Source organism: Barbus barbus, assembly GCF_936440315.1.
Source record: "Barbus barbus genome assembly, chromosome: 33".
Lineage (NCBI taxonomy): Eukaryota > Metazoa > Chordata > Actinopteri > Cypriniformes > Cyprinidae > Barbus > Barbus barbus.
Window position 1 is genome coordinate 20,209,765 of NC_136761.1, and position 144,179 is coordinate 20,353,943.

Sequence of the window (144,179 nt, forward strand, 5' to 3'; positions counted from 1 at the left end):
AACTGGTGTATTCCATTTAGGAAGCATCTGACCACTGAATGACCAATCAGAACTCAGTATTTCATGTAATAAGTGATTATAAAACATGAAAGTTATTATAAATACTGTTTTTTTTTTTTTTTCATTTTTGTCCTTGAATACTTTGATCTGAAATGTACCAAAAAACTAGATTAGAGTTTGTTCTGATCCATCACATCTCTGGACTGGGGAAATGGAAATATTGTAGTGGATGAATACAAATGATTTGTAATGAGACTTGGCCACTGACCCTAATATCAAGGTTTTTCTCCCACGACTGAGTGACATATGCAAAATTCATTGCTAGGGCAAAATTGTGAATTCAAATGAAATCCAATGGACCGTCAATCAAAACATTGCAAGGATACAGTCCTACATTTCTCTTTAACCATTCCAGATGGAGAGATTGAGGTCATGTTACATCGCCAAAAAATTGAGGTCAAAAGTGATTTCTTCATCATTTTGTATTTTGGAAGGTAATATAAGTTCATCCTTATGAATATGTACATACAGAAATATTTACATGTCTTTTGCCAAAGCTTGTAATATAAATTATGCAGTGAATTGGTGTATTATTTAAAGCACAATCCCATTTTTGAATTTGGGATTATTAGGATTACCGCTGGAAATTTTCTTGGCCCAAATGTTGTCTCATGTAATTCTGCTTATAATGCGTATGTTTTCATGAAATTGTAATCGTGTTCTTGCAGCCCACTCTCTGGTTCCTCTGCAGACCCCAGGAAATAGCTTTGGGGCTTCATTATGAGAGTGGCGAGATAAAAGGTGAGGCTGTATGAGGTATTGATGTCTCCACTGCACTGGCATATTCAGGGCAGTCCTGTTGTTCCTCCTGCTGTCATCTAGCTGCGCTGTGCTTGAGTTTATCAATGATGGCTTTGATTGAGTTGCAAAAACGGGAAGCTGAAGCGCAGATAGTTATCTTGGACATGGCAATGGGTTTTGAAGTTTAGCCCACTAATCCCCTGTCTTATCATTGATCTAATGACTGGAGATAACCCAAAGGTCAGTGTTTTCTGACTGATGTGGATTTAACCACAACTATATCCCTCCTTTTGTCTCTGTATCAGATGACACTGCTTTATTCTTAGCAATGCATCTTTGAAGGTCTTTTGAAGACTTGTTGTAAATCTTATGGTAACCACCCTATTATTGGACACTTTTTGTATCCATGCTACTAATTTTTTTAATAAATGCAAGATGGCACAACATAAACCTTTTTATTATCATTGGTCAAATATAAATATGAGCAGGGCGCTTTGTTAGGAAACCAAGAAGAGGAACGGAAACAGATCAGGTGTTTTTTTGACAGAAACTTTCAGTCTCAAGCCAGATATCTGCTATTTTGTTTTCCATCAAGCATCTTTTGAAATGCAGGGAATGTATTTGAAGTGTCCCAAAGCACAAAAGTTCATATCAGGAAATGTGGAATTAGATAAAGAGTCTGTTATTTCTAAAGTGCCCTTCTAAGTCAATGCACACCCTTGTGTAAAAGCCCAAAGAGGCTTTAATATTTTGAGACTAGATGTTAGATGAAATGTTAAATGGGTGTCTCCAGAAGTGTTGGGCACCATATGGACTGCAAAGATGGAAGGGTGATTATGTAGGAAGAGCAGGGGGAGGGTATCTGTCATTTCAGAATGTGTGACATTCATTAACACCAATGCAGAGACGTCACAGCATGATTATTTATGATCAAAAACACCTCTCCGTTCCTCTCACCTCCTATCAGCCAGCAGACAGATTTAAATCCATCCCAACCCAACAAGGAATGAGCGGAAATCACTTCGTGAATTATCTATTTGGAAGAATGAAATGGTTGATTGTGTGTTTGATTGAGTCATTTTGTCAGTGATTACTGGAAACACTTTAAAAAGAATCATGCTAAAATTAAAATCAAAAATCAAAAATATTTCTCAAGACTTGAAATGTCCAGTAAAAGGGCGTTTAGATGAAGCTCTGCAACCTCAAAAGCCTGCAGGGTATGTTTTATCACTTCCTGCTCAGACATGCTTTCAGGACTGAGTATTTGTTATAATTGTATTGGTCATTTAAAACTGCAATCAAAACATAAGAATATCAGTCAGCTTTTATTTAGAAAGGATCCCAAAAAATAAACAAGTTGGCACACATTCATTTACAAAATGGTAGAGAGAGCGGTCCATAAAATGACATGGCCTTGTTCAACTAATATTAAGTATAACATGATGACAAAACCAAAACACTTAACCAGTCTCCCAGTCTAGTATGGAAGACTGAGGAGAGAAAGGCTAAACACAATTGAAAAAAAATAAAAAATGCAAAATTGTACATAACTGTGATAATTTTCTTAGTTTACAAATGTAGTCTCACTTTTGGGGACGCTGTTTTTTAAATCTTGGCTTATTGCAGTATCAAGTGTTAATTGTTACAGTTGGCATTGCTTGTATAGGAAATAGTAATTTAACTGCGATATAATAAACGGTGAACTATTATCATCATCAAACAAACTATTCTCTTGTCGTAGGTTTCTTAAATACTGAAGAATAAGCATAAATGTCCTGGGCCGTAATGCAGCATGTCTTGCGTTTTATGAAAAAAATACATGTAACCTGGTTGCTTGGAAAACTAATTCTAGATGCAGAGTCAAAATGTAAAAAAAAAAGCCATACTGTGGTCTGAATGCTAAATTTGCTATGAGGTAAAAACAAACCAGCAAAAAAAAAAAAAAAAATCCTTGATAAATCACTGTGTATACCATCCAACTGTACATTTAGTAACAAAATTTACAGAATGTATTGACTACATTCACATTGACAGATTAATATATGACTATATTTATTAATAATTTTGGCACACTTAATTATTTGGCATTTTTAACAGAGCATTTTGTTGAAATGTATGCTTTATTCATTTCACAGCAAAACATATGCAATAATACAATAGTTTTTTTTTTACATTTTCCTTTTTTTGTTAAGTTCATGTTGTAAACACGTTTTCTTTTTTAATATTATAACCGCTACCCTGATTTTCTTGATAAACAAAAAATACAAACAGATTCTCGAAACCAAACAAGTCGATGAAAGTAAGAGAGCATAACTGCGGCACCCACCTTTCAAACAGATTTCAAATGTCAAGCAGTGCTAGATATTTCATATTAACACCAAAATGTTAACGGATATATCAGAAGATGACTAATAAATTACAAGATAAGCAACATATTTGGCATTAAAATGTGAAACTAGTAGCTAAGCTCTTAAAAGTATGTCGAGATTATGATTTACAGCTGTAATTAACTGGTATGTAAGCAGGTTTATTTAAAAGCCATTTCTGTGAAAATACATAAAAATACTTTTTCTTAGAGATTTTTGTTCGTTTTATTAATAAAAAGACGTTTCACATCCTGAAGCAGACGATGGTAACGTGTGCTTGAGCCGAAATAGACATCGGAACGGCGTCAGCTACGAAAACAGACAGACTCTATTAACTTCTCTCTTTCCCGCAAAGAGCTTCTAGGAGTTTCAAGTTTGTCGTCAAAAATATCCGTTACAGGGGGTAGATGTCATCAGTGTCTTTGTGTCAGTCGGCGTATTTCCAATAGAAGAGTGCATCTTTTGTTATAAAGGGCCAAGGAAGGATTATGTCTCTATGACATCAAATGAGGCCTCTGTCCTCCATTCAGGCGAGAGATAGGGGAGAGAGCGACAGGAAAGAGAATAGAATGCGCTCTATTGAAAACCATTGTGTAAGGCACTCGGCAGGTTCTTATCCATCAGGAGAGATCGGTCAGACTGACGTTCATTCCCACACCAGGTCTAACAAAGGGCACTGCATGTACTGCTTTGGGGAACTCAGGACTCATCACACGTCCATTCTCGCCTGTACTCCCAGTAATAGACAGTCTCGTTTTGCTCCTCATAGCGTCCGAAAAGGTCACCTGGAACACACGCACATAGATGCAAACGGAGAAACCAACATCCACGCACACACACCAAACAGAGAGACGAAGGAAAGTTAGAGCGGATTTCGCAAACTAGCTTCAAGCTTATTTTTAAAATGTTTAGTTGGAAATGCAGACATGAATTCGATGTAGTGGAAAAACATCAAAAATGAGGAGCAAAGTTGCGAGCAATCAACATTTAAAAAATCATATCGCAAGCAGGGAATGAGGGAGATGGGTGTGGAGGCTTGTTTCTGTCAGGTAATTGTGACTTTTTATCTCACAATTCTGACTTGTTTTCTTACAATTGTGAGTTTATATCTCAAATTTGCAAGTTGTGAACTTGTATTTCTGAGTATATATCTCGGAATTCAGGTTTTTATTTCATTTTCTTTCTGGTAGTTTGAACTTTTCTTCTATTAGGTCTTAACATCGCACAATTATGAAGTTTTAGCTCATAATTCTGACATTTTGCAATTGCAATTATATCTCAAATTTGCAAGTTATAAACTCAAAAAAGTTTACATTTTGCAATTCTTTTTTTCTTGTAACCGCAAGTTTATATTCTCAGAGTTTGGATTTTTCTTCCACTAATTCTTAACTTCACGCAATTATGACTTTATCTCATAATCCTGACATTTTATAAACTCATAATTTAGATTTTTTTTTATCTCTTTTTTTCTCTGAATAATGATTTTATATCTCGCTTATATCTCATAATTCTGAGTTTATATCTCGCATTTCAGTTTTTTTCCCTGTAATAACTTATTCTCACACTTCAGACTTTTCTTGCAGTTCTGAGTTCAAATTTCTGAATTCTGACTTTTGACAAATGAACTCAGAATTGCAATAAAAAAGTCAGAATTGTGAGATAAATAGTCACAATTACCTTTTTTTAATTTGGCAAAAATAAGCTTCCATATGGATGGGTGATACAACAACAGTCATACATGACAATGAGGTTGACAGAACAAAATCACACGAGATGTACAAAAAACTTTTCTCTCCAATATATATGCAGTGAACTGAGAGAAAGGAAGTTTTTTTTTTTTCACTAGGAGCACCAGTACATACGATCCAGTTTACGGTCCAAATCTCCTCATTCAATAGAACATTCAGGGAATGGAACAGATGGAAGCCAAAAGAAGCGTGCACGGGGACAGATTGGAATGACGGCCGCGTATCCTACCCCCTTAAATTTTTACACTTTCGATCCCATATACGTTGTACCCTTCCTTATAAGTGGCAAAATTCTGTGAATTCTGCGAGGAAGTGGGATTAATATTCTGTGCATTCTTTGCCACCTTCATGCGCTTGGCCTCGGCTCGGGACTTGTAACAGAACTCGACCAAGGCCACCAGCATGGCCAGGCCCAGGCCGCCCACTAGGATGTAGAAGACCCCAGCCACATTGCTCAGGCTGAGAGCGCTGGTCTTCTCCTGTAAATGCATATGAGACACGGGTCAGCGGTCAGGGAAAGTACAGGATCTCAGTAATAAGCATTTATACTGTATGCATAAATAACATTTATATTTAAGTGGCAGTTTTACGTCTATGTGGATACAAATGCACAGCTCAGGACAGTAATGCTAAAACAATAATTGGACTAAATAGAATGCGCCGCTGGTTAATGTGCCCTTGAAGCAATGCAATGGGGGCATTCAACAATTCTGCTTGAATGGGATGGATTTACTAAAGCCTTTAACATTCGCTTGAAACTTATATACAAAACCAACATTGTGGTTTATAATCACAGCTCTTACATTCCCATATGCTAATGGCTGTAGTAAACATTATTTCTTTGTTGAATTCACAGTTATAGCAGGGGTTAATGTGCTATGCTTAGCTGTGGTATGCATTACGCTTGTCTAAGAAAGCCTACAGGACCATTTAAAGGGATGCTCAAGAGAGAGGCATCTGGATGGAAGGCATAGCATTAGACACAGGGAAGCACATGACAGGCATAGTAGGTAAAAGGCAGGAGTTTAACACACAAATACACACCTACTAAAAGGTCTTTGGGGAGAGCAGCTGTCATTTAGATATTCTTTTCTAAATATTAGTGTACTGTACTGTGCACAAAATGACCACGCATAAAACACAACACATAGACAGATACAGAGCTACCGTTTGTGAAAATTGACTTTTTTTTTTTTTGCACTGCAAAATACCTTAAGGATGTGTTGACGTGTTTTAACCTGGAATTTTGTATTTAAAAATAATGTATAAAAATATTGCATTGTTTAATTAAAATTTTAACCACTTTTTAAAATTAATAATAATAATGTAACCTTTAAAAATGTGTTTTGTTGATTTTTGTTAGTGTAACTGTATGCAGTTGGGTTGAGTCAGTCATATTAAATAATATTGAATAAAACCTGTTAATATATTATTGGTTTGTCCAATAATATACATTCATTAAGTTAGAATTTTAAGAAATGTACCTAAATGAAACTGAATATTCTGATCAATCTAAATAATCTGATCAATCACTAATCTGAATATTGCTTATAGAGGTTGAGGTTGTATTTTGATTATGTGGCAACCTACGCTACATTGCAAAGAGCATTGTTTTATATACCCATATTTAGTTATATTATAAAAGTGCAAACATGGCAAAGCATGATGTATCAGGTTTCACATACTGTACATATAAATATTTCTGTAAGCATCAACACAAAGCACATCAACACAATACAACAATTGACAAAACACAAACAAACAGCTTAACACACAATGAAACAAAGACGTTTAAGAATCTTGCACACCCTTGTAGATGGTCCTACAAATGACCTGAGAGAAATCATGTTCGTACTTGAACAATTTGAAGTCTTTCGTTGAATGCATTGGATATGAATGTCTGATAACTGCTATTCTAAGCTCAGGTCTGTAAGTAATAGCAGGATCTGTGATTCTCAGATTGAGAAGCTGGAAGGAGACCACTCGGTTGTGTTACAGATATTACAAAAAGTGCGTATGACTGAAGTGGCATGCATTACTTTTTAATTATCAGTGGATGGTACCAAATATTAGTAGCTCTGCAGGCATTAGTCAAAGAATCTCACCAAGGCATCTCATGCTTGTCTGTGCATTGTCTAATTATTTTTTTCATTATTTTTTTTTTGTGATTATTATTTAAATATGGGTAATTCCCACTAATCAAAATTGTGCTTGATCACATAGAACCTGCAGCGACTAACCTTACTTCCAGAGTCCTTGGCTCCACATTCACCTTTATCGTACCACCATTTGTTTTTCAGCTTGTCTAAGGTGCCTTGCTCACTGAGTTTCAATACTGCAAGGTTTACTGGCGTTCTTCACGTGGGAAATAACATAAATAACATTATCAATGTTATTTTATGTTATTATTACATTACACTGATTCAACTTTCTCTTAGAGTTCACCTTTTCTCTCCTCTTTTCTTTATTGCGGTAGCGATTATGACGTTGATGCGCCATTTGGCCTAAGCAAATGCAAGTTTTGCAGAGCCAAATGTGCATTAACGTATCGCCTGAAGTAAGCAGCAAGGGCAACAGCGCTGTGTGCTGCACACAATGACCAATCGCAGAGTTTTGGTGGTTTTGTTTATGTGTGTGTCCTCTAGCAATGGTTAGCAATGCTTAACCTGTCAGTGTTGTGGAAAACGTCCGCCTTTGGACTTTTGGTTCCTGTGCTGTTTTGCTGCTTACTTGAGTGTTGCATTGAGTTACCCATCACTTTGCTCTCTGGGGCTGACCTTGGAATCACCTCCCCCGCTGCCGCACTCTCCCTTGTCGTACCACCATTTGTTTTTCAATTTGTCCAACAGGCCTTGTTCATTCAGTTTTAGTACTGCAAGGTTAACCGCATTTCTTGAAACGATAAAACATAACTTGTAAGACAGGGTGAGCCAACTTAGCAATTGTCAATGGTCCTCTTTCAAACCTGAAGACTGCTTTCCTCTTTTTCAGCATTTTAACATACTTATAAGAAGAAATCATGATATCTCCTCCCTTTCAAAATAAGAAGCTGTTAGAAGACTAATAGCATATATTAGGTGAGTTTAACTGACGAAAGTGGCTCAGAGTGCCGTGAATAGAGACGTTTAACGCAGTACTCGCATCCATAACTAATAGCAGTGGCCTGCAAGTAACATTACTAGAAGAAGGACAGCAGAACAGCAATAAAAGTTGGTTATATCTTCATCATACATAATTCAATCTTCTCCTAAGGCCCACCCACCCACTTCTTAAATCTGTCCAGATTGGTTTCTGTTCACAGGAGGAGGAGAAATTGAATCCCACTAAAGGAAGGCTGTCTCTAATGAGGCAATATGAAATACATCTCAATCAAATATCAGCATATCTTCAATAAATGCATTAACATTGGTAAACCCAAGCAGTGCCACCTGTTACATGAATATGGCTAAATTTGGTTTGATCGGCCAAATTGGAAGTTCAAAGCACATCTTTGTTAATGTTCTTTAACAAAAAATGTGTACTGCAAGGGTTTGGTAAAAAAACATTTCAGAAATCACATTATTACAAATAAGCAAAGACAGCAATAATTAATGAATATAGAAAAATGAGAGACATGATAGGAGAAGATATTAAGCAGAACCTTGAAACATTCAAAAGACAAACAAGACACAACTATTGAAAGACAAAATCTCAAGGATAATAATCTATATTTTAGCATTTTGTTAAACTTGAATTCAAAGCATGATAAAAATGTACTAATATAATGTAAAATTTAGAGTAATGAGGTATTTGAATATATAATGTATGTAAAATAAGCTTTTCATATATAATTAATGTGTGTAAATAAGATATAAATGAGTTTTTTTTTCATATGCAAAAAATCTGCATGATTTTTTTTTTTAATTAGATTTTTTTTTATCCATTTTTTTGGGGGGGCTCTAATGTATCCGGCTACCACATTTAACTATTTTATACAAACCAGGACACATGAGCACAGCTACATCAGGGTAGGTGGGATACTATAACAACATTGGACACATTGTTATACTATTCCACCCACCTTAATGAGGATCCTTTGGGGGTGGCGATGCCGTAGCCTTTGGAGTCCAGGTTCCCTCCGACCTTCATAGTGTCACAGGGCTTGCGCTGCTCGATGTACTCGTTCATGGTGGACTCCAGCAGGTATGCATACTTCCCCTTGGACTTCCTCACCCGCATTACACCTTCTGCTGTCGTCTTAACAAATACAGAGGGCTCTGCGCTTTTCATGTACGTCCACATTTTGTCAAAAAGAGCGATTTTGGAGCGCTGGAAAATAAAAATAAAAAGATGGACGGATTAATATAAACTCTTTACAATCTCTCTAAGCCAAACAGGTATTTTCAGTTTCATGTAACTACAATAAAGAAAGCAGCCTTGGATTTAGCATTTAGGTTCACATTTTATATTAGCCTCTAAAACATTCAACAAAAGTGTGTTATTAATAGTAGTTAAAACCAAATAGCAAATGCAAAATTAAAGAAAAAATAGGCATATGGATTATAGGGATTACAGTGAGGAAGAAGCTCTTACCCTGAAAAACTCTTTTGTTGAACCAGAATCTAAAGTTCCATAAGCAATCTCTGTTTGCTTTGCTAAGTCCTCTGCACTTTCAATTGGAGACACCATCCTCTCCACTGTTAGGAAGGCAGCCAAGTTAGCCGTGTAGGATGAAATTATGATCAGGGTGAAAAACCACCAGACTCCTCCAACTATGCGGCCAGAAAGAGACCTGATGAAAAATGTCCAATGGAAAATATTAGGCATGACAAAACATGATCACAGTTAAAAATGTATATGCAAGTCCACTGTATTTCTGAAACAGTGAAGTCTTGTATGATTTCTAAAAGATATTTATGAGTTGGTGAGTAAGGATTTTGAAGTCTTGAACAGATGTTTCACTAATGATTTTAAGGTATTTGTGAAAATAGCTGCTAGGCAGAATTTACTTCGCCTTCTTAGATGAGTCTATCATGCATAATGAGTAACGATCATCTAAATATGTAATGATTTAGTGTAGTATATTTATTAATTTAAGCATAGCTATAACGAATAATTAATCTTAAATCAATATGTTTTGACCAAAAAATCTAAAACCAAGATCAAAAACAAACCTTGGTGAAATATCACAGCCCTGTCTCATAAAAGCTCCAAGAGAGAACCAAAGGCTGTTGAAAATCCCAAACTCATTGGTTGACTCGTTAGTCTGTATCTGGCCGTCCTCATATTCCTCTGTGTGCCACTCATATGGACTGAAACGACTGACCAGGAAAAGCACCACGCTTACGCCGATGTAGGCAAACACGATACACATCCAGATCTCATAGGCCAGTGGGTCCAGGAATGAGAAAACACCAGGCTTGGATTTCTGAGGCTTCTTGATCATGATGGAGATGCCCAAACTCATGAATGGCTTTGAGAAGTCGATGACTTCTTCTCTGACTAAAGTGATAGTCAGTGGAGCCACTGCTATGTCAGCTTTCTAAAATCAAAGAGATTTAATATTCATTCATCATAGGAAATGTTGATGCTAATAGTTTAGAAGCTACTTATCAATTATGTACAACATTAAAGGTTTTGAAAAATACATAGATTCTTACCCCATAAACCAACTCTCCAACCATTCCGTTCCAGATTTTCGTCTCTGCATCTCTGGCTCCATATTTGCCATCTCCAACTATTTTCAGCTGATATTTAAATCCACAGTGTTTTGCTATTTCAGCTGCCAAGTCCACACAGTATCCCTCATATCTTTCATTATCCACAAAAAGGTCAGCATTCTTCTTTAGCATTACATACGGCGCTTCCTGAAAAAGACAGCAGGGAACACCTTGACACCTGTTTTACTACAGAGCACATATTTCAACAATACAGCATAATAGTATGGAAAACCACAAATGAGACCTACTAGAATAGTGGTGACGATCACAGTCTTGTTTTCCAGCCCCATTGTATCATTTGGGAAGAGATCAGACTTTGTCACGACCATTTTGTCAACTTCATTCCAATAGCCAATCTGAAAAAGAGAGGCATTTGTGAGTAACTTGTAACAATTATGATGTGAAATAATAAATGCTGCTTTCCTTTAATACACTTTTCCTAGAACCAAGCCTTACCTTAACTGGTCCATTGCTTTTCAATTCCATGACATTGACTGTGTAATTCACCCTTTTTCCGTATTGGTCAAACTGAATATTACCAGTGAGACCATCAACTCTCACCTGCATGAAAATGATATGACAGAAAAGGAAAATCACTTTTTCTTTTCTTTTTCAAAAGAAAAAGTTCAAATATCTAAAATGGCCTCTAAAAGTGACAATCTGGGTTCAAAATCTTATTTAAGCTAAGATTTTATTTTACAAATACTTTAACAACCCAATATAAACAATAAAATTACATAGAGTTCCTTGTGCTCATTGAGCAGGTTGGAATAATGACTTGTCACCTGTTTTAGGGCACGCTCTATCTCCACCCCTTGTGCCCAAGGTACAGCAGGATTGGCCAGGCAGTCTCCATTGTTAGCTCTACGGGAGATGTCAATTCGCTGTTTGTGCAGATATCGGAAGGCCTCAGTCATCACCTGAACTGCGTCATACGTCAGTGCTGAAGTGTACTGGAAACAAAGAGAGAGAGAGATGATAAGGAATTAGTTAACAGGGTTGGAGAAGAAAATCTGAAAAATGCATACTGTAGGTGATAATAGCAATTCTAGCGTTCAATTCAATGTGCATTCACGATAGTAGCACATATGCGCGTGGTGCTGCTGACGCGAGAGCCGGTGTTCTGACATAGAACCCGGATGCGCTGACATTCCATACTGATATTCTGAGCCTTGAAACGTGGTAGTTACTTTAGTTGCTGCGTTGCTATCTATGCAGGGTCAGAAAGCTCTCGGATTTCATCAAAAATCCTAATTTGAGTTCCAAAGATGAATGAAGGTCTTACGGGTTTGGAACGACATGAGGGTAAGTACTCAATGACAGAATTTTCATTTTTGGGTGATCTAATACATTAACATTTGTTTGGTAAAGCTGTCTCAGGAAATAACAGCAGTTGTATGAATTTCATTACATTTGAAATGCACGTTCAATTCAAATTTAAGAATGAACTGTAATTTAACAGGCCTTCTCAATTAGGGCTGCAAAAAGGTGGAAAATTTCCAGTAAATTTCGGAAATTTTCCGGGATTTTTTTGGAATCTTCCTGGGATTTTTGGAAAGTTTCCGGAAATTTTCCACCCCTTTGTAACCCTATTCTCAATTCTAAATTATGCATTTTCTGGATTCATTGGTGATGTAAGAATGAAACACTTGATTTCAGTCCCAGGAAATTAAGCACCTACTTAGTCTTTGTAAATTGGCGAGAAGACAGATGAGACATTTTATCTGGAGTTGATAATGACTAACAAGCTTGCCCTGCAAATGCCCTGAACTATACGGGCATTTCAATGAAGAGGTTTTATGTTCATGTAGCAATTACCTGAACATCTCTTTTAATCATATTTAGTGAAGCGGTCTGAAACAGTAAAAGGGACTGAATCTCTCTCTCACACACACACACACACACACACAAACACACACACACACTCAGATCTCACCCGTATCTTGCTGTCTGCTCCAGGATATTCTTTTTCCTCCAGGGCTTCCCAGCGCTGGTCAAATTTAGACACCAGAGGGTCATCGAAATCCACAATCTGAAAACCTGAAACATTGGCTCCACCGTATTGGATTTTTGAAAGATCTCCATCCACAAAACCCTGAAAACATGACATGGTTTTCTCAGCATTTTCGCACATTTTCAATAAGACATGCTGTTCTTTGGTAGTGTTACATTTTAGATAATTTACCAGGTTTGCTATGATGTAGTGATATCCTTTCACATGCCTGCCAATAGTTATGACCTGCAAAGAGAAAAATGAAGCTCATCAAACCAGTGAAATAAAGCTATGTACACTTCATAAATATATTTTAGATAAAGATAAGAAAATGTGAACTGCTCCACATTGCCAGCCAGAGAGAGAGACGGACTGATATAAAAGCAGTCTGAGAGGTTTGTGTGCTGACGGCAAGGTACTTGTGATGTGTATGTGCAATTGTGTGTGTAGATAAAGCTATATTATAGAGTCCAGATCAGCTTCATTGATTCTGGTGGTTGGTTAAACACTTCTACAGGCTTTAAATACAAATCAATAGCTCTTCCCTGAGGGTGCAGTGAGTCTGAATGAAAAACCCATCTCATAAGGACTTTTCTGCCCGCTAATGGCGAATGTTTGTGCAGCCTAATTAATGATTCATAGTTATGGTGCTCTTAAAATGTACTAAGTTGCTTTAATTGTTATTTATTATATTGTTATTTAGGTATTATGTAGACTTGTGAAAAGTGTTTTATAACAAACACTACTGTTTAAAAGTCCCTTACACTCACCAAAGGTGCATTTATTTAATAAAACATGTTAAAGTATGAATAAAATACTATAAATACTGGGACATATTTTTTTTTTACAATTTAAAATAACTGGTGTCTATTTTAATATATTTTAAAATGTTATCTATTATGTGATGGAATGCTGAATTTTACCAGTTGTGCTGGTGTATATATATATATGACCCTGAACTATTAAATGATAATGCATTTGTTTTGCTTTGATTAGCTTTGATGCAGCTAAACCAGCTCATATTAGGAGCACATTTTTGAGCTGAAATATTGCATGCTAAGATGACAATGTCAATTACATCAGACCTCTTCAGGGCATCAGTTGATATGTATACCTGTTCCATGATATCTTTAACTTTGTCCTGCTCACAGTCAAGAATCACTCTCCGCTCCTTCTTGTTTTCTAGGTCCTGAAAGAGTGAACGATATGCTTCATCCTTCCTCTCGTCCTTCATGTGGCCCACGTTGATGGCAGTCACCTGCCATTTCTTCTCTGCTGCTGTGTCCAGCACAACTTGGAGAGTGGTAAGTCCTGATTATGAGGAAGAGGAACAGATTAGGTTTTTGGAAGATGCTAGGAAGCAATAAAAGCTACAAAGGTCAAACTAGGCTGCCTTAAATTAATTTTAATAAAGTTACCTCGGCAAAAAAATATGCAACATTTCAGATGCTTCACCTTTTGGACTGTTTGGGCTAAGCAACTCATGATGTGTTATTTTCTTGTTTCAATTTCTTTGCATGATTTACAGTACTTCACACCATTTTGAATCACCGGTTGCAAGTTACATCCTTAATAACACTCCATGGAGGATTTGATGCAGATAATAAGATTCTAAAATTGGCATTTTCATTTCTGTCAGTCACAGGGGAGGTAAACAACTAAAACAATCGATTAAGCGTGACAGCATAACAGCTACAGCACTTATTAAGTAAGTCAATGTGAGTGATTGTTTGTATGCTAGATATGTGTATTTGATTTTTAAGAATATGAAAACAGTGTGTCATGTTTTGAAAGAGTACATGAATCGTGGATAAAATCTCAGGGAGTGCGAGGCACAGTGACGCTTTGTTAAATGTGTGGCTTAGAGACATGAGGATCAAGGTTTACGGCTATTCTTGGAAATAAGTGATTAAAAGCTCGTTAGTAAGGGCCATTAGTTCTAACAAATGAAATGATAGCACTGAAAAGCATTGTTACTCCAGCACACTCCAAAATCACTTCTCAATCAAGGAAATCCTGATGTGGGTCACTTAAAACCTAAGGAGCAAATGAGATGATAGCACTTCTGTTCAGTATTGTTCCAGCACACTCCAAAATCACTTCGGAATCTAGGAATGCCTGATGGGTGACAAGAAGCTGAAGATTTAACTATTTGCAGGCAAATCCTGACTCAGTAGAAATGTATTTAATTTGATAGCAATTTCCTTAACCATGTTGTTTAAAAAAATAGTCATTAGAAATGTAAAAAGATTTAACCTTGTAACACTTATTTGGGCAAAATGAAAACAACAACAAACAAAATAACAACAACAATAATAATGCATTTGACAACTACACTACTATTCAAAAGTTTGGGTCTGTAATGTTTTTTATGCATCTTATGCTAAACAGCTTTATTTGATTTGATCAAAAATACATAAAACCTAATATTGTGAAATATTTACAATTTCAAACAACTGTTTTCTATTTGAATTATTTTAAAATGTAATTTATTCCTGTGATGACAAAGCTGAATTTTTAGCAGTCATTACTCTAGTGTTAGTTTCACATGATCCTTCAGAAATCATTCTAATATGCTGATTTGCTGCTCAAATAAATAAATAATAATTCATAAAAAATATTGGTGTTGAAAACTGTTGTGCTGCTTAATTTTTTGTGTGGAAACAGTGATAATTCCCCCCCCAAGATTCAGTTCAAAAGAACAGCATTGTTTGTTCGTTCATTCGTTCGTTTGTTGGTTGGTACCTTTACTGTCCTTTTCAGCAGTTATGCATCCTTGCTCATTAAAAGAAAAAAAAAATCTTTACTGGGTGCAAACTTTTAAACAGTTGTGTATTTGTAGCATGTATTATATTATTTTACGTAGTGCTTCATAATCGTGTTGCATAAACATGAGTGAAACCTTAACGAATTATGGTTGTGGTTCAATATCTGTCTATTGGTTTCCCAGTACGGGGTATCCATTATTGAACTGTGATGTCAACTGTGTTACATAATCTTATTGTCTCTCCATAAGCACTACGCAGCTGGATCTTTGTAGATCTTCAGAGGTGTTACACTGATTTAATTATGCAGAGGTTATGGATGAGTCTCACAGTGAGGGAGAATTAGTCTTTGTGCACAGCCAATCCTTTATTGATTATATAAGACACTTTAAAACAAAGCAAACCACCAAGAGAAGATAAAGTCAAAGGAGCTGGAGAGCAGGGACTGTCCTTCAAGCTTAAGCAAAAAAAAAAAAATGCACAATACAGACAAACTTTACATTTAATGACCAGCTGAAACAGGAATTCTGGTGCTCTAGCATGTTTTCCAGTTGTAAGCATATTTCTCTGTTGTCATGCACCTGTCCCTGATGACAACACACTACCTAACAAGCATGAGAGAGTGTTTGTGAGGCAATATGAGTGTGTCAGTGTTGCTCTGGGTCCCCTGTCTCGTGCGTTCCAGGACCACGGACAGTGTGTGCCAGATCCACATGGGCAGCAGGAAGGGTGACGAAATGACCCTCAGCTACAGTCACTTCACTTCTCATCAGCATCCAGTGTAAAAGGATTCTGGCATCTCCACCAGGTGAGTGATGCAGAAAGTATCTAAAAACGATCAAGTGTCATGCAGAAAGCACCCAGCAGGCTGTAAGAATCCATCATGTCTTCACATCCACGCCACTGAACAAAACACTAAACTGGAACCTTCACATAATTTATATAAGCACAACAACTACCACCCTGGCCACCAGCCACTTTCACTTCCACGCTCTGTGGTTTAAAAGGTTTAAAAATAAAAGCTTTTCTGGGACTATAAATTATGAATTTGTTTCCTGCTTAAGTGCTCAATATCGAGCTTGAATAAAGTCTTTATTAACCCATCAGCCATTTCTTTACTAAAACATGTGCAATATATTTAATGCAGCAACAAGTGTGTATTTTTTGTTTGTTTGTTTTTTAATGTATAATATAAATTCATATTCATATTTTTCAAATAAAGAATTGTATTACTTTCATTCAGCAAGGACATCAAATTGATCAAAAGTGACAAAGTATGATTTCTATTTCAAATAAATGTTCTTGGAAACAAAACAAAATAAAGAATCCTAAATATTAAGCAGAATAACTGCTTTCAAAATTGATGATAATAATAATAAGAAATGTTTCTTGAGCACCACATTAGCATATTAAAATTATTTCTGAAGGATAATGTGACACTGACGGCATGATTAATGGCTGCTGAAATTTCATAGGAATAAATTACATTTTCAAATATATTAGAAAACAGTTATTTTTACAATATTGCAGTTCTTATAGTGTTTTTGATCAAATAAATGCAGCCTTTTTATCATAAGAAACATCTTCACAATTATTTAGTTTTTTGCTATAAAATGTGAAAAATTCAATAAATAAACACTCTAAAAATCCTTTATTAGTCATAATTATATTTTTTTAGACTATTATTCAACAAATATTTGGTAAATAGCACAATTGTAATGAAGGTTGCAGACATAATGTACCACTGAAAAACGGCTTACTCAAAAATTACTTGATTAAAATGGTGACTTGTGAGTATATTCAGTTTAGACAGAACTGAAAATGATGATATCTGAGTAAGTGTGCTGTTTAATAATGGCATTTCTGCATTTTGTAGAACTGCTTAAATTGAACTGAACTTGTTTCAAATTGATAAATTTCACATTGTTAATGTAAATCATCTGTAAATATACAGTATATTACGTATCCTATAAGATGCAGTGCACGTCCTATTACATACCTTAAATCCTCCACATTATTTGCACAAATGGAGGACTGGAGGAATACTGGATGTGGCATTAAGTTTGCATTTATGACTGATCTCACCAGTGAAACGTATCATGACCACAGGCGCTGTGCTGCTGCTCTCACACAGTAACACAGACAAATTAATAACACACACAGCACAATGGTTACCATGGGAATGCAGTGTCAATCGACCTAATTAGTATGACAAGTGATGTAAACGTGTGCGTCAAGGTGCATATTACGTCCCACATACACAACCACTCAATTCTGAAATAAATAATGCAGATTCAGCTCGCAACAAAAGCAAACAGTCACAAAGGCATACGAGCAAATGCACACACAAAGAGGATTTTTGGGAACATAGGGTTATGTATACATAATTAATATTCATTAATGATAAATGACACATTGTGTGCATACTGATCTTATCACAGGAAAGTTAGCAACCTCAGAGTTAATAAAACATCGCCATTACAGGCATTTACGACACCACGGTCCTCAGAGACTCGCGTCAACCGTTCTCATTTGTGCCTCACAGATCTGAACCAGCGCAACCATCAAAGAAAGCGAGAATTGGAGGGTGACATAGAGGAAAATGAACGAGACAGAAAGGGAGATTGAAAAAAAATGGAGAGTTAGAGAGACAGATGAGCTTGAGGCAATTAGAAAGCTGTGAAACAAAGGCCAGTGGGTCCAACAAACACAAAATGAACCTTTAATAATGCTGGATCCTGCTCACCCCAGCTCAAGGTGCAAAATAAACCTGTGTTTTATTGTAAATATGCCTTTTGACAGGCTAATATCTTTAAATATGAATATTCTGAATGCAACAGCCATAATCTTATCTGTAGCATCAAATATTGTCAATTGCTTTTTATATAGCGTCATACTACTGTGTGAGTTATAATTCTGTCCCAAGCCTTCCTTTTTAACGACGCCCCATGCTGAACCAGCCCCATGCACCACCTTTAAGCGATGAGATGCTTTAGTCATATTTATTTTAAAATGCTAAAGGAATGGCTTCATCCAAAAGTGATGATTTGGGCTAAACAACAAACCAGCTGATGTGGGTGGTGATGGCGCAGTGGATAAGACACATGCCTTTGGTGTGAGAGACCTGGGTTCGAATCCATTGTGAGACACCAATGTGTCCCTGAGCAAGACACTTAACCCCTAGTTGCTCCAGAGGCGTGCGACCTCTGACATATATAGCAATTGTAAGTCGCTTTGGATAAAAGCGTCAGCTAAATGAATAAAAAAAAAAAAAAATGTGCTTGAAAGCCTTCCCACTGGCAAGACACAAATGGAATCCTGTTTAAAAGTAAATCTGTTATTTTTCCTCATCTCACACACGTCATGTTTATATGGTGTTGAATAATGCAGTGCAGTGCCTTACCTCGGTCACTGTCGTACAGGTAGGCAAACTTGTTCCATTTGTAGTACTCAATGAGACTCAGGAGAGGCCCTTTGATGTCTGGTCGCATCTGAATAATAAACTGCTGATTTCCGTCCAAGGGAAAGCTTGGTGTGATGAAGGAGACGTGCAGTGTCCCGCAGAACGACGTTATTGTGTTCACTGACTTATTGTCATAAAATCCAAAAATAGCATAAACTCCTCTTGAGAACTGAGAACAGACTGAAAAAAAAGAGAATCAATTAGAATCTGATAGAAAAGTAACACATTATGAGAGTCTTGCAAAAACTGTAGGATCTCATTTGTAAAGATTCTTCCTTCCCCTAGTGAAAAAAAAAAAAATACTAAAATGGATTTGAAAGTAGACTACAAACACATGCACATATTGATGTGCTTAATAAAAATACCCTGCAATTGTACTTTTGGTATTTTAAACAGGTAAAAAGTCTGCTAAATTGGAAAAACTAACTTTGTATTTAATGCACTTTAATTTTTTGGAAGTAGGGCTGAGGTCCAACTACAGGTCCTTCTCAAAAAATTAGCATATTGTGATAAAGTTCATTATTTTCTGTAATGTACTGATAAACATTAGACTTTCATATATTTTAGATTCATTACAACACAACTGAAGTAGTTCAAGCCTTTTATTGTTTTAATATTGATGATTTTGGCATACAGCTCATGAAAACCCAAAATTCCTATCTCAAAAAATTAGCATATCATGAAAAGGTTCTCTAAACGAGCTATTAACCTAATCATCTGAATCAACTAATTAACTCTAAACACCTGCAAAAGATTCCTGAGGCTTTTAAAAACTCCCAGCCTGGTTCATTACTCAAAACCGCAATCATGGGTAAGACTGCCGACCTGACTGCTGTCCAGAAGGCCATCATTGACACCCTCAAGCAAGAGGGTAAGACACAGAAAGAAATTTCTGAACGAATAGGCTGTTCCCAGAGTGCTGTATCAAGGCACCTCAGTGGGAAGTCTGTGGGAAGGAAAAAGTGTGGCAGAAAACGCAGCACAACGAGAAGAGGTGGCCGGACCCTGAGGAAGATTGTGGAGAAGGACCGATTCCAGACCTTGGGGGACCTGCGGAAGCAGTGGACTGAGTCTGGAGTAGAAACATCTAGAGCCACCGTGTACAGGCGTGTGCAGGAAATGGGCTACAGGTGCCGCATTCCCCAGGTCAAGCCACTTTTGAACCAGAAACAGCGGCAGAAGCGCCTGACCTGGGCTACAGAGAAGCAGCACTGGACTGTTGCTCAGTGGTCCAAAGTACTTTTTTCGGATGAAAGCAAATTTTGCATGTCATTCGGAAATCAAGGTGCCAGAGTCTGGAGGAAGACTGGGGAGAGGGAAATGCCAAAATGCCTGAAGTCCAGTGTCAAGTACCCACAGTCAGTGATGCTGGTGTTGGTCCACTGTGTTTTATCAAGGGCAGGGTCAATGCAGCTAGCTATCAGGAGATTTTGGAGCACTTCATGCTTCCATCTGCTGAAAAGCTTTATGGAGATGAAGATTTCATTTTTCAGCACGACCTGGCACCTGCTCACAGTGCCAAAACCACTGGTAAATGGTTTACTGACCATGGTATTACTGTGCTCAATTGGCCTGCCAACTCTCCTGACCTGAACCCCATAGAGAATCTGTGGGATATTGTGAAGAGAAAGTTGAGAGACGCAAGACCCAACACTCTGGATGAGCTTAAGGCCGCTATCGAAGCATCCTGGGCCTCCATAACACCTCAGCAGTGCCACAGGCTGATTGCCTCCATGCCACGCCGCATTGAAGCAGTCATTTCTGCAAAAGGATTCCCGACCAAGTATTGAGTGCATAAATGAACATAATGGCCATTCTTTTATTGGTCGGATGAAATATGCTAATATTTTGAGATAGGAATTTTGGGTTTTCATGAGCTGTATGCCAAAATCATCAATATTAAAACAAAAGGCTTGAACTACTTCAGTTGTGTTGTAATGAATCTAAAATATATGAAAGTCTAATGTTTATCAGTACATTACAGAAAATAATTAACTTTATCACAATATGCTAATTTTTTGAGAAGGACCTGTATACTTACTGTAAGTATATTTGATTGTGCTAAAGTGGAACTATTGAAAGTATACTTTAGGTACACTTTAAATACGTTGCATTTAAAGACTTATTATTATACAAAGCTCATACTTAATAGTGATATTAAAACACATTTTAGGCATAATATTGAAATAAAGAAATACTCCAATGAAGTTTAATTATATTTTTAAATCAGTAAGTCTTAAATGATATATGATATAATCATATAATAAATATGTTAATGGATTTCAAGTATACTTAGTATGAAATAAATTCTTAAGTAAAATTTTATCAAGAAGTATGTGAATTTTTTTTTTTAAATCTCAAAATAATATTTTGGGGAAAAAAGCTATATTAAATAGTAAAATAAAATAAACATTAAACGTAACGTTCAGGAAAAAATCCACTAATTTTTCATTGTTGTTTAATGGGCTGATGAAATTAATTCTACTTTGGAAGACTGTAAACTTCTTTGTTCCTATATAATGTGAAGTCAGCAGAAGTAAAAGATGACGATTATTACTAAGGGATGACAGAATCAAATGTATTGATGAAATATACATTGTAATCAACTTAAGGCCTTTTTGTAATTAAGACTTGCTGACCAAATTATGACTTCTTGATTGATCAGAGTTAAATTAGTAAATTAAAAACCCATGAAAATAGATTACAGATTTTTTTTAAATCACTGCCATCTTGGTCCTCTTGTCTGGTCAAAGCCTCAGGAGTAAATGAGCAAAAGCAACAGTATTACCAATAAGGGATGTTTGCTGGCACCTAATGAGTCTCTGTGTCCCTCATGCTGTGCATCCTCATAAATCACACCAAGACAAACGTAGCTGCAGAAGACTGTAAGTACAGTGCGTCCTCATGTTCCTGAGATGCTAAAACATACTGTAACTGGGCCACCTCTATATCAATGACCATCTGGCTCTGAGCTTCTGGAATATTTTCCCTTCCCCCACTTCCTCCACCCACGACAACAGCTCTATTTTCGTTACCACCCCCAGCCCGGACTGTCGCTATTTCCCAAGACACCTTTCTGCCTGTCACCTCCATGTATACATTTTATACAATAGACACTTCTCCATGGCATGTGACAGATCATAAAGCAGAAGTACGCAGCTGCTTTTAGACCTCCCCTTAATGAGTGTGTTGCTCAGCACTCTCAGCCAAAAGAACTAGGTCAAGCAGCATAGTTTAAACCATTTATGAACATAAAACATTCTTATCTCTAACCAATTTGCATTGATCTAGCAATCAGAGGGGCAAAAGGGTCATATGATGGGTCAGGGCAGGTCATCTGGTAAATGGCTGCTGAATCAAGACCGCCACCATATATAGAGAGCGAATGAGAATCGAGAAGCCATTAATGACACTGTCACATATGACTGCTTTTCAATGGCATAGAGGCATTAGCATACAGAAACAACCCTAACAAGTGAAGTGTGTGGATAAATTACTTCATGCTGTTAATAGCTAATGCTTCTGAGCTCCGCTTATTTATTTCATTTCTTGCCATCATTACTTTTACATTTAATCGAAATGTTGCTTCTCAAAAATGTTGTGTGAAAGAACAAAGAGTGCATGGTGTAGTTGGAATCTATTTTTATCTAATTCTGCCAAGGATCAAGTATTTTCTGTAATCACAACTAGCTAGGTCTTACAGGAACAGTTTGTTCACCCCAAGACATTGCTAACTCATACTTGTTTCATAATGTCCAGGGTAGGGTTGCACCAGAAATTCACAGGTTCTTAAATTGGACCGTAAAATCCACATTAGAGGCTTTGTAAGTCATGGCTAGTTTGTCTAACTGAACGCTTCAGATGCACCATTGGTTCGTGAGGCAGAGCATACCAAGAGGCTCGTAAGCTCTCCAGAAAGTAATGCATAGTCTTATTAGGTTTACCTTTAAACAACCAACAGCCTTCAATTTTGTGAAAAGAAGCTGTGTTGCCTTGAATTTCAGTTTTGGTTGATTCTAACTTATGTTGCCTCACGTAACTTATGATAAAAATAAGTTTCCCATGAAATACGATACTTAATCATGAAATAAGTTACGATTTTTTATATGTAAATAACATTCAGAAACAGTATTTGACAGTAATATCAATAAATAAATACTGACACACACACACACAAGACAAACACATCACATTTATTAATTATGATTAATTTTATTTGACATGCATTTGGAGGTGTGCTGTTTAGATTTGATTTTTAGATGCTAAAAAGTCATTAATTCACAATGTTCTCTTTCTTGAAATTAGTGTAAATGTCAACATATATCATATTTGCCTAAATAATTTAAATTCATCAGGTAGAACATGAGTTTACATATGGGATTATTTAATTAATCTGCTGTTTTAATCCCTACCATTAATCATGGTCAGAAGTGTCTGTAAATATTTATCTTATAAATAGAGTTAGGTTTCAACTAAATCAGGGATTGGCAACTTCGGTCCTGGAGGGCCAGTGTCCTGCAGAGTTTAGCTACCATTTCTGTTATGCAACCCTAATCAAACACACCTGCCTGTAGCTTTCTAGTGATCTTGAAGACATTGGCTGTGTCCAAATTCAGGGTCTGCATCCTTCGGAGTACTCATTTGAAGGATGTTACGTCACAGCGCCGCGACGAAGGCTGTCCAAATTCGTAGGATCCTTCAAATGCGGCCCACAAATACGTCCTCCTTTTCCCCGAATTGTAAGGATGGGTGTGGTGGATCCTTTCCCGTCCTACCTATCCCATAATTCTTTTCGGCAGAGCGTAATGGCGGACGAAGCGAGCGGTAGCGGAGTGGGAGAGGAGTTTCTCTGACAAAACAAGCTAAAGTTTATGCTTCGGCTCAATGAATTTGTAGGAGAAATTAGTAGAATACTTAAAAACAAATACCTGGATGTGACTGTCTTGTAGTCTGATATAAAAAACTCTCCGACAACGAGCAAAGAAAGTATTTAATTTATTTAATTGCTTTATTTCTTCCAAAAGAATTAAAATGAGGAGAATAACTCTTTGTTTGTCCATTTTCCCGCTTCTTGCTTGGCGCTGTCACGGTTGCTAGGCGACAGGATACGAGCAACGGGTAAGGGAGGGAACTGAAAGAAGGGTAGGCTGTCCAAATTCACAAACACCGACTTCCGGGTTTTGCGGACGTCGGAGGATCCCTCCTCCTTCAACCGGGTAGGAAGGATCCTAAGGAGGATGCAGACCCTGAATTTGGACACAGTCATTGATTAGCTTTTTCAGGTGTGTTTGATTAGGGTTGGAGCTAAACTCTGCAGGACACCGGCCCTCCAGGACCGAAGTTGCCCATCCCTGAACTAAATGAAGGTACAATAAAAAATAAGCAGTTATAGTGCACCTTTACACCGCAACTAGGCTAAGTTGTAACCTATGCACAGGCCCAGGTGTTATAAAAAAGTAACACCATAAAAGTACAGTTTTTTGTATGTTTTGGAGTTCGACAACCCTGGTCACTATAAAAAAATTGTTGTATGACAAGAGTTGCGAATTAATGCTAAAACAAAATCTATACTTCCATGTCCCACAGAAAAAAATAAATAAATATAAACAGCAAATGGGGTTGGAACAACATGAGGGTGAACAAAATAATGACAGAATTTCAGAGTTTTTGTACTCTAGCCTTGGACACAGAAATTAGAGTGTCTGATATGAAGATTACGATGGTCCAAACCTTGGATAAAGCTCTTTATGGGCTCACCAGGCCTGATCATAGAGCTGATATTAAATGTGTCCTGGTGTAATGAAAGCAAGGTAACCTTCAGAGAGAGATGAGAGAGGGAGAGAGCAGAACGCCTGTAGTGGCATATTTAGCTGTCCTCTTTAGTTGGCCTTATTTTCTTGTGTCGGACACATTCTGTTCTATAGGGCTTCCATTTCCTGGACCTGCGATCAAGTAAAATGTGTTCCTTGATGGACTTGTAGCTGGCTAAGTACATTTTAGTATACGTTGTAGTATTGAATGCACTATTCACTTTAATTAAACAATTACATTAACTAAAGCAAAATTTGTCACAATATTGTGGAATATGTTATACATAAGCACAAATCAGTTGTTTACACTGATAAATTGCATTTAGGTGCCATAAAAAGCATTATGCATACTCCTCTATAAGTCCTCATTATCATTTCTAATTAGTTGTTTATTCATTTTATCATTTGTTTGTTTATACTGAGAGCGTGCACAGTAAGTCTAATTAAATGTTGATTTGTTAGCATGATCATTTTTAGTGTTCCTCCTCCTCTTATGTGTTGACATATTAATGTATTGCATATGCCACCTTATCACTGCTTGCCAAACCATTTCATAGGTTTCGTGATGTTAGCAAACAGAATTGTGGTTGCTTTTTTAAGGTCTACAGTACATTACTCCTTCACTTTTCACAGTATGATGTGCTGAGGATTTGAATGCTGAAATGGCTGGTTTTGGTTAGGTTTAATAGGCTCTAGCTGTTATGGTCTGGTTCTGCGTGTGTGTTTAAATCCGTATGGGCCTCTGCATATAAAAGCAAGTTTATGTGAGCAGACATGTCTGAGCGGACACATTCCTGCCATTGGTCTAAGAGGAGCATTGTGGGATGGATGTGGTTCTCACAGTCTCTTCCTGCAGCTGCTCCATGGAAACACAGAGGGCCTCAGTCCCCTGCAACCCTCTTGTTTACAGAGACCGGATAGAGGCATGCTAAAAAGATAGGGGGAGGTAAAGCAGACAAAAGCCTGACCTTTGAGACCTGACCTAAAAATTGGATTTTAAACACATGGGGCAAAAGTTCAAACGAAACACACCATCATGTCATCTGGAAATGGAGAGTGATTTTTTTATTCAAAACTCAGCGTTCTCTATAAAATTAACAAATGATAATGCATTTAACTGTTAATGTGAAATTAATTTCTCCTATCCGAGCTTTCTAAATAAAAATTGAAGAAAAAAAAAAAAGATTATACCAATCTGACAAAGCAATACTGGCTCAACCAATAGTGTTTGTTTGGGGAGGGGCTACCTGTGTGTTCAGCCAATGGCAGAAAGGGGGAGTGTTTCAGAAACCTGACTGAAAAGGGTCTTTACTCTTAATTTTATATTTCCTACCTCCATTTGGTGACACCAGTGGAGCAAAAATGACATCTCCTTAAATCGTCTCTTTTTTAGTCTCCTCAGGAAAATTTAAAATAAGGAACATTTTTGTGAGAGAGCTCAGTTTGCTTTTATTAAACTTTTAAAGTTTATTAAACATTAATGTAAAAGTACCACGTTTAGGCTGAAAATAGTTTTTGGTAGGCTATTCTTAAATTATATTCTTTTCTTTAAGAGAACAATAACTCTTTTGGATCAATGATCCAGAAATGTTATAGCAACAACTAAACTGAAATATTGTAGTGGTTACAATCCTGTTTTTATTTATATTTATTTGTATTGTGCAAACCAGTGTTTTTTGACATTATTTGTATAGTATTATTTTTATTTATTTTATTTTATTTAACCTTTATTTAACCAGAAGAGACTCTCTGAGATTAAAAATCTCTTTCGCAGGAGGGTATTATTGTGTAAAGTTATTGCATTGGTAACACTTCAGTGTTACATTTTCATTTATTCATTTAGCTGACGCTTTTATCCAAAGCGACTTACAATTGCTATATATGTCAGAGGTCGGTTAAGTGTCTTGCTCAGGGACACATTGGTGTCTCACAGTGGATTCGAACCCGGGTCTCTCACACCAACGGCATGTGTCTTATCCACTGCGCCATCAACACCCCCTATGGTGTTAGGGATAGGGATCAATTCTCAGTATTAACTACTTGCTAATTAGCATGCCTGTTATTAACATATTGGCTGTTGGGTAGGTATTGGTCCTACCCAATACCTAAACTTAACAACTACCTTACTAACTATTAATAAGCAGCAAATTAAGAGTTTATGTAGGCAAAAGTTATAGTTATTGTTTTGTTAATGGCGAGAACTAGACCTTAATATAAAGTGTGACCATTGCATTTATTAATATTTTGACAAAGCTTTTTATATAACTTATATATATATATATATATATATATATATATATATATATATATATATATATATATATATATATATATATATATATATATATATATATATATATATATATATATATATATTATTTTTATTTAATTTTTTTATTTTTAAGTAATTTTGACGTGCTTTTGGCTTTAGATTAAATTATTTTATTTCAGGTAGTTGCCGATACAACATTTCTATTTATTTTTTTTAACTACATTTTTAAGTTTTTATTTTTCATCTAATATTTACTTTTTTTTTTTCAACATTATTTCAGTTAATGCAAATTATTTTTAATAGTTTCAGTTTTAGGTAAACGGTAACAACGCTGATGCCAACTGTCTAAACCAGATTTTTATTTATTTATATATTTTTTGGTCATTTAGCTGATCCGTATGCACAATCAGAGAATTCAGGCACAAATAAAAGCCTGAATGCAGAGCAGGTGCGTGTGACAAAAACAGGCAATGAGGAAATTCTGCAAATGGCTGGATGAAGAGAGTGCAGTGCACTGATGTGTCTCAGCATCTAATAAGGTTCTGTAAGTAGCTCGGAGTCAAAGTCCAGTATAAACACATGAGACTTGATGTTTGCTCATTATTGACATGCTGTTGCCATAGCAACAGCAACAGTCAGACACTCAATGGTGCGAGAAGGAAAGCTGAATGTTTCAAAGGCTGCAAAACAAACTTGAAGAATGATTAAGGGAATAGACTAGTAAAACATGAATTGATTCAAATAATTTTGTTTTAAAACACACCTTACAGCTAGTGGAGAAATCATTTGCATAGACTACTCCTCTACTATTTAAGTAGAAGTCGTGGCCTAATGGTTAGAGAGTCGGACTCGTAATCCAAAGGTTGCGGGTTCGATTCTCCGGCCGGCAGGAATTGTAGGTGGGGGGAGTGAATGTCCAGCGCTCTCTCCACCCTCAATACCACGACTGAGGTGCCCTTGAGCAAGACACCGAACCCCCAACTGCTCCCTGGGCGCTGCAGCATAAAATGGCTGCCCACTGCTCCGGGTGTATGTTCACGGTGTGTGTGTGTTCACTGCTGTGTGTGTGCACGTTGGATGGGTTAAATGCAGAGTACGAATTCCGAGTATGGGTCACCATACTTGGCTGAATGTCACTTCACTTCACTTCACTTATATAAAATTTCCTGTGTATTATAAAATAATAATATGTCCTTGTTCAATAAGCAGTTACATTTATTACTAATAATTAGCATAATAAACATTTACTCCAATAAGTAATAGTTCATTAGCCTAATTGGAGGTCGTTTGCACAGCAACCTGGCATTTCAATATAGAAGATATAGAACGTGTTATTATAGTCATTTTACAGCAGCTTTGAACACGGCACATACAATCAGAATTTAGAATCAAAACACTGTTTTTTTATAATATTGCTTTTATACTAATAGTGCTTTAAGATTCTTAAAAATGGCATGCTGTCTTCAAGACATGAGTTTAAAATAATGTAATTGTCTGTGTAGATTGAAAAAGTGAAAGCACTTATGGTGAAAGTTATTATAATGCAGTCAGCATGAATAGCAGCACAGTTTGTGGACTTTCAAACACTGTTCTAAATTGACTTCTGAGAATTCCTGTTCAAACATGCACACTGTAACCACAAACTGAGAGCAACCACTATGATTAGTCATGCTTAATTTCAGTCATGAACACTTTATATGGATTACAGCAGAGCGACAGCGATGGAAGCAATTTCCATTATGTAAATGCAACCCTTTAAAGGAACCCAGCATCTCCATGGTGACCGTCGAATAGAGTGTATATCTTTTCTGTGTGTGTGTGTGTGTGTGTGTGTGTGTGTGTGTGTGATGAAGTTGATTTCACACTCTGGCAGGACAAATCATATTCCACCCACACATAGAAACACACACACACACACACACGTTCATTCTAAGGGAGTTCATCGGTGGCGAGTATACAAGCTTACAAACAGATAGATAAACCACAGGGTGTTAGAAAAGTCTTCCTATAAGGGAAAGCTCATCACTATGGAAACAATGGCGCAGTCTGGAGCGCTGGCTGTGAGGGATACTAGCTGGAAGTCCCTTCGTTTCCTGTGAAAAAGACCTGAAAAAAATCCTTAAAATATGCACATTTCAAGTTTTAGGATTATTATCTCGGCAATGATAGTGTTTGACTGGAAAGTATGTTTTATTTCTTTGTTTACTAGGTTATTGAAAGTGCTTTGTGTAACCTAAACTTAGGTGCCTTCAATGCAATATATTTATTTTATTTATTTATTTATTTTACTTAGAATAGTCCGCTTTCATGTCATTGCACATATATCTTAAACAACAATGATTTAGATACACTACTAATTTGGGGTCTGTAATATTTTTTATGTTTCTGAAAGAAGTCGCTTATGCTCACGAAGCCTGCATTTATTTAATTAAAAATACAGTAAAAACAACTGTGAAATATTATTAGAATTTAAAATAACTGTTTTCTATTTTAATACATTTAAAAATTATAATTATTTCTGTGATGCCAAAGCTGAATTTTCGGCATCATTACTCCAGTCTTCAGTGTTACATGTCACATGATGATTAGAAATCATTCTAATATGCTGATTTGGTGTTTAAGAAAGCTTTATTATTATTAATAGTAGTAGTAGTAGTAGTAGTATTAGTATTATTATTATGTAACAAACAGTTGGGCTGCTTAATAACTTTAACATCTTTAATTAACATCTTTGCTAAATGGAGAGATCAGCACAGAATAGCAAGTATTGTTTTTCTGTGAGTTACATGGTTAAATCAGTAGGTGGTGTCAAGTCAATTTATGATTTAAATCTATTAAATAATTTATTCAGTCAGTTTATTAAAAAAAACACTGATTTTTTCAGGAACAAACAAGTGACTGCCTATTTACGTGAGTCACTGAATAATTTAATCAACCGATTTGTAATGTTTTTTTTTTAAATAGGCTAAAGCAAAAAAAATAATAATTCAGAACCTCTAATAAATTGCATTATTTAGTACCCTAATGTTCAGGTTAGAATTACGACAATCATCATGAGAAAAAAAAAGTTACTCTCTATACTGTATATCCACAATTGTGCGGCTCTAGTTCAGAGCTATGAAAAATAGTATCCATTTTTATACACAAGAGGCTGACAGGTTTGAGCACAGACTAAAAGAGAGGCCATATTGAGACGTTAACCAGTACTGACTCTCACTCATTTGTCATGATGAGATGATGTACTGGACTTACACAGAAATATGACAAAGCTACGCTGCCTCACACGGCTTAGCCTTAAAAGCTTTTATTGGATGGCACACAATTACTGCTTGCCTCTCTGTATGAGAAGACTAGAGAATGTGGAAATCGAACAGTCAGATAATTTATGCAGGCCATTTCTGTTATGTAGCTGCAGCCAGGGAAAAAAGGCCTTTTAATAGATGGGGGTCATCCCTGTGCGGGGAGCTGCTGTATACTGCACTTCACTGAAAACGCCTTCCCAACACAGCCTCTTTCTCAGTGTTCTCCAATATAGAAACGATTCCACTATCGCTCACTATCGTAAGGCCAGGAATGACGTTAAGCGTATCACACGCCAGGCCCACAAGCAGTACTGGCAGTACCTTAGTGGGAGGGTAGAACGGTGTGCAAGTACTGGGGACATACGCGGCATGTACAGCGGCATCAATGAGGCACTGGGTCCTACAGTGAAAAAACAGCACCTTTGCGAGCCAATGATGGCACCATCGTCAACGACCTTCCAGGCCAGCTTGGTAGATAGGTTGAGCATTACAGCTTGCTGTATGGCACTCCTGTGGACGCCGATTTGAACGCTGTTTCTTCTGCTGTACCACAACTACCTGTCTTTAACGAGCTGGATGCGGAGATTTCAACAATGGAAATCGAGTGTGCGATTGCATCTATGAAGGATAGCAAGTCACCGGGCAGCGATGGAATTCCAGCGGAGCTGCTGAAGTGTAGCGGGGCAGTGTTGGTCAGGTGGCTTCACTGCTTGTTTCGATGCTGTTGGCAGAATAAATGCATCCCTAGCAAACTCAAAGATGCCAACATCATCACTCTTTATAAAAACAAGGGTGACAGGCAGGACTGCAACAACTATCGAGGCATCCCGCTCCTTAGCCTTCCAGGAAAATGCCTTGCCCGTGCAATCCTCCCAAGACTGCAGCTTGTTGCTGACCAGGTTCTGTCGGAGAGTCAGTGTGGCTTCCGTGCTGGTCGCTCGACCTTGGACATGATTTTCTCGGTACGCCAGCTTCAGGAAAAGTGTGTGGAACAGCAACGCCCATTGTACATGGTGTTTGTCGATCTGACTAAGGCTTTCAATTATGTGAGTCGCTCTGGTCTCTTCCACATTCTGCAGCGACTCGGTTGTCCGGCAACTCTTTCGGCAATACTCCAAGGTTTCCATGATGGGATGCGGGCAACCGTACAGTTCAACGCTGCCGGCTCAAACGAGTTTGATGTCTGCTGTGGAGTAAAGCAGGGGTGTGTCCTCGCTCCTACCTTGTTTGGCATCTATTTCTCGGCTGTGCTGCGATGGGCGTTTCCGGATCCAGGTGGGGTTCTGCTGCGCACACCAGGTGTGATGCAACTTCTTCAGTCTGGCTCGTCTGAGGGCCAGAACCAGGGTGAAGCGCGTCCTTGTGCGCGAGTTGCTCTACGCAGACAACGCTGCCTTCGTGGCTCACACTGAACAAGAAATTCAGGAGATGTGCAATTCTTTTGCCGCTGCCTGCACAGAGTTCGGACTCACCATAAGCCTCACTAAGACAGTGGTGATGGCTCAGAACATTCCTGCTCCCCCTCACGTCACCATCAATGGCACATTGCTGTCGGTTGTCGAGAAATTTGTCTATCTCGGCTCAACTCTGACAGCAAACAACAGCCTTGGTGCTGAACTGAATACCAGGATCGGTCATTCCTCAACAACCTTTGGGCGACTTCAGTCTCGTGTCTGGAACAACAGCCACCTTTCTCTCAAAGTAAAGGTGCGCGTATATGAATCCTGTGTGCTCTCTGTTCTACTATATGGAAGCGAAACGTGGCCTACATACCGGCGGGAGGAGCACAAGCTTAATGCTTTTCACTTCCGTTGTCTACGACAGATCCTTGGCCTGTCATGGCAGGATCGGGTCCCGAACACCACCGTGCTGAAGCTCACTAATAGCAGTGACATGTACACCATGATCTGGAGGAGACGTCTTAGATGGATCGGCCATGTGCGTCGTATGCCGGATGAACGTATCCCAAAGTCCATCTTCCATGGGGAGTTAGCTGTTGGACACCGCCCTCGTGGCCGACCCAAGCTCCGCTTTAAGGATGTCGTCAAGCGGGACATGAATGTCTTTAACATCAACCCTGACCGATGGCATCATATTGCGGAAGACAGGGCAGCTTGGCGGTCTGCGCTGACAGAGGGCACGGCTCTGTCATGCCAAGCTTACATCAGCTTTTGCACAGAAAGACGGCATGTTAGACATTGTTTAGATCGGCGCTTGCGCTGCGAAAGGCCTTGATGATCCCTGTGCGGGGAGCTGCTGTATACTGCACTTCACTGAAAACGCCTTCCCAACACAGCCTCTTTCAATTGCCACAAGGAATTTTTATCTTTCATTCTTGCTTTCTTTCTTTCAAATGTGCTTTTCTTTATTTTCATGCATTGTCCAACGTGCTGAAAATTCCTTTTTACTACCAGGGTTTTGGACAGTAAATAAAACCAAGTTACTCATCAGTTGCTTTTCGCATTTACCTTGTTGGAAGATATGAGGCTTAGCTAATTTTAGACAATGCAAATGTGAAATATTCCTTGCATTAAGCCAGCAAAACGGAAATATGAGTCATACTGCGACAGGTGCAGTTTTACCAACAGACAAAGTCTGTCATAATGACAAAAATGTATATATATTTTAGTAAAATATATGCAAAACACAATTTCATGGTCAGAAAGAAATTTAAATAAATTTAAATAAATGTCCTCAATTCACTTTGCATCGGCAGGTGTGTCATAGTTTATTTTGGACCCTGACTTCAAATCATTCACAGTTTCTAATGCTTTTTTTCTGTTCCGTGCTTTTTCTCAGCAGTGTAGCACTAAAGCATTTCCCAGGCTGCTGTGTGACAGCCGGATCAGAGCAAGCACTCCTAAGAACCCTACTGTGTCAGGTAGGAAAAAACAGCAGGTCTCTTTAATTGAAAAGGAGATCGAATCACCCAGTTAGCAGAGGATAGTCGAAGGACTGTGTATGTAATGACAAGAAGCAAGGATTGAAACACACGCAGCTATTGATCATGATCACGTAATTTATTTCCAGTGGTTAATAGACTTCACACACTCCTAAACCAGATGTGCAGCGAGAAGATATCAGCATAGAAAGGTTGCTTACTGTATTTATGGATTCTGATATTTCTAGGGGTTTATGTCTGTATGTGTCTTGGTTAGAGCATTTAGTGAAACACAAATGCACTGAAGTGAGTTCCAGCACTGGAAGTGCCTCCAAAACCAGGGACAAAACCACAGTGGATATCAATAAATGCTCCCAAATGGAAATTTGTCAGCTTATATGCAAATGAACGTCCTGAGAAACTACTTAGAAAACAAAATTACTCATAAGACACACATAATTGATTTCACATACATTAGTCTGAGGATAGTGAGTTGCATATAACTATACTAAAAGAAGGTAAATTTTTCATCCCATTAATTTAATAATTAATCTTTAAGAAATGCAAAGGCGAGGCAGACTCTTTAACCGTATTTATCTACCCCTAATCTGTGTTATATTTTGTGTAATGTCAGCAAACATGCTGCAGATATGTCTTCCAGATAAATGGAAAGCCTAAGGAAAGCTGACCAGCACATCTGTTTTCTTGATTCAAATATATGCATATAAATATGACTCATAAATCCACTAAATTAGATTTTGAGGCCCTGTGCAAACATAAAGCTTTCATGTTTAAAAGCTGGGGTGTTTTATCATTCAGTCTAGCCTATTTGTCGCTTTGAATTTTTTAGTTTGTTCAGAGAGGTGGGCAAGCAATCATGGTCAAATCAGAGCCTGTTATTTAACGTTATCGTTATAGTTCTTAACCTATTATTAATCATGGCAACTTAACCAAAAATATGTTATCTTCAACACTTCTTGAGAACATATTTCTCAGTGGATACCAATTTGAAGCTGCAAATGACAAACGACCAAGCCGTATTTATAGAAAAGAAGCACAAGTGCTTTTCAGGTTATCAGATATTGTGAGCGGGCTGATTCACATCTGAAGATAAGAGCTGGTATAAAATACAGCATCTTGCCAACAGAGTCTCATTAGCTACATCTCCTACCATGGTGGCACATTCTTGTTGTTTGTCTCATTAAAAAGAAAAAACATTTAACACTGAGCCATTCGCTCTATCTGTTCTGGAGTTGTCATACTTCAAGTAACAAGATCATTCTGACTCATTCCTAACCAACAACACAGAGCAAATGTCAGGTTGAGAGAGTAAATGTTTTCCGAACCAACAAGACCCGTGAAGCCTTTCCTATACCAGAGACCAAAGACTTAGTCTGATCTGTCGCATAATTGCATCATAACATCCACTGTGTTCTTCACATGCTTCATGTTAAGTAAAACACATCATGACTGATCTACATTCACATAGGAAGTGTGTCTAAATGACACAGAATGTGGTCTAGGTTAAATACGGCTGATGGATACAGTCTCCCCAGGTGCTTTTAGAAGAAGACACTAAACAGAATGGGAAAGATGGAAATGACAAAGCGGTGCCTGTAAATGCATAGTGCCATCTAGGGGTTTTTATGTATGAGAAATAAAAGGAGCAATGCCTGAAAGACCTATTGTTACAACAAAACACTCATCTTGAAGAATAATGATGAAAAATGGTAAATTTCGAGAGAGGTGAGATAAAGTAAGCTTAAGCAGAAAATTATAGATTACATGCAAGACTGACCAAGTTAAAAGACAAAATTCACATATATTCTCAAAGACAAAAGCCATGGGATGCGTACTTCACAAACAGGGAACACATCTGTAGGCTAACTGGCATTCAAAACATTTCCTAGTTTTTCAATAAATATACATTACAAATGAAGTTATAGATCATAAGTGCTACAATATCAAGGAATAGGTTTAAAAATGCATCTGTAATGAACAGGAAACTAACATTCACGACCTCATTGTATAGAATGTTGTTATATGGTTCTCATAAGGACAAGATGTTAACTGAACCTTTTGAAGAGAGTTTCTTCAACGAGAATCCTTTTTGAAATATTGCTTAGCCCACTGAATACTAAATGAAATCCTTGAAAAATAAGTGATCCACTTAATAAAGGCTTAAATTATTCATGATAATCTCATAAAGTTCTGTGCTGATTAAATCTAATGCAGTGATGGCCAGAAAATCTATAAAAGAGGTTTCTTATGCACTGGAAATGTCTTCTTCTTACTCTTCTGACCGTTTATAGCTCAACAGGCTACCCACATTAAAAACAGCAAACATGTTTATGCATGTGTTATCAACTGTATGTGTTAACAACTGTATGTTATCTAGCCTCATGATGCTGATAGACCACAACAATAAAAAAAATCCTACAAAATAAAATATTATGCCATAGTTTTACATGGATGTTTAATGGCATACATTTTGTCTGCATTAATGGCTACTTAAAATCTAAAGATCAATTTGTGCTCTTTTAACATTATTTATTTATTTTATTTCTTTCATGGAATAACTCTAATAAAAACCATTAAAGCGTTAGAGCATTAAAAACCTTTGGGGTATAACTTTGTCCTGGTTACTTTAATAGTAAATGAAATAACCACTTTTGCATAACTTATAATAATAATGCAATTTATAACACTGTGTGTGACTGAAGCTGCCAATATAGACGAAATTTGCACATCTGTCGTGACAAATCCATTACATCCCACTTATCCAAAACAATTACCTGAAGCACTACAGGTGTTTTGAAAAATGCCATTGGTGTTTTAGCAAAAAATGACATCATTTAAAGCCCAGGTGGCATTTTGCCCCATTGTACCCCAATATAGAAAACAGTGTGTGTAAGAGGCTAAAAAATATAAATAAAAAAAAGCTACACCTAAAAGGCCATAAGTGAAAGGGTCATAACTTGGTCAAAATCTTGATCAAATTCGACAACATAAATAAATACAATTCTATAGATTTTATTTTTTTTTTACTTTTAATAAAATATAGCCTATATATATTTGATAATGTCAAAAATCTTGCTTCCTGTGCCAAAACGATAGCATTTATAGCATTTTCTTTGCCGAAAACGGAGGGAAATGACTCGAAGACAATGGCATGCTTCTGATGATGAGAGCTCATTCTCATCTCCGTTACTGTGGAAACCAACTTCACATCCCTCTATACACGAATTCCTACCAATAGCCACACTAAAACTTCAGCATTCAGACTATTCATTTCAATTGCCAAAATCTGCTTTTGTTTAAAGTACACAAAAACGAACCCCCGTAAACTATGCAATCACGTGTATTTATGAAAAAAATAAAAATAAATAAATAAATAAATAAAAATGACATAACTTACAGCAGTTAGTTACAGCGAAACTGTTAGCTACTTCCAGATTGTCGATGTGAGGCGTCAGTCTAAATTCAGCCGTTCCGAACTGAACCATTCCGATCCGAAACGCGCTGTACTCCTGATCAGCTCCCCTCGGAAACAAGCCCCCTGTAGTACGACACACACAAAATATATGTTAAACAATTATACTGTATACACGAATTAAAACAAAAATGACGCCCACGCTAAACATACCAATTTGAACACTTGGAGAGCCTCCAATTGTCATCCCACATAAGAGGGAAATGAGGCAAATCGATAAATTCTTAAACTGTTGCATCTCCACGACAGTGTGTGTTCACCCACTGTTTGAAGGAAATATTTGTCGTTAACACAGTGTTGAATCAAATCCGTAACATATTGAGGCGTTGCTGGAGAGTGACGGCGGCTGCTGTCTGCAGGTGGTTCCTCTATCGCGGACTCCTGCCTCAGTCCCGCTTCTGGAGGAATAATGCAGATTTATCTCTCTCTCTCTCTCTCTCGCTCTCTCTCTCCCTCTCCTCCCTAGTCGCGCGCCTTCTTGTGAGTTGACTTCACTTACATACAAGAGCACTGCACACATACACACCGGCGACGAACGATAATAAGAGCAAGGAGGTGATTTTTAAAAACTACTTCAAAACACACGTGTCATTTTCCAATTTTTTGTGTTTGTTTTGATTGCAAACTTTAAAAAAAACAAACAAAAAAAAACGTTTTCTAAACACATTTTGATTTAATGATTAAAAAAAAAAATCAAGTGCTAAAAATAATTAGGTGGTGTAACCATCATATGGGGTTGTAACCAAAATGTCCTTGCATCTTGACTACAGGTCTGAATACTTGAACGCATTTTCAAAAAGGTTTTCAAACATGTATTTCAAGGTAATTATTGAGTCATTAATTTGATCCTACCACACAGTCATGAGGCTCTAAAGGGGTGTTATCTGTTTTGTTTTGTCTAGTCATATGACACAAAAAAATGGCTTCCTGCAAGTTGGTTATGCCACACTGACTTTGATTTGGCTGACACCAGTTATTGTTGTTTTTAATATCAATAATATTTTTAAACAAAATTGCTTCAATGCAATTTAAGTAAATAATAACAATAATAAAAGATTGTGCCAGGCTTATGGAATAACTGCTTAATTAAACATTTATTTTATTTATTTATTTGTAAGTATATATATATATATATATATATAATTGTACAAAAAGTGCTAAATTACACAAGTTTTACCATCCATAAAAGCTAAATACAGAGCATATCTCCATGGCGTTACTGTGAAGAGGGATGTAGCTAGGAATTCTGGGCCACTTTTCAAAATAAAATTAGAAATTGTTGGGAGTCCCATAGATCTGCGGGTGCTTGAATCATTCTCACCATTTACTCCACTCGCTATGGCCCTGGACTATCATACAGGACCTCCAACATGCTGTCCACATCTGAGAGCTTGCATTGCCTTCAGGACCATGGACAGATCCCTCTCACCTCCACAAAAAAAATGACATGAAACCTAAATGGATTTGATGAGCTGAACATACAGCCATGTGTCTTTATATCTCTGGATTTCCATATCTATGATGAAACAAAAGTAATTAAAATTGCATGAACATTTTGCATTGCACAGCTTTGAACAACCTCTTGAGACATGTGTGTGTGTGTGTGTGTGTGTGTGCATGCGTGCGTGCATGTGTGTGCGTGTCAGTTTGCAAGACGTTCAATACACCTGTCCCTTGTTTGTACCTCTATACCACAACACTGCAAGCCATACTATTTTGAAGTGTACATCACATATTCTCTAAACCCCAAAGTGCAGTCTCGGATGAAAGACCTGACTGCTTTCATTGCTGAATATATAATGGCAATGAATCTACTAATAGTGCTCACAGATCTGATTAAATTTTGGAAACATTCTATTTCCTCCCCTCCCTTCAGCACAGACCACAGGCAACACCTTAATCATCCTCTCTTACATCTCCCCAACCGCCATGTCCCAGTTTAATTCCCCTCGGCCCATGCTCCATACTGCATGAGCTGCTATAACAAGATCCCAGGCTGGAATGTGTTTCAGGGTTAAATAGCAAATATAAAAATTGAGCTCACTGAAGTGATAAATGGAAAATTAAATATTTCATGATGAAAAAACAACAATCCGTTTTTCTAAAGAAAGGTGAAGATAACCATAACCCACTTTCAATCATTCGAGCTCAGGTAACAGTAACTTCTAATATCATTAATCACTTAACAACCATATTTTAACTTCAGTCGGTGTGTTCACAAGCAGTTATTATACAAATGCTTATACAAATGAGATTTTCCCAGGAATGTGCTAAACACACAAATCTCAATCTCTGAAAACAGTGGGGTTGAATACATCTTTGCAGGCAAAACAAACATGTATGGATGCCCTGTATATTTTTGTAGAATTAAGAAGATGAGAATGACAACTATATGCATTACTGAGAAGCAAAAATTAGTAACTAATCTGATCCATTTAAGCTTTAGTATATGCTGTGCATGGCACACATACATGCTCTCGCTTTCTCTCTCTGTTGCTTCTGGCACTCTTCAATGTCATTTTTCATGCTCATGGCTGTTTATCAAGTGGGTTGTCCTCACATTAACATGCTCTTCTCCTCCTGGATAAGCCCCTGTGAATCTGCACATATATAAGTAGAAAGGGCATGCAGTGGGCAAGGAGATTGGCTGCAGGACTAATGGCCATTTCTCACGGCATGGACCTAAGCGTGACACACTGAGAGAAGTTTACATGATATAGTATGATTTAGCCTATAGCTATATCACAGGCTAGCGTGTTTGTTTTTCTGGCTTTGCTTTTGTAGAAAACAGTAAACAAGGCATTGCATATGCTTTACAGAGCAATATATTAGACTTCACCGAAACATTCGCTGAAGTGGTGCTCAGTTATTATGAATTATTGTTGGTGTTCAGTTATTATAAATGGTTCTGACACTTCAACAACTGACACATTTTTTTCAGGATTATTTGATGAATAGAAAGTTCAAAAGAACAACATTTGTTTATAATAGAATCTTTTGGAACATTATAAGTAAATGTCTTAAATGTTTTTTTTTTCACTTTTGATTAATTTAGTACATCTTTGCTGAATAAAAGTATTCATTGTTGAATAAAAGTATTAATTTCTTGAAAAAATAAAACATTAAAATAAAATATTACCATGAAATTATTAGCAAGCAACTATTAGAATGATTTCTGAAGGATTGTGTGACACTGAAGACTGCAGTAATGGCTGCTGAAAATTCAGCTTTGCAATCACAGGAATAAATTACATTTTAAATTATATTATAATAGAAATATATATTAAAACAGCTATTTCAATAATATTTAATAATATTTCACAAATAAATGAATGCAGCCTTTATGAACACAAGAAACCTTTTTCCATAATTCCAAAAGTGTACATATTGTGTGTGTGTGTGTGTGTGTATACATATATGTATGTGTATATATACACACACACACATATATGTATATATAAACATGTATGTATATATATATATATATATATATATATATATATACATACACACACACATATACAGTACATACATATATATATACAATTATGAAATTATATGGAAAAAGGTTTTTTGTGCACATTAAGGCTGCATTCATTTATTTTATTATTCACTCAGTTTTAATATTAAAGAAATAATGATCAACAGTGAACACAAAGATGAGAAATATATTTCAGCATTTGGTCATATTTAAGCATATGGACTTCCCCTCATATATGTGCACTGTGGACTAGAGCTGCTCTAATCCATGGTGACATGACATTGAGGCCATAATCAGTAGTGTCACCCATGCAACATGCAGCTAAACTGGTCAGAAAAAAAGTTGGAAATTAGAGAAGAGATGAAGAATGAAAAAGACAAAGAGAGGCAGAAAAATGACTTCTCATCATCCATTTCCTCCACACATCATTTCACCCCCATTCTTGCCCTATATCCAGTTTTGTCATGCCTCCATTCGAAAGATGCCATCCCTTTCAAAAACCCAAATTTATGCATGCCCGCAAACACACACACACACACACACACACACACTCTCTCCATAGCAAAAAAGTCAATCCATCTGTCTGGGTGTTTGCAAGTAACCTTATCATCACTCTCAGCTCATGATAAAATTTCCCCCCTTCACACTAAGACTTCACTCATGCGTGGATGAGGGGCAGTGACACTAGAAAATTCAGCATTGGGAATGATGCGTCCAATTTTTTTTTTTTTTTTTATTGCCACCTCTTCTGACTTGTCTTAAATACCTAGTAAAACATCAGCTGAAGATATGTCACTATATATTATAATTATAATAAAGGCCAGTGTTGGGTGTGGAAGCTGCAAGAAAGAAGAAGCTGTCATTCCACCTTCTCCTTACCCAGTGTGTGTTCAGGTTGTATTAGGCAGTAGTCTGTGATATAGGTTACAGAGTGAACTGACCGGTGGGGTGGGAGGACAGATAACCAGCAGGAATCAGACAAGCTGCTTGAAACAATGTGTGAGACAGCAATCACGGGGAAAACGCAGAGGCGAACGCGCGTGGGTGGGCTTGGAAACACACAATGAGCAGTGTCACGCTCAAACACACAACTGCAAGCTGCTGAAAATAACTTTGAAACTGTGTGAGAGTGCTTTACCTGTATTATTCGAAACAGTCTTCTAACTTAAATTTTCCCTGCTTCGACTAGAGCACATATCTGAAATAATTTATTTTATTGTGCATTGTAATATCAAATTGACTGATGCGTGAATCATTTCACCAGTGCTGGCTTTTTTTGTGCTTATCAAACTGATATCCGCATATTCAAAGGCTTACACCTCCATGTTAGCCTGTCTTGTTACACAAAGGCAGCGCTACCACAGTAATTAGTCAAATGACTGTGGAGGAGGATCTCGCAGTAAAATGCTCAGAGGGAGGAAATACATGTAAAGCAATTGGCTAGATAACTGAGAACAGTTTTTCAACACTCCATCACACATTTGTGTGATTTTGATATGTATACTGTAGTCTCTTTAGTGAGTAAGTTCATAAGTTGGACCCCTAGGGGGCTCTATAGTGCATCTTAACATTTTGAAGTCTGAGGGTTTAATCAACTTTAAGTTAAAGTAGGCTACTTTAAATACATAATAGATAATCAAAAACATGTCCAGATGAAGGTCTTTATACTAAAAACACTGATTTCCTCAGCAGTCTGAATCTAATGTGACAGCTTTAAAGGTTTTAAAAGCAGACCTGGCTCCAGACACAATCAACCCTGTGAGACAGGGGAAATATATCAGCAAAATCAAGAGGTAGCTGTCTTGGTGTCTGTTGCCATAGCAACTAACTAACCATTCCACACATACTCTGCAACTCTGTGTATACCACAAAGATAATATGAGGAAAAAAATGTGGTCAGGTTCACAACGGTTTCTTCTTGCACTTCCCTTTTATATAGACAACTTCAGCTCTCTCTTAGATTTATTGGCATGGCCTATTTGTTGTGTGAATGTGGCAGCTAGGGAGGGGTGGGGCATTCTCCATTTAGCACGCTTCATTACATTCCAGACAGATTTCATATTCCGACTAGTGCAAAGACACCCGTAGGTCAATCTGCCAGCATATTTCACAGCATAATGAATACTGGTGCTTGGGTTGGGTGCAGGAACAGGTCAGACCCTGACTCCCAGACAGCTTTAGTGTCTTAGGTCTCATACTAGGTCAGAAACACACATTACAATAAATCAGAAGGACTTTTAAACAGCCCTCATGGAAAAATACTGGTGGTTCTTGGGTAAATTAACTTTGATATTATGGCATTAAAGGGATAGTTCACTCAAAAATTAAAATTTGATGTTTATCTGCTTACCCCCAGGGCATCCAAGATGTAGGTGACTTTGTTTCTTCAGTAGAACACAAACAAAGATTTTTAGCTCAACCCGCTGCAGTCTTTCAGTCATACAATGGCAGTCAATAGGACCCACGGCTTTGAGAGTCAAAAAAACATACACAGACAAAACCAAATTAAAGCCTGCGGCTCGTGACGATACATTTTGGTCTTAAACAATCAGTCTGTGCAAGAATCAGTATATATTTTTTTACCTCTGATCCACCGCAATGTCCAACTGTCCTGAGCTCGTTCACACAACAGCCGGCACGTGACGTGTCAATGTGCTCTGGCATAGTAGACGCATATGCGGAAGCGATCTGTCGCGCGTATACGTCACTCATTGTTTAGTAGCAACTAACTTATTCACTGAGTTATACACTCATTGTATCGTCACGAGCCGCAGGGTTTAATTTGGTTTTGTCTGTGTATGTTTTTTTTTTTACTCTCAAAGCCGTGGGTCCTATTGACTGCCATTATATGACTGACAGACTACAATGTTTGAGTTAAAAATCTTTGTTTGTGTTCTACTGAAGAAACAAAATCACCTTCATCTTGGATGCCCTTGGGCAAGCAGATAAACATAAAATTAAAATTTTTGGCTGAACTATCCCTTTAAATGTGAAAAATCCAACTTCTATTTTGTCAGGTACACTATTTTAAAGCAACTGCAGGTAGTTTTGCGTATTTCTGCGACTTTGGAGCCCCGCACAGTTAAGTGAGTGAAATTCACTGTCGTAAATATTTCACTGTTTGTTGCTGCCGTAAAAGCAATCGCCCATTTCACGGTGCTTCGTGCTACTCACCAAACTCCCAGAACAGACGTTTGAAGGAAGCGTGAGAAAGAAACGGAAGCCATTCACCTTATTCAAGGTTAGTAAATCATCAGAAGATCTTGAAACTGATATTTCAAGGTAAAAAATGTACGTTCTGTTGCTTTAAACGTTGAATTATCTTGTGGACAAGTTTGGATTTCTACATTTACATGTTGCACTTGAATAATTAAATTTTGTGTAAGGGCAAAACATTTGGGGATTATGAGAGTTTACATTTAATTGCCATTTAGACTTAAATGATAAAACATGTTTTATTTTAAAATGTCACCATTAGCATGATTTGTGTTACTTTTGGTTAGTTTTGCACAATTGTACATATTCAACACATATTTAAGTTAAGTGGACTTCACAACCGCATACAATAGTTTTGAAAAGAAATTTCATAAAATTAGCATTAATGTACTTGTTCATATAAAGGTTTATTTATTTAGTCATTTAGCAGACGCTTTTATCTACAACGACTTACAAATGAGGACATAAGAAGCAATCAAAACCAACAAAAGAGCAACAATGTGCAAGTGCTATGACAAGTCTTGGTTAGCCTAACGCAGTACAGATAATTATTATTATTTATTTTTTAAAATAAGACATATAGATAAAATAAAATTAGAATAGAGTGTGCTAGAGTTAGAGGGTCAAGTAAAGATATTTATATTTTATTTAGTTTATATTTAGGTTTTATATTTATAAAGGTTTATTTACATTTATTAAGATTTACCAGTCTAACTTTCAGAAATTGGCACAACTAGTTAAGAAAACTCAAAAATGCTTTGCATTTTGTTGCTTGCATGAATTAATAATTTATTCACCTTAACTCAACTTTAATTTTTTTATTTTTATTTATTAATTTTTTTAAAGCTTATAATATCTACAGTACAGACATGCTCTGAAACTATGAACAAAACTACCTATTTCTAGATTTAATTTCTAACTTGACTTTTTAGGATACGATGATCTTGGGAGAGATATAAATAAGCAAAAGATTCATAGGTCATGAGGTCAGCTGAGCCATTTGGCTATTTATTGGCTGATTCACAAGCACAGATGTTGTTTATTTTTTTCTGCTTTATACACTTGTAATTTCTGGAATGCTTGTAATAGGAACATCAAACGTTCTTATGGCAGTGTTTATCAGTACAAATATCTCAGCATCATCGTAACAGTTGATCTGTAGGTTAAAAATAATGTTATATATTTTAAATACAATATATTGATACCCATATATTCCATGTCCACATGCAAGATAATTTATCTTTTTTGTGCATAAATTAAATATAGTAGCTGAAAATCAATGCCTTCATTCTTTCGATTCGAAAATCTTGTTTTTTTTTAGCAATACTGTGTTTATTCCCATAGTTTTGCTCTGCCTTCACATCAGTGGCAAATCTGCTCAGTTTTATGTCTGAGGTACAAATTATATGGACCAAGACGATATGAAGGAGGGAAAAGTTATCTGAATTGAAGCAGTTTAAACTTTACACAATCACAAATACACAGACCAGTAAATGACATTAAAGAAAAGGAAGGTGAATGGAAAAATCGCACGAGCATAAAGATCTACGCGCTTGGCTGCCGAGGGGATGACAGGTTTAGGAGGTGGCGGCTTCTTGTTGTTCTTGGCTTGTGATTTAGCATTACCAACTTCAATGGGTTTGCCGTAGCAGTCAAAGTTTGAGAGTTCAAAGTCCCGTGGCAGAGAGCCTATGATGCTGAAGTCGTTGGAGCGCAAATCTGACTTGGAGGTGCATACCTTTTTGCACCTTGTCTCTGTCACCTGAGAGGGATAAAGAGGGAGAGAGTGACGAAAAAGATGAATAAAGAGAAAACATGCCAGATCTCGGCATCTGGTGTGATTTTTACTGAAACATTAAAGGGATAGTTCACCCCAAAATGAAATGCTTTCATCACTTCCTCGTTCTCATGTTGTTCCAAACCAGTATGACTTACTTTCTTCAATGAAAAACGAAGAGTTTTCCTGAAGAATGTCCAAGCTGTTCTCTATCTTACAATGCAAGTAAATGGTGACCAACACAGCTGTCTCTGGTCCACTATCCCCAAAAACATAGTAATAATTTGTCTAATAAATCACTACCAATGGTACTTTGTTTTTGTTTTTTACCATTAAAAATAATTATACAAGTAAACTAAATTATAAATAGTTATAAATAATTAGTACATTTAGAAAATTGTTGCAAAAAATTAATATACAAATTTTCCCGATGAGCAAATTGAAAGAGTAACTGATTTTATTATTACATTAGTGTTTTTCAATGTGTGAATTAGGGTTAGTTGTGCTATTATTGCAAATATAAGTAGTATGTAATATGTAGCTTCATTGAAGAGAGAAAATCATACTTTTAGGTTTGGAACTATATGAACATGAGTTATTGATAACAGGATTTCATTTTTGACTTAACTATCCTTTTAATTTCACACTTAGATATTTTCATTTGTATAATTAGGAAATGAACAAATGATATCTGGCAGATGGAGCATTTATGCATTATGATACTCATTCAGGCATCAGACACGGACAACGCACCAAATCTTTTAGCATTCTCCTTTCTTAGATACTCTAGACTGTTCGGAGAGGGAGATTTTGAGGACAGGCAATTATTTTAGGCTCTTCCTGAAGCCCTAACAGGGCAGAGGCAGTGTAGCATGGCCCTCCCACACAGGAACAACAGGAGAAGAAGAAAAAAAGTAGTGTGAAGAAACACCTACCTTGCATCAAAATAGAACAGGACAAGACAAGCATTACAAACTGATGTGACATCGCACTGTCTGTTTCTCTCTCTCTCTCTGACTAACAGAGCAGAGGGATGTCTGGATAACTGATGTCTGATGGTCTAATGCCAACTTGTCTGTTGTATTAGTTCTGGATGTGTGGAAAGGGGCAGAAGCCATGCAGTGCTGGACCGCACTACTTCCCACTGGGCACGCAACACTTAAATCCTCAAACAGCTTGATCTCTTTTCTAGTGTGGGGACACATGCAAAGATTTAGGAAACTGTCTGTCAAATGCAGTATTGGAGCTTTCATATGCTTCTGATAAATGCTGTCTGTTCAAAAGCGTTGAGCATGTCTGAACAGCCGTGAGATGGCTAGAGAATCAGTGGCAGCAAGCAAGCCTTGGGATGCATCCAAACAGCTCTAATTCAGAGCAATGAATGTGGCTTTCTTGGAGGTGGGAGACTTTCAGGGGTTGTGCAAAGAGCATGTGGGTTAATTTGGGGTCAGATGTTCTTCTGGTAGCTGCTGAAGGTCCAGTCTTGGAGTAAATGTGTGACAGTGGTTGAAAACACACTGCATCCTTAAGCCTCCCTCTGGGACCAATTTAAAGCTTATAATAGACTTGAGTAGAACACATTATTCAGCCTATTTCTCCTGTCTGTCAGGCTATCCTTGCCTTCAAGCTCCTTTTCCAATTGTTCCTATAAAGCTGTCTGTTTTCTGAAGAACATGAAGAACTGTGATTATCCCACCTACATTTTTGCATGCAGACCTGACATTAGCAGTGCATGATTTTAGATTATATAACTACAGGGACAGCAATGCTGGTTAATAAAATAAAACAGAACTTGTGTCTCTACCGCATACTCTCACGGAATAACACTTAGAATGAATACATTAGCGAATTAAAATTTATAATAATAAATGACCAAATACATTAGATTTATAATCAATTATTATAAATTGAATTTAATTGTTTATTAATATGTTTAGATATGAATATACTGTATACACTACTGTATAAAAGTTGGTTAGATTTTTAAGCTTCTAATGCTTACCAAGGCTGCATTTATTTAATCAAAAATACTATAAAACAGTACTATTATTACAGGTTAAAATTACTGTTTTCTATTTGAATATATTTTAAAATGTAATTTATACATGTGATGGCAACGCTGAGTTTTCAGCAGCCGTTAGATAGATAGATAGATAGATAGATAGATAGATAGATAGATAGATAGATAGATAGATAGATAGATAGATAGATAGATAGATAGATAGATAGATAGATAGATAGATAGATAGATAGATAGATAGATAGATAGATAGATAGATAGATAGATAGTATCATATGGTAAAACTAGGGTACATTATGATTGTAAATTGTGTTGTCCAAAAATACAGTAACATATTGTACCATGTACAAAATCACTACCTATAGTGCTTTTTATTATTATTATGAATTGTGATAGAAATACAGTATAATAATTTCTGACCTGTAGTGTACTGACGTGTATAGGGGTGCTTTCCATGCCATTGATGGTGTTCTTAGCAGGGGTCTTTCCCTCTGCCTTCTCCTTGCTAGCAATCTTTGCTCTCTCCGCCTCCAACCGTTTAGGGCTGTTAAGCATCACCTGAACCACAGCGTATTCGACCAGAGAGGCGAAGCCAAAGAGCAGGCAGGCAATCAGCCAGATGTCAATCGCCTTTACATAGGAGACTTTGGGCAGTTCAGAGGCCAGAGACATGCACTCAGAAGAGAGCGAGAGCACTGACAGTATCCCTGCAGACAGAGAGAGGTCATAAGATCAAATGAGCTGAGGAGAGATGAGCTTACACATTTATCTGAAGTTGTTTCCGAAGATAATACCAAAGCAGACTGTAAAACAAAATATGAAGGCATCTGTAACAGTATTAGATCAGTGGACAACAAATTACATCCATATTATCACATAATGGGTTTTTATCTTGTTTTCTGTTACATTACTATTCAGAAGTTAAAGACTGGTAAGATTTTTTTAAGATATTTTTGAAAGAAGGATCTTATGCTCACCTACAGTATACACAAATACAGTAAAAACAGTAATATTGTAAAAAGCATGGTGCTTTATATATTTGTGGAAACTAGGCAACATTTTTTTAGGATTCTTTGATGAATACAAAGTTCAAAAGGACATTATTTATTTGAAATATAAATATTTTCTAAATTAAATAATTGTCTTTACCGTTACTTTTGATCAATTTAATGCACCCTTGCTGAGTAAAAAATTATGTATACTGACCCCAAACAGTAGTATATATACAGTAATAGTTAATTGTTTGTTTAGAGAAATGTCATTTAAAAGTGTAAACTATTTCAGTTATGATTATTATGAGTAAGCCTACATGGAATCACACAGAAGCACTTTCCTGTCCCTTACATATGTTTATTAAACATTTTGTTATTTATTCATAAATTAAAAATAATTTTACATCTTATAATATGCTCATATTTGAAATATTTTAACATTACTAAAATTTGTAAAATACGATTAAATATTTAAATTCATTCTGTTGATTTCCCCACAAAATCTTGTTTTGATCTAAATGAATGCAAACACGCATACAAACCAAACACTCACAAAATGCAATAAATGACTGACCTGAAATGACTATGGACAGTGGCATTTTGAGATGGCTCTTGATGTAATCACATTATACTGTGACAGTGACAACAATGTGGACAGAATGATGGTGGTACTGGAATCACAAATGGAATCGCAGAAAATGTAATTGTAACCAAATCACAGCAGAGGATTTGGAGACATTTTGTAATGTCCGCCCATGAAGCGCCACCCAGTGCACAAGGAATAAGCACGTTCCGTGAAAACAATGCATGAGTTTATCAGCAATATCAGGCTATAATTGGAAAACACAAGTCGTCGTCACATTACGCAGCATCTTGCATAATCTTCATCGCATCTCAGATAATCCTCTCTCACAGACCTCTGTGGTTCCCATAGAGAAATAATGCCTGTGGGCTGCAGCTGAGGCTGATGGAAATATCCTGGACATGCATTATATTTCCTTGGAGATGCCTTTAGGTAAGCATTTGATGAAAAGAAGCTAGAGTGCTGTAGGGGATAGAAACAATCACCCTAAACTTCCCGCAACGACGGCGTTGAAAAGATTAATTGGTGGATGTTACATTGATGAAAACGGGGAATGAAAAATGTAAAGGATGTGGTCGGTTATGGGGGTACAGGACTCCACAGAGACATGAGATGAGGTACTGATGCTTGTGGCGGGACTGATGATTGGAAAAAGTACCCAGAGGCACACGGGCAGCGCTGGCGTCAGGGTTGATCCAAAAAGAGAGCCAGGAGAGGACGACGATGAGCAGGGTGGGAGCGTATACACCCATCATGTAGAAGCCCACCTGCCGCCTCAGAGTAAAAATCACCTCCACACACGTGTAGTAACCTATCAGACAAAAGTTCAAATGGTTGCTTTAAACGGACATGTTTTTTTCCTGGAATCGCATCTAATGGCTACCTTCTCAACAAGGCCGGAGAGAGCTATGTACACATTAATGCCATTCATGGAAAGTGGAAAGCTTTTACCTGTCCCTGCGTAGTACTTGGTGCAGTTGCCATATTCAATATCCTCTTGTTTAATATCAAACTGAGGCAGAGCAATCTCATCCATCTGTACAGGGTCTCCAGACTGCCACATGAACTGCAGGTCATCTGTGGTGTAGCCAACTAGACACACATTAAGATAAAAAATGATGTTACAAATAACAAAAATAACAGTTAGACTCCAAGAAAACTATAAAAATAGGGCACAATGTACTGTGTCAATATGAAGGAATATTCTGTATTGATTTTTCAAATGTTTTACGCGTATTTTGAATAACAAATTGCATTGTGTCGTGATTTAGGGATAAAAGAAGAGTCCATAAACTTCCCAGTACCTTTTCTGTTTTTCTAGTTTTTTTCTTACAATGTGTACTAGCCTCATACTTCCGTGACTGACTTCTTTAAATTAAATTTTAGATTTTTAAACATTATATTTATAGTGATCAGGCTCACCAAGAGCACTTTCTAGCAAAATACATATTATATATAACATCAAATATCTTAATTTCTTAAGATATTACTCCTTTCTTAAAAATGTTCAGGTCTTGTGATTTTTTTTTTTTTACTGTATATATCCCTTCATATTTTCAAGTTCTTTATGAACCTAGGAACCTTTTATTATTTTCACATCAAATACTTATAAATGATTATATTCATATTCACGTACAGCTCTCAAGCTGCATTTTGCATCGCTGGGTGTCCATGGGGAAGAGAGTCAAGTCCAGTGGACAAGAGAGGGTAACAGACAACCTGAAAAAGGAAAACAATAAGCAAATTTGAGTACAGACAATGAATCATGCAGCAGCCTGGTGAGTTTGAATAAGAGTAGTAATTTTGAATGGGGCATTTTACATTGCTTTTCCCTAAAATACCTACTTGATCAGTTATATATGGTCATCTAAACATTACATCAAATTTGCACTTAAACATTTAATTTTAAATCCGTGGACATTAAGGGGTAAAATAGAAAAATAACAGATTCCACTTACTGCATTTAAAGATTCATGCAGAATATATTCAGCAAAATTGCAAAGATTTCTAGATTATTTTATCACTAGGTTGCATCACTTGAAAGTCAATTCAAATTTAACAGATTTCATAAATGCCAAAGGCATGAAAGGTCTTTCCTGACAGAGGGATAAATTCTTCATGCAGTTCCCTTTATTGTGCACAGCAAGCACACCAAGGCATTTTTATTTAAAACACCATTAACACATGAAAGCTTTTTGGTTTTCTGCCGTAATCTGACAAGCACGGTCTCAGATGCACCAAAGAGCTACTTTTTACACCAGCGAGGCCACACAGCACTCGAGTGCACGAACTGAAGCACTGTGCCAAGATATTTTTATAAAGGCCTGGGAGAGGTTAGAGAGATCTGCTTTTGTTTTAAATGTATCTTTATGGTGCATTATAGAAATTATCTGAGAGGAAGAAAGATAGAGAGAGACGATGTAAGATGGGGTTAGACGAGAAAAGACAGGGCACACAAAGATGCAAAATAAAGATTCCTTATGAAAATAAACATTGCGTCCATCATATTATCTTGCTCCAAACTATGTGTAGTCATGAAAAATGTGAATTATTATTATTAATTTATTTTACTTATTTGTCACTTTTAATGTCCAATATACTGGACGTTTTGACTTACGCACATACAATTTTAGTATCATTATATTTAATATTATATTTTGGATAGTATTATATTTTGAGTTTTTAAATTATTTTTCTATTTTCCATTTTCAATTGAATTTTGAAGTAAACTTTCAGCAATTAGTTTTTATAAATTTTTATTTCAGCAGTAGATTGTTATTTTGCTATATAAATGTAAACTATGTGAAAATGCTTTTTTGGGCCTTGGCATATATATGTATGTGCAGTATATATACACACACATATATATATATATATATATATATATATATATATATACTATATTTTATTTAATACTATTCAGTTAATACTTTTTTCCAAGTAAAAAAAATTGTATGGTTATTTTGTACTGGTATAGTGTCATTCTGGCATGCTGTTATTTCTGAAATCTTTTTGAAGCTGAATAAAGAAAAATTCAAATCTTTGCACAAATGGATGTAAGGTGTGTCAGTTTCATGAAGAAAAAGAGATAGGAAAGATATGAAAAGTAAAGTCTATGCATGTACAGTATTTGAGGAAGTTGAAGGTCGATGGACGAGTAAAGACAGAATTTGTTTCAGGGAGGTATAATATGAAATAAACACTCTTGTTTCTTTTTGAAAGACTCTCATTAAGACAGTAATCCTCTGCCACACACATACCCACAGACAGAGCAAGGCATCCTGGGACGATGCCAAAAGTGAAAAAGGGCTCACGGAAGACCACCCAGCTCATGCTGTGATCCGGGTGGAATGGAAAAACACCGTGGAAATACATTTGCCTCAGACATAACAGAGCAAAACGTGATGCTCTTAAACACACTTCCCATCCAGACTGAAATGGCTTTGTGCCAGTGTTTAGATTTTATCTTTACCCTAAACTGGATTGTGTCCAATGCCCGGCTGGCACAGTGACCACATTACAACTCACGTATGTACAAAGCATAACGGCTTGTGGAATTGTTTACTTTTATAAATAACTGTTTGTTTAAATCTATCGGTGTTGATAAACTTGCTAAATAAAAGATGCAGATTAGAATAATATTTCCACAGCACTGCATGGACAGAGCTACAGCAGTTATGTTCACTGGCTACTAGAAGTCTCTGAGAACTTCATTCACTCAGCAGGACCTGCAGATAAAGCAGTGGAAAGATAATGACAGAGATGTCCACCACTGCTAAAGGACTGAACTTTCACATGGGATCAAATACCAGGAGCTGCAATTTAAGTGTCAAATCTCCAATTCTCAGATCACTTTAAGTCCCCTGAGGTTTATTAAAAGCATTAAGAAGAGCTTGGAGGAGGACTAAGTCACTGCTGCCTGTCATTCAAACGTCTATTTTCTGTTATTTTGATTATATATACTTTATAAGACACTTGTTTTAGTTGCATCTATACTCAAATTAGTATGGAAGCCTGTTTCTATCTCAGACTAATTAGATAATTACACTACCATTCAAAAGTTTAGGGGCAGTTCGAAAAAAATAATACTTTTACATCCTCAGTAACAATGCATTAAATTGATCAAAGGGGACAGCAAAGACTTTTACATAGGTGAAAAAGAAATCTATTTTCAAAAAATGCTGTTCTTTTGAAATTTCTGTTCATCAATGAATCCTCAAAGTAAAACGTATCAGAGTTTTCACAAAAATATTAAGCAGTTTAAGCACACTGAAGATGAGTAATGTCTGCTGAAACTTTGGCTTTGACAACACAGGAATAAATGACATGTAAAAATATACTTTATTTTATTTTATGCAGTCTTAGTGAACATAAGAAATTTCTTACATAAACATTAAAAAAAATCCTATGGACCCCAAATTTCTGAGCAGTAGTTTAACTCACATGTTTAACATTATTTCTTGTAATTGCAACTTTAAATCTTGTAAGTGCGACTTACAAAGTGACTTTTTATCTTGCAGCGTTAAACTTCGTCTCACAATTTAATATTGCATTGCTCGGTAACAGGCTTCCCTAAATTTGTGAACATGCTGAACCATTCATTTTAACACCTTCAGGTGTTAAACACCTTCCTGCACAGTCATTTGTTCCACTTTAAAAGGCCTTGACACCTGATAAACTCTTGTGTTTGCTTTGATTGCTGCGGTAAATAATGTCAGTAGGTGTTACCAGCACTCAGACCTCATTTGTCACCATCCGCAAAGACAGAGGTTGGATATTTTACAGGAAGAGAGCATTAAAGTTCACCTCATGCTGATGAGGACATCTCCGTTCCTGAAGATAAAGAGCAGGATGTTCTCCTGAGTGACATCATGAAAGTTAGCACTCTTTTCGTTGGCAAAGAAAAGGTCGGGTTTCCACAGGCATTTGAACATCTTCGGGTCAACGGTGAGCGAGTCCGACCTGAAGTCCTGAGGAAGCCGGAGTCTGGGATCGTTCCAGCGCTGTCTCAAGAAGATGTTGACACGATAGTCCTAGGAAATACGAGACAAACTATCCATTAAAGATTTCACAAATTCAATCAAGCCTGAAAAACCTGGTATTTTGCGACCATACACTGGCTTCTGGGTGGGTGGGTGGGTGGGTGGGTGGGTGGATGGATGGTAGTTAGCAGGGCTGACACCTGTCTTTGTGTTACGTGACAGGCACTGTGAGAAGCCTTGATTTGGACACAAAAACAGCACATTAGTCCTTAGGGTGACAGAGGAGCCCAGGTGTCTTAGGCATCGCCATGGCAACCAGCATTTCTCACGACCTCTGAGTGATGTTTTTAAAAAAACGTCTGTCTCTGAAGTATCCAGGCTCCAATAACGGCTGGTATTGAAGGCGCACAGCTGCAGCGCTTGGAGCTGCTCCTATTTACATTTCCAACTATCGCAAACATCAGAGGCGTGCGACGGGTGCTGCAATGAGGGCGCACGCTATATGTGAGCACCTACACTAGGGAAAACACAGGGTTCATTAAGTCAGATTGGCCCCATCTTCCCTGCCAGCTTGCGTGAGCAAAAAGCTTTGAAGTGGCATTTTCTAGTGGAGCTTGTTTTGCTAGCGCTGATACTGTGAAGACAGATGACATGCCAAATAAAATGGCCATACTCCAGCTGCACTAGGTCAAGTGAATTTGGTTCCTAAATGTTATTGGGTGTGTTGTCCCTGCTTGTATGATTCACATCTTGGTATGTCCTGTTTTTCATTCGGGGCTCCGACCAGGAACATTCGGGATGTATTACACACACCATGGATGGCACTGTGTCATCCCAGCCAACAGGGAAAATTCTCAGAACATTCTGGTAAGGTTCTCTCAAAGTTATGAACAAACATTCTTCTAGTAACGTTAATAGAATGTTTGTTCAAAGTTATCTGGTCTTTGATAATATTCTCAAAATGTTAGCACAAAAACATTATTTATACATCATTAATGGAACTTTTTTTTTTCTGAAATGTTTTAGTTGCTATTTTTTAAAGGTGACATATCATGAAAATCTGACTTTTCCGGGTTTAAGTGCTATAATCGGGTCCCCGGTGCATCTACCAACCAACAAAATGTGAAAAAGAACAACCCACTATTTTTTTGGTAAGACTTTCTCTGTAAGCTTGTGGAAAAAAAAAACGAGCCGCTTAGATTTCGATCTCCCCGTGACGTAGAAAGGGGATCTTATTATAGTATTACTGCCCCTTAATCTGCAAGTTTCCACCCACGGCACTGCCATTGCGTTTTTGAAAGCAACAAGGCGTACCAGTTCTAACGCCCTAGTGAAAGTACGAGCAAAGCATGCGAACTGTTCTGTCTTTGGATGCACTGACGAGCACAGTACACTATTTAGAGTCAGTGGGGACAAGAAAGCAGTGGATTTATTACAGAGGGGTGTGAGACGTTTCTTGCCTTTTGGACGATTTAGCGAATCACAACACATTGGCCCAGCTAACCAACCTGAGCCTTGAGGGAGGGGTTTCATAAAAGCAGGAAATAATCAGAGCATTCATTGGAGAAGGGACAGTGCGGTGTAGAATAAAGGTAAATTATGTGAAAAATTATGTTCTTTTAAACGAAACATTAACACATGTTAGACTGCACCCCATAAACACAATCAAGAATAGAAAATAAAAGTCAACCACCCCTTTAAAAATATGACAATACCAGCATTTCTCACATGCATTTCCCCGTGAACAGCCCGGTCTCATGAAAATGCGTATAAATTGCACGCCAAAATAAAAATGAAAACTCGTGGTATTGATATGAAAAAATGGACTTTAGTGTATATATGACGCGCGCGTGCTTGGCGTGCATATGATACGCAGTGTTCGCATACATATGATATGCATCTACCCCACAACCCTAACCCTACACATCGCGTAGCATATAAACGCCAAAGTCCTTCTTTGCGTATTAATACCACGAATTTTCGTTTTTATTTGGCGTACTATTTATACGCACATTCATGAGATCGGGTAGCATGAACACAATGGCTAATCAGAGGTGTTTAAGAATCCGCTCAACAGTGCTCAAAATGCTTGCGGGACATGCTGGTATCATCACATTTTTTTAATTTTTAACTTTTGACAACACAAGTATATTACGCTGCTGCCATACAGATCTAATATAAACATGCTATTTCATTCCCAGCTGTTTACCTTCACAGATATAACCGACTGTTTTAGTAACTCGTGTTTTGAACATAAACTAGTGCGTATTTGACCGTTTAAATGCAATAAGACATGAAAGAGAGTTTAGTACTCACATGCCTTGTGACAGTATGCATGCTTCGGATGTCTGCATTTAGAAAACCGTATTGCAGAAGAATAAACTAATATGGTTTAAAACGCATGATTTCTGTGCTTTTTATCATTCTTTAGCTAAAAAAAAGTTCCTGTGTGGCATTATCATTATAGTTGTTGTGTGGACTCTTCTGTTCTTTTAAATTTAGAAAAATTATTAAATTGTAATTATCATTTTATAGTTATTGGGCCTTTACTGTTCACATAACCATAAGAAAAAGTTTTTAAAAAATGGATGTTTTGAACATTCAGAGAACTTTCAAAAATAACATCGTCATAACTTAATGAAAAGGTTAGCGAAATGTTTACAAGTGTTGTTTTGTTGGACTTTCCTGTCTAAATGATAATAAAGTGCTGGCTGTATAAGCTGTGGTAGGCAAAGTGGCCTACTTATTACTAGTCATGTCTCTGGAGAGGTTATGAATAGCCTTTTTGTATTTCTGTTGTATACCACCTGTTCATTTTAAGGTTAACCACAGCAGAATGATGCAACAACAAAATGGGACCTCATTTCCAGTGCTATAAAAGCCTGGTGTCACGCAACACTCCTGTAGAAGTAAATGCAAAACTATATTCAACCTATGACACCATGCAGTGCTGGGCAGAAAACATGGACCTCTGATGTGTTTCCAGGGGAAATATTTTCAGTGGAGGTGATCTGAGACACTCTGGCATTATGGGTTGTTTATGGGTGTCACTGCTCATAAGGAGCCAGACGTAAGATTGTGGGGTCTGGAGCTGATTTTTTTTTTTTCCCTGGTGGAGTGTTAAGTAAACACGCTAAGTCTAAAATAAAGCACACAGTCATGAATCCAATCGTTTGTCTGGTAGGAGTTGTCTGACAATCTGACATTTTAAAACTTTATTTTCTTTTTTTTTCTTGACTGATCTGTTCTGTTATTTGTTGATCTAATCATTGATTTCAATATCAATTACATTTTAAGATTCAGAAAGTAAGAAAAGAAAACAATTGAATAATCTTGAAGAAAATGCGAGACTCAGTGATCAAACATTCTGGCAAATGTCACTTAACAGATTTGTGTTCAGCTTGTTTTGATAAACATCTATATTCAGGGAACTTTTTTTGTTGTACTTGTTGAAATTACAAAGAAATTGATTGACAGGAAATTATTTATATGAAAAAGTAAATATGGAAAATGTTAATTATATACACTACCATTCAAAAGATTTGGGGATAGGGTTTTTTGTACTTTTATTTAGCAAGGATGCATTAAATAAATTAAAAGTGACAGTAAATGTCTTAATTTCTATTTAAAAAATAAAATTCCTTTTCATTTTCTGTTTATCAAATAATCCTGGACAAAATGCATCACAGTTAAACAGTTAAAAAACACCAAAAAATAAATAAATAAAAGCATATTAAAATTATTTCCAAAGGATCAGGTGACACTGAAGACTGCTGAAAATTTATCACAGGAATAAATTATATTTTAAATATGTAAAAATAGAAAAAGGTGACTGTAAATTGTAATATTTTTTACCAAATTGCATTAAATAAATAAATAAAGCCTTGGTGAGCATTAGAGATTCAAAAACATATGTACCAACTTCAAAGACTTGAACAGTAGTGTTTATATATTTATGATTATTATTTATATGGTTATTTATTGCTATATTTTTGTGTTCACTATTTATGTGTATGGAAAGACAAAAGTGATGTGCAGTACCATAGTAGTCTCTTGGATGGACCCAAAGCTGTTGATAAAAATGTTAACACGATCTTCAACAGGAATACCTAAAAACAAAACACAAACAAACTGTACATCTCAGCATATCAATCACATCCATCAAACAAGACGCACCAAAAATCATTCTAGCAATTTGCGCAGCATACTTTCTCACGGACTATTACGGGTAACATTAACTATTTGGTTTATACCATGAAACCATATGTTACCATATTATACCATATGTTTTCACTTTATGTATACAACATGGAAAGCATGGCATTATAGGGAAATGCTTCAACTACTCCACTGCTATTCCTATTCCCAAGATTATAAAGTTGACTTTAATGACTGCCAGGAGCTTTCATCTTGCCCAGATATGAAGAGCAGCTGGCTGGCCATAGGGAGTAATAACACTGAATCATACAGTGAGCTCTTAACACTCAGACCACATCAAGGCCCACGTTTACACCGAATGCCAGCGAGCAGGGAGGCGACAGAGGTTCTCACTCTTTACAACCTGCTTCATTATATCAGGAAAGGCTGCCAACAGTAGCATAACCTAGAATTACGTATCTGCCACAATGTATATACATACATTAAAACATGCTTTGTAATGTTTAATAATTGGACATAAATATATTCATTGACAGGTGGGCACGCAAAAGACGATGTAATAATATCAAGTGAATAAATAGCAGTAAACAGTACCAGCAGAAGTATATATTTATACAAGGAAGGGAAAGCTTGAAAAACTCTTGTTGCTATTGCTGAGGTAATCTGAGGAAAGTGGTAAGGCATTGGAAAGGCAATTTGAGTGGCTGCTAGGAGGTCTCTATTTGGCTTCTAGGATGTTGCTAGATAGATGAGACAAAAATAATGAATCTTGTTCATAATTACATACTGTATATCATGCTGCTAGTACTGACCTTTGAAGTTGGGTCGGATTCTTGGGTCATAGCTGACCAAAAGCCTGTTGAGGATGTTGCTGGTAGAGTTTGCTGGAACCCGTGCCAGATCCTCTGATGACAGCTGCCTGAAGGGAGCAAAGGCATGGGACATTAGGGTGCAACCATTAACAACAACAAAACTATGTGAAATCATGCTCATGTTTAAAGTTTCAGTCATCTGTTTATTAAAATGTCTTTCATTTTTCATTATACTATTGCAAAGGGCAGCATTTCCAGTCAAATATTATGATGATGTGAGTTACTTCATGTGTGAAATGTGAAGTACACACAACATTAGAACAGATTAAGGAAGGAAAGGACGTGACGTGTGGTGTCCCATACTCTGAGTTTTTGCTCTGCATTTAACCCATACAAGTGCATACATACAGCAGTGAGTAGTGAACAAACACACACACACCGTGAACACACACCCGGAGCATTGGGCAGCCATGCCATGTTGCGGCGCCCGGGCAGCAGTTGGGGGTTCGATGCCTTGCTCAAGGGTCTCACCTCAGTCGTGGTATTGATGGTGGAGAGAGCGCTGGACATTCACTCCCCCCACCTACAATCCCTGCCGGACCTGACACTTGAACCGCGACCTTCGGGTTACAAGTCTGACTCTCTATCCATAAGGCCACGACTGCCCCGATTAAATGGATAGTTCACCCAAAAATGAAAATTCGATGGCCTTACTACTTTTCTGGAACATAAAACGTTTCAGTTGCGTTGATGTCTATACAGGATCAGAAAGCTCTCAGATTTCGGATTTCAAAAATATCTTAATTTGTTTTCCGAAGATGAATGAAGGTCTTATAGGTTTGGATGACATGATGGTGAGTAATTAATGACAGTATTTTCATTTTTGGGTGAGCTATCCCTTTAACAGTTAGTTAACTGTTAATCTATAGTTCCCATAGTCAACGTGATATGTGTATAGTGCAATAGCAGTATTTTATGAAAAATGAGCCATACATTGTTGCATACAAATGTACTTACGAAGGACAGTAAACCTGTTTTCCTTTCTTCTTTCCCTTCTTAGCAGATTTTTCTTTGGTGAATCCTCCTTCCATCCAGAGACAGATGATAAGCAACAAGAAAATCACCTTTAGAGCCTTCATATTACAGCAGTTCAACTTAGCCTGGAAGAGAAACAACACACACTGTAAGAGCAGGTATATGTGTATTATATTGACATTATTTCTTTAATGGTTATTAGGTCATTTAGTGCTGTTTTTTAATAGTGTCATTTAATCCCCTTTATTGCATTCCAAATAAAAAAAAACAACAACAACAATAACAAAAAACAAAGCAATGTCAATATTTTAACATCTACTATTTTGAGAAAAAAAAAACCTTTGTTCAAAGCCTTACATAAACATAACCCTGCAATTCCCAGCAAAATTAATGGATAACAATGTCCTCTATCAGAGGACATACTGTTAGGGCAAGACTGCACTGGGCTGTCTTGGAGACTGATGGTTCGTTGGCTCAGGAAATGTGGTTCTGTTGTATCCGTGACCACTTTAAAAATGGTTATGGGTGTCTATCACTGTGGGTGGTCTGGCAGTGTGCTTCTACAGTATAAAAGCACATTGTGGACAAATTATTGAAATTTTTGAAATATATATATATCATGAGTGTTCTTGGTATCCTTGCATGTGCATTATAAGAATAAGAAGGATTAATTACTTTAAAATGTACTATAGGAAATAACTTAGTTATGTTAAAAGTAAGACCTACATGACAGCAGTCTGAGCTATGCCAATCATCTGCCTATGTGACTCATGTACAGTCTTCTGTACAACACAACCATCCATGAGTGTCCCAAATGTAGGGGAGAGGAAACAATTGGAAAGATCAGCATGAGGAATTCCCCCCTGAGGAACACTGCCAGAAAACTCCCCTGTCTAGACTCTGGAGGCCTGATTCTGCGCCAGTGCATTGATCATCATCTTAAATGAAACAGGCCAGCGTTCATGCACACTCCTCCAATCTCTCACTCATTCCATCATTATTATTATCACCAGATGCTTGTGTTTCTTTTTCCGATCCCTCCATATCTCTCAATCTCTTTCTCTCTCTCATTCCCTGATTCAGCAGTCATGGCAATTTGAGTTTAATGTTCTTACTAGGAAAGACACTCACAAACACTGACTGCAGGTCTACATATGAAGTATAGAAATTCAAGAAATGGATTATAATGTTTTACTACGGAAGATAATTTAAGGGAAGGAGAGACATGGTTTTGCTTTAATTTCACAACAGACTAAATCTAAGTAAACTTGACCCTTATTCAATTGAAACACTTCTTTTTTTGGCCGCCTGCCCTTAGTAAGTCTGACTGCTTCATTCACAGCTAAAAAAACCTCACTCTGTTCCACATACACAGGTGATGTTCATTTTTCATGATTTCTGACCTATAACAAAGATCTGTACAGTAACGTAAGGAAAAGCAGATAAGCGTCCAGAAAGTATTAGAGGTAACTAAGGTGAAACAATATATTTAATTATGTTCATTATATTAATTATGCCTACTGTAGCTCACACAATATGCTACGGCAATAAGAAGAGGTTTAAACAATCTGCTGATCATACAATATTATGAAGGCTCCATATAGCGGCTGTACATCTCCATATGGATAAATATAAAAATGTAGAAAAATATAAATGTTTGTGCTGATTTAATAAATTCTAATAAATTTCAAACCTAATAAAATAATAATATTATATATATATATATTACAAAAAAATACAATCGCCAACTAAAACAAATATTTCACACATTTATTACACACAATTATGTTATGGTGATCATTTTGATTCAGTAATAAAATAGTATCATAGTTAGGCCCAAATTACATAATTTTAGCCTGACAGATGACTGATCATGTTTATATTTTATGTTTATGTAAATGCGTAAAGGTAGCCTATAGCAACGACCTGTGGATGCATTTGAGCATCAAGTGGAAGAAGTTGCATTCAGGCATGATAGAACATAAAGCAGGTTACGGTAGCAGATGGGGGAGAGGGAAAACATAACAACAGCATCCTCCATGACGACGAGGGGGTTGGGATGACGATGATGAGGAGAAATACAACACAGAATGACAGCATTTACGCGCGTCGCACCTCCCCCCATTCATCATACACATTTAAAAACGCTCGATCGTTCTTTTATTTAAATATTACCCGCGGTTTCACTCACCATTTCAATAAGCTAAGTGGTTGTTGTTCCACAGATCCGATCCAGTAGCGCTGTCAGTGCAATCGGTCGTTAATGCTTCATGACCAGTCGCCGTATATATCGCATTCTGCTCGTCGTTCCTTCAGTCAGCGCCAATCAGCGCGAAATTTCATTACGACGGCGATTCCCGTCTGTTTTTCTTATCTTTTTCAACTTTAATAATCTGAGCATAATCTATATTCCCGCTGTCCTATTGCATTGGTAAAGGGTTGCCAAGATGGAGCCTTGTGTGTACCTGTCATGCAACATGCGCAGTAGAACGCTGTACAAGGACAGAATTAATCACACAGCTTCCACAGCAGCACTGGAATATAAGGCCATCACACTTGCTCTGCCGTTTCAGCACTAGTGTGTTGCTGAAAATGATCATCACACGCAGTATTCTCTGTTGTGTCCATATGATGCTTGAAATTGTGCTTCTGTAACAGAAAGAAGAAAAAGAGAGAGATATAGAGAACTCATACAGGAATGAATGTACACAAGGATGTATGCAACAGCAACAACAAAAGAATACAAGAAAGAAGAATGCATGCAAGGACAGTTGCAATAAGGAATAGATGCAACAGAGAGAGAGTGAAAACAAGGAATCTGTACATGAAAAAATAATGCATGAATGAAAGTTTTACTTAAAAAAATAAATAAAACCTGTGTATTTTTGTGCATGTGTAAATAATTAAACGCTTAACCCTCATGTTAGGTTTTGGCCATTTTGACCTAGAAAATGATAGTTAATGTTTTTGTGCTCACACAGGGTATTATAATTGTTTGCACTTTTTGAGGAATTGTTTGAGGATTTTTTGACAATTTTATTATTCACAGACAATGCTTTTTTCCCATTAAAAAACTGAGGTGTATAAGCTCAGATCCAAGATTCATATGACCAGTCACTTAAGAAATACAAAAACCTGTGCTAACTGAAAGAAAACAGTTGACAAATAGATTGAATCCAAGATTTGGTGATAATATCTATTTACAAGCAATTTTTAAAAGGCCAGTCAATTTCAACTGAGATCAGATTAGGGAAATGATTTTCAGCATAGCACAAGGGTTAATGTTATTTTTTTTATAATTTTTTAAAAGTCCCTCTATACTTGTTCCTAGCTGAATGAATGGTGCCATTTTAAGCTTAAACAACAAGCAAAGTAAAACACAAGTGTGCCAGCCAACAGACACAAGGTGTGAATGTCTGTATTTTTAAGAACATCGGGACAGTTGTTAGTGGAATGTTGCCATCAGGTATAGTTTCAAACCGAGACCAAATACATTTTTGTTCTCTCTGAGCGACATCAAGCACTCTATTACTTCCTCGAAAGACAACACAAACATTAAGACGTGAACCAAAAGCAAAGCTCAGACACATTTCTCTCCCATGCAGATATTCTCCAAGGGTCCTGGGTGAATGGTGTTTGGATTAAGTGAGAATGAAAACACAGACATTCACAAATTTCCACAGGGCACTCTAGCGTTCAGCAGAGGTCCAACGACCTCAAGCATTGTTCGTATGAATTATACGCAATACTATACCTCCTTCATCAGCTTTGTCAGGACAATAGACGCCTTAGTCTCTGTTTTTCATTGTAGCAGAGCAGAACGTATTAATAATGCTTGCACATAAACTAAATTACTGATTAATACCGGTTGAATTAAAACCCCGACAATAAATGACCAGGAACAAAGGGAGGCTTGTTTTCAGAAAGCGTTCAATGTTTGGCCAAAAGCCACGTAGCTGATGGACAATGTAGCACCGGTCCAAAAATATGTCAGTATGTTCTAGCAAATCGAATGTGGTATTATATCTGGCATGCAGACTCCACTTTGCTATCAGTCTCCACACACCCCTGTGCTGACACATTCCTCATTAAAAATGAAAATAAAAGCAGTCATAGGGTGAAGGTACCACTTTACTTTCTCAAAGACACTTCTTTTTGCCATATGTGTAGCTCTCAAGAAGAAATTGGCAAGCATTCCAGAGGTCTGAAGGAATAAGATCCTAATGGAGAATAACTGCTGGGACTCTGAATTAGTCGTCATATATAGTCACTATATGATAAATGACATGTAAGAAAGGGACTGTCACAAGATATGTATGGAGAAGTCTAAATTATGGATTTAAAGAAGTTAGTCTCTAGACATAAACATGATAGGAAGTTTATTAATAAATCTGTATATTGCAAACTTATATTCTCACATTTGCCTGACAATGTCTATTTCAGTGATTCACACTGTTTCTCTTGCCAAAAAGCTGTGCAAGGAACATGACTCATCCTATAGACTCTCACTCATTCGCTTTACAGCATTTTTATCTGATAAAATCTATCAAGTTCATCTGTCTTGTGAAGTACAGAGTGCAGTAATTCCTTAGGTCGTAATTGCAGCTTAGCAAGAAATTGTTTTAACTTTTCCTTTCCCTTTTTATGTCTCTTGGAACAGACCCAAATGAATCAAAGTGAGCAGGTCAATAGCCTTTTTCTCACATTGGAACAGGACCAAATCACAGACTAGAAGCAATTTACAAGGAGAGAATTTACTTACCTGACAAATTACATGGAACTTTAACCGCAACAACTGTTCAGTACAGTACAAACAGAGATCAGATGTTAAACACAAAAGGATTTTTAAAATCCATATGGTTTTACTACAACAACCATATCTTTATACTGTATGCTACTTAATATCATTACTACAAGCCAAAATACCTTAAATGTGACAAATGTCATTGTGACTTTTCCAGTTAATGTTAATGTTAGCCAAAACTAAAACTATTACACATTTTAAATGTTAAAATAAAATAAAAAAATATATAATTTTTTTTTTAAAAAAAACCCAGAAATATTGCCTTCGTAACTAACTTAAATTAAATTAAAGTTTAAACTGAAGTGCTAAAATTAATAAAACTAAAACTCAAAAATACAAATAAATTGAAGTTAAATAGAAAATAAAAAAAAAATTGTGAAAACGGCAAAAGCAAATAACAAAATTATTAAAAGTTAAAGTATCAAAACTATTTCTAAACCAAATTTATTAAACTATTAAAACAAATCTATATATATAAATAAAAGCATAATATAAAAAAATACTATAATAGTGACTGTAAATCATCAGCACGTCATTGTAATGTCCCTCACCGGTGATGCATTTCCTGTTCTAGACAATTTAACGTGTCATACCCTGCATGATGGATACTGCACTGGATAGAAAATGACACAACGTTTGTTTAGTTTAGTTTCCTCTATGACCTCATTGCAAACAAACAAAGATTATGTTCTCACTAATGCTACATCCGGATGCTAACCCAGTGTTTGCTGTCCAGACAGGCAGTGAACACAGTGACCTTTTCCTCCAGTCCTCAAATAGCCTTGTTTGTAATTTCACTGTTTATCTAGATTCAATATCAAAGTGACTCACAGGACCACCATGAAAGCATAAGACACTATAGTGTCTCGAACAAGGCAAAATAGCAATCTACTGAAACCCCTCCCCCATATACAGAGAGACGGGGAGATTCTTTCTGGCAGAGGTGCTGACATCTGCTGTAGGTTTTGGGTTGGAATATGATACTCTCCCATAGTCTGCACATGACCTCCAGTCTGGCTGCACCACATACTACACCTTTCCACTTTATGCTACTGAGGTATCCATAAGCAATATTATCTGCATACCTAGAGGCGAATACTTCTTCAAACCAAAAAATAGCCAAAATAAAGCATTAGATATGTTTTGTCTTTACAGTACCATGTTTTCTTTAAAAACCTATTCATTTTCTTACTGTCAAAACAATCATTTGTCAAAAAAGACCATAATATACCTTCCGCATTTATCATATATATGTACTGTACATATACTGTATATATAAGGACTTCACCTCTACAATTCATTTTTCTGTCCATGTTGCACATAGTGCAACAATAAAACAACAAACTTCAAAATCTGATCATGTCATCTAGATTGAGATCTTCAGCTTCCACATGCTTCTGGTCTCAGATTTGTTCCCCCTTCTGTAGTGGTCTGGGGCTGAAAGTGAATTGCTTTGCCATTGCATCATTTGTCTGGGAGAATCACTTCAATGTGTGCCCTTCTCTGATTGTTTAGTCTGCCATAGAAATCTACACCTAACAGGCACATAAGGAACACGTTGACAACTGGGAGATGAGATTAACCACATGAAAAGACCTTCATGGGTTGATGCTTTGAGCAAGGAGAAGGAAATAACTTACACAGGGGGAGTAAGTGCACTGTCTGCAGCTTTGATATGACAAATTAAAAGGTCTTTAGCGGTTCCTTTAAGATGCTTTAGGCATTGTTCTGACTTCACAATGATGAAATGTCAAACAAAATGATGAAAAGATTTAGACATAAGAACCGACACAGGCCACAACTTGTGATAATAATAGTGTTAGGCCTTGTTCCAAATGGTCACACCCGTTCAGGAAGCTCTTCCATAAACATGCAAAGCAGTCATGAACTAATGATTAATGCATCTTCAAGACCATTTGCAGAGGCAGAGTTAAATCAGCCAACTTACAATAATGACAAAAATGGCGAGCTGACCATGTTAGCTAAAACGTCAAGTCCCTAAAAATTATAGTTTCTGTGAATTCTCACATTTATCCTTACCATTAAGCAAGAAACAATTTTTATTTTTACACTTTTAAAGGAGATTCCAAATTATTAGTATTATTTTATATAATATTATAGCTGTAACAATAACGAACTATGGTACTCAGCAGAAACTATTGTTATTAAAGTACATTTTCAGAAGAATATATAAGCATTAAGTGCAAATTTCTTTAGATCTGCAATGCAAATCTCTCGAGTTTTGTGCTTTTTCTTTTCTTTTTTTCCCCATCTCCAGCACCGGTGGTCTCCCACTCCCAGGTATTCAAACATAGATGCTACCAATGAGCATATTATCCATACCAAACAGTATGTGAGATTAGACCCAAAGCAAAGCATGTTGAAAAGTGCATGCCAAAAATTCCCTAGTAGCTATCTACTATTTGCAGTAGATTTCCAAGTGTGGATCCATGCACACTCTAACTGCTGATATTTCTTCCACCATCCCTCCAAAACGCAATGGGATGTATGTAAATGAGACTGACGGTTAGGTAGATGAGTTATTAATAAGCAATATCTAACCTGATGAAAAATGTGTGTTATATTTATGTGTTCTTTACCGTTGTACAGTCCGTCCTAACACAAAATCTTCTAATCGTTTTATTTTAAAATCTGTGATCTACACATATTTTGTTTGTGTGTGTGTGTGTGTGTGTGTATGTATTTATATATATATATAATTTATTTCAAGGTCTTATAGCCAACACAGTACTACAGAACATTTTGACTACAATCACCACAAACATCTACAAATTAAGTTAAATCAAGGAAAAAAAAGTTAATCTAGAAGTCATTTTTGAACTAATTGCATGTTTAATGTTATTTTGAATAACTTAATCGATTAACAGACAAAACCAGCGTCACGTTATTGACCCATAAACATATGCTCGCTCTCTCTCCCTCACTCACTCTCTCACACACACACACACACACATACTTGTGTTGCAGTGGACATGTGCGAAATATAGTCTCTCACTCCAAGCGACTGCAGCGGCGGCAACACCAGCAGTAGCTTGTGAATGGTCCCCGCCTCTCCGGGGAGTTTCCTCCACGGGGAACTTTTGCTTTATGTGCAGCACCTGTTGTGTCGCCAGTCGGCCGTCTGCGCTCGCCAAACACTCGGAGCCACCTCAAGACACTCATTGTCTACAGAAAGTTGGACGCGCAACGCTACAAGTGCCATTTTACCCAGAGTCGGTCGCTATGTGTTGCGTTACTGGAATGGACTATCAGTGTTTGCAAGGGAAAGTCGAAGACTTTGCAAACAGACAAACGCATGTTTCGCGTCTCAGCAGATCTTAATTTACAGCCAGTACACGTTTCCAACTGTCCTCTTGAACACTCGTGTTTAGGCGAACAGGTGTGCGCTCACTAAGTTAACAGCAATTAATGCTTAACTTTGCGCAGATGCTCCTCGGGAAACTTTCCACAGAGAAGTTTTCGCAGTAGAAAGGATTATGTGGACTTTACTTTACGCGTGTCTCTTACAGATGTGTCCAAAGTTGGATACGCGTCTCACGAACAATATTTCTGCATGGTGATTGAAACAACACATACTAAGTGCCTATAAGCACCGACAGCCACCATTTATCCAAATGATTCCTTTGCTTCTCTTGATTCTTATATCGTCTCTTCATCACCATGAGTCGGTGGCTGAATCGAGTCACATCAGTAAGATTCACCACGCCAGCACGAAAGAGCAGAATGGTAAGTTCAAAGAGTCATATGATTTTCTTTTTCTTCTCTTGGCTTGTGTGGGACTTCTGATGGTGCTATACAACTAAATGCATTGAGTTTACCTGTGCAATGGCAAGTCTTTTTTGCATTTATTGTTTAACACAAACTAGTCTATTTTATTAAATATTTCATATTTATCTCTCGTATTTATTACATAAGTTCCTATGATGTAAGTAGTAGTAAAGCTGTTATACATACTAGCAACTATTGGGATTGTTGCACGTACTAAAGATTAAGTACTAGTAGAACTAATCCAGCTGCAATTAGAATACATGATAGTGATAGATGGTATCTAACCCACGTGTCCCCATAGAAAATTCAATGTGTTAGCATAGAAACTAATAGCAAAAGAACAAATACTAAAATCTGACATTACCATTCAAGTGACTACTTTATTGAATACTAGTCTCTGTTGGAATAATTAACAGCACTAGTATCTAATAAATAATTGGTGATATACCAAATATTCCAGTGACTATTAAGAAATAGTAATTAATAGAATGGATAAAATAAACCAAATTAAAAGGAGTAAATGTTTAAACGGCTTGCCATAAATGGCTACAATTTAAGAGGTTCACACAGCATTATACTTAATAGGAAGTTGAAGTTACCTTTGGCTTTCATGTGCATGAAACGCACATCTGTATGTGTATATAAGAGGAAAAAATCTCCGGGTAACCGGGTCCCCTGGGGAGGAATTTCGCTCTGATCACAGAAAGACTCCATTCATGAAGCGTGGGGTGCCCCGGGGCCATGTAATTTGCTTTCCTCTGAATCCCACCAAAAAAATAAAAAAATCATAATGATAAATAAAATAAAGCAAAAGTTTCCATTTAACTTTGCTCTGAAACTATAAGCTCAGTGTTATAAAGCAGGCGTTGGTGGGGACAGGCAAACTGTCGCCCATTGCGCACCATTAACAAAATGTAAACTACTTGTGTTGACTACTGTGTCAGGGGTGAAGCAGAGTGGAAACATCTTGCTTCTCTGGGCCCACTATCAGAGCTTTCATTGTATTATCATTCTTTCTCTAAACTGTGGAACATGTCTACTGGAAAGCAATGTTTTTCTCCACCCTCAATACCACGACTGAGGTGCCCTTGAGCAAGGCACCGAACCCCCAACTGCTCCCCGGGCGCCGCAGCATAAATGGCTGCCCACTGCTCCGGGTGTGTGTTCACTGTGTGTGTGTGCACGTTGGATGGGTTAAATGCAGAGCACAAATTACGAGTATGGGTCACCATACTTGGCCGTATGTCACTTTACTTTCATATGGAAAATATATACTTTGTTTTTGTTAGGAAGCCTAAAAACATATGAAATCCTTCTAGTTCCATGTCATATTTGACAAGTAACTTCTGTATAACTTGGTACTGTAAAATCCTAACAATTTTGTCTAATAAAGGCAGGCTTAATTGAATTAATTGAATCCTCTCAGGTCAGAGTTGTGAGCCAATGAAGACCCTTGTGATTGCCATTTGATAGGGGTCTTTGGCTGTAAAACGCCACCTTTATTCCCCAATGATTTAAGAATGGAGGGGAATTGGTAGTGTGCTCTGCCAAGGGTCTCTGAACGGAGAGTCTTGTTCTCTGGCTCTCTTTAATTGCCATAACAGTAGATGCTCTGTCGCAGTCTCTGGTTGGTGTTGATTGAGGAGGTTCTTCACCGCTGATCTGAGGCTGGTTTTATTTCACAGCTGCAGTGTGAGGTTAAGGTCAGGTTAAAAAGCTACTCAACCAACTTTTTCAGGTTAACCCCAGTAGAGAGTTTGCCAGCCCACAGTTCATGGAGCTGTTCATTCGTCTCATAAATGCTTTTTCAAAAAATGTATGTTCTTTTGGTTTAGTGGTTTTCATACAAATTCTTGGTGTGAGCAGGAGGATGTTATAGTTGATGAAGGTGGGTGAAAGATGTTTCCAGTTCCATCCTTACTAGTGACTCAGATGTCTATGCTGGTGTCTGCACTGACCTAGTCTTGCGTAGCCAGTCCTTCAGACTGACGGCTGAAGGTCTGGAATATATGGCCATTCTCATTGGCCAAGACCCGCCCATGAGGCTGTTTGACCGACATGTCAAACAACCAATCATAGTTCGTTTCGTTTAGCGTCACGTTTCGGGGCGTGGAAATGTCGCCACAATAACAAACCGGTGTGTGAAACTCTCGGATGTACTTTAAAGATTATATGCCGCAAACATTAAATATTTCACATACTTTTGAAAATCCAGCATTTAGCTGACCCTGATAAGTGTTCGTCGTCACATTTGTAAACACGACGGCTTTCTCTTTTGTGAGGGGGTTTGGCGCCACGGCATCTTTGTTTCCCGGTGGACCGAATATAAACGTGACACTCACGTCTCTCGGAAATCCGGTTTAATTCAACCAGTCAGATGACGACTTCGACATTCCTGAAGTGTTTCCAGAAAAGTGTGCCATATGCATCAGATGTTTAGCCAACGGTCCGTGGGCATGAGGTCTGAGGCTGAGACTTGCACTGACCTGACCTTTAAATGCTGATTCATGAAGTCTAGTGACCATGCTGAAGGTTAGTCTGTTTACAGTAGAGGCGTGTTTAGGGTGTTACAACAGGAATTGTCAATTAATCAAACTGAAAATTATTATATCAATGTTTTCCACAAACCATATTCAAAGATAATACTTTGTAATTTTAGATGAGTGGATCATTAAATAGACAATTTGCTTTAGAAACATAATAGCCTAGATTGTAAGCTTATGTTCAATGGCGTGCATATATACAGGTGCTGGTCATAAAATTAGAATATCATGAAAAAGTTGATTTATTTCAGTAATACCATTCAAAAAGTGAAACTTGTATATTAGATTCATTCATTACACACAGACTGATATATTTCAAATGTTTATTTCCTTTCATTTTGATGATTATAACTGACAACAAATGAAAGTCCCAAATTCAGTATCTCAGGAAATTTGAATATCAATTAAGACCAATGCAAAAAAAAATGATTTTTAGAAATGTTGGTCAACTGAAAAGTATGAACATGAAAAGTATGAGCATGTACAGCACTCAATATTTAGTTGGGGCTCCTTTGGCCTGGATTACTGCAGCAATGCGGCGTAGCATGGAGTCGATCAGTCTGTGGCACTGCTCAGGTGTTATGAGAGCCCATGTTGCTCTGATAGCGGCCTTCAGCTCTTCTGAATTGTTGGGTCTGGCATATTGCATCTTCCTCTTCACAATACCCCATAGGTTTTCTATGGGGTTAAGGTCAGGTGAGTTTGCTGGCCAATCAAGAACAGGGATACCATGGTCCTTAAACCAGGTACTGGTAGCTTTGGCAGTGTGTGCAGGTGCCAAGTCCTGTTGGAAAATGAACTCTGCATCTCCATAAAGTTGGTCAGCAGCAGGAAGCATGAAGTGCTCTAAAACTTCCTGGTAGACGGCTGCGTTGACCTTGGACCTCAGAAAACACAATGGACCAACACCAGTAGATGACATGGCACCCCAAACCATCAATGACTGTGGAAACTTTACACTGGACCTCAAGCAACGTGGATTATGTACTTCTCCTCTCTTCCTCCAGACTCTGGGACCTTGATTTCCAAAGGAAATGCAATTTCATCTTTACTTTCATCACTTTACTTTCATCAGAGAACATAACTCTGGACCACTCAGCAGCAGTCGAGTCCTTTTTGTCTTTGTGAATCTCCCCCACATTTTTGAATGGGTTTTGTTTCACAATCCTCTCCAGGGTGCGGTTATCCCTATTGCTTGTACACTTTTTTTTCTACCACATCTTGTCCTTCCCTTCGCCTCTCTATTAATGTGCTTGGACACAGAGCTCTGTGAACAGCCAGCCTCTTTAGCAATGACCTTTTGTGTCTTGCCCTCCTTGTGCAAGGTGTCAATGGTCGTCTTTTGGACAACTGTCAAGTCAGCAGTCTTCCCCATGATTGTGTAGCCTACAGAACTAGACTGAGAGACCATTTAAAGGCTTTTGCAGGTGTTTTGAGTTAATTAGCTGATTAGAGTGTGGCACCAGGTGTCTTCAATAATGAACATTTTCACAATATTCAAATTTTCTGAGATACTGAATTTGGGACTTTCATTATTGTCAGTTATAATCATCAAAATTAAAGGAAATAAACATTTGAAATATATCAGTCTGTGTGTAATGAATGAATCTAATATACAAGTTTCACTTCTTTGGTATTACTGAAATAAATCAACTTTTTCATGATATTCTAATTTTATGACCAGCACCTGTATAGGCCCAAGGACTTGAGGGGGCGTTCTTGAATTATTATCTGTACTATTTTTTTTTTATTTTATTATTTCAATGTTGCATGTTTCATTTTTATTTTTTAGTTTTTTTTAGTTTTTTCAAATAGTTCAATTTTGCATGTAATGGCAAAGTGTTTATATTTCGTTTCAGTTTTTTATTAAGTACACTTAGAAAAAGAGTTTGGAGCATGTTTTGTTTATTAAATAAGTTTTTTCTTTCTTATGGTAACGACCAAGTGGGCAGCAGCAGACCGGCAGGCTGATCATAGCTTATGTTTGATCAATTTAGCCTTCACAAATCATCATGACTTGCCTAAAATAAAATCTACAGATATGCTAAAACAGTTCAAGCATATAACAATGTTTAAACGTTAAACTTATAAATTTGCGCTGCATCCAGTAGTTTGTGTGGAGAGTGGAAGCTAAAGCACAGGACATGGGAGGCACCAGCACAATCAATTGCAATTTTTTTTTCAATGGAAACAACTTGCGCCATAATGTTTGCTCATAAAGGTAAGAGTAATACATCATTCTTAACTGTAAAGGGTCTACTTTTATTTGTGTGCACTCACAATGTCTACAAAACGTTGTGCTTTTATCTTGAACAGGAGCACTTCACAAAACTGAACTGAAATACAGCGAATACATGCCTCACAGACATGATAAATATATCTATAGAAAGCTTTAAATTACTACTTAACGAAATAAGTAAAAACGAAAACAAGAACTCTTTACTATAATCATTATCCGTTAAGATGCACTTCTCTCTAAAGGCGCGTCTAAAGAGGAGATGGCAAATCTATACTATTTCCCCCTGACACATTCATGGTTATTACTTTTGCTGGGGCTTTACGGCAAGCTTGTATTTGAACGCAGAACTCTTCAGCTGTGCTGACTGCTCGCTGCTGCTGCGGGACACTAAACACCGTTGAGCCGTTCTTGGCAGTTGCGGCAGCACGGACTCATGTTGTTTCCACTAGCGTGGCAATTTTTTTTATATGCATAATTGATGGATGTCTAAAATATAAAGATAAGGAGAAGCCTAAAACAGGCCTGAGGACAGGCCCGCGTCTGAACTATGACGTGAATATTGGCCCGAAGCCCGGCCATAGGGACGTAAAAAAAGTCGGAGACCGACTTTAAATTATTATTATTTTTATTTTTTTTCTAAAATTGTGTTGTAACGCAAGCATTGCTGAACATGTAAAGAGTAAAATATTACTGAAAATTGATTGGTAATGCCTTACGCTACTGCATTACAGCAAAAAGTAATCCGTTACTGTAATACATTACTTTTGTAACGCGTTACTCCCAACACTGATAATGAATATAGCATTCGTCATTTACTCCCAACATCTGAGCCGCTGAAGACAAGGATTAACGTTACTTTCATTTTCTGCCTAAATGCGTCTGTTCACGCGAATCATTCGTGATCCAGCTTCATCTACAGAAGAAGTTAGTATAAGGGGTTTTTATGAATCTTTGCAAATCGCGGCTAAAGTAAACTACTGCTCGTGACGGAAGAGAGGGGCGGGATCAGCAGAGCTCTTTAGCATTTAAAGCAACATGGACTAGAATGGCTTTCTAAAAACAGAGCTGATTTTGTCATGGTAAAAAAGGTGTTTTTTATACTAACATTGAGAAATTTTAACCATAGTATGTTATAGGCTTTTCATTAAGACCCTAAAGAATCATATCAACTTGTGGAAAATGGGCATCCGATGCATACCCCTTTAAGTATCTTGCTCCATGTTTTTTTTTTTAGATGAAATGCTAAGTTAAAAACGTATCAAGGCTCCTTCAATATGAACGTCTTCTTACTCATTCTATGCTGCCTTATCTTGGTAAATGTGATTTTGTCAGGTCAGAGAACATGATTAAATATGTACATTATTTAGTGTGTTATGTTTGAATTATTAGCTGTACGTATTTAACATGTTAAATTAACAGCCATATAATTACGACCATACAAGTACTGTGGACCTTGGATTGGAGAACAGAACCTGAATGGCTGTCTGCTCCACTTAAAATCCCCATTTATTTTCATATTCTAACCTCTGAATGAGCTTATGCACAATTTCCAACATTATCTTAAACTTCAGTATGAAATTATTAACATCTATCAGAGATCTTAATTGTATAGCCATGTTATTGATATCAAATTTAGATGAATGTTATCAGCATTAACTAGATGACATTCAAGAAGAGAGTCAGTCAGGACCCAGATGCTGAACTGGTGAGTAGTTGTTCATTAACCCTTGTTGCAACAGTGTCCTACCCTAATGACAAAACTACAAATACTTGCACCATGGTCAGTTAGCCGTTCCCATCTTTAGCTGTCCATAAGCCAGTTCTATAGCAGTGGAATGGGTTAAGAAAGCAGCTGCAGTTTTCTAATGGTGCCAGATTATCCGCCATTAATCTGTCGTAACCCTTTTGACATCTCTGGCAGAGATGTGTAAGAGTCAGCCTCAATAACAACCGAATGCCTCGCGAGGCTCTGCATTACTGGATTACTCTGTTAGGAATGGGGTTAATGTGGTGCACCAGCTAACTGGGAAATGCAGTGTGCCTCACGTATCCAACAGTTAAATGATGGGTGTGTAATGATTAAAGCATAGTATTGCTTGAATGCTCACAAGCAACACTTCACTGTGCAGTTAGGAGTTTAAATCTAGTTATTAACGTACATTTATCATGGCATTTCATGCACATCATGCAGCATAAAGGGATAGATAACCCAAAAATGAAATTCACTCACCCTCATGCGGTGTTATTTTCGTGTCATTTTTTTATATATTTATTTATTTGTTTATTTATTTATTTATTTATTTATTTATTTATATATATATATATATATATATATATATATATATATATATATATATATATATATATATATATATATATATATATATATATATATATTATTATTATTATTATTCAGTTTCCCTTGTAAACTGACTGACATAAAAATGATAAATATTTATATGTAATTTTATTTCAGTAAAGTTTTTTACTCAAGTAGGCCTAACAAATATTTTTGTGTATTTATTTAATTGTTTGTGAATTTTGGTAGTGCTTTTTTACAATGCCCTTGTTACACATTATATGTACTTACTATAGTAATGGCAATAAATTATGCATAATTTCATGCAACAGATTCCAAAACAACCCCTCATTCTAACCCTAATTATATAGTAAGTGCATTTAGTTAATTAGCATTACTCAATACTTAAATGTATAATAATATTGTAAAGTGTAACCTTTTTTCAGTGTGGTTTTAATTAACTATTATAACCCTGCCCTCTTATTTCAAACTTGTAAGACTTTGAAAAATGTCACTTTTTTTCTTTTTTTTTTCTTTTTTATTATAAAATGAAATGTCTAATGTTGTTTTGACTTGCATTGTATGGGCAAACGCAGGTAAATAGATACTGTTGGGCTTGTGGAGAAATTAATGAATTTGAAATTTGAAGCCACTTACTCAATCCATTTCTCAAAGGAGAACAACATATTGTAGGTATTACCTTTGTTGTAAAGACTTCAGAAGAAGGTGGTTCCCAGAACTCCGAGACCGTGTGGCAGCTGGCAGTGTTCGTACTTGGCAAAGCTCTACATTACCAGCCTGTTGTGTTAAGTAGTTTCCATAGCATTTCAAGTTTATATTGCGATTGAGAATTGTGCATACGCTGTGGGTAGCGAATGGCAAACCTAAACCAAAAGGATTTTCAATACCCAGTAGTCCAATGAAATGGAAAACAAGCATTCTGTTAACGCAAACACAGGCGCGCACACACACACACACACATCTGAGACAAATGACTCCCTGTTAAAGTAAAAGTTTACCCCAGTCCTTTTTCACCAAGCTCTTCTGGCTATAATACTGTAGGCATTGAAGTTTGTTGTCAATCGACAAGCGTTACCCTGCCAATGCCCGACTTTCAAAAGCTCAGTGGGGCTGTGCTTTGTTTTTTACTGAGAACTTTAAGACTTAAGGAGGAAAAAAGCTTTGGGAAGTTGAAGACATTTATATGCAATACTACACAATTTGTTTGAAGGGAAGTCTCTTCTGTAACCCTTCTGGAATAGAAGATTGCATGTTTGGGGTGTCCATGTTTTTGCTGTCGGCACACTTGAAAGGCAGTGTGACTGATTTGGCAAGTAAGCAAGTCAATGCCTGTCTGATGTTTGTCGTGACGGACAGTGAGTGTACATTCCTAACCCAAACAGAGCTCAAATTTAAAGGGATCAGCAGCAGGGCCATGGAATTCCTCTGTAGAACCGGGTCATAGCCTTTGATTTGTTTTGCTTTTTTTTCCCTCCTCCTGTAATTTCATGGCCTTTCTATCTTCTGTGCTGGCACCACCTGTGCCATCATCTACCTAATACCCATAATCCTGTGAATGATGATATGTGCTCTTGTTTCAGTTAAATATGAGGTCAAGAAATCCATGGCTTGTGCACTGAAATAGTCATTGAAGATCATTTTAGGAGAACATCAGTGGTGGTGTCCATCTACACTGAGGAGAAATGGGTCTGCTAACCCTGCATTGGCCTTAGAAGCAGGCCTAGCGTGGCAGATGCTAAATTGCCCTGCTCTAACAGATAGTAGTAAATATTTATCTAATCACACAAATAGTAGGAGACATTAGCCCAATGCTTCTACTGCTAGACCAAAAAATAGGAATCAGATTTAAAAGACTGTAATTATGCTACATAGCTGCTTCCTCCTGTCTGCTTGCCTCTCATTTTTGATGATTTATGCAGTGATAAGAAATAACAGCTAGGAGTTCTTAGTGCCTTCTTGCCCCCAGGCAAGTCTAGTTGTAATGCTGAGCCCAGATTTGACTTTCAAAAGCAATAAATCTCAAATTGCACTGACAACAAATATGATACTGTAGAGTTTTGGCTACAGTCAAATGTGCATAACCGCAAATAGGTTTTCTCTTTTTCATCTGAATCTAGTTGTTTTTCTCCAGACAAAGTTTACGTTTCATTAAACGTTCAACAAATATATTATATGGTGCTCTGACACTGTTTTCCTGCATATGTGTATGAGTGCCACCACCATTCAAAATTGAGGTCAGTAATATTTTATTTTAGTAATATAATGTGACCGTAAAGACTTTTACATTAAAACTTTTGAAATAAGCACTGTTATTTTTTTACTTTCTATTCATGAAGGAATCCTAAAAAGACGTATCGAGGTTTCCACAGAAAAAAATCTTAAACATCATAACTGTTTTCAACATTGATTAAAAATAGAAAGAAATGTTTTTTGAGCAGCACCAAGTCAGTATATTGGAAGGGTTTCTGAAGTTCATCAAAGGGTTAAATGCATTTAAAATAGAAAACAGATATTTTAAACTGTATTAAATGTAGATGTTTTAAACTGTATGATAAAATTATTAGTGTTTTACTGTATTTTTCATCAAATGCAGCCTTGGTGAGCACGAGACTTCTTTCAAAAAAACATTAAAAAAAAACCTAACCCAAACTTTTGAACAGTTGTCTCTGTGTAAAAACAATGACTTAAAGAGCCAACACACTGACTGTGACTATTGGTTATCTGCACTTGTCTAGACTGGAGGATAGCTGAACATTGCAGCCTCAGGTCCATCTTAACTTGTGCCATTAATGCCTGTCAATCACACCCTGACAACAACACTTCCTCAAGCTTTTGCTCATCCCTCACTTTGACTCTTTGGCTCCATTTCTTTATTCATCCTACCTGTCACCCACAGACAGTTTGAAGATAGATGTATCTGCACTTTTTAATAAACAGTCATGCACTCAGGCAACCCTTAACATCTGCTAGAGACTTAATGCAGAGACTGTCAAATGAACTAGTGCAAAGAAATCCTTTATCTTCTAATATTGTATAGTGAAAGTGATTTGTGGGCAATGCTGGTTAAGTTAGACTGGGTTTAGTCGCTCCTACCAAAACTTGGCCCCCCGCTCATTTAATCCTGTCTGCTGAAACAAGCAGATAACCTGTAACTGTTTGTGAGGGCTAGTGCTCTGTCGGAACAGATAATTCTACGCTCTTAGGTGTAAACTGTCTGTGGATATTGCCTGTTTTCAGAACAAACTGAATTCCAAAGGCCTTCGACTTTTGGCAGCAGGTAAATGTGATGACTTGACCTTGGTTCCTATCTCTTCAAGGCGTGTCTACATACCTTGGCAGATGTCAGCACTCGCTGTCAGAGAGGTATTTTGGACTTGCCCCCCCCCTCCTTTTTAATCCTCGCTTATCTTGCTTGGTCTCTATCTACCTGTGTAGATATGTGTGTTTAAGTAGATAAAATGTATTATAAAATAATAAAAATATGTAAAGTATACAAAATAAAATGTATAAATCAATTAGAAAAATAAATAATAAAACCAAATACAATTACAAAAAATATATATATAGTAGATAAGTAGATATAAATGTAGGCTACAAAAAATAATTTATAATAATAAAAAAATTATTGTGAGAATACCATGAGTGCCTATTGGCCGTATCATAGTTCCCTATTAATTAGCTCACTGATTTTCAGTCTGTGTGTGCGTGCGTGTGTGTGGCCAGAATTCAAGCAAAATCTGTTTTAAAATCTCTTTCTCTGAAACCTTTTGAATTATATGACTGAATTATGCAGCGAGCCGGATTTGGTCATTATTATTGGGGGGAAAAGGAAAAAAAAAAAATCTCACTTGGCTTTAGATTGCATTAATATCATGGTATTGTTTTATACAACATAACTTGCATCTGAAAGATTCACTATCCTGGGTGTTTTCTTGGCTTTAGCGTGGTAATTATTACTGAAGTGGCAAGTCCAAAGTCTTTTGTAGAGTTTTACCAATATTCAGTCATGTTAGCTTGGCTAACATGCCTATTTGAGACACGAGTCTGAAAATGACTCATTACAGCATGTTAATGACTGGAGAAAGGAGACCACTGGATGATCACCAGCCCACACAACAAGGCACACTCTATTAGCCAAATGATATGCCATTATGACTGGCATGTTTGTCGTGGCTTTAAATTGAGGAAATATTTTGCTGTCAACACCACACCACTGTGGTGACAAGACCTCAGTCAGTCTTTCTCAGAAGGTCTCTGCTGACCCTCGGCTACTGTTTTTGCACAAGAGAGGTTGAGAATGCTCAGTCCTCCACTTTGAATTGTGTGAATTGTTTGAATTGAAAAATGTCTCTTAGCCACTGAGGACTCACCGAAGGCAGACTATAAATTTTCATTTTCATGCTAACATTTTGACCTGTTTTAGAGAAATGGCATGACTGACAGAAGCGTTTGGATTATGCAGTGCTCTCAGAGATGTGACCTGGTGGGTAGGCCAATATGTCGGTCCAATATTTTGCACAGTTGTGCAGGTGACCAAAGTTCAAGTCTACATTAGTTTTCGATACCACCCACCCCACCCATCTTCTTTCTGTTATTTTCTGTTTCCTCTATTATGCTCTGTCCAACCTGGTGTCATGAGAAATTGTAAGAATTCATGCAAGATTGTAAGAATTCGTAAACCTCACCATAAAGCCTTGCCCTAACCAGACCCCTAAACCTAATGATTGTAATTATTATTAAAAATTGTGTGTTTTTGTACAGTCCAAGTCATATAATATTATCACCTGTGATATGCAATTTCTCCATCCTGTACAAATTACTTGTTTTGATTTACATTTTTGCCTTTGATAAACACTTTCATTGCCAGTCTATTGCATTTTTAACATCTTTGTGCATTTCCTATAAACAAATCCAAGACTTGGGTGTTACACCGTACTGTCCAGATTGAACTACAGAAATGGTTCTCAACTTTAAATTTAAGGACCCTGTTGTCTACAACAATATGCAATCATTTCCAGGTTTTTCCACATGATTAACTGAATTAGGATTAAAGGGATGGTTCACCAAAAAATGAAAATTCTGTCATTCATTACTCACCCTCATGTTGTTCCATGAGCAAATTCAGTGAATTAGCTCATGGAAGCCAGCTTTTTTTGTCAGTATCAGCATTCATTTCACTTATCAGTGCCGTGGTCCTACTATGTCACAAGCCAATGAGAATTTAACAGCCCATTAGGGGTTGGACACTAAATTAATGGGCTTCTAAATGCGTAATCAGCATCCCAGCATGAATTTGCTCATGAACTTGACTTCATCCTAAACTCAAAAAAAAAAAAAAAAAAACTTTCCGTCTATCTTTCTCTTCACCTACTAGCTTGTACTTATTTGAACAATGACTGAGACTTGGTGTTACGAGCACTTCCTCTGTCTGACTGCCTCTTCAAGATGAATCGCTTTTTGTATTCCCCAATTGTAAGTCGCTTTGGATAAAAGCGTCTGCCAAATGACTAAATGTAAATGTAAATGTTCCAAACCTGTAAGACATTTGTTAATCTTCGGAATGCAAGTTAAGATATTTTTGATATTTTTACTTGAGGAAGTGAATGAAATAAGATTTTTGTTGTTGTTGTTTTTAATTTTCAGTCTTGTTTTAGTGCTTGTCTTGTTTTAATCATTTTAAGTTTCTTCTAAGCTTGCTGACCACCCCCTGATGGGCCTTTTTATTTTATTTATTTTCTTACATCGTCTATACTTAATACAGTGTATTTGGTTAGTAAATGCTCATGCAGAACTCACATTTCTCTGAAACCATAATCAGATGTGTTAGAATGTGGCTTCCAACAGCTTCATCATTATTCTGTCAGCAGTACGATGCTGACTGGTGAAATATGGACGATAAGTTATTTGAAATCAAGGGGAAAAAAGTAGCAGCACACCTGTCGTGGTACTCACTGGCTGAGCACCAGTGCCCCCATGCCGGACAGATTGCATTATGTTTCCTTGCACATGCTGCGATTTGATATACGACAGTGTGCCAGTCGCACAGCCTAGTGTGTGTAACTCAATCTCACATAGTATTGGGAGAATGTCTGGCTTTTTGCCAGAGCACAAATAGGTTCTCCGCACACACTTACACAGATGCTGGTGTCAGGCGTGGCACGTTGGTTCTCCCTGGAGACTGGAGATCTATTTCCCAGCCTACAGATGGAGCAGCAGCAGCAGCCTGGCTGTCAGCTAAGATGGACTCCAGTTGTGATTTTATAGCTGTATGAATTCAAGGCCAGATTCAGGAAGATTCTCTTGGACTGCCACTGAATCTTTTATCATATCGGCTTTGTAGTGCTGTAAGTCTAATTCCTTCATGCATGCAGGAGTCTACGTTGGCTTTTTAGTGGTTTTGAATGACTCTCGCTGAACTTTCTCTGCTTGCTGTCTTTTCTCATCTGATTGTGACATAGTAGGACCACGGCACTGATAAGTGAAATGAATGCTGATACTGACAAAAAAAGCTGGCTTCCATGAGCTAATTCACTGAATCAAACCCCAAGGGTTAGTCTGTATTTATAACGGACTATGCTTTTTTTTTCTCTGTATCTTGGTGTCCGTATATATTTCATGGCTAATGGGGAAGTGGGTGATCACAATGGTGTGTCAGAACGACTAAGGTGAAAAGAGGTGGGATAAATTCAACTTAAAGCACCAAAGGTGAAATTGTCTCACCCGCCTCACGTTGGACATCTGTTCAAAAGCCTCTCATTAGCTCCTCGGAATGACAGCACTAATTCAAGCTGGAAGCCCCACTGGCTAATGAGATGCCAGGCACAGCTCTCGTTCATCTCTGTACCACGCTGAGTGTGTGTGCATGTTTCACATCGCATCAGTCACCAATTCCAGGGACCATCTCTGTTCCCACACATGTGGCAGGTATGGAATTTAACTGTTAAAGTGACATCTTTCAGATAATTTGGCAAAGTTGTGTGAATCCATTCTCCTGCAATGCATCTGTTCTCACCTCATAACTAAACCACCTGGTTTATGTGCCCATACTTGCAGAAACCAGGTGCAGTTTTGTGCTGAAATCTTCAAGGTTTTTTTTTTTTAAATTTCATCTTGGATGATTTGTGTTTTGCATGTTTCAATCAGGACATGCAGGATGCTTTTGAGAAATAAGGGCATTATGAAGAATGTGTCGTCTTTAGAAAAAAATCTTGTGCACAGTTAATCAAAAAGTGCACATCATCTGCCTTCAATTCATGGCCCTTTTCACTTGATTGAGATGGATGAAAACCAGAGATGGGATTACATGGAGATTTAAAGCAATCATTGGATGACCTGGATTGCTGCTTTGTAATGCAAACAATTAAAACACACCTGGGCTCGTATGCATAGAACAAAGATTTGAATAAAAGCCCATTTCTTAGCAAAAAGACTTAGTTTTATATGAAGAAGCTAAAAGTAACTTTTGGGAAAGTCTGAATTTGATTAGCAATTATTGACTGAAGTGACACTTAAGTGTTGTGTGGTATGGACTAAAAATTGTCAATCCAAAATGCTCCCCTGGGGGCGTATTACAGAAAGATCCTAACTTTAAAGCACACTTTATCTTATCTGTTGGGTAACCATGGTAATTTCAGTTAGGACCAAATTTAGGACAAAAGCTATTACAGAACAGCATTTCCTAAGTGCATTATCCTATCTTACCTACAGATAGGAAAGGGGTATTACAAAAACCTCCTAACTTGACAAAAAACCCTAAAACTGTCCTAACTTCAAAATTATTTGAAAGCTAACGGAAAAAAAACGCTTACAGCTGTGCTGTACGACAATGATATTACATTTTTTAATAGTTGAAAATGAAGAACGAAGATGTTTAATGGTAGAAAGACTCTTGGAGGACCCTGAAGATGTTATATTTTGGTAATTACAGACTGTCGCACAACATATTACAGTTAGCACAGGAACTGCAACCAGCATTATAGAGACCAACAAAAGTGTCACGCAGCATTACTGGTTGTAGTGCAAGTGACTAATGCCTTACGTTTATTTTGCAAAAGGCGATTCTCAAAGTGAAGTAGCTTTTGTTTACCTCATCAGCAGCTTGGGCAGTGTTGGTTGCTTGATAACAGACCTGAGAGTGGATTGTCGAGCTTGATAATGCCATTTAAGATTTCCTACACTGTAAAAAGATTGCTGTAAATTTGACTAACTTACTAGCAGCTGGATGCCAGTAAGTTACTGTAAAAACGGTTACAGTATTATTACTGTAATTGCATTTACAGTATAATGGCTTTACTGTATTTTCAATTACAGTATTATTACCGTATTTTCATTTACAGTATCAGTGCTGTAGTGTTTATTTTCATGCCAATTAAAAAATGTTTTACCTGTAAAAAAACAATCAAATTGTGGTACAGCACTGTAATCCATGATTTTTCTATTCATCAAGGAAACCTGAAAAAAATAGACCGTTTTCAACAACAAAAATAATAATGATAATACATAATAATAATAATAATAATAATAATAATAATAGTTTTTAGCAGCAAATCAGAATATTAGAACGATTTCTAAAGGATCAGGTGACACTGGAGTAATTAAAATGCAGCTTTGATGACAGGAATAAATTACATTTTTAAAATATTCGAATAGAAAACATTTATTTTAAATAGTAAAAATATTTCAAAATTGTACTGTTTTTGCTGTACTTTGGATCAAATAAATGCAGGCTTGGTGAGCAGAAGAGGCTTCTTTAAAAACATTAAAAATCTTACGGTTCAAAAACTTTTGACTTGTAGTGTTAATAAAATGAATGAATACAGTAAACATTAGTTTGTGGTGTTAAATTTCAGTGATTTTGACAGTCAAAGTTGACAAGCTCTCCGATGAGAAACAGCAGGATGGGATTCAGGCAGATCCTTTTTCTTTGCACCCTCTTTCCAGAATTCCAGCTGATCTGTGACTTTCAATGCATTTGGTGCCACAAAGATTGACTGTCTGAATGAACCTGCAAGCACAAGAAAAAAAAATTTTTCGAAGCAGCGTTTACAGAATTTGCCTCAACTGTCAAATTTGGTGCTGTATGCACTTTGATGTTAATAAAAATGTTATCTACTACATATGAACGCACCTACAAGGGAAGGTACATAATTAGTTGATAATCCATCACATTCAAATTGTTAAAGCTCCATTTTAGAGGAAAGTGCTAGAATGCTGAATTAATGTGTTTGATTCCAGGGGCGGTTCCAGGGTGAGTGGATATCCGGGGCTTAGCCCAGAGACATTAATTTATATATCAGAATACACTGGATACAAGTCAAATAAAACAGTCTATGCTGAAAAGTTACACTGGCTAAGGGGCTTGATTTTATTTTATTTTTTTAAAGCGAAAAGTATAATTAATTATAATTTACACCTTAAAAATTGTAATAATATTATGAAATTAATGTTTTAAATATAAACACAAAAATTTTAACGCAAAAACATGTAATAGAAAAAGAATTGAGACTAAAACCAGTACCAGTAGGTGGCAGCAAGCCACTGTCTTAATGACTGAGCCATTGAGTCTTTTATTCAATCAATTAATTAAAAACTGCTGATTCATTCAGGAATGAAGAAACTGTTTTTATGAATGGATCAGTGAATCACTGATTCAAGGCATTCAAAAAAAGGTAAATTCATTCAGTAATGAAACACTGTTGTGTGCACAGATTCACAACATGGCTTTGTTCAGAACCATTTTTGCGAAATAGAGCAAAAAGACTATTTTCTTCACAATTTAAATCACTTAATATTAACTTCTTGTTTATTGAATTTTGTTGCCCTGACACTAAGTCTGCCACAGACCATGCTAAATGCTAACCAATCTGTTCATATAATCTAGTCATTCTAAATGTGTGTGTGTCCTAGAAAATCTGTGCTTATAATACCATGATTAAAAATCTATATTTGTTGCTATACAGTTACGGTATTATGAATTTATAGGCTACAGTAAGTTAAATACTTGAAGCAGCTGCATTTTGCTGTTTAAGTGCTGGTTTAATACATTTATGCATTTAGTAGACGCTTTTATCCAAAGCGACTTACATTGCATTCAAGTTACAGTTTCTAAATTTTTATCAGCTCTTGCTTTCCCTGAGAATCGAACCCATGATCTTGGCGTTGCTAGCGCCATGCTCTACTATTTGAGTTACAGGAAACAAATAGAAATAAGTATAAGAAGTAATAGAAATAATTTTAATGCGCATGAAAACTCAGTCTTGATTTGCACAAGACATGGTAATAAAAACATTTGGGGCTTCGGCCCCCTTAGCCCACCCCTAGCACCGCCCCTGTTTGATTCCCAGGAAATTAATAACTTAATAATGTGTAGGGGAGCGCAGGGCACAAACTAACACGGGGTTAGTTGTAACACACATGGTTTAAATATTTCCACACATAATAGCATAACCAAATTTACAGTATTTACTAGCTGCCATATCAATGATCCGATATTCAATGATCTGCCATATATTTAGAGCCGATAACATTTTAAGCTGTCATATGGTTATGTTACAACGTGCCCCCTCATATGTTACAATGTACTCCACCTATGGGGCATGTTGTCACATTTCATTTCCATTCTTTTAAGATAAATAACGAAAAACATATACACTGTAATTATGAAACAACGCAACATATTTGCACTAGAAAAGTGTGAAATTAAAGTGCATAAAAATACTTATTATACTCTGAACCCCACGTGGATTTACACAAACTAAGAATGTCAAACAGTGTTAGGTTGTGCCCTGTGCTCCCCTATTTTAAATACAATATAACTTGCTTTGGATAAAAGCATCTGGCAAATGCATGAATGCAAATGTAATGTAAAACAAAATATATTTTGGGTTACCTAATTCTGCATTTTTGTAAAATGGACAGGTGGCTGTATGATGATTCTGTCCTTATAGTCAGGATCCTGTTTTTGCTTGGAGAAATCTCCTGTGACAGACAGTCACACAACACCCTTTTAGTGTTACTATAGTTTATGATCATAAAAAAAAAACTACCGTACAGTAATATAAACCTTTTTGGTAACGCTTTACAATAAGGTGCCATTTGTTAACATTAACGTATGAACAAACAATGAACAATGCATTTATTACACTATTTATTAATGTTAGTTAGTGAAAATACAGTTGTTTATTCATGTTAGTTCACAGTGCATTAACTAATGTTAACAAACACAACTTGTGATTTTAGTAATGCATTAGTAAATGCTGAAATTAACATTTAAGATTAATACATGCTGTAGAAGTATTGTTCATTCTTAATTCATGTTTACTAATGTTTTTAACTAATGTTAATGTTAACTAATGTTACCACATTTTTAAATATTTATAAGCAAATCTGACTATATTAATATATTGCTAGCCCGTTCCTCTCTTTAAAAAGTAAACTCGTTCTGTAGTTAGTGGCTAATTTGGCTACTTTAGTAACATTAGTTAAGTTGATGAAAGCTCACCTGTTGTTACGACGGCAATCACAGGAAAAGACTTCAGTACTCCTCCGATACAGATGACAAGACCACAAACTTAAAAATAAAATACAAAAGATGTACTTTACAGTGGTATTTCTTAAGTCCCTCAGTATTTCATGTTAGCTCGTGGTTTTATTTTACGTCTCTCACTGAATAGGGACCATCTCTAAAGTTACATACAACATTGGTACACACGTTTCTAACTTAAATAGCATTTGAAGAGAATTACTCTTGCGATAAAGAGGCAGTGTACAAAAGATTTTATGACATTAACTTACCAGTTGTTGTCATCGATGCCATTCACAAGAAGAGGTTCCAAACATACACCTCCGACGTTGCAGACAACATCTAGACTAGAAACTTGAAAATACCGTTTAAAATCTTGACTGAAACAGTGGTGTTGCCTACGCACTTTCCCTCAGTAACATTATTTCAGTAACGTTAGTTCATTGTTAAGGTTAAGACTCACCAGACTAACTAACTTGCATTAAAGGGCAGCAGAGCCTACAAACGTTTTCTCGGTTTAACTTCGGTTTATTTCGACTAATATAGCCATAGGTGACCCTAATTTACTCACCAGTTGATGTTATCTCCGTTATGGCGGCGTTAATCCGGCCGTCAGTCAAAAAAAAAGGCCCCAACTCCCAACATGAAAAAGGACACGATGAATAATGTTAGTTTGCTGTTAACAAGTTAAAACATCTTAAAATATCTCAGTTTTGCATAAAACAGAAATAATATACTAACCTTTTTGTCCAGTTAACAGTGCAACGTTTCTCTTTTGTCCTTTTCCTGGTTCACTGCTGTAAATGTACAGTAGTTTACTGTTTTTTATATATATATATATATATATATATATATATATATATATATATATAATATTATAAATAAACACCCACAATCCTTTGCAGTGTACAGTAAAATACTGTTCAAATTACAGAAATCGGTTACAGTGTAGAGATAAGATACTATTTTGTAAGATAGGATAAGAATCCCAAATCAAGTTAAGATTTGCTTCTGTAATACAAATTTGCGAAAAATCCTAATTTAACATATCATAAATCTCCAGTTAAGACCTAAGATAAGAAACTTTCTGTAATACGCCCCCTGGTCTGCAAGATTAATGCATCAGACCAGTCATTCTTGATTTAATAGTAACCATTACATGCCACAACAAAGCAACATGTGCTCTACACTTCTCCGTATAGGGTTTCCCAGAAGAGTTTGTGTGGAGGAAATGCAGGCAGTTTATCAGTTTATGGTTCATTTAATTCATAACTTTCTCATTTTATATTTTAAAATAATATAATCACAACAAAACATTAAAAAAGATTAACTATTTAGCAAACATTTGTTTACCTGCATGTCATGTGACCATTAACCAACATCAGAGAACTGTGACGTGCAGATGTGCCATCAAATTATTGAAATTAGCTTAAAATCTTACAGGAATTCAAGTAAGTATTTTAGGTCAAAGGAGTTTGGCTGATAAGTTATTTAGGGCAATTTATATTTTTTATTTTATTATTATTATTATTATTATTATTATTACTTTTTAGAATTTTAAATGAAAAAACATTTCTCAGAGCAGCTTTATAAATAACATCACTGGTTTGTACAATTACTCTTCTATCTTTATATAAATCATCCATAAAAGCATGGCTTTATCTTAATACACAGAGTAAATAAAATAAAAAAAAACGTTTCCACAACACAATTTTTTTCTATTTTCTAAACTAAGAGTTTGAAACCAAATTGATGAATTAGCATTTTTCCTTATGTCTTGTTTTTTGCTATGCTGATGTTTTTACAGTTTAATTGAGTGTTTTGGGAATCTATCAGTCACACATGACTGAGCATTTGTTTTGTTATCAGTCACCACTAACAGCAAGCATCTGACAGATCAATGCACTCTTATGCTTAATGGTGTGTGTGTAGGCTGTTAAAATGGAATCAGACACAAAGTATTTAGCTTTATTTATTTATTTAAACCCTTTTATCTGTTATTCTGAAGCAGCAGATTCAGGAATACATTACAGTAAAAAGCAAATCCAAGCTTTTATTATTCTGTCCTTAGCTATATAATCGGTCTTAAATCATTTTCCTAGGGTCCATTGTGCACATTAAGGAACGTTTAATGTGCTATACATTACAATTTACATAAGTTTGCTTTACAGCTGCAGTGCAGACGTATTTCAAATGTAATGTTGCAGTTTGTATCTGTGTGGAGGAAAATTCATCTGCAGTTTCTTGAAAATCACCCCTCAAATGTGCTTTGTAGCCTCTATCCATCAAGACAAGTTCAGCTAGTTCATTGTAAACGTCTGGACCATCTTCCCCATGGTATGTGTGCATGCTTGAGCAAGCAGGAGTCAGTGAATGTAAATGCTATATGTGTCTACTTGTGTGTTTTAGTGTATGTTTAGCCATTAGTAAGGTTGGATTGTGAAATGCTATTAGCAGAGTGACTAATCCTCCCTCATGAAACTGGATGCTTATTTTGATGGCTGTATTTAGTTAAGAATTTAGGTATTTAAGAGCTATGGTGCATTTGCACCACTGGGGATTTAAAGGTTTATTTGTTTATCTGCCTAGAGATGCATATATTTTCTTTGGCTCCATATCTGATATGTTAAACAATTCAGTAGCTTATACACCAACAGCTGGGCATTGTATGTTTTAATGTGTGATGTTACTAAACAGTAAGTGAGGCATTAAAGATCTGTATCTTGGCTGTTTACTTGATAAATACTTGTTTTGTCACTATATATTATAGCTCAGAATCCCACTGTAGTACTGTTTTTATGCTCATTTCTATTAAAAAATAAAAGTGTCTCATTCCCTTATGCCATCTGTTTTTTTTTTCCTGTCAAACTTTTTACTTTGGTTGAAAGATTATCATCACTATAGATTGGAGCTATTGTATGTTCCACTTATGCTTTATTTCATACCAGTTATATACTATCAGAATGTCCTAGCTAGCCTAGGCATAATTTATATTCGTATGGACATTTTAGAAGTGGATATGCCTCAGTAATTCAGCCAATAATAATAAAAAAAATTGCTTTTACTCACTCTCATGTCGTTCCAAACCTGTATGACTTTCTTCTGAGGAGTAAAAAAATGTATTCTGAAGAATAAGAGTTTTGGTTAACATTTACTTGCATGGACAGTTGATATCTTTGTTCCACAAGACACAAATATCTTTGTTCCACAAGAGAAAAAGTCATGCATTTTTCGAATTACATGAGGCTGAGCAAATGATGACAGAATTTTAGTTTTTCCTGTGAACTGTTCTTTTAAGGAATCCCTGTGTAATTATGGTCCACCAGGCAGAATCAGGCACATTTCTTAAAGGCTGTTCACACGAAACATTCTTGTTTTCAAAGACAGCTAGATGGAGTACAACAAGAAACAGATTATAGGGCCCTATACAGTAGCTCTTCCAATATCAAAGTTCTTAAGTGAATTTTAAAATGTGTTTTGAGATTAACTGTGTGGAGAGTTGCATTACTGCAGTAAAGCTTGTGAGAGCTCAGTCTCTCTCACACACACACACACACTCACACATGCAGCACCCAAAATCACAGATGGGATTACAAAGAGCCCTGCAGCCATTCCACAAGAGAGAGAACCAGCACAGCTGTAGCAGAAAAAGCCTTTAAGAGAAGATGTCTTGTGTCTGAGTCTTGTGTTGGGCCAGATACAGCTGTGCCTGTTTGTGTGTTTCAGAGAGAGTGAGATAAAGATTCAGTGGGAAGGTGAGCATTTGCTCTATGTGGTACCGCCATATGTGGAATTCGTCTATTGTAGCAGCTGGTGTGTCGTCTATTGTCGTCCAGCGATTTCTGCTATTATATGAAAGTTTATCCTCAGAACATTTTTACTCCGGCAGGTCAGTATGAGATTAGAGGGGTTTCGAGATGTGAATGTGGCCACCCACCCTGATGAGAATGGATTCCTGACTAAGCATGAGTTGGTTTGTGTGGTGAGAACTCAGAAGCTGACACATGGTCCTTAATTAGCTCGATCGTGTATGGAGTGGTGCAACTACTGGGTACAAAGGCTATTTTCAGAATTGTATGTTTTTGTTCCAAAACGGGGACTAAATTGCACAATGTTGAACTTCTTGGTCTGGTTCACATTCACAAAGCAACATTTCAAAACAGACCAAAATTTTACAAAAATCACATGCGAGAAAACTGTAAAATAGGCTATGTTCAAGATGATAATTGAAATTAATTATAGCTTTTATTATAAATTATATTAATAATGCATAGCCTAAATGATTTGTGGATTATTTTATTATTTTTTGTTTTATAAAAAATACCCCACAGATCATTTTTATAGCTTGTTACAGTTGCCACTTTTGAGCCAAAACACGCTGTTTTTGTGTTTATCCCTTTAAATGCAAATGAGCTGGTGCTCCCGACCCCCTTTTCAGAAGAGGGCGAAGCTTCAAGAGCTCATGCTCCAGCTTACCGGCAACAAAAAACAATCTCACGCATTGAAAATGTCAAACTTTCAAGCTGTCGACTTCACATTGCTTTCATATATTCGTATTTAAATTTTTAACTACCACATTCCTATTTACAGTCACTCTGATAGCACGTGAAAGCAGCATCAGTGAAAACAGGCAGAGACAATGATAGCTTTAGCAATATTAGCCAAGAAGCTTTTTCATAAAGTCTTTGGAAAACAAAATATAATGTATTTTTCAGGAGCTGACATTCGCACATGAAGCGTTGGTATTGATCCCTCTTTCAGAATCAACTTTTGTGAAAATCTAGCATTGAAATGACCCTCGTTTTTGAGGCAATCAAATGTAAAATGATTGGCACAATCATAGTACTTTTAAAGATTTTTTTTTTCGGGACATTTCTTTAGAAAATTAAACTTACCACAGTTTCCTCAGCAGCTCAGGTGAGGGAGTCTATGGAGACTCCTTTGTTCATTTGTGCATACCAAAACACAACACTTCTAATGCCTCTTTGGTGTTGACAAGTAGCTACAGCAAGAAAACAGTAATGGTGGACTGCTGCTTCTCACTCAGGGCTTTGCCTTTACTAATAGGGCAGAGTGTGTCACAAATGGGAAGGGTTTTCTCCCTACGTTGACGTATGTAGGGAGAATCTGGAACTGCTCGTTCTGAGAGACTGTTTATGATTTATTGGGATTATAAAAAAAAAAAAAATGAGTGGGTGGATTTTTACCATTAGAGTCTGGTTGTTTTCACAGTCAGTTGTTTTGTGGCCAAGCAACTGTTCAAACACCTTATAAAAGTGATTTTTGCATAATAGGTCCCTGTTAAAGTCTCTGTCGAATTGTTTTGTGGTGGATCAGGTTATTCTAAGATTATTCAAAGATAACCATGGTATAGCATTGTCATGTTCAAAAAACAAGGTATTTCCATGGTAATGTTTAAGCTTCTGTTCTTCTCAGAAATCTTTAGAAATGTCTTTTAGTACGTGTTTGGCATAACATAGATCTTGATATGTTATTATCATTTCCTCTCCCAGTTTCTAAAGTTGAAATCATCCAACTTTATTGGGCAGTAAACAAAAATGTTCAAAAGCACCAATAACAAGAACATTTCCCTTTATAAGGAAGGCAGCGGTTAAACTGAGCCTACGTTTTATGAGAAAACCCAATGGCTACCTGTCATAGAAAACCCTATTATTCTGATTGCTGACTATCTTCTGCTATTTCACAGATGATGTCATGTCTAATTCAAGGCCCTTCTGGTCAGAGGTAAGTTACAGAGAAGCAAAAACACAGCGCTGTGGTGAAAGTAAGCATGAGGCACGCAGTGCACCAAACGTCCATTAGAGAATAACACGCACACGTGTTTTGCTTAATTGAAGACCTCACCAAATTGTTAAAGGATGTGGTCTGTATACAACATGAGCAAGCCTTGTGTGTGTGGCCAGAACCGCAAACACAAGTATGCAAGCAGCTGACGTGCCGGAAGAGTTTAATTTAAGTTTGTTTCGCACACACAAACCGACACGCTTTGTTTGAGAAAAGCCACAAAGATATTTTAGCCTTGTTTGGGCCTAGTATTGTTGGCTAGATTTAATAGGGACGTTTGTATTCTTGTATTTTCCTCTCATACAAAATCATTAAACTCAGGCAACGTAGTTTTTAGACTAGCAGGTAATAATGTAAAATATCAATAGTCTCTCTCCCTTTCACTTGGCATGTGTAATGTAAAAATGTCCTGTACCAGTTTGGTCTGTCTAATTGCTCCAATTGGGAGATTTTAGGGGCAGGACTACCTGTAATAAGTTTAAACTGAAATGGAGTATCGGAGGTAAAGAGTGGAGGGAATGTTTGGGAAACCTATTTAGAAGAAAATTATTTTTGCAGTTTCTTTTGATGCCACTAGTGGCAACAAAAGTACAAGCTTTTAAAAGGATAGTTCATCCAAAAATTTAAATTGTCGTCATTTTCTCACTTTCATGTCGTTCCAAACTTGTGGTGTTCTGTATCTTGAAGATTTTTTTTATTTTATTTTTTATTTAGATTTTTGATTGTGCTTCAGAATGTCTTTTGTGTACATACCAGAAAGCCATACAGATTTGGAATGACATAAGGGAGACTTTAACAAATTAAAGCGTTTTTAATATTATTAAAAGCAAATCTACAAAGAACAGAGGGGAACAGTAGATCACCATAATGGTTCTGGTAATCTACATGACTTACAGTGTGTCTCAGCACCACATGCTTTTATTTTCCCAGTTGTTGCTGTTATTTTTAGACCTGGCAGAAAGCGTGAGTAAAGTGGAGTTGAAGAAATAACGTACCGCCCTGATGATACTTGATCTGATAATCATTTTAACAGTGACGAGCTTAAGCTCACAGTCAGGCGTTCAGCAGTATAAACCACATGAAGTGAGACGTTAGAAAAAGCTTGTGGAGAGAGACAGAGGGAACAGTCATGCTAACTTCAGAATCAAATTTCCTGTCAGGCAAGTGCTTCCCAAACGCAATCGTACACACGCTTATATTCACCTACCCACCAAGTGGGTTAATTCAGTGTCGACATTTGGACATACGATAGCATGTGCGGATGTTACGGAGCTCTTTGAGAGGACGTGTTAATGGGTGAGCCTCAATCTGTGAGCTGTGGAGAGGGAAGGTTTTGGTGGCCTGTTAGGATCTTAATCGGGTCTTGGTGAAGTGCCTGCAGGATTCTGTTACTCCGCATGTGATGACACAACAGCAACCTTATGCTCACGCAGCATTTGAAGGAATTTAGTTTAGCCAAGCTTCACTTGAACTTGCTCGTTACCACAGTATATTTGTAAAAAGAACTAGACAAATGAACAGGATTGGTCAGGATTGTAAGGGTGACCAGTTCAATTATCTTTTAAAGGAACTGCTTACACACCTAAAACTGAATGATTCTCTTTAATCTTTGGAACACAAGAAAGTTTAGCTGAAAGTTCACTGCTCTGTTCCTTACAATGAAAATACATGACGACAGGAGCTGGCAGATTACAAAAAGCAGCATAAAAGTAGTTAATGTGACACATCTGCTATATTCCAGCCATTTAATCACTTCAGAATACTAGGAAAAAAATTGCAGAAAGACTTGGAAAAAATTGTGGTCTGTCTGTTACACACACACCTGAAATGTTGTGCATCAGCTGTATGGAATTAAAAAATTATATATTTACATGTTTTTTATAATGCTTCTGAATTTGACAAAGAAAATAATTAGTGAGGTTAAACACAGAATGAATCTATGAAATTAGAACTTTTTAGGTAAACTGTCCCTTTAAGAGTCTGACATGTAACACCTTTTTAGTTTAGAAAAATGTATCATCATTGGAAAGATTTGTTTGATATACACATGTATGGATGTGCCTGTGAATATCAAGGACATTGGAGTGCGATTTGTGACGTGTTGAAAAGAATGTTTGTGTGTGACGGCAGTCAATTGAGTGTCAATGAGTTCAGTCATGACGCCAGTCAATTGCCTGTTGATGTCGGCCTTGACATTCTGCTGCAGATTGCAGGAGGGCACACAGATGATGCTGAAATTAGAGAATGAATGGTTTGATGCACGTACCTTGACATTTTACAATGTCTGGTTAGTATGCTTATGCCTAATCATTTTGATTGTTAATGTAAATTGCAAATGTTGTGAAAAGAATATATTGGAAAAAAGCTTTGCCACTTAAGTGATGCTAAATGGCCAACAGGAACTGAGCAATTCAGTGAGTCAAAGCATCAGACTCCAGTGGTGAGTCTCCATACGGAGCATCTGCACGGCAGATTTGAACCATTCCAAATAAGTTGACGCTTTTGAAGCCAAATTATTTTTTAATGGTATGATAAATTCCCATGCTGCGTTCCCCTCACTTGCCCCCCCCCCCCCCCCTCTCCTTTTCTATTCTTCTCCCTCCTCCTCTTTGCTGCCCAACTGTAAACCTTAAAGTAATAAATATAAAAAAGCCAGAACTGGAATTTACAGCACCTGTAGTTACTGCCACAAACCCTTAACCATGAGCACATGTAGGAGCAACTTAAAAGCAGGGGGCTAAAATCAGCATGCACAGGGTTGAAAATGGTAAGCATGGGGTACAGTTTCACCAGCCGGCTGCAGTCAGCTCCCGACATATGGGGGATTAAAACACAGACAGCACCTGAACAAGTCCCTTGGAATCAGAAACATTAGCACTTTGTTGTTAAACGCTGTTACGGGCACTAGCGTCGATCTCTAGCATGAACTTTCTAGAGTTAAATGAATACGGACATCAAGGCCTTCTGCCAGACAACTGGGAAATATGAATTGAGTGAAATGTAGTGCTATTATGCCAAATTTCCAACAGGAGGTTTCAAAAGGGTGTTTAAGAACTCGATTGATTGTAATACACATTTCTGTGAGCAGTAACACTACAGTTTCTGAACCCCAAACATATTAAAACCTGATCAGAGTGGACTGCGAAAAGCAGTAGGCCGGAGCTTTGGTTTCAGTGCACCAAGCCATCGAAATGTAAGATTTTCTTCCTGGAATTTCTCTTTGACTAAAGCCTAAGTGTTTAGTGTGCTTTCCTAAATGTGTGGTGTTAGATTAGAGGGATAGTTTACCCAAAATTAACAATTCTGTCGTCATTTACCTGCATGCCATCCCAAACCCGTATTACTTTCTTCTGTGGAGCGTAAAAAGAGATTCTGAAGTATATCTGCAAAATATGATTGAGGTTGTCTGGTATCGCTGGTGTTACTAAAGAGTAATATGTTCTTGTTTCTCTCTGTTTTTGTTTGTATTTAGACAGTTGCACATGCTCCCATATGTCTGTACCGTCTTTGTTTCTACCGCTTCCAGGTTAATATTTAAACTCCAGACTCAGTCGGAGGTCTAACATGTGAACAAGGCACAATGGTAGCACTGTGAGCCCTTATTTATTCATGCTCAGCTTCCTACCTTAATCAGCGTAGTGCTCTCCTCAGGAGAGAGAGAAGGAGGAAAAAAAAAAAGAGAAGTGGGTCAAGGAAAAGTCATGTTTGAGGTAATGCACCCAAGGGGCCAGCCTCTGATCATTATATGGCATTATTTAACCCAGAGATGAAGTCATCTTAAAGCACAGACATGTAATTCTCTCTATCCTTACCAAGCCTAAAATTCAAAAATCAAATAAGGAAGTTTTAGTGTCAAGGCTGAGGTTCAGTTTCTAATGACACACCTTCATTCACTTAGTCAGTGAACAGCAACCATTATTGTACTTCAGCACTTCATGTTTGGGGTGTTTGAAGCATTACAAAATTTTAATTTTTTTTTTTATTTAAGCTGTATACCTATAGGAATTCTTCTCATTTACTGTTTCTCAGAGGCATGCAGTGGCGTATAATTACCCTGTTCTGTTTTAAGAGTTTGTTTGTTAAACCGCATCTAAAACTCACTGTTCCTTGTTTAAGTATCAGACATAATATGCTGTTGTCTTTTTTAATGAAAAATCTTAATGAACAACAGGCGTTTATGACTCTTTGGACAGTACCAGCACTTATCAGCACCATTTAAAGTGGTTTGTTGGGGTTGTAGATAGAGAATTTTACTAAATCCAAGGTTGTGCAAAATGTACTGGTTATTTTTAAAAATGAGTGTGAATACAAATTGAATTTGCCCTGCACCTCGGGAAGTTAAATTTGAAATGAATTGACAGGAAGATGAATTTTAATGAACTGGAATTAAGTATATTCACACATGGGAGGGCTTTGCAACAAGATAAACAATTAGATCATGTAGTATAGTATATACAGTTGAAACTAGATATTTACATACACTTCAGAAAAAAACACAAACTTTTTTTTCTTTACTGTCAAACATTAAATCAGAGTAAACTTTTTCTGTTTTAGATTAATAAATATTAACATTTTCTGCATTTGTTAAATGTCAGAATCGAGTGAGGGAGAATTTTTATGTATTTTTTTTATCACTTTCATCAAAGTCAGAAGTATACATACACTAAGTTTATTGTGTCTTTAAACAAAAAGAAAACTCCAGATGATTCCATTCTGAGCTTAAGAAGCTTCTGATAGGTTAATTGATTCAATTTGAGTTAATCATGTGGATGCATATAAAGGCACACCTCAAACACAGAGCCTCTTTCTTTGACATCATGGGAAAATCAAGAGAAATCAACCAAGACATCAGGAAAAGAATTGTGGACCTCCACAAGTGTGACTCATCCTTAGGTGCAATTTCCAGATGCCTGAAGGTCCCACGTTCATCCGTTCAGACAATAATATGCAAGTATAAAAAACATGGGAATGTACAACCATCATACCGCTCAGGAAGGAGACGGATTCTGAGTCTCAGAGAGGAACGTTTTTTTGGTGCGAAATGTGCGAATCAACCCCAGGACAACAGCAAAAGACCTTGTGAAGATGCTGGCTGAAACTGGTAAGACAGTGTCCTTATCCACAGTAAAACGAGTCCTGTACCACCATGAGCTGAAAGGTTACTCTGGGAGGAGAAAGCCATTACTTCAAAAACACCATAAAAAAGCTAGACTACAGTTTGCAACTGCACATGGGGACAAAAATCTTAATTTCTGGAGACATGTCCTGTGGTCTGACGAAAAACAAAAATTGAACAGTTCGGCCATAATGATAAACGGTATATTTGGAGGAAAAAGGGCGAAGCTTTGAAGCCTCAGAACACCATCCCAACTGTGAAGTATGGGGGTGGTAGTATAATATTGTGGGGCTGCTTTGCTGCAGAAGGGACTGGTGCACTTCACAAAATAGATGGCATCATGAGAAAAGAAACTTTTGTGGATATATTGAAGCAACTTCTGAAGACATCAGCCAGGAAGTTAAAGCTTGGGCGCAAATGGGTCTTCCAAATGGACAATGACCCCAAGCATACCTCCAAATTAGTTACAAAGTGGCTTAAGGACAACAAAGTCAAGGTATTGGAGTGGCCATCACAAAGCCCTGATCTCAATCCCATAGAAAATTTGTGGGCGGCACTGAAAAGGCGAGTGCGAGCAAGAAGGCCTACAAGCCTAACCCAGTTACACCAGTTCTGTCAAGAGGAGTGGGCCAAAATTCCAGCAAACTATTGTAGAAAGCTTGTGGAAGGATACCCAAAACGTTTGGCCCAAGTGAAACAGTTTCGGGGCAATTCTACCAAATACTAAGGAAGTGTATGCATACTTCTGACTTTGATGAAAGTGATAAAAAAAAATAAAAAAAATTATCCCTCGCTCGATTCTGACATTTAACAAATGCAAAAAATATGTTAATATTTATTGATATAAAAAAGAAAAAGTTTACTCTGATTTAATGTTTGACAGTATAGAAAAAAAAAGTTTGTTTTTTTTCTGAAGTGTATGTAAATATCTGGTTTCAACTGTATGTAGTATTGCTTTATATAGAACCTAACACTGCTTCCTGCATCACATGTGTAAAAAACGTATGCTGTTCTGTGTTAGCAGCAACTTATTTACATTGTTTATGCTTTGATCTGAACGTAAACAAAGTATCTGCATACATATGTTGCATACTTGTTTATGTATATGTGATACTCTCCAAAATGGTGTCATAGGGTGACGCAGAGGCGACGAATTGTGGAATAAAGTCGTTTTCGTTGTGCCCAAAAGTATTCTCGTGGCTTTGTTAAAATAATCCATGTGGCATCAGTGTTTCAACCATAATTTTACAATCTCCTTGCCACGTTTCTGAACCTTGATCATGTTAGGATCCTTGCTGTCTATGTCTATGGGTCTCTGACCCTCGGAGAGCTCTCGGAATTAATCAGAAATATCTTAATTTGTGTTCCGAAGATGAATGAAGATCTTACAGGTTTGGAATGACATGAGGGTGAGTAACTAATGACAGAATTTTCAATTTTGGGTGAACTATCCCTTTAATGGAATCATAGATGCCAATAAAGAACCTTTATTTTTAAGAAAGTATGTCACCCACATGATGAATTTAAATTAAATTGGTGGTATTCATTTCATTTTAAATGATGCAGATCACTGATTCATGCTCCACTTAAGTTTCAGTAAGACACCAACTACATCTGCTCGTTACATTAGCATTTTGAGAACAAAAATGTACCTTATACCTCCTTCCAAGAACTTGTAACAACTTACTCAATAAGACATAGACATAAGAGAAGGCCTGTCTTAATGCCAGAAACCTAAGAGAATTATAAACATTTAATACAGAACTTGACAAGAAGCTGTCAGTCAGCTGGGCAAATGCTGTAACATGCTGAGGAAACTGTTCTTTCGTTCTCATTTCAACGGACTTCAAAGACCTTGGCAGCTGCAGCCGACTCCTGATCTGTTTATATAACGGAGTCCATAAAGGGTTTAGGCTTGCGCTGCAAACAGATCTGAGGTGTTCAACACTGTTCAACAGGCCTCGGGCTCTTTTGTTTGGATATGTTTCACACAAAATGCTCCTCAACTCTGGAGAGCATGAGTGATCTTGCTTTACCTCCCTAACATTGACAATGTGTCTATTCTACGTGGGCAATAGTAAGCAGGGCATGCCATGTTTCTGCATGTCGAGTGCAATTTTTGGGGGGTACTTTTCGGATGTACACAAAGCTTGTCTGTTCAAAAATGACTTGTGTACTGTCTTTCACATCTCCTCCCTGGAGTGCAATTAATCACAACATGAGAAAAAGACATCAAAGCAGTCGCTGTCATGTTTACAGAGAGAAATTGTATCAGTCGTCTTCTCTTTTTCCACTCTAAATTTTTCCTCCTGTCTATTATAAACAAGTCACACAGAGTCAAACATATTGAATTTTAATGTTCTAAACAGCTTCTCTTTTTTTTCTCTCTCTCTTTCTCTCTGCTCTTTCCTTTAGTTACGGATGTCAGAGTGATCAGATTTCTATCTCTTGTGGTTGCGGACACATCTCTGGGGTTAAAGCTGTTCCCCAGAACTTTCCGAAACCCCAGTGGTTCAGTCATTTCTCTTCCAGTGACTCCTGAAGCATCATTCAGCGTTAACTGCTGCTTGTGATAGGATCTGTCATCCAGACCATGGAGGGAATAAATAAGTCATTGGCCAATCCTAATACAAAAAAAAGGAAACTCAAAAATTAATATTCTGTCATTTACTCATCCTAATTTTGTTCCAAGACTTACTTACTTCTGTGAAAATATAGAAGATATTTAATGAGAATTTTTGTCCATACAGTGAATGTGAAACCTGTTTTGGAACCCCATTATGCTAACAAGATAATTAGCACTTGTTGGATAGGAAGCAATGACTCATTTTTGATAGCTTATACATCCGTTATGTACTGTATTGATGTCTGCAAATACAGCACAGGAAAATGCTGGGTGTTTTTGTTACTTTTGAAGGTGAATAGTTTGTGTTATATAATTTGGATAGACTAGAAAGAGTATTACAGATATTGTACCATCAGTGTAACTGATCAAGATACCTATTGACACTCTTGACTTTGCTGCACAACTTGAGGGAGCTGTGTGTGTGTGTGTGTGTGTGTGCGTGCGTGCGTGCGTGTTCAGGGAGTGGAGCGTGAAAGAAAATCTGTGTGCATTTCCCTTGGGTGGGCTGTGAATGTGACAGGCCTATAAAAACCAGCACTGGTGTTGCATTTCAACGGCTGTCTGTTTGCATCAAACATCTTTTCTGAACCTAGTACACAACAGGATAAGATAGATTTCAATCCTCTTGCAGAATTCAATAACATTTTATTGGACCGGAAACAAGCATCCCTTTCTAAGAATTGTTTCTACCTAGTTTGGAACAGTACTCTCAGGCTGGTTCTTTATTAGTTCTCTTTGCTGTGATGTAACTGTTGTGAAATGTTGGCTCAAGTGCATCAGCACATGTAGAAAGACTTGTAAGCTTTTCTTACCCCACTTAACCCTGGCTTAATGTCCTTTTAAACCCCAGGTGAAGGTTGGTTTTTACCAGGTTAGCCAGTAATTCACACTTCTGTTGACTTGACAATGGGTTATGAAACCTGAATGCTAAAATTATACACTGTGAAACACTGTGATGTTAAACGAACAGTCAACCAATGATAACGCCTCAGTGGTTACCTTATTAAATATTCATGCACTTTGTATATTCACACAAAAACAGTTTCTGTGTCTGAAGGGACAGACTTAACCAGTGCACATATGCATGGTGACATTTCTACTGATAGATAGTTGTACTAGTCCAATCTATGTTTTTAATCTCATAAATATGCAAAGAAGCATATTAACTTTACGAATCTCAAATCCTGACTTTCGAAGATTAATTACTAACCCAGAATAAGACTGTGAAACATGGATTAAGTGTTAAGAATAACAACCATTGGTTAGCCATTTCAACTGAAAAGCCTGTTGAAAGTCAGTATTCTTTGAGCTCATTTTCCCTTCCTGGCAAAGTTGCAGGTAAAATGTGCTTTTATTTGTGCTGTGTTGAGGAAGCCATTATTATTTGTTCCTCTGATGAGGAACTCTCTAAATCTCGTCATAACAGAGTAGTAAGTAAGTCAGTATGTAATAATTTCTGAACTTTAAATGACTAAACTCTTGGCATACCTTACCTCAGTCATGCTGCTAAACCAAGCACAAAATGATTTCATTGGCCTTGGATTTCTCTGAACTGTTAACCTATCAGAGCTCTTAAAGAAACAATTGATTGTAGCAGAACAATCTGTCCTATAGTGGCCTTCAGAAGTTTCCTCCACCCAAACAATGTTTTTCGACATAGCTTTAATTCTTATCTTACTGCCACAACTAGGAATGTCATTACCAGCTGTAGTGTCTCTATAAATTTTATAGCTACTGATTGATCATTCTTCTCTAGATCTATAATGGAAAACTATTATGGCAAAGCAACATCAAAGCAGAATATTGCTTTGATACACAAGGGTTCATTAAGCGTTTCTGGGTTAGCAAATGGTAGAACATCATTCTGCTGGTTTTATGGTATTGACAAGGCAAAATCTTTTCTGAGGTTTCCTTTTATCGCTTCCTTAATGTGATTTATCAGGTTTGCAGTCAATCAATGCTCAATAAAAACAGAAGTCTTGAGTTTGTTTCATCTTTTCTTTGTGTGATCAGTTATTTAGTATTCACACGGTGCACTGCATAATCCATATTATTTGGGTTTTAATGTGATGCAGTAGAAGCCAAATCTGGTTTGATGTTAATTTGCATTAAGGAAAAAACTATTCACAAATGACTACAATGTGTTCTTTCTCCACTCTGATGAGTTATGCAGGTTCAAAAATGTTTTAATAAACGTCTTTTTTTTTCCTTCCCTCTCTCTGCTCTGTAGGAGTGCATGAGTCTCAACACGAAAAGGTCCTCAGTGTCACTGGGGATGGAATTATTCAAAGTCCTGACTTCCCCAACACTTATCCCCGGAATACAGTTATAGTGTGGCGGCTGGTGGGAGTCACAGAAAGTTCCAGGATCCAGCTGACCTTTGATCCTCGCTTTGGCCTGGAGGACGCCGAGGACGGCCTTTGCAAGTAAGAGACGCTGACCTTATGGTCACTGGCTAGACCTCACATGCACATTAGAGAGAGAAAATATCTTAACATGTGTAATGTAGAAGACAGACAATAAAAGAGTAAATAAAGCCAATTAAAAACATTTACATTACATTTACTCGTCCTGTGGCTTTAGAAATCAAAATATAGTTTTTTTTCATATCTTTTAAACATAATTGCCTACAGTCGTCCTCATCATTATTATTATTATTAATCACTTTTTTTTATTGGTCTATTTACCAACATTTTTGGCAGTTGCGTTGCATCACAGTTGCGTTTAATTTTTGGGAGAGGATTGTCACTTCATGAAGGTGGTACTTTAAGTTTTTTTTATTCTGAATTTAATCTGTAAAACTTCTTTAGTATTTAATGTGTTTCCATTTTAATTCCATTTATGTTATTAGATTTAATTTTATTTATTTATTTTAACTGGTCTTTATTTTTATTATTTAATATTTATTTTAATTTGTAAAGTTTTTACTACTTAATTCATAAGACTATTTAGGTAATCATCATGACTTCTGGACTAAGCACTTGCATATACATTTTACATTTCAGAAATGGCATGTTTTTGTGATTTATTTTTATTTAAATGGTTCCTCGTGGCTGTGACTTTCTAGTACAAGTCAAAGCTGGCGGTTGATTTAAACTGGCAGGTTGCAATATAGAATCAAGGCTGGACCGAAACTGTAGTGAGGAGGAGATTTAGAAGATTTGAGAGCTTGAAAAATTCCTGAGTGTTTCCTTTCAGGCTCTCAAATATTTGCTTAGTGTTATGCGACAAATCAGCACTACTAAACAAGCAGCATCAGGCATCCATTGCACTCTCTTGACAGGGTCAGACGTAAGATAAAGCACCCATATACAATGCAGCAGTATAAGTGTATGTGGAGAAGGAGGAATTACAGTGGAGATGTATGTGCTTGTTGTGACAGTCCATTTTTAAAGATTTAGAGTCGAAAGGAGGCCATTTGGGAGATTGGCTGTGCTGCAAGAAGGCTGATGAATAATGAAAAGCCCACCCCTAGAGTGATTGTTCAGTTATATATTTTTTTTTTCCATGACTGATACGATGACATAAAGAACAGCCCTTTCTACTTTGTGCATATTTAGTTCCTAGTCTCCTATGTAACTCCATAGCATCTGTTTGAGATTCTTGAGACGCATACGATTGCAGATGTTCACTCACACACAGTGTAGGTCTCTCACAGCCCAGCCAGCCCAATCCACATTAAAGACCCTTTCAATTACAGGCTAGCTTTCCTTCCTTCCTTCCTTCCAGGCCTCTGTCCATGCCTCTGTTTTGCTGTATAGTGCAATCGATTGCAGACGTGCACATCTGTGCATTTCTGCTTCCCAGAATCTAGATGATGACCTTCCCATAGCTGGTGGTTTCATGTGGAAAAAATGCTTGTAGACCTCCTCCAATTATTGATAAATAATAATGTTTTTCTAGCATATTCTGTTTTAATGCCCAATCGGTCAGTCGTTTGAGTTGGTCTAATCCCGATTCAATGATCTAAGCTAATAAAAGTGCTACCGCCAGACCCGGATATTCGGCTGAATGGATTCAAAAATGGTAAAACTCAACTGTTTAACTCTAGGGGAGTTGTAAAATGAGCCTATTTCCAAAAAAAGTGGAGTGTTCCTTTAACACCGGTATCACCGCCAACACCGTCTATCGCAGCAAGCCTAGTGTTGCTTTATTGGAACAGATTCTGAGAAATTTAGCATAACATCACTTGCCCACCAATGCATCCTCTAAAGTGAATGGGTGCCGTGAGACTGAGAGTTCAAACAGCTGATAAAAACATTGTAATGTATTATATTGTATTGTATTGATGTAATGTGGCAAATGTAATCAAATTGAATGCTATTCTGCTATGTCTATACTATTGTATTTTTGCTAACATTATCCAGCATGTGTGGCTTCAGTGATGTCTGCAGGAAAACATAGTAGTTTTTACACCAATTAAATATTCTCATGAATGTGTATTAAGTAAACGGCATACGTTATTTTTTAATGTTGGCTTACAAGTATAAATATGCTTTATTCTCTGCCTATAAACATATCATACAGATAAGTGAACATAATAGGACAGAACCCGTTCCTAGTTTTCAACAATGATGCTATAAATCTGTGCTTGCTTGTCCGCTTTGTTTAAATCACAAGCTGTGGCCTTGAGGAGCAAGTGTAGAGTTGGGGTTTTTGCAGTGTGTTGGAGTGTATTTGACCTGGCCTGACCTTTTATATACCTAGCAGCCATGCAGTGATGGGGGTCTGTATGATTGCACCAGCAATAAATCATTATTTAAAGTCACTTTTTTTATATATATATGTATATATGTGTGTATATATATATATATATATATATATATATATATATATATATATATATATATATATATGTGTGTGTATTTATGTGTGTATTTATTTATTTATTTATTTATTTATTTATTTATTTATTTATTTATTTATTTATTTATTTTTTATAAAATCACCAACATACAGACACTGTACACCATGAAAATTATCCCTTCACAACTTCCATGCTGTCCTCCTCCTTTTTAAATAATTAGAGCAACCACATATTGAAAAGCAGTAAAAGATTTAGACAGATGATGAAGAAAAAAGCCCCTTCTGTTTGGATCGAATCAAAGCAACTGGGCTGGAATAAACTGTAATAAAGCTGCGTGCTGAATCCTATCACACTGCCTCCAGCAAAACCCAGCCCAGAGCCGACAGGCCACTACAGACAACTCTCATCATCCTGTGTGTTTGTTCAGGCCGATAAGAAAACTGGGCCAGATTTTCTGTGCTTGTTAGAAAAAAGTTTACAATGTTGGTTCCGTCTTTGATGGAAGGCCGAAGGGTGTTGAAAGGGAACATAAGAAATAGGATTCAGTCATCACAACTATTAGGAATTGTGATCAACAGTACATCATTTAATGAATAGAAGTATTTGTCATTGAGGTTTATGGTGATGGAAAAGGACTTCTTTTTTTTTTCTCTACAGATTGATTTTTTTTTTTTAAATCTCTACAGACTGAATTGTAGAATAAAGAATCATAATAGTTTAATCTAGTAGACTTTCTGAAACTGTGGATCACTGATTTGAATAAATTTAACATTCACAAAAAGCACCAATAACAAATATTCTTAATGTGTTTCCATTGTGTTCTGAAGTTTCCTAATGAATAAAGCATGCTGAGGGAGAAGTATTTTTATGAAGCACACTGATGTTTAAAATTTATTTGTATTTTTTTTCAATCAAAGCATTTATTAAATTGATAAAAAATGACAGTAAAAACATATATTAATTTATATTTCAAATAAATGCTTTTCTTTTCAACTTTTATATTTATCGAAAGAGTTTTGAAAATAATGCATCAATGTTTCCCCAAAACTATTAAGCAGCACAACTGTTTTCAACATTTATAATAAGAAATGTTTCTTGAGCAGCAAATCAGTGTATTACAATGATTTCTGAAGGATCGTGTGACACTGAAGACAATATTTAAAAGGAATAATGGTTTTCTATTTAATATATTTTAAATTGTAATATTGTATTAATATCTTTTGGCATAATCTGTAGCACTATTTCTCTAATGTGATTTACTTTTGCACTCATTTAATAGCAGTGATTTAAGCTTATGAAGTGGTGTTGGTTTGCAATGCTATTAGCTGAAATCTCGTTGCAGCTTGTTTTTAAGCCGTTCTGTTTAAACATTGTGGTGTTAAAAGGATTCAAGACAATCCAGTGTTTGTTTTCTGATGATATGTCATATTTTCTGAAGCGGTGGTGTTCAAACCTCTCCATGAAGTACCCCCAGTGCTACGCATTTTGTATGTCTCCCTATATCTGACACATCCACTGCAGATCTTGCAGTCTCCACTAATGAGCTGAATCAGGTGTGATCGATAAGGGAAACATACAAAATGTGCAGGGCTCGGGGTACTCCAGGACAGGTTTGAGAACCACTGTTCTAAAAGATATCTGTGGGGCTTTCTTTATTCTGTTCTACTTTAGCTTCTGTGGAGTGAATGTATGCATGTAAACCTGGTAATAGTGAAATCACATTACATTATTGATGAGCCATCTGCCTCAAGTGTCACTGGGATGAGACGAACCCCTCTGCTTTGTGGTCTTCTGAGGTAGAACAGAAACACAGACAGAGTGAAACATGGATAGTATGTTGTATTCATTAGCTAATGTGTGATGTTGGCTTAACATTTAATTTTGGCTCATTGCAGTTTGTCATTTTACTTTGTGAGCACAAAATATTTATATTGACCTTCACTGCATAGCAGTTGGCACTTAATGGTTTTCTTCTACACCTACAGGTATATCCATCTACACAGATTCATAAGAGAGCTTTCAGTCCTCAGGCCTTTTTTCTTTTTTTTTGTGTATTGGCTTAGTGGAAATCAAACCTGGATGTGTCGTAAATCAGGGGTTCAATGTCTGTTTAACCATCAAGTGTTTTTTTTTTTTTTAAACCAGCCTTTATTGAACACTGCAGGAGTATTGAGGCCATGCAAGCAGGAATAACACAACCTCAACACTGCTGTTTTTTTTTTCTTTATTAAAAAAAAAAAAAAAAAAAGCTCAGGCCACTGTGTTCAGTCCAAGTTGCATCAAAGACTGTAATTTAGGGCCTGAAAGAAGGCCATGAGAGACATAAGGAGGGAGTTCACTTAAGTTGCGCCACTTCATGCATGCTTCAGTGCAAAAATCTGCAATACAGTTTAACTGGGTGTAAGTATACGCTTTTATTTTATTTTTTCTGTTTTTAAATATTTTAAAGTGTATTTGGAAATTCATCCATTACACCAGTGTTCTGTCAACTGATCCTTCAGAAAAGATCAGAATTTATTTGCTGCAGTACTCAATGTAAATTGATTTTACCACTTGGGAAAACCACTCAGATTTTGCATCATTGCATAAATTCCTTTAGTAAACAGGGCATAAACCAATTAATTTAAAGACTATTTAAAAAATGTAAAGTAATTATGATATTATTTCAGAAGGTGCTGTTCATTCTTCCCTGTAATTTTGCTGTATGGGTTTTGAGGTACAGTATATGTGTGTATTGAAAAGTTAGTATAACCAGTTAAATTTAAGTTTTTCTTCTTCTTGAGTAAACTTAATTTTATATCATTTGATTAAGTGTGATTTCCCTGAAGCAGGTGTAGTACAAAACAATTCTTCAGTTGCTGAGTGCCGATTTGGGATACCTGAGTAGTCCCAGAATCTAATATGTTTTTAGCCGTCATAATAATAGATTTAGCTCTCATGTTCTCTGTGGACCGCCGTAAAGGTGATTGAGATAATACATTTAGCCGTGCTTTGGCTCGTAGCTTATTCCGTTCATTAAATGCTTGTGAGAATAGATTTCTAGGTCACGGCTATTGTAGCTTATGAAAAGCCTAATGCGTTCGCATATTAGCTTGAGATCAAATACAGATAAATATAATTTATGAGCTTACATGTCTGTAGCCCTCCTTTAATCTTATTCACTCTTCACTTTCTCCCAAGCATTTTAGCTCGGTTTTTTTCTCTCAGTATCCTCCTCCTTTGGTTTTTCCTCACTCTACTTTTCCCATCTTTCCTCACTGCCTTTGTTTGAATGTCTGTGTTTAATAGTGTGTCTGTAAATAGCTTCATTGCCATAGTTCCCTGTGGAGCCCCTCAAAGCATTAGACCTACACTTAGATGCCCCATAGCTGTTAGCCTTCCCTCACACCGAATGATTGGGGAAAGTGATGAATTAACCATGTAGTTGTGATACAACAGCGTTAAGATCATCTCAAGCTAGTCGTTTGCCCGCATCCAAGCATGTGATAGGAGCTAATGGCCAACTGGAAGGACATGATACTAGATTTATGGCAATTGCGATGAGGCACACTTAGCATCAGGTGCACATTGTCACATGCTGCTGGCGGGACTGATGTCATGCCCCTACTCTGGGCTCCTGTCATGAGCATCTGATAGGGGTTGCATCTGAAAGCTTAGGCAGCTGAATTTTTGCCTCTCTACCCTATCAGTCAATGACTTTGCAAGCAGCATTTGTGCATGAAAATACCATCCAAAATTGATTTCAGACTAGTTTGAAATCGGGGATCAGATCTCTAACCAAATACAGAAAGCTTTGGTGATAAGTGGATATTTAATTACTACAATATTATTTTCTCGCTATTTGATGACGTCAAATGTGGAAGTGGTCCAAAAATATACATTTACATACAAAATGTTATCCATCCTTTTAGCCGACAGTGTCATCTTTATTTTTTGCTCAACTTTCACAGAATTGGATTGTGCGATTTATTTTAGGTAGCAAGGTAGGAGTAAAAAATGATCCTTAAACTTTGTCTACTCATGTTAATTTGACAAAATGCTGATATTCCTAATGTACTGTACTGTTTAAAAGTTTGATGTCAGGGATTTTCTTTTTGTTTTTGAAATAATTCCCTTATACTCAAGGCTGTATTTTATCAGAAATACAGTAAAAACTTTTTTTTTTTTAAATGTATATATTTTTTTTTCAGCTACCATCACTTCAGGCTTCAGTGTCACATGATCCTTCTAAAATGCTGATTTGGTGCTCTAGAAACCATTTTTATATCATCAATGTTGAAAACTGTTGTGCTGCTTTTTTGTGGAAACCGTTATTTATTTATTTGTGCATGCGTGCGTGCGTGCGTGCGTGCGTGAAAATTGCTGAATTGATTTGAAAAATAATCATTTTATAGCACTTATAAATGTCACTGTTGATCAATTTTAATGCATACTTTCTGCGTAAGTGTAAATTTCTTTGAAATCTTACTGACCCTGAACTCTTGAATGATAGTGTAGATGATTTTGCCTAATCCAATCCCAACTAGACGGCGCTAAATGCAAATGTAAACCGCATGAAACATGTTTTGACATCCAATCAGTTAAACCACATTCGTAAAAGCTTCTCTGGATTGTTTCACATCAACAACTATTGACATGTATCCAAATGACTGTTTATATGAGATCCTGACTAAAACAATTAGTTTTTTGTGTTTTATCACAAACTCAAAGATCCTTAAAATTTGCTCATAAAAGGCCACAAGTGCCGATCTGTCTTGCCTAACCGCTTATGATGAGATCATTGAAGATGAATGTAAACAGGACCTGAATGCTTGTGATTTAATGAATCTCTTGTAATAAAACAGTGTGCTTTGCTGTTGTAGGTATGATTATGTGGAGGTGGAGGAGCCTGTCGGAAGCGTGGTGTTGGGGCGTTGGTGTGGCTCAGAGATGGTTCCAGGGCCCCAGCTGTCCAAGGGGAACCAGATCCTGATCCGCTTCGTCTCAGATGAATATTTTCCCTCGGACCCAGGGTTTTGCATCCGCTACTCTTTGCTTCAGCAGGTATGAAATGACTCATGCCCCACATTCTTCCTTATGTAATGCTTATGCAACATTTACTGAGAGGGATGGTTATGTTTTTGCTGAAAACGTTTTGTTCATCCCTAACGGCCCTGTTCTATATTATTTCTCCACCTGAAGAACTTAAAGGTGCCATAGAATGAAAAACTGTCTTTACCCTGGCATATTTAAATAATAACAGTTCTGTACATGGAAATGACATACAGTGAGCCTCAAACACCATAGTTTCCTCCTTCATATGTAAATCTCGTGATTAAAAAAGACCACTGAAAAACAGGCGAATCAGAACATAACACCGACTGTGACGCAACAGTCGAGATCACTACGCCCCCAACATTTGCATAAACCCGTCCTTGTTCTAAGCCGGCCGAACCATCAGAAGCTCTGCAGGTATTGTAAATAAACAAGCGCGGACAACAGCGAAAATAACAAAATAAATTTTATGTTCCAGGCCGTGCAGGGGGTGTGAAGTGCAGGGATGGGTTGGTGTCTGTATTCAGAAAGGCACAGAAAGCAAATAACGCGAGCCACTAAAGGGACATGGTTAGCTCCTTGCTAGCGGTAGCCTGTTACAGTACATAAGATTTCACTCTCAGTAAGGAGAGATGAGGATGATGGCGAATGACTTACAGATCCTGAGCACCACTGACAAGCATCTGATCTTGTGAAATGTGTGGTAAGTACTGTTGCTCCATAATGTAAACATAGTTTGTGTGATCGCGTCTCTTGAAAGTAAAACTATAACGCGATCGATGGATCGTTCAAAAGCAGTTTCAATGGCTCGCATATTAATAACGGCTCCCTGATGCCCGCGTTTTATATACAGTATAATTACCCGACGATATAACTGCGAGAGAAAGTATTTAAATATATATTTTCCTCCCTGTGCTTCCTTCTTGCTGATGAGCCGTACTGTGAAACAGCCAATCAGAGCAGAGCTCAACATTGAACAGCACTGTGAAACAGCCAATCAGAGCAGAGTTCATTATTATTCATGACCCTGCCAAATAAGCCAATAACAGACCGTTTCATTCTAGGGAGAAATCCTAGGGTTGTAAATGGACATGTAAAATCGTTTCTGGAGATTTTTTGCCCTTACCTAAGCCACATACCTTCTGTGTAGATATCAGAGAACAATTTAAAAATACTGTATCAATGCATTCTATGGCACCTTTAAATACACAGTGTGCAAAATAAAATTAGATGTTTATGAGAAATACAGTGAGCTTTGCTGAATATCAAAATTTAAAAAGTGATACTGTATGTACTTGGGACTCAAAAAAGAAAAAAATCATGAGAACTTAAACATACTCCCATTTTATTACAATGCATCTGTTGCTTAAATCAACCATCCGTTCCTCTGAAATGACCTGGCAACCTTAAACGGCACTTACTAAGTTGGAAATTTCAAGTTATTATCATATTCCTACCTCAGAGACCTTTTCCTCAATGTTTCACTTCTTGTGGTGGTGAAAACCACAGCGGGGCGGGCTACGGTGTTTTCCACCTTGGCCATGGTTCAGTTTCCTCCCTTTAATTTACACCCTGACAGGCGTCACATGGCACATTTGAAAAGGATTATTCCCCTGAAATGATTTAATAGACATGCTTGGCTTTGATGTGTGATGCCTGTCAAAGTTTTATGACTCCACTTTCCCTTGAATTTGTTTACTGAGGCTTCAGAGCGTGTCTGAACGCTTTGCTACGTTGCTTGAAAACTGCTCTCATTGTTTTGCAGTGAACAAAGGTGCTTTATCTCTGGGTAGATAATGGCTGTATCTATTCTGCTGAAACTTAATTATTTTAGTGTTGATTGTGGTGAGATAGGCCACCAAAATTAGACAGGACAAATGTGGCTGTGGATTGTTTTCAAAGAAAAGAAAAACAAATGGGGTTTCCATATGCCACTTCCTTCTGATCTCATACAGCTTTTCTATTGAAAGTGCTGATGCTGATCTGTCAATCTTTTTCTGCATTTCTGTTGATTTGAGAGCTGAACAATGATGTAACTGTGCTATTACATTACCTGCCAACAAAAATATTGCCCATCACTGTCTTTTAGAGTCTTAGGGAGTTTTGAGAACATATTTTAATAATCAGTCACAAAGTAATACACTAGTGTTCAAAGATTTTGGAGTCAGTAAGTTACAATATTTCTGTTACTGTATTTTGATCAAATAAATGTAGCCTTGAGCATCATTCTGACCTCGAACATTTGAACGGTAGTGGAATTATTTGATTTAGAATTGGGGCTGTTTAGTTTAGCGTGATCAATTTTTGTTTTGCTTCCTTCTTGCAAGACTATGTTGTTGTTTTGAAACCTTTTTGTGGTATGGACATTATCCCAACTCCCTAGCCGCTGTGCAGTTCTCTGGTAAGGGCCAGTGACGAGCCTATTTTTCCGGCCTTTTTCTGCGGTGGATATGCATGAAATTGTTTGTTTATTTCTGGCTCCAAAACTGACAACAATAAAGGGACATCAGTTTAAGGCGATTTTCTATACAAATCAGTTGCATGGAAATTGTTCTTTTTAGTCCTTTTTTTAGGGAATTTTCCCTAGGTGACATTCATTTTTGGCTTTCAGGTATAAAATGAAGTATGTTTATATGTAGAATGATGTGTAGATGAGTACATTCTCCACTCTTCATACTAGGTGGTGTGTTTTTCTTTGAGCAGTGCTCCATTATTGCAGAGGAGGTGATGTGTTATTTCTGGTTTCTGGACAGCGAGCTCGCATCAGAGAAGGTGTGGCTGAATCAAGCTCTATTTATAGTGTTTGTGGAGGAGGATGTTGAGCTGGAACCTACAATTCCAACATGGCCTCCTCCAGCCCTGACTCACAGTGCACAGTGTTTTCTTGCTCGCCAAAGCATTTGTATTCAGGAGGCTTGTGGATGGGAGTTACACCTCGATTGTTGTGTGCCAAATTGTTTGAATTGTTGTTATCATAAAATGTCAGGGAGTGTGTAGCAGAAGGTCTTCAACAAACTAAAAATAAGTAACTTGTTGTTTTATGAAACATTGCTTGACAGTCCTGCAAATATTGTGGTTGTGACGTTTTGACATTATGCATGATAAATTGTTAAATGCCAGGCAAACACAAAAATACGATTTCTAGCTTCTAAATGTTTAACAGAGCCTTTAGTTAGCTTATGTGTTAATCTCCTTTGCCGTTAAATTCAGTTTCTCTTTGGCGGCATGCCTTAATAGTTTAATTTGTACATCCTGCACCACCCACTGTCAACTGAATTGTTTAAAGACAGCAGTGGTGTTAATGACATTAAACTGCAATTTAGCAGGAAATTTCCTTTGGACGCCCTGCAAAAAATAACTAAATTATGTCTCTGTCACACTACTTTTTTGACACGGATGAATTAAACAAATTGTGACCACCTTTACCTGCATAGTAAAGCTATATTTCTTAATGTTAATCTCATCTTTTTGTGTTTGCAGTTGTCACTGAAGAAAAAGCTTTATCACAGGTGGTATGGCAAATTTTCTTTATGAAAAGCATCTTACAAAAAAGTAGGAATTCATTAAAAATGTTTCATTTGTCATTCTAATATTAGGTGGAGGAACATTTTTATTAGTTAATACTAGCAAATAAGCAATTTTTTTGGATAATAGCTTAAACATTTGTTTTGGCTTAAGACAAATATAGGTCAACAACATGTCTGTAATATCACGCTTGGTATTTAATGTATTACACAAAGTATAAAGTATATGGCTGCTTGTATATTATAGAAAAGGAGTCATATTTGGTCCTTGACATGTAAGAGTTTGAGTATAAGGGCATTTCAGTGTAAGGAAAAGAGCAGAACGTTTCATAAACTGTAAACCTGGATTGAAATATCAATAAAACCCAACTACACAAACAGATAAAGTAGACAGTTGCAGAGATCAGCATTCCCAGCATGCAGCCACACATTGATAGATGTTATAACATTGTTGGGTAAAACTGGTCATTGTGGAACTGTTCATTTGCCTGACTGTTCACAAATCCTTGTGCACTTCTCATAAAAAGCTTAACGGTGTTCTTATAGTCTATACTGCACCCATGTTCCATGTTTATAGCTCAGTTTATTTTTTCCCCCTGTCCACTGATGCTAATCTAAATGATGAGTGCTTCAGACGTTCTGCATTCGTTCCCTCTTATGATGCAACTTGGGGAAATGAGTGGCCTAGCTGGCTGATTGCTGGCTTTGTACACGGTGGCAACGGGCTGCCATTTTGGAACAGCCAAATTCTGTTTCTCAGCTACCTCAGCTACTGGAGACCTGTGATCACGGGGGCACCCCTGCACTTTCTGTTTAAACAAGCAATCACTCCCCTTCACCACTACCACAGAGAGAAGGGGGAAAATGAGCCCCAGCTGCGATTCTCAGGAAGAGACTTTGGGAGCTGGTAAAGTTTTGAGGGAAGAGGTCATTAAAACAGCACCTAGCTCTGGAAATAAGAAAAAATTTAGGATTCTCACGAAAGTCAGAGGAACTGGACTGCTGCTTTTAACTCCCAGCTGGATTTCATAAATGCTTTCCTCCTCGAATCAACCTGAAATATGCCTTTTGCGTGTGCTTGCTGATTTCCACTGGCTTTGCATAATCTTTACTGTCATTAAATTGACCAAAATAGTCTAGAACAAAGGCAAGAGATGTATCTTTCCAAGCAGAGTAACAGGTTTCATAGGCACCAAAAGTGGGACATGGTTGCTGAGGCCAAACTAAGTTCAGGACAGGTTTTTTTTAATAAACATTTTAAATTGGGAACAGCTTCTCTTTAAAAGAATGAGGTTAATGCAATGTGACACACTTGTGTAAGAACCTTTTGTAGTTGCCACTTGTTTTTAAAGTAATTGTGCTGTAGATGGCGGTTTTGTGGCCAGACCTTTCTTCTCAGCAACATTAGTTCAGGACGACCACAAGGATTACTGAATTACATAAGGCGTATCATTTCAAACACAATGTCTATTAAAAATTCAGAATTAGATATGTGAAAATGACTCCAATCACTTAATTTCTTTTCTCCTCTTCCTTCAACTGTGTATGATTGGCATGCCACCAAGCTTGGCCTTCACCAAAATACATCCGCAGTGAATCACCCGCATTTTTGAGTGAGACCTCTGCACTGTTACTTGGTTTTCTACAGAGCTGAATGCTCTCATGTGTTCTGACGGCTACTGGCAGACATCTGAGTCTGTGCGCTCATGCCCTTGTGTTAAGCCATTTTCCTTGTACAACCTGCAAACAATTTGAAACCATGTTGTCAGGCTACAGAACATAAATGAGGCCATTATTTTGTGGATATTTTACCTTTAATCAATGCATCTGTTAGGAAATATGATGACTTAAGAGGAAGATGGTGGAGGAAAAGTACCTTAAGTGTTACTGTGATTTACGATGTACTGTATTGGCAGATTATAAATGCAGTGACATCATGCTTAAAAATAATAATTTCTGGTAACGCTTTACTCAAAGCCTTTATGTATGTTGCATTCTAAAAGCAGTTTTAATGCATTAATTATGCATTGTAATGCACCTTATAATGCATTGTACAGTTTCATGAATAATTTAAAACACAGTTAATACATTATAACACTTATCAATTCATTGTTACTCTGTGTGTTTTAAAATTGGTTCTAATTATTTACGACAAGATGTATTGCAATGCACATTATTAATAATTATAATGTATAATACCCTTTAATAATCCTTTATAATGTGTTATACATAAAGGCTTTATGTAAAATGTTACCTAATGTCTTAAAGTATACAGTTGCTTAAGGTTTCAGGATTTATTTTTGTATGTATTTAGGTTTTATCTTTTTATGTAGTGTTATAAATGCAACCAGACATGAATTACTAAAGTTAATAACTTTAATATTTTGTTTATTTTTTAAATACTTGATTTATTTTTAATGTTTTCTGTTTTTGATGGTTAGATTATCTATTTATTAGATCTGTTGCCTGCATTTTTTTTTTTTTTTTTTTTAAATGAATGTCTGTGAATATTGTTTCTATAATGACATCAGTTACTACATGAGTGCACCGTTAAATGCATTTTAAAATCACTTTATACCTGCATAGTAGAGATCTAAAATAAAAGCAGGCCTATTCAATTGTCATTTGTTTCTTTTATTTTTGTTGAATTTAAATACATGATTTCATGTTTTGTTTTTTTTTTGTCTGAAATTCTCCTGAATTTCTTTTGTCTTGTGAGTGAAGTTGCACAAGCGCTTCAGTTGGGATGCTTGGCTGTAGCTTTATAGTCCAGGGCTCAGAGGATCTTTAATTGACAGATTGAAAGAGTGCCTCACATTCACAAGCTGTTAATGGTTTCCATTCCCCACTGCTGACCAGTGCCAAAAACTGGAAGCCAGCTTTGTGTATCGAAGGATAGCTGAATGTACAGGTTTTTAGGAGGTAACTTTTACTGCTCTTGAGAGCTTCCAAAAAAAAAAAAAAAAGATTAAAAACATTTTGATTTGTGCAGCTGATTTACATCTCTGGTGAATTATGATTCACCAGAGATGTAACCATTAGAGAGGTTAGAGAGTCGAACTCGTAATCCAAAGGTTGTGGGTTTGAGTCTCGGGCCGGCAGGGATTGTAGGTGGGGGGAGTGAATGTCCAGCGCTCTCTCCACCCTCAATACCACGACTGAGGTGCCCTTGAGCAAGGCACCGAACCCCCAACTGCTGCCCGGGCGCCGGAGCATAAATGGCTGCCCACTGCTCCGGGTGTGTGTTCACGGTGTGTGTGTGTTCACTGCTGTGTGTACGTTGGATGGGTTAAATGCAGAGCACGAATTCCGAGTATGGGTCACCATACTTGGCAGTATGTCACTTCACTTCATGATGAAAGATATTTAAGTACGCAACACTATAATTTTATTTCACATCAGGCACGAGTGAAAATTATGGTGACTTGCTGTTCAGTGAGTCAGGTGATAATTCACTAAAGCGTTCATTAGAATGATTCAAATGGGACACTTGGGAGTTTTTGAGTCCTTTTGAACAACTGAAATGACAATTAAATAAGTGGCTTATAGGAGTCATGCATTTGTAAATCTGACTTATGGTCACAGTCTTTCAAAGGCAGTGGAACACTTGCTGTCTTTGAAAGGACCAGGTCAATCTCAAAATAAATCAATCACATTAATTTTTTTAATATACTGTATATATAAGTATTATTTGGTCTTCATCCAATAAAATATTTTAGTGACATTAAAGAAATGTTTTCATTGTTTAATGTCCACATACAGTATTCTTGTACTGACAGACAGTTTGGCACTGTTATTTCCAGTGCTTGACTCAGATGCCCTCAATCAGTCTGTCTTGGTGACCTCATTTACCACTTTGTTCACGGTAGCAATGCTGTTTTATCATTGTAGAAATCACAGGTCTTCCATTGACACCTTGTCCTTTACACAATTGTAACCATGCCAACTCACTCCTCACTTGTTACCCGGTTTTAGAGTGCGGCATTGGATGTGTCATTCATAGGGGGATTGTTAGTATGCCTGAATTAAGCTGCTGTAAAAAGGACATGTTGACAGATCCCACAGCACCTGAGGCAGTGGAGCAGAGTTGAACTGAGTGCAGAAATGTGGCTTCCTGCAGGTTGCCCAACACCGTAGGTATCAGTGTTGCTGCCCTGGCATACATTTTTAATTGTGTGTTAGTTCAAACAAGGTAAAACTGTTTGGGGACTGGTTAATTGACTGTGGATAAGCCAATTGCAAACATGAACCTGTCTAGCAAAACTTCCCTTATTAACTGGTAAGTAATACAAAAGCTCTTTTGTTGTTCTCTGATGCTTTGTTGGGGGAAAAATGAATTGTGTGTAGATTTATTTATATACTGTAAGTTATGGGTTATTTTTAATGGTATTGTGTGTGTGTGTGTGTGTGTGTGTGTGTGTGTGTGTTTTTAAGAAGTACATTTTATTCTAATATATATTTGTGGGAAAAAAATCTCTATATGTCCCTATAGTCATAAAACAAGTTTATATATTTATAGCATGCTTATCATAGAATAAAGATTTTTAATATAAAAATTTAAAAACAATAAAAATTTAAATGTTATGTATGCATGTATGAGTTTAAAAAGTGAATTTTATTCTATGATTATATATTATTTTGGATAATTTTTTTTTTTTGCCTTAAAGGCTAATTTCACATCTAGCATTTTCTGCACTTTAAATGCTCCTAATACATTCATATTTAATTTCAGTTACTTAATTATTCACAATCAGTCTGTGCTTTCTTCATACATTGTGGCTAATTATGTGAAATTAAAGGAAAATATAATTTAAGCAAAGCATTAAACAATAAAAAAAAAATTATTAGGCTTCTGCAGAACACTTTATCATCACCTGTTCAAATTTAAATGGCCCATGCGGAGTGGCTGCAGTACCACTGATTTCTTGTTTGTTTGTTTTATTTGTGTGTTCAGAGGCAGTCAGAGCCCGAGGCCCCTGCAGTGTTGCCTGCATGGATGCAGAGTGTGGATGTTCTGAGTGAAGCTGTAGCTGGATTCAGCACGATGGAGGAAGTAATGAAATACCTGGAGCCGGAACGCTGGCAGGTGGACATGGAGGACCTCTACAAGCCTACGTGGCAGGTGGTGGGCAAATCATTCTTCCACCAAAAGAAATCCAGAGGTGAAGATCCTGTATTTAAAAATAATTGGTGAATACTGGAACTTTTTTTTTAAATGTGCTGTGTATTGTTTTTTGTTTGAATAGGAGTGGTGGACCTGAACCTGCTTCGTGAGGAGGTACGGCTTTACAGTTGCACTCCACGGAACTTTTCCGTCTCATTGCGTGAGGAGCTGAAAAGGACGGACGCCATCTTCTGGCCCAGCTGCCTGCTGGTGAAGCGCTGTGGAGGGAACTGCGCATGCTGCTCTCACAACTGCTACGATTGCCAGTGCTCGCCCACCAAAGTGGCCAAAAAATACCATGAGGTATATAGCAAAGAACAGAAGGCCTTCTGTTATACTCTACATTTCATATATTAGGTTTCTTTCACTAATAACTCTGCTAGTGTTCTTATATGCATCAATGTGGCATAAATGTGGCATTATTAAAATGTGCCATTTACTATGTTTTAGTATGCTTAGTTTGAGTTGATTCTAAAATTTAGCCTGAATTTAGAAATACTGTAATGTAAATTTAATGTTCAATAATGATTTCATATGTACACATGGTTAGTGAATGAGACCCATTGGGTTTACATGTTGTGATAATGTGTTCAAGTGCTTAAATCATTTCTGTGTGTTTCTGTCTCTATATATGCCTCTTTTTGTGCAGGTTCTGATGCTGAAACACAGGGCAGGAGGTCGGGGGATGCAAAAGACTCTAACGGATGTCCCCCTGGAGCACCATGAGGAGTGTAGCTGTGTGTGTAAAAATGACTCCGACTAAAGCAGTCTCAGGGAGAGAGTAACACTGGCCCCCAACAGACTCAACCAGGGAAATATTTCTTGCTTCATGCATAAATGAGCGAAAGAGTTTTTTTACCCTGACGTTGCAAACTAATGAAACCCAGAGCTGGATATCTTTTTATCTTGACTTATCTAAGCCTGCGGGTCTATTTGTTTTGGGCTCACAAATCCATACAGAATTGACCCATGCAGAAGTTTACATTGGCCTTCTGATAGCATGGAATATCTGGAGGAAAATTGGACACAGTCTTGCTTCTCTGTGTATATGTGGAGGTTTGCAAGGAATGTGTGTATGTACATTCATGAATCTTTTTCTGCGTATGAGTGAAAATGGTTATTCCAGGATAACTAGAAAGCCTGAAGTGAGTTTGCTATTACTTGTGGAACAAGTGGATTTGGCATGTTCTTATAAATCATTTTTCTCTTTTTTTCACAACTTAAAAATATCAAAGGACCTTGACTATGCATCAACTTTCAGCAATCCAAGGACAATTTTGAGGTGGCATAGACTTTCTCCTCAAGAACATCCCAAAGAAATGAATTACACTGTGTCATAAACCAGCACTGTCACCCACTCATCACTGAAATCAGACATTTCATTAATTCAGAAAGAATGTTCCAAGAAAGATATATATTTTTTTTAAACCAGAGTTGAGTGATCATGCATCTTCGGCTCTACTATAGACTGTTATGAGAATGGCTCCTATCAAGAGAGAACACTAAAATACAAAAGTGAAACTTGTGTAAATATATTTCAAATTGTGATTTGTTAACTTTTCTTGTCATGACAGTTTTTGCTACCAAAATTTAGGGCATGTAAGAATCAGTTTTCCCTTTCATAATCACTGTAGTATTTTCAGTATTAGTCACTCTTTTTGTAGAGACATTTATACTTTTGTGTTGTTTGAATAGTTGTTTGAATTGCGTAATAAGATTTTTATTTTGACTGGAGAAAAATTAAAATGTTAGATGTTCATGTAAATAGACTTTTTAGAAGTTAAAGGGACATAGAACTGCCAGTACCATATTCCTCTACCATTAAACGATTAAATAAATTGTTGTGGTTTTTCCAAATGGTGCTTAAAGCATTGGTTAGCTCAAGTAATCTGCAGTTGTCACAAAATTGCAAAGTACTGCCAGGGAACCCTATAACCATGAACTATTAACTGCAATCTGACTTCAGTCTTTGAGAGTGTATGTAGATGTTAATAATATCTCTGCATTAAGACAGTCATCTTTCTCATAAGCTTTTCAAGAGTAAAAACATGACAAACAGTGTTACTCTCAGCATTCCTTGAATAATGGGCACATTTCCTTTTCACTTGTTTTTGGCAAAAAAGTTGATCATGCAGCAGATGCCATGCGAACACCTGAAACAATATAACAAAACATGACATTGGTGGAAAATGAAGGCAATGTGATTTGCTCACAAATTCAGTTTTGAGTGACTGGAAAAGGGAGCTGAGTAAACAAGACATGCAGCATTATTTGCATCTTTTTTTTTAATCCGCCTTAGATAACCTATTCCGCTGTCATTTTATCAGGCTATTACTCTTTGATGTAATATTTTTGTGACTTTGTTTTTCATACTTTGATCACAGATTCCTCACACTTGGCAAACCAATTTAGCAAGCCACCTACTGCAAGCAGGCTTTGAGATCGTCTTTAAAGGAAGAAAGGCTCATTTTTTTGCAGCCTGACAGAGGGAATGAGAATCTGGATTTTGTTGACGTGTTGTGAAGTGCGTTGATGTTGTTAAACAGCGAACAGAAATGTAAAGCATAAAGTTTCTCTCCATGAGACTCCTTTATGTTTCAGAGAGAAATTTGAAAATGTGTGCGTCATTTCAGATTGTCATCAGATTCCTATGTAACAGAATCTTAAAGGTGATGCATGCATTTTTTTCCAGGGTAAAATGCTTTCCTCTATTCTTTATTCTTAAGAGAATGCCTTCATAAGTTGATCGGTCTCTGTTATGTCATCAAAACTCTTATTCGTGGTATGAAATGAGTTTTGGGCAGGGCTTTCTGTTTGTTTGACCAATGGCAGATGGGATTGTGTTTCAAGAACATTGAAAACAACCGGTTCGGTTATGCTAATGGTGCAGCAATCATACACTTAATGTTAATACGCTGTCCAAGGTCATTTTATGATCATCAAGTAGAGTATAAGTAGTTGAGCATAATAACATGAAGACTCTTAATATGCATTAGCACATTTCTGTTTGTGTTCTAAAGAGACTAGGGCATTTCACTGTAAATAGTAAAAAATAATGTATCCAAATTTATGAGATTGCATGGGAACAAAGCATTTATGTATTTAACCAGATGTGCGTATATTAGTGTTGGACTGTGGGCTTGGTCTTATTTGGATAATTACAGAGTAGTTGCTCTGTGGTTTTCCAGGAACTGGCTGTGGTTCCTGAGGAAAGTAAAGACCTGACATCTGAGTGGCATTAATCAATGATGAGGACAGTTCACTTTTCCACTGTTTGTCTCATTATGTGATGCAGTCACGGTTTGGATAAACAAAAATCTTAAACTACTGTTCAGATCCTTCAGAAATTATTCTAATATGATAATTTGGTGCTCAAGAAACATTTATCCATGTTGAAAACAGTGCTGTTTAATATTTTTGTTCAAGGTTCATTGAGTATAACGATTAAAATTTAATTTTTAAATGGAAAAAAAAAAAGTATTTGAAATCAAATTAGTTTGTAACATATTAGTCTTTACTGTCACTTTTGATCAATTTCATGCCTTTTTTCTGAATAAAAGTATTATTTTTTTAAAGTAAAAAAACGAATTGACCCCAAACTTTTGAACTTTTTTTTTTACACATCTGGACTAAAAATAGTTAACTATGTTATTTACCTATTGCATAAATTACAATTGTCTTACTAATAAAAATAAATAAATGGCATAGTTCTCCTATTATGCCTGATCTTGCCTGTTGTATACACATCTGGGAAGCTGTTCACTCAATTCCAGATTTATACAAACACACAAGTAACAGCATGCCCACAGAAAAACATTTGTTCCACAAGTCCATGCTCTAACTGCAATAAAAGTATCAGCTAAATGTGGTTTGATTCCCTTTAGCACTGAATATGCATAACTGTTTTTGTGAACAATTATTTTTTATTTCAAGGCAAACTCACACGAAAAAAATAAAGTGATACAAAAACTACACATCAAAAAGAAACAAACAAAAAAAAAAATATATATATATATATATATGCACCGAGTGCACCCCATGGACATAAACTGCAATTTGGGAAAGGGATAAATGCACACAGAAGTGCCCCAAAGGGGACAGACAAAGTCCATGCAGCAGTTTCAAATGGATCATCCGATGATCTGGGCTCTTTGAGAATGATGTGATTGTCTCCCAAATCCAATCAGAAAACAAAGTTTGTAAGTCACCACTGATATCCTTAGACCAGATAGTTGTTATGGACAATGGTCTACATGATTGTTCGAGAAGAAAAGAGCAAACAACTGAAGCATTAACAACATAATTATCAGTGGGGAGAATTACTTTCCACAAGGGATGTACAGGCAATTCTGCCAGCATTATCACCATTTCTGTCTAAAATGGAAATATTTAAATTTCTTCAAACAGTTATCAAAGCACCTTTAGTTTTATTGTCAGTCACAGCAAAAGACCACCTCGTAATATTTATTATTGCATCTATGAACATCATCCTTCCACAAATGAGCTTTCTGGATCAAAGCGATGTCAACCTTTTTTTGTCGCAGCAGTCCAAAAAAACCTGTACGCTCATGGGGGCCAACCAAACCACTGACATCACAACTTATATTAGTTTCAGTCATTACTATCAAATAAATAAGTGAACTGAACAAATGAGAGAAAGTTATGCCACTGCAAATGAATTAACTTAAGTCTGCCTTTAAAAGTCCATTAACATATAGAAAACCCACCCCATAAAACTTTTACAGACTGGGGCAGTAGCTCCTTCACTGCAGAACAAAGATCCAGGGGGCGGGGTTGGATCCACATCTAGAGGGTGGAGAGGTTTAGAGGTGGAGATGGGTAGGTTTAGGGGTGGGGATGGGTGGGTTTAGGGATCAGGGGGTGGAGACGGGTAGGTTTAGGTATATGTAAGGTGGGAGGAGTTGGATTAGATCCAACCACACCCCCTGGATCTTGTGTTCTGCAGTGAGTATCGAGTTAACTGGGAATTTTGCACATCAACTTCTGCTTCTAACTTGGAAAAAAGCATCAGCCAACTACAGGGGACACAGGGAACAACTCCAGAATCACTTTTCAACTGTTGTATTTGGCTCAAGTAGGTAAGTAGATTCACTTAGGTTGATAACCTTAAATAAAAAAATAAAAATAAACAAATAAAAGGATACATCATTATTTGTAATTAAATGTGAACACAATACAATTTGCATAAACTTTACACATACTATTGTTTCAATATTTACAACTTTCCTTACTTTCTCTTCTTATTCAAACATAACATCATAATGCTTCACAACCAAACACGTGATATATGCAGTTTTGTCACGTTTCTTATGAATAAACGAAAGTTGTACATCATGCACTTAAATAATATTTATAGCATAACACAAATTACTGTTCTCCTTCGTATTGTGCATTATAATAAAGGAATAACACAGATTCATGTGATAATCAGTCCTTCATATAATTAAAGAGCGATCATACCATCAGTGTCCCTGAGATGACCGACAACTGATGCGATTCCCGTTTCACTTCTAACTCACTGGTCTTTTCATTTTTGTTTTTCCACACGTCATCTTCATTTAGAAAGTGCTCGTTGAATCCGCGTCATTAACTCTCTAAACCGATGACATCTCCGACTTTTCTGCACTCTCAGTCTGCGTGCATGCATTGCCATGTGACTTTTCACTTTCTTCCGTATTCGTTCGGTACTCTTCGCCGCTCTTCGTCACTTTCCGCTGTTCTCCGTCATTCTCCACTGTTCGGTTTGAATTCAGCTCCGTCATTCCGCTTATTTTAGCTTCACAGTGAGGACCATCTCGACTGGGGTGAAAACCCCAGTCTGCCGCCAGTACAATTCTTTAGAACACCGCCATTAGCCCTATTATAAGAGAACAGAATGACTTTGAATTCACAAAATAAAAAAAAAATAAAAAAATACTGTATACTTTCCATAATGAGGAAACAGACATAAATAATTGCATCATGTACATTGAAAACTGTTCATTAGGGATACCAAGTTTCCTAGCTTACATGAAGAACTGCCAGTAGCCGATTGTCACATGAAGTTCTAGATTAATCAACCAGAAGTCGAGTCACTCTGTATTATCAAACCCTTATGCCACGTCCAGCCCAGGAGAATGAGGAGCGGGAATCGAGCTCAGGAACTGACGGGCTTCGTCCAGTGAGTGCATTGTTTGGTCTCGCCGTGTTTCATAACGATCTTCAGAGTAGCTGGATACTGAAGAAAGGTCTGCAGGCCTGCCTCTTTCAATTCCTTCCATATTGTACTGAAGGAACTCCGCTTCTTTGCCGTCGCGGGAAAGAAGTCTGGGAAGAAGCTCAACATCGCACCATCACCCGCTTTCACAGGACCGCGGCGTCTTGCTTCATTAAGAGTCAAATTCCTGTCGTTGTAGCATAACAGTTTGAAGAGAAACACTCGTGGTTTGGAGTGATCCGCTGAAGCTCTGGAGTAAACTCGATGTGCACGTTCGATCTCGATATCTCTGCCCGCAAGTGATGGGATCTAGATCGGAAGTGACCGTTTCAGAAAGCCAATCGGGTCATCCTTCTCGGCCCCTTCATGTAGTCCCAGCAGGTGGAGATTACTGCTTCTGCTGCGGTCTTGTAAATCAGTCACCTGCTGCTCGAGAGCATTCTGGATTATAGTCATGTGAGAGGTGAATTTGGTGCGCATTGCTGCTAATTCAGCATTCAAAATGTCCTCAAATCGCTTTATAGTGATCGCCATATTGTTTCTCGTTTGGCTCTGTTCGAAGGCGGTCGCATTTTTCTTCCCTCCCTCCCTCCTGAACTTCCCTGCTTGCTCTCTTGTATTGTCCTGTCCTTCTTAAGAGACTCTCGCTGCACTATTTACAAAACCGAAATTATGGATCTGATCAACTGGTCTCTAAATGCAATTGACACCATCTTCTCGAGTAGGAAAGCGGGATCTGGAGAACCGAAATGTCCCGCTGGGACGTTTGCTGCTGGCTACACGATGGACGCATGGGAGAGATGGCGGGTCGTGTGTCTGGCGGCTCTCTCCGTGGAGGACATTGAAGACATCTTCTTATTCGGAACAATGATAACTGGGTTTCTGCTATTTGGATTAGGCGTTGTCCTAAATTATCAGAAAATTAAGGAGACGGGACTGGCTATCCAAAACCTCTCACGGCTGCCCGTCATGAAAAATTGATGGACATGGAGATCAGAATGGACAATGAGAATAGCTGTGAAACTGGAAGACAGCTGTTCGCACTAAGACAAAACAATCTTATCTCTTTCCGGCTTCCCACAACAGAACGGCTTGGCAAGGCCGCTCTGGTATCAACTCTCCGGTGAATACTGCAGGGAGACGCTCTTTCTTCCATTCCCTCCTCCCAAAAACACCTTGTTATTGTCGGGCGCTTGTGCTCTGTCCAAGGACGTTTCCATGGCAATTGCTATGTCGCATCACAACCTGCGAACTGAGTCGACTGGTTTGGAGTGCTGGCGAAACGGATTTCAAGGCATACGAACTCACACGAACTTACACATACACACACTCATACACCTCCCTAACCCCATCCCACGCCTTCGTCGCTTCATCCTGTCAGGCGTTAACGGGTCCGTGGGTTTGCGCTGTAATGGCGGCTGGCCGGATGGCTGTTTCGTCTGAACTAGGATTACTATGCAAGTTATGTTCCTGTGTTGACTGTGCTTTATGCTGAGGTTTTTTGTCTGTTCTCACACTGCACTCTCTTCCAAGAACGCAGTGCGAGGACACTTTTTTTTCTCCTCTCTTTCCTCATGTTATGCTGTATTTCTTCTTCTCTATTGCATTCCGTTGCCTTGTACCTACATGTGCAATGACAATAAATTGAATCCAATCCAATCCAATATTGTCTTCCATGTCTCGGCCGCCGCAGCCGTTGGTTTTGTTTTCTTCTTAATTGGCGAGGATGGTGGTGAAAGATAAGCGAGTTTCCGACTGTGTGACATCTCCAGACCAACGACAAACGAAAAAACTACCCCAAATGTAAGAAAAGAAGACGAATAACAGTAAAAGACGGTTATATACATGGAGCTCAGCTAATGCATCTTGGCTCATGAAAGCGTCACGTGATCCCCCCTGAATATGCATAACTCTTAAAGGCAGGGACTGTAATCTCTTTCTAGAACATCCGGTACTTTTGCCACACAAAACATAGTCATATTGTCTCACATAATGTGTGTGAGGGTTGAAGGTAAGCTTATTCCAAAGAGGCAGGGAAAAGGTCATGTATCTTGGAAAACCTTAATCTGTCTTGTCCAATTACGACAGATAGAGGACAAAGTGTATCCTGTAATGTATTTGCTTCTAGACTTTGAATAATGCATGTACTTCATTGGCACATATATGCATTCAGGGTCCTGAAAGGTTAATACGACTGATGCTGTTTTCATAATCTAACTAAGCTAATATAAGTGAGCCTTGACATTCTAAAGTTGCCATAGACAAAATGGTCACATGCTTGAAAATCACACTTTCCTCAGGTGGTGGGTAAAGGATTGGTGAAATCTCCAGAAGCTGATGAGATTCAACTCATTTAAATTTGTAAGTGTAGTCCTGTTATATTATCATTAAACTATATTTGTAGTTCCAGATTCTTAAAGAGAAATGCTGAGATTAAATGAATACAGCAGGTTTTTAGAAATACCTTGGTGTTAAAATATTCTATAATCTTAGGTTTGGTAGAAATTAAATGTCTCTTCAGAGCCATGTTGCCATTATAATGATGCTCAACACATCTTGTGTTCTTTTGGCTGTTTAAGTGTAAGACTTTTGTCTTTCCAGTTTAATTGCCATTACATGGTTAAATAGATACTAGAAAAATATCTATCAATCCTTACAAATACACTATCCTTCAAAAATTTGGGGTCAGTAAGAAATTAATGCTTTTACTCAGCAAGGATGTATTAAATTGATCGAAATTGACAGTAAAGACAAGTATAATGTTATAAAAGATTTCTATTTCAAATAAATGTTCATTTGAACGGATAAAAAATGTTTCTTGAGCAGCAAAGCAGCATATTGGAGATATTTCGGAATGTTCATGTGACACTGAAGACTGGAATAATGGCTGCTGAAAATTCAGCTTTGCCATTTATACATTGCATATTAAAATATGTTCAAATAGAAAACAATTGTTTTAAATTGTTATAATATTTCAATAACCAATCACAATTTAGTATGTAAATATTATAATGGCACCATCAGTACCAGCTACATTTTCAATGGCAGATTGTTCTGTCATTATTCACAGGCTGAAATAATCTACATGGAAACTAAATGGAACTTTACATGTATTTTAAAACTGTTTGTGTTGGATTACAGTAATTGCACAAACTCAATATTTAATGCTTATGAGTTCTGAACAAAGCCCTAATCAGAATGGTTGAGGAATATCAATGCCTTTTAAGCACCATAAAGATCCCACAACAGTTGCTCTATGTTAAAAGCTGTAGATCAATCAAGTGAGCTAGGGGTGATTACAGCCTGGGGTTTATGGATCTGGGCTGTTAATTAGAAGGTCTTAAGTCTGATGAAAAACAAAAAAGAGGTTTGCTTTCAGAATCTAGACAAATGTGTGTTATGATCAGTAAGACTGGGGGAAAAAAACTAATTTGATATTGCTTGTTTAACCAGGAGAGTTGCATACTACAACATAGTCACAGTGGTACTATGAAAGTCTCAATTACTGTTGCCACTACTGTTACTTATATTAATATGCATATGATACAATAAAATTAAATTAATCTACCAGGTGTGATGCATCTTAATGCCAAAAAGCTTGTTTGCTTTCTTCATATGTGAGTTTCAGCATTGCTTTGCAATGTGCTGATGCAGGTTCAATCTCATGCACACATTCTCATAATAAACACCGACCTGTGTAGTCTGTGAAGGGCTGAGCGGGACCCACAGGGAATATCAACAGCCAAGTTGTGAACATTCAGCACATAATGTCCTTCAACTGAGGGGGTTATTCTCAGGAAACACTGCCACTTGTGCCCTTTTTCAAGTTGTTCAAAAGCATATATCAGTCTTATATTGGCCCATTGAATTCAATTATTTAGCTCTGTGTTTACAGTTTTGTGCAGATTTTTTTTTTCTTAGAACGAAATACAAAAATGGTGACTGAATATTTTAGTGTGACGTGCATGTAACATTCAGTCCTGAAATAATTTTGACTTGGGGGTTGAAAAGGTTGCTATTTTTTTAATAGCATTTACAAGGCATACCTGATGATATTGGAATTTACTCTATTGCCAGTCAAACTATAAGTAATCATTTTTCAACTTTAATGATTCTGAATTATTCATGCACAAATTATTCTTAATATGCACAAGTGTTTTTGACAAAAATTCCTGTTGGTCTTTAAAAATATCATTGTGCTCTGCTTATCAGTAGAAACAACTTACCGCTCTTCTTATGTCTGGCAAGGTAATGCATTGCAAAAACTGGATGTCAAGGTGCCTGATCTCACAAATTCACACATTCTCTTCTCCATATAGCCCTCAGGCTCAGAGAGGTCAGCCTCACTCAATCCCCAAGATTCATGGGTATTCAGTCTAGAGGAAGTCCCTGTTGAGCTGAGCCTACTGGACGCTTACAACCCTCTGACACTGACAGATGCTGTTTCACGCTTACACACAATATGCATAGTGCTGACCAGAAAATACATACTCTGCTTACCCTGCTGCTCTTTAATAAAAGTAACTTTCAGAAATAAAGCGAAGGACTTAGAATATTGCGTAGCGAGGACATAAACCCTCAAATATATATTCACTATATTTTATAGATCATTCTATTTTAAAGTTAGGGAACTTGGTAAATCTTGAAGAGTTTTGTCTTGAGGCTTGATTTAAATGTGAAGTCAGCAATTCTGACAGTTATTGAGACTCGACAAAACTCTACAGAACATACTTTTCTTAACTTTACCTGTGATATATATCCTGTTTGATCCTGTTTGAACCCAGTCTATACAGGAATATTTTCCATAAGTATTCATGGTCTAAAATCTACACATAAACAAATGTTATTCATTTAATCTAACGCTCTGAATAAGTAGCCTTCAAATAATATCTCAAAAACACACACATAAATGTAAAGTGACCCTATGTGAGCGTGTTAAGTTCAAGTTCAAGTTCAAGTTTATTTGTATAGCGCTTTTTACGATACAAGTCGTTGCAAAGCAGCCCTACAGGAAATTAAGTTTCCACAATATATTTATATATTGCAGAACCTTAATATATTTAACTTATGGCAAAATTTGGTAATTCTGTATGTTGTCTGAGTGTTGGCATTCTCTGAGGTCCTCTGAGGGGTTGGCATTATCTTTTCTCAGGTGTTCGTTCATCTCAGATCATTTAAGGGTTGGATCCAGACTGAAGCTTCTGTAATTCCTAGTTACCACGGGACGTTAATCCAGTGACAGAAACAGAGAAACAAATAGAGACATAATTAGCGTAGCTGCTGTTCCATCTAAGCAAAAATTATTTGTTCAACCCAAGCTAAAGAATAATAATGTACATTTGATCAGATATAACTGCAGTACAAGATTATAAGATGCATTATGTGAATGCTTGGCTAAAGAGATGTGTCTTTAATCTAGATTTAAACAGATAGAGTGTGTCTGGACCCCGAACGTTATCAGGAAGGCTATTCCAGAGTTTGGGAACCAAATGTGAAAAAGCTCTACCTCCTTTAGTGGACTTTGTTATCCTAGGTACTACCAAAAGTCCAGAGTTTTGCGACCTTAGGGAGCGGGTTGGATTGTAGCGTGGTAGAAGACAAGTTAGGTACGCAGGAGCTAAACCATTTAGGGCCTTATAGGTAAGTAATAATATTTTGTAAATGATACGGAACTTAATAGGTAGCCAGTGCAGAGACTGTAAAACTGGAGTAATATGATCATATTTTCTTGACCTGGTAAGAACTCTAGCCGCTGCATTTTGGACTATCTGTAGCTTGTTTATTGAAGATGCAGGACAACCACCTAGCAGTGCATTACAATAGTCCAGTCTAGAGGTCATGAATGCATGAACTAGCTTTTCTGCATCAGAAACAGGTAGCATGTTTTGAAGCTTGGCAATGTTTCTAAGATGGAAGAATGCTATTTTTGTAATATGGGAAATATGATTTTCAAAGGACAAGTTGCTGTCTAATATAACACCCAGATTTTTGACTTTAGAGGACATAACAGTGCATCCATCTAGTTGCAAATTGTAATCCAAGAGATTCCGTGTACTGTTTTTTGGTCCAATAAGTAATATCTCTGTCTTATCTGAATTTAATAGGAGGAAATTATTGGTCATCCAATCTTTTACATTTTTTACACAATCTATTAGCTTAGATAGTTGAGAAGTTTGATCTAGTCTTGTTGTGATATATAGTTGAGTATCATCAGCATAACAATGAAAACTAATCCTGTATTTTCTAATAATATTACCAGAGACAACATGTATACTGAAAATATCAGAGGACCTAGTACAGATCCTTGTGGTACTCCATACTTTACTGGTGATAATTGAGATGACTCCCCATTTAAATGAACAAAGTGGTAGCAATCGGACAGGTAGGATCTAAACCATCTTAAAGCCTGCCCTTGAATGCCAGTATAGTTTTGTAATCGATCTATGAGTATGTCATGGTCTATAGTGTCAAATGCAGCACTAAGATCAGGTAATACTAGCAATGAGATGCAGCCTTGGTCTGAAGCAAGAAGCAAGTAATTTGTAATTTTAACAAGTGCAGTTTCTGTACTATGGTGAGGCCTGAAACCTGACTGAAATTCTTCATAGAGATCATTTTTTGCAAGAAGGAGCACAATTGAGCAGACACAACTTTTTCAAAAATTTTAGACATAAACGGAAGATTTGAAATGGGTCTGTAATTTGCCAGTTCATTAGAATCTAATTGTGGTTTCTTAATAAGAGGCTTAATAACCGCCAGCTTGAATGGTTTTGGGACGTGACCTAAAGATAACGATGAGTTAATAATATTGAGAAGCGGTTCTTCTGCTACAGGTTACAACTCTTTCAGTAGTTTAGTGGGTACAGGATCTAATAAACATGTTGTTGGTTTAGATGCACTGATAAGTTTATGTAGCTCTTCCTGTCCTATAGTTGTAAAGCGCTGCAGTTTTTCTTTGGGTGCGATGAATGAAGCTGAAATACTAGACGCAATAGAATATACATTTGATATTGTATTTCTGATGTTATCCGTTTTATCAGTAAAGAAATTCATAAAGTCATTACTATTAAACTGTGAGGGAATATTTAGATCGGGTGGGTTCTGTTTATTTGTAAATCTAGCCACTGTGCTAAATAAGAACCTTGGATTGTTTTGGTTATTATCTATGATTTTGCGGATATGCTCTGCCCTGGCAGCTTTTAGAGCCTGTCTATAGCTGGACATACTGTTTTTCCACGCAATTCTAAAAACTTCCAAGTTAGTTTTTCTCCATTTGCACTCAAGATTACGAGTTTCTTTCTTGAGAGAATGGGTATAACTGTTGTACCATGGCGCAGTACGTTTTTCTCTAACCTTTGTCAATTTGAGGGGGGCAACAGCTTCTAATGTATTAGAGAAGAAATTGCACATGTCGCTAGTCATTTCGTCTAGTTCATGTGCATTTATGGGTACACAGAGCAGTTGAGGTAAATCAGGCAGGTTATTTGTGAATCTGTCTTTGGTGGCTGGAACAATAGTTCTGCCCGGACGATAACGCAGAGCCATATAACTAATATCAGTAATAGGCAGCATGCACGATACAAGGAAATGATCAGTAACATCATCACTTTGAGGTACGATATCTATATCAATAAGATCAATTCCATGAGATATAATTAAATCTAGCGTATGATTAAAACGATGAGTGGGCCCGGTGACGTTTTGCTTGACTCCAAAAGAGTTTATTAGGTCAGTAAACGCAAGTCCTAACGCATCATTTGTATTATCAATGTGAATGTTAAAATCTCCGACAATTAGCACTTTATCAACATTGACCAATAGATCTGAGAGGAAATCTGCAAATTCTTTTATATAGGAAATCTGTATATGGCCCTGGCGGTCTATACACAGTAGGCAGAGCAAGAGATAGGAGAGATTTCTTTTGCATATATAACAGTGTAACATTAAGCAGAAGTACTTCGAATTAGTTAAACCTGCTGTATCCGGTTTTCTGAGTAACATTGAGAATATCACTATATATTGTTGCAACACCGCCGTCACGACCAGTCTGACGGGGCTCATGTTTATAACAGTAGCTTGGTGGAGTAGACTCATTTAGACCAAAATATTCATTTGGTTTAAGCCAGGTTTCAATCAGGTAGAGTACATCAAAATTATTATCTGTGATCATTTCATTTACAATAACTGCTTTGGGTGCGAGTGATCTAATGTTTAGGAGCCCAAGCTTTAAAAATGGTTTTTGTTCATATATTTTGCGTTTTGTTTTTGTTTAATCACGATCAGATTTTTTCTAGATCCTGCATTAAATTTATATTTTGACTTCGCTATTCGGGGAACAGACACAGTCTGTATAGATTGGACAACACAAGTATTTCTATCTTTTAAGTGGGTAGAACAAAAGTCATCATAGCAGTTATTTGAGAATTGGCTTACTAGTCAGATGGAGCGTAGCGTCCTGGAGATGTTGTCCGACAGGAGTTCCACTCCGACTCTGCTGGGGTGCAGGCCATCAGCACGGAAAAGCCTAGGACACTCCCAGAAAAGATTCCAATTATTAACAAAGAGCAGTTTCTGTTCTTTTCACCATGACAATAACCATTCGTTTAAAGCAAAAAGTCTACTGAACCTTTTGTGTCCTCATCGATACGTGGGAAGCGGTCCTGACACAATGATCGTCGTCGCGGGCGATGTGCTGCGTACCATCTCGATCAGGCTCCTGAAGTCCCTCTTCAGTGTCTCCGTCTGCCGCAGCTTGGTGTCGTTATCCCCGCGTGCAGCACGACAGCACTCGATGCTCTCATCGCCCTTCAGGATCGTGGGTATCTGCGCAGAAACATCGAGAACACCGGGGAAACAGAGAGTGTGCACTTTACCTTTAGCTAACGTAGCAGGACATGCCGGATGATGGAGTCTCCGACGATCACAGCGTAGCGTTCCATCTCGCAGAGGGGAGCGAAGCGGTTCCGGGTGGAGATCTCGAAGACCGGAGGCGGCGGAGGGGGAGAGGTCGTCGCCTGGGGCCTGGCTCGCGTCTTCCGCTGCTGGTGCACCCTGGTCTGTGGCGTCCCGGCGCCGGAGTGAAGGACATGGGAAGATCGTGTCCTGGGTGCACAGGGTCTGTGCAGAGAAACACACAGAGTAGAGGTGGTGGGAGTGTTAGCAGCGTGCTGTATACTTACCCCGGACTTGTGAGCATCAGCCCAGGATGTTTCCAGGGCGGCTCTCCTCTCTCTCAGCTGGGCCTGCTTCTCCACCAGGTCACGGATCTGCTTCTCCACAGCCTCCAGCTTCAGCTGCACCGAATGCAGCTCAAATGTGTCCTCACCTGCACTCAGAGGTAGACACAAATCTGCCATTTAAGCAAGTAACACTGAAACAATGGTAATGTGTGTGAATAGAGTATTAGCAATGTAAGCGAGATTAGCGGCAGCCACGCTGCCGATGATAACGGACAATAAGCTAATAGCAGACTGATATGAATGAGATCGAATCATATTTATTATTCTTTCCAAAGAGGAACCTTCACTCAACCACAACTTCCTCAATTGTATTTTCACTCCAGGCCATCATTTAGCTGGGATTGCCTCTGTCGCATGTCCCACTGACAAGACTGGTTAGAATTTTATATTTGCATGTGGATTTTTGAAAACATAGACAAAATGGCTTTTAATTGGAAAAATGCAGTAGGTCAAATCTCTCTCCACCAAACAAAGTATAAAAACATTACTGGCCAGTCAAAAATTATTTATTAGTACAATCCACGGCTTTTATATTATTATTATTATTATATAAATAACTAAATACTGTAAATATAATAATATACAGAAAAGAATTTGATGAAAAAAATCCCACAGATATTATTATTATGAAAAAAATGGTGTTGAAAACATTTTCACAGAAATTTTTATTATTTTTCACAATTACAAAGAAATGGAAAGTAACATTTAAACATAAACTTTACAAGTAGTGTTTCTTATTTAAAAGTCCAAAAACAGTTTTTCCTTTTAAACAGATTGGATGGATGGATGGATGGATGGATGGATGGATGGATGGATGGATAGAGCACTTATTGTTGACATTATGATGATAATCATGGGTGGTGATGGCGCAGTGGATAAGACACATGCCTTTGGTGTGAGAGACCCGGGTTTGAATCCACTGTGAGACACCAATGTGTCCCTGAGCAAGACACTTAACCCCTAGTTGCTCCAGAGGCATGCGACCTCTGACATATAGCAATTGTAAGTCGCTTTGGATAAAAGAGTCAGCTAAATGAATAAATGTAAATGATAATCATATTTTGAGCTATTCCAGCTGCATACAAAAACTCCTACACAAGACATTTTATTGAGTGCTTTTATTGACCTTGGACTGTGCTGTGAATCAGGGCTTTGTAACAACTGAGAATCAGACAGCACAGTATAACTAAAGAAATCATGAGAAGGTGGAGCTGAAGGGGTATGTGCCTGGAAAATGTTCTCTTTAAAAAAAAAAAAGCCTTCGTTACTGAGTTCAACTGCACACTTTTGGACATCACTGTCAAATGAGTCAGTTTTGCAATTACTCATACTTGTAAGAACAATATTTTCATCAGACCACCCAAATCCACAGAGGTCATTTTAGAAGCAGCCCAAATGATGAGAACATAGTCCCAGCAGCCCTTCAGTTCTCCTTCATCTGAAAACGAATCAGAGAACACCTGAGAGAGAAACAACGCGAGATCGCAAGTGACCTTGGATCTTAATATTCTGTAGTCTGACCCGAGCCATCTTGCTTTCATGTTTTAAACTGCCCGGTACACGGCATTACAAACAGACCATCTCTTTGTTAGTCATACAGACCTAATGGCGCTGGAGAACGGTGCAGGCTTCCTCCATTTTCCCCTCGTTCCTCTTTGACCTTACTGAAAAGAGGGTCACAAACCACATGTAAAGACTTCCATATTACAAGTCAGCAGTCCACAAAATGTGCCATTCAAATCTAAACACCACTTTCCAGGCCCTATAATCCACATCAGTGATGTGGTTGTTCAGAGAAGCGAGAAAAAAGGGGAAGAGAGGAGAAGAAAAAACAACAGCTGGGGTCAGTTTACTCTTTAATGGTTGAAGGTTTACAAATTTAGGAAACCACTGATGCCTAACACAGTGGAAGGATCTCATTTTGAAAAGGAGTAGTTTCCGCCCTTCTCCAAGCCAGCTCCTGGAAAGTTTTAACTAGATGTCCCTCTTCATTAGGAGACTTCCCTATGAATACACCATGTGCATTCAGCACCCATTGCCCCAGCTGGAGACTAATGTGAGGTAAATGTCTGTTTGTCTTGGCATGGGGACCACGCAGCGCATTGCATACATAGGGTACTGGTCTGCTTTTATAACTCCCTTTGCTCTTTGTAAACTGCCGAAAAGGAAGGAAGGCTCCTAGTAAATCCCTTAAATCATCCAGTGTTAAGTAACACTATCAAAATTATTTTATCCTTTCATTTAAAAAATGTATGTGAATAAACCAGCTGAACTGTTTAAATTAGTTTGGGGTAGAAGGCATATGTTATAGCAGAATCAATCAGTTCCTCATATATGTAATGGTCAGGCTCTGACAGAACCTGCTGACACATTTTCTGTGCTGATTTTTGGTTATATAAAGCTGAGCGTAGCTACTGTACTTTGTGATAATCAAAAGCATCATTTAGCAGTATCTTATTGCAAAAATATTTAATAGGCCAACACAGTGAGATGGATGTGTAGAACTTTGAATTACAGTCCTGGTAATCGTACATTACTTGTTTTATGAAAAAGACTCCGTAACACTTTACAATACTGTTCTGTCATTAATTAATAACTACACAGGAACAAATGACTAATGCACTATTAACATTCTAGTATAACTAGCAAGGAACTCAGATTAAGGAATTATCTCTATAAAGAATTAATCTCTTAATCACTAGAAAGTGATTAGCTAATCAGTAACTACAGATTTTTCATATCTCCCAGAGAACTACTAAAAACTACAGGTTCATAATTAATGTGAATTATCCAAAAAGTATAATTAATTGAAGTGAGGGAAGATCATGGTAACCCACAAATAATGACTGAAGTATTACCAAATCCTTCTGGAGGGATTACTGATTATTTGCTTGTTGGGGGGGTGAAAGCTGTTTGACTTGACAGCTGTTATTAAAATAACGCAATAGAAGCTGCCTCAAACTCAGAACTATAAAGAAATGAAGAATGCTGTGTCTGAAAGCTGTGCGCCCCGTCACCCCTCCCGCACACTGCCCAGCGGTAATGGTACTGTCCAACCGCGAGCGCAAAACTGGAGAATAATGAGTCATTTTTATGTTTGGACCCATCATTCATCTAGTTCAATATATAGTTCATCTATAGCAAATTGAACAAAGCACTGCAAAGCCTTACACGGAGAGTGGTTTCCTATGGTGTGAGAAAGTCAGATTTGTTAGATAAACTCGCAATTGCGAGAAAAAGTAAGAATTGCGAGTTTATATCTCAGAATTGCAAGAAAACAGTTGCAGTTTTTTTTTTTTCTGTTTTAATTTTTTTTTTTTTTTTTTTTTGGAATGCTTGAAAAAAATCGCTTTCAAAATTCTTATCGCTTTCAAGTTCGTAGAGATCTCAATAGAATCAAAATACATTTTCATTTCAAGTTTGAATCTTAAAAAAAAGGTTTGCATTTAGAAAATTTACATTTGAATATGATATTTAGCTAAAAAGAAAATAAGGTTTATAAAATAAGCATCACTTTTTTTCACATTCTTGAAAGCCAAAAATGACATTTCTATAAGTAAACTTAAAATTAGGATTCACATAACATTTGATAAAGTCAAGAATGTCACACCAAAATGATGTTGTGTAAGAGCAATTCCAGAATAAATGTAAAGACGTTTCATTGTTTTCTAAACAGAAAGAACAGTTGGTGTTACTATTCTTAAGTATTTTAAGAGAGCATTTATCTGGGTAAATTCTATGAATCAACTTAAATCAAATGTCTGTGTTTTGTTGGCGATCGGCGCAAGTGCTCGTCACTCTTTAGCTCCGCCCACACAGCACGCCTCCAGGAGCTTGGCTTTTTCCGGAGAGAATCGTAAAGCTGTATCTGTCTTTTATTAATAACCTAAAGACTTTTTGGAGATATGAAGGATGCAGTACTACTCTATAGGTACTCTAGATTAATATGAGATTGGGTGAAACTGTGTGTTAGGTCCCCTTTGATATTGACTGAAGTGACTGTAAGCTTTAGAGATTTTTGTTAGTTTTTGGATCAAATTGACTATTACTACATTCTTATAAAGGAATTGTCAATTATTTGGATCAGTTTTCTAAAGTGAAGATCATGGTAACCCACTAGTAAAGATTTAAGTGTTACCAAATGTATCGGAAAGTACCTTACGAAAACCTCAAAAGTTTACAATGACTTCCGTCATAAGGGAGTTATTATTATCTTCACTTTCAAATACTGATCCAATTAGAAATTCCTTTAGAAGGATGTAATAACACTTGAGTCATTACTATCCAATACTTTACAAATCCTTAAAAGCTTATCATGATGTCAGTCATTACTAGAGAGTTACCATGTCGTTCACTTTAGAATACTGGTCCAAATAATTAGTATTTCCTTCTGAAGGTAATACTTGATTCATTACTAGTGGGTTTCCATGATCTTCAATTTAGAATTAATTATACTTTTTCCATTATTTACATTAATTATTAACCTGTAAATAGTAGTTCTTAGTAGTGGGGGCAGTCGTGGCCTAATGGATAGAGAGTTGGACTTGTAACCCTCTCTCCACCTTCAATACCACGACTGAGGTGAGACCCTTGAGCAAGGCACCGAACCCCCAACTGCTCCCCGGGCACCGCAGCATTGGCTCCCCACTGCTCCGGGTGTGTGTTCACTTGGATGGGTTAAATGTAGAGTACAAATTCCAAGGATGGGTCACCATACTTGGCCACACGTCACTTCACTTCTCCAGGAGAAATATGGTACACCGCAGGAACTTCCCCCAGGAACTAGGCTCTTACTCTGTTCCGGTACTTGGTGTGTTTCCACCACAGGAACCAGGATCTAAATAAAGTTCCGGGTAAAAGTTTGCTCCTCAGAAAGTCCCTGCTTTTTCAAAGGTCTGGAACTTTCGGGGGCGGGACTTGGACGCTGAACATGCTGATTGGTTGAGTTCACACAGCATTGTATTTCAACCATATCTGCATAATTTTTTTTTTATATTACTGTTATTATGCCATGAAATCTTAGTGGAGGCTTTAAGATATAAACAGGTAAGATGATAAAATAATTTTTACTCAAATCAATAGTTCACGTCCACATATTTATTTGTTGAGTCGTGTAATAAACAGGATAATGTACAATAAGCCAATCAATATTGTAAATAAACCCCTTGCAGTACTGAGAAGTTTTATGCATTATCCCTTACTTATTAAACCTTTATTTTACCAGGTTATTCCTGAGCAGCATTAACCGTTCATTGTGATCTCAGTCATGGTTTTAGGTCAATGTACACCCAAAGCCCTCTCCCATCCCTCTCTCCCTCTTTCTCTGTGGGAGTCTGAACAGGGTGGAACTTGCTTGACTTCACTCGGATGGCCTCTGTCCAAGGCAAACGGTCTAGATTCTCCAAGGCAGGGTGCTGCTCTGGGATGCCATTGACCTAAATCACTGGCCGGCTCCATGGTAAGAGGTTACAAAGCCTCACAATGCCTCTTTGAATTAGTCTGAACACTAGCGGAGTCTTAAGCTGATGTATACCTCCAAGCATTTGACAGCCTCGCCTTCTTATAGCATATGTCAGGGTTGTGTCCAATTTCACCAAGAACAAAACGTATCTACAGTACATATAAACACAGCGTCTCAGAATTTCAAAGCATCTGTTAAAAGAGTATTTCTGAGCTCTTTGATGATAAATTGTAAGGCTTTGTAGTGAAAACTTTGATGGTTTCTACAGATTGGATATTTGGAATAGTTTTTAAAAGTTCTTTGTAACATCAGATGCCTCTTTTCTCTGTGCTGTCTCACATAATACCTCTCAGCACACTTGATTCCACGCTCTTTTATTGCAAATCAAACTTCTTAGTCTACTCTCAATGGGCCTTTGAAGTCTGTCTTCCATTTGAAAGATCAAACGGCTCAATATAAAAGCATCACTGAATTATGCCATAACCATGTGGTAATGTTAAAAAAGTTGTCTATGTGCATTACCGAACTTCCAGCAACACATGGGGTTATGGTATAATGGTCACAGACATTCAAACATGGTTTCTGCTGTAGGTTTGGTCAATGTTCAGCATTTCTGGCACGTATTAAAGCTGTCGGTTCAGCAGGGAGTTTATAATCGATGCTAATAGGGTCTGTTTTGCCCATCTTAAGCTTCCTCTACCTAAATTCTTTCACTTTGTTTTAAAGAAGTCACAGCTCATAACTACACAGCAAGAAAGCCCATAGGGTATAAATCTTACCTTTGTTGGCTTCTTACCTTTGTTGGAAGTGGATTGCAAGCTGTACTCCTCAGTAGGCCGACTCTCCACACTGACCTTTCTTGAGACACAGAGAGTCATGTGGAAGTTAACAAAGTCCCCCAAGTCATGAAAAAGGTTAATATCTCATGTCAGCTGCAGCCACTCGGACAGCCTAATGGCAGACATTTATTCTGGGTGGGAAAATAGTCTCATTTCTGCTGGATTTATGTTGATTGCTGGGAGCAAGGCAAACTGTGCTGTTTTAATGCAGAGTCATTTTGCATGAGTCTCAAGAATAAATAAGACAAATGGACTTGTGTGCACAGTACACAATTGCTGGTCATTATGCTCCAAATTACATCATTTCATACAACAGAGTCATAATGCAAATGAAAAATATGGATGTAGCAGCAGTGCAACACCAGCAGCATCAGAAAGATGACCTTGAGGATTGTGTTTTCCTTTTATGGTTTTCCATTTAGGAGCCATGAGAGTTTTTGAAATGAATAGACGTCAAATTCCCCCTGAATTCCCTTGATGTGAAAATGACACAAAATGGATGGTTTATTTTTATCCTAGAATAATCAGGCACCTTAATTGTGCTCTGACACCTCCCCACCACCCAACCTAAGATTTCCGCTAAGGAGAAGATGGAAAGCAGAGATTGTGTGAGATCAGACTGTGTCAGGCTGTCAGTGTGAGACAAATGTGTCATTCCGGTGCTTATTCATGTTGATGTGAAATGGTGGTTTGATGATAGAGCTGATGGGGGAACTCGTAGTGTGCTGTGAAGAGCCCGGTTTCCACTTACTACAAGCTGAAATCCAGATCAGATCCACACATCACTTTGATTCAGTTCTTATGACAATCAAAGCAGTATATCATGTACAGGTCAGCCTGGTGTCTGTTGGCTCTGACATTTAGCTGAAGCAGTAAAGCAGTGCTCAGGAAATGGTACAGAGTTGTTAACTGTCGCTTAATTAAAATTATATATATAGTAATGTTTTTGTAAGAAGTATTTTATGCTCACCAAGGCGGCATTTATTTAATAAAAAAATTAAAATTTTAAATTTAAAGTAAAAATATTAAAATAACTGTTGTCTATTTTAATGCATTTTAATCATTCTAATATGATGATAAGCTTTATTTATTTGAAATAGAACATTTTGTAAAATTTTAAATGCCTTTTCTGTCATTTTTGATCAATTTAATGCATCCCAAACGTTTTAGCAGGATTAAAACCACTGCTGCAGACAGTTTGCAAAATGTTTGCTACAGGATGAATATGAAACATTTTTACATTAACAGTATTGGAAGTTATCACAACATAGCATGACTGTGCCCTTTACTTGCAGCAATTAAAAAATATATATATATAGTCATACTCATCACTTTTTGATGGAATATGTTAATGTCTCACTTTGCGTTAAAAAATATTCTGATGGCATTACTCCAGGGAAAAACACTGTGGTTTAATATAACATTTTGTTTTGGTCTGCATTAGGAGGGAAAAATGAGTACTAATTGTGTGGCCACATACTAATGCTGTTCTTTTCTGTCTGTAAAATGAAATTGCCACAAAAGCACAGTAGCCACCATAATAAGTGCAGACCAAACCACAGGGGAAGAATAAGTGAAAGGCAAGTATAAATTAGAGGATAGAGTTAAAGAGCATGCAATGGGATAAAAGAACATCTGTCTCTCTGGCTATAGCCGCAGCATGCAATGGACTCTTGAGATCATTTTCTTCTCCAGATGTTCAAATGTACAAAACCTGTGATCATTTTCTGATTTTATTATTTTCTTTAACAGAGCCCGCTTTTAAGACGCCCACAGCTGGCACGGATGGCCTATTTCCATTAGAGGTGCCAACCAATAGTGAGCAATGCCAGTGCTGAGGAAGATCAGAGTGGTGGCACTCCTAGGGCATGGGTCACCAGAGGAACAGACTGTGTAAGAGTGTGTGTTCATTCTCTTTGATTTTGATTCAAGTAGTTAACACTGTTCCCTGGTGATTTCATTTAGATCAAAAGGGTCTAGCCCAAGCAAAACATCTGCTACAAAATACCAAACTAATTATCCTTTCCCTCCTCTCAAGCTGGACATCCTAGCAGATCCACACACAGCTGCAGTCTCTGTATAACTGCTGATTATTATGTTTAAATAGCATACTATGATTATTTTTGGCTTTTCTACAGTCAAAGAGAGACAGAAAACAATTGACCACACGGATAATAATTGACAACACTGGTCCTTGACCACTGCATTGTGCATGAGTGCCATGCTTTTAAGACATCAAACAAAATGTTGTTCAGCATTTAAAAACTCTCTCAAGACACATTGTTTTCCATTTATCTGCTCTACATCTCACATTTTTACAAGCAAAAATGCATTCTGTGTGAACAGTGCATTTGAGTATACTTGTTAGCAGATTTTCTTACACGTTAATGGTGCCATTTTATTTATTATTTTTCCACGGTGTGTTTCTTTTCACAAACAGGATCCAATGCCATGTTCTGTGGCGTTCCTGTATGTTTTTTATGCTACGTTTCGGTCTACCGATGGCCGTAATGTTCCAGTATATGCATTCCCTGGAAATCAAACCCATGACCTCGGCCATGCTTTGCCAATGGATTTACAGGGCTGGCCTTACGTTATGTTAGACTGCCCTTATGATATGATTAGTAAACCATTTACAACCTTTATAAAGTGAGTTGCATGTTGAGTATAGCAGCAGGAAAATCTGACCACCCACTTATCACATTGTCTAGACAGAAGATTTGATCAAAGTCGTCTTAACACTTGAGCTATGAGGGTCTGGCTGCCAAAACAGAGCAAACGAGAGACATGAAACTATGGAATATAAAAAGGAGAGACAAAAAAAAGAGGAGAGTCGAAAAATAAGCGACCATGCATGACCGAATCTGTGCTAGGAGATGACGATATTGTTGCACTCCCATATGTCAAGCATTCGGTATAATGAGTTGTGCGTATAAAGAGTGTCAGGTTATATTTCAGTGCTCTTTTAAATGTTAAATGATTAAATCTGTGTTGCTCAGTATATATAAGCATATTCAAATTCTGTCTGTTCTGCTGATCTAACAATGCTGTTTTCTCAGAGTAGCCTAGAAAGGCACACCCACCCTCTTTTCTTTTCATGCCAACCTTCTACATGAGTCTGCTATGGAAAATAAGGCATCCCTTGCAACATAGAGCCAAGGGCTTGCCATGAAAGAAGTTAGTTATGCAAAACTAACCCTTCTAGTCATGCAGTAACATTGCAACATAAGACGCAGCCAATATTGCAAGCTCTGAGTGTTTGATTCTGTAATCTCACTAAATTATTCAGTAGTTCTGTTATATAAAATTAGGCCTATGCAGTGTTTATGATCAAGCTGACTGAATGATGTAGCCTGGGGTAAGAGAATGAAATCGGAAAATGTCTGGTTTAAAGTCAAATAAACTGCATAACAATCTGAACATACAATGCTTACTTTTAATCGTTTATTAGGATGTTATGTGACAGCAATTGTTTTGCTTTT

General features: G+C 37.2%; 3 protein-coding genes across 3 annotated transcripts; 1 reads left to right on the plus strand and 2 right to left on the minus strand.

Annotated features, from left to right (window-relative positions):
* Window positions 1–5,148: 5,148 nt before the first annotated feature.
* LOC306852809 (glutamate receptor 2-like) lies at window positions 5,149–36,831 on the minus strand (the record flags this gene model as incomplete). The annotated part of the gene is made up of 15 exons (XM_079389902.1): window positions 5,149–5,394; window positions 7,156–7,270; window positions 8,976–9,223; window positions 9,488–9,686; window positions 10,069–10,436; window positions 10,555–10,761; window positions 10,863–10,970; window positions 11,071–11,175; window positions 11,400–11,567; window positions 12,551–12,709; window positions 12,800–12,853; window positions 13,722–13,918; window positions 18,776–19,015; window positions 36,519–36,659; window positions 36,747–36,831. 15 exons carry the CDS (start codon window positions 36,829–36,831, stop codon window positions 5,149–5,151), a joined length of 2,640 nt encoding a protein of 879 aa, XP_079246028.1.
* A 7,441-nt stretch (window positions 36,832–44,272) lies between these two features.
* LOC306853044 (glycine receptor subunit beta-like) lies at window positions 44,273–62,121 on the minus strand. The gene is made up of 10 exons (XM_079390206.1): window positions 61,841–62,121; window positions 59,632–59,774; window positions 58,615–58,721; window positions 57,686–57,753; window positions 53,469–53,695; window positions 50,299–50,381; window positions 49,614–49,754; window positions 49,321–49,473; window positions 47,508–47,794; window positions 44,273–45,052 (listed from the first exon to the last, which is right to left on the minus strand). The coding sequence occupies exons 1-10, from the start codon at window positions 61,841–61,843 to the stop codon at window positions 44,762–44,764; spliced, it is 1,503 nt and encodes a 500-aa protein (XP_079246332.1). The 5' UTR covers window positions 61,844–62,121; the 3' UTR covers window positions 44,273–44,761.
* A 5,338-nt stretch (window positions 62,122–67,459) lies between these two features.
* On the plus strand, window positions 67,460–121,003 carry LOC306853560 (platelet-derived growth factor C-like). Its single transcript, XM_079391063.1, has 6 exons — window positions 67,460–68,200; window positions 102,643–102,838; window positions 110,082–110,262; window positions 118,732–118,939; window positions 119,024–119,244; window positions 119,591–121,003. The coding sequence occupies exons 1-6, from the start codon at window positions 68,089–68,091 to the stop codon at window positions 119,702–119,704; spliced, it is 1,032 nt and encodes a 343-aa protein (XP_079247189.1). The 5' UTR covers window positions 67,460–68,088; the 3' UTR covers window positions 119,705–121,003.
* Window positions 121,004–144,179: the final 23,176 nt, after the last annotated feature.

Coding starts and splice junctions, on each gene's coding strand:
- LOC306853044 (XM_079390206.1), bottom strand. Junction 49,755..50,298: donor CAAAATGCAGCTTGAGAGCT/GTACGTGAATAT, acceptor ATGTGTGTCTAG/TTGGCTACACCACAGATGAC. Junction 49,474..49,613: donor CAAGTACTACGCAGGGACAG/GTAAAAGCTTTC, acceptor TTTGTCTGATAG/GTTACTACACGTGTGTGGAG.
- LOC306853560 (XM_079391063.1), top strand. CDS start 68,089: ATGATTCCTTTGCTTCTCTTGATTCTTATATCGTCTCTTCATCACCAT. Junction 102,839..110,081: donor GCCGAGGACGGCCTTTGCAA/GTAAGAGACGCT, acceptor TTGCTGTTGTAG/GTATGATTATGTGGAGGTGG. Junction 118,940..119,023: donor CCACCAAAAGAAATCCAGAG/GTGAAGATCCTG, acceptor TTGTTTGAATAG/GAGTGGTGGACCTGAACCTG.